Raw genomic sequence first — 140,547 nt, 5'->3', positions numbered from 1 at the left:
AGTCTAAACCAGTGATTCCCAGTTAGCTAATTACATATATTTTTCAAAATCCAAGCCACAGGCCCCCTACTTTTGAAAATTTTGCTATGGTAGTTGCCTCTGCAAAGCAATTTTTTGAACAAAATGTGGGGTAGCCTCGAATAAGCAAAGGATTTTTGGTATACTAAAAGACAGACCATAAAATTTGTGATATTACCATGCAAAATTGACAAAAAAAATAGTTGAATGGGGGAGGCAAGGGATGGGGCTGTAGACCCCCTGGGTGTGTTCTTCGGACCTCCAGGGCTCTCTGGACCCCTAAATGGGAACCACTGGTCTACACCCTTAATGAGCAGATTGCGTGCATGCAATGATTCTGGAAGTGTGCAGGAAAAAACGTAGAACATAGTGCTAGCTGTGGCAGTGACATTCTTGATAGTGTTCATGCATGTATGCAGACACATCGAAAAGCAATTTTTTTGTCTTTATGCCAAAAATAAATGCTTGAAAGTATACGGAGAGGTATAATACTCATTGCAGTCTTGGGATCAAGAGGTTGGGAATGCGGCTTCAGGGCCCTGCCTGATGACCACACGAAGCAACTGCAAACATATACATGTTAATGCGGAAGTAAGCCCAACTGTGTTTTTAGCTAAGCGTGTGTAGCATAGGAGCTGGATTCACTATCCCCACTGCAAGGTAAATGGAGGTGGCAGAAGTGGGTCACACTATAGGCTCATACTTCACCTGTGGTGATCCATATACCGTATTTTTTGCACCATAACACTCACTTTTTTCCTCCTAGAAAATAAGGGGAAATGTCTGTGCGTGTTATGGAGGGAATGCCTACGGGTGGCGGGGGGGGGGATCTGCTGCAGTCGTGAGCAGAGGATCCATGGTTCCCCTTCCCTCCGTGGCTCGCTTTGAAACAGCAAAGCGGGAGAAGAGCCGCTGAGTGGGGAGGAGAGAGGGACAGAGAGCCTGCTTCTTTAAAGGAGCAAAGCGGGAGAGGAGAGGAGCCTTCTCCACTTATACCCCTCTTCTTCATTATTATCAGCATCCTTCTCCACCCACCCCATGCGTGCTCCTTCTCCACTTATACCCCTCTTCTTCATTATTAGCAGCATCCTTCTCCACCCACCCCACGCGTGTTCCTTCTCCCCTTAAACCCCTGTTCTGCATTATTAGCAGCATCCTTCTCCACACACCCCACGCGTGCTCCTTGTCCCTTGAGTGCTTTTCCTTCCCTCCGCACTTAAAACGTGGTTACAAAGCACGGATCCACATGGATCCTCAGGATTTTTGCACTGGGTCACCCCAAATTCACCATCAGATCACATGTCTGTGGCCACAGCATGAACCACAAAAATCATACATCCACTGTTTCATTTAGAATATTTTTTTTTCTTGTTTTCCTCCTCTAAAAACTACGTGCGTGTTATGGTCGGGTGCGTGTTATAGAGCGAAAAATATGGGTAATAATGTGGTGCTATAGAATCTCAAGTTATAGAGTCAGGGTTCCAGATACTGCCCAGTTGCAAGAGTGTACCCTGTCAGTGCTGCAATTTGCCATTGCTTTTATTTTGATAGATTCCTGTTAGAAGCTATTGTGGCAGGATGTGTTCAAGGGAGAAATTATCTCTGTGGTAGCCAGACAACTGCATGATTAATACCTATTACCGCTAAACAAACAGCTCATTAAGTTCTCTCCAGGAACCATGCTACAACGCACCACTTGAGGTTAAAATGAAGATGTTCCGAGGCTTCTGAAATTAGATGGAGAGGGGAAGCATCGTTTTGGGTTCAAAATAACTTGCTTTTGATTAACAATAAACAGAGATCCAAGTGTTTGCAACGTAGTGGATTGTTACAGAGGGAAGGGGTGAGTAGACTTCAGTTTTCTGAGATCTACTTGCCTTTTGTTTAGAACTCTGGGAACCCTGTTGGGCCAGATCTCTATTTCCCCATCCTGGCTTGCCAACTTCAATAGGAGATACTGCCGAAGCAGGATTGAACTCTCCACATATCAGCTGTTGCGCAGGGAGTTCAGTCCTGATTTCTGCAGGGTTCAGGCACATCAGCTAGTTTCTCGTGGAAATCAGCTGGCGCACCCAAGCCAGTCAGGAATGAACTCCCTGCTTTCTACAGCCTCACCTCCATCTTCTCATCACATGTGATATCCTTGCCATTCAAAGATCACTGTCTCTCTAGAGAGGCCAATTCTATGTACTGCCCCACCACCCCAAACTCTGCTCCAACCTCCACTTGCCCTGGGACTGCAGAAAGAAAGGTCCTTGGATTAGTGGCAAAAAAGTCCTCTGGGAAGTTTTACCATTTTCATCCAAGCAAGAAAACAGCAAAAGCATATTGCCTGGCCCAAGCTGTTAACAATTCAGCATGGATTGTCAAATGTACTCCATCATGTGTGCCTTTTTCTTCCACTCTTCTTCCCTCTAGTGTCCTTGTCTTTTTAGGATACACATTCTTCAGAGGGGAAAAACTCCCACTTAAGATAAATATCTCAGTACTGTACATTATTTCAGAGCAGAAATAGCAGTCTCACCTTCCCTTATTGCAAAAGGACCATGCAAGTCCCTATGCAGTTTTTTCGGAGCTGAGCTAACCTTTCTCAGAATCTAATAATAAAAAAGCAATATTTTAGCAACTATGAAGGCATGAGGGAAACATCTCATATTACATTGATGGTTGTGGGCACTATGTCCAGGACAGTTAAAACAGCAACAACCAGGCATATTAGTAGAAATACACAATTTTTTTAATTAAAGTGTACAGTTCCACCAGCAACTGCAATTTGTGTAACCTCTTTTCCCTACAACAGAGGCAAAATGCTTGTATGAGTCATGCAAATGCTTGCAAGTGTGCCTTGATCACCACCAAAACTAGTTGTCTGTATAATCCTTTTGCATTTGCAGCTGTCTTCATTGCCCTCTGCTGTTTTCCAAGAAAAAACCATGAAATTTAAAAATACAGGGGCTAATAAAAGGTGGGTAGTGTAGAGCCAGAGGCAAAGCTAAGTGGAATCTTAAAATTGTTAAATCGATAAATCTAGCTGATCGATTAAAATATTTCAACTCAAACCATAACCTGTTCCAAGCATAGTGTTGGATTAGAAGTCTGAACAAAGAAAAACAGCTGCCTGATTATGTGCTTGAAAGACAAAGAATACATTTTAAAAATAGAAAACATGCCCTCAAGCACTTGATTTTAATGCAGTTTTGACGCCTTTTGCTATGAAAGCAGGAAGTATGCTCATCTGAGGTAAAAGCCATTAAAAATGAACAATGAGTTCATTTCTCTGTCTCCAAAGTGGTCTGTAAAGTGTTATCTAGCTTCACTGAACCCAGCTCTAGCAATACAAACCTATAAACGTCTACAGTGGTGCCTCGCAAGACGAAATTAATTCGTTCCGCGAGTCTTTTCGTCTTGCGATGTTTTTTGTCTTGCGAAGCACGGTCCGTCGCAACTGCGCCTCTTCAAGCGGCTTTAAGAAAAAAGCGAACAAACTCGCAAGATGTTTTCGTCTTGCGAAGCAAGCCCATAGGGAAAATCGTCTAGCGAAGCAACGCAAAAACCGAAAAACCCTTTCGTCTAGCGAGTTTTTCGTCTTGCGAGGCATTCGTCTTGTGGGGCACCACTGTACAGTGGTGCCTCGCAAGACGAAAAGAATCCGTTCTGTGATTCTCTTCGTCTAGCGGTTTTTTCGTCTTGCGAAGCAAGCCCATTGACGGATTAGCGGATTAGCGCTATTAGCGGCTTTTAGCATCTTTTAGCGGCTTATCAGCTTATCGGATCAGCTGATAAGCGGCTTAGCGGCTTAGAAAAGGGGGGGGGAGGAAAAAACCCCGCAGGAACTCGCAAGACATTTTCGTCTTGCGAAGCAAGCCCATAGGAGATTCGTTTTGCGAAGCACCTCCAAAACGGAAAACTCTTTCGTCTAGCGAGTTTTCCGTCTTGCGATGCATTCGTCTTGTGGGGCACCACTGTATTTAGAAGTAAGCCCCATTGAGTTCAATGAGATTTACTCAAGCGAAAGTATGTGCAGGAGTGCCGCCTAAAATGCTGTCTCTGGGTGCACACACATGCCTTGATGTCATATGCTGACCAGTTTATTCGGAAGGGTAATTGAATTAGGTAGGTTCAAATGGAAGCCAAGTAGATCTGACAATTCTGCATATATATTCAGTGCTAACAACTAAATTGCTAAGTAACATTTCTTTGGAGCAAGCTGGGATCAACTCCAAAGTAAACGACTGCATTCCTCAGTAGCTGCATAGTCTGAGGCCTGCTGCCTGACATCTCTTTCAAGAAGATAGGCAAAACATAAACCATAGCTTTGATACTGGGTGATATCAGATGTTAGTTTTCCACTATTGAACCCAAAGCAGTGTATATGAGCTTCCCTGTCCAGGCACTGACCAGATGCAGATCTGCTTATCTTCAGCAAGATGGGGGTTTTATATGCTTTTTGCCATAACCTGATAACTCTCCCCCATTAGGCATTTTGCCCACTTGGTCATTCCATCACACATCCCAAAATCCTGTGGCAGAGGTTGCTCACCTGCCAAACTGATGTGGAAGGGGTTTCCCTCAAGCTAGAGGCAGAAAATGACTGCTCTGAAAGAAAGCGCTCTACAACGCAATGTCTACATCAGTGTTTCCCAACCGGTGTTCCGCGGCACACTAGTGTGCCGCGAGACGTTGCCTGGTGTGCCGTGGGAGGGAGGCGGGCGAGTCGGGCGGCGAGAGGCGGGGCGGTGGCGGCGAGGAGAGGCCGCCCAGCGCGGGGCTCTCGCCATCTGGCTGCCTGCGTGGCGCTGACGTCACGGGGCTGTAACGTCGAAAGAAACCCGGGAATCCAGGCTGCGGACAGCCAAACTTCGCCTTTTCTCTATGGCCAGCTTTCATCCTATCATATGCTAATACGTCTACGGTTGAAGCTGCGGAAGGGCGGAAGTTCCTGCGGGGAAGAACCGTCCGGTGAGCCCCGCGATCTTGGGAAGCTGAGTTCCCCCCTCGAGAACCGCCCCTCTCCCGCCGCCCTTCTTCTTCTCCGCTGCCCGCGTATGGTCCCGCCGCGTAGCATCCTCTCGGCGCCCAGAGCCCGGGGGGCTTCCTGCTTGCCATGGCGAGCGGCAGCAGCCTGGCGGCGGTAGCTGGCCTCGCAAAAGGATATAAATGAGATAAGTAGGTATTTGGAAAGTAGTGGAGGGGAACAATTATTAGAAGAAGAAAAGGCACTCTTAAACGATCCAATAACGGTGGAAGAGGTCAGGAACACAATTAAGAAAATGAAACCGGGGAGAGCCCCAGGCCCGGATGGCCTGTCTCAAAAATATTACAAAACTCTAGAGGAACATCTGGCCCCGGTTTTGTGCAACGTAATGAACAACATTCTACAAGGGGGAGAAATACCTGATTCATGGAGAGAGGCATATATTACGGTAATCCCGAAAGCAGACTCGGATACGCTCGATATAAAGAACTACAGACCAATATCACTGCTCAACGATGATTATAAGATCTTTGCAGGAATAATGGCTAGCAGATTAAAGAAATATTTGAACAGAGCGATCCACAAAGACCAGGCCGGATTCCTGCCCGGCAGGCAGATTAAGGATAACGTAAGACATATAGTTAACATAATCGAATACTTGGATCTCAGAATTGATATCCCCGCTGCCTTAGTCTTTATAGACGCTGAGAAGGCTTTCGATAATGTGTCCTGGCACTTCCTCATAAAGTGCATGGAGAAGGTAGGAATAAGAGGGCCGTTTCTAGAAGGTATAAAATCGATTTACTCAGATCAAAGAGCGAAAGTAATTATTAATAGTAACCTGACTAACTCATTTAAGATCACTAAAGGTACAAGACAGGGGTGCCCTCTGTCACCCCTGTTATTTATCTTGGTTCTGGAAGTTATACTAAACAGGATAAGAGAAACATCGGAAATAAGAGGTATTAGAATAGGTACAAAAGAGTATAAAGTTAAGGCCTACGCCGATGACTTAGTAGTTTCAATAGAAGACCCCGCAAAAGGGATTAACACAATGATTGAGTTAATGGAAACGTTTGGTAAATTATCCGGCTTCAAATTGAACAAAACTAAAACGAAGATGTTGATAAAAAATGTAGACGAACAATTAAAAAATAAAATCGAGATGGAATCCGGGATAATGGTATCGAAAAAGGTTAAATACCTGGGTATCTGGATTACCTCAAAAAATATAAATCTGGTGGAAGATAACTATAATAGAACTTGGAGAGAGTGTAAAAGAGACCTGGATAGCTGGAGTAGATTACAACTTTCTTGGGAGGGTAGAATGGCTGCCATCAAAATGAGTATCCTTCCAAAAATGATATTCTTATTCCAAAATATCCCAGTAGTCAGGGGCACAACAATGTTCAAAGATTGGCAGAGGACCCTTTCCAGATTTATCTGGCAGGGTAAAAGGGCCAGAATTAAATATAAGCTGCTCACTGACAGAAGGGATAGAGGAGGGTTTGCAGTCCCAAACCTGCAACTATACTACGAGGCCTCGTGCCTCTGCTGGACCAAGGAATGGATAGTTCTGGACAATACTGACCTACTGGATTTGGAGGGTTTCGATGCCAGACATGGGTGGCATGCGTACCTGTGGCAGGATAAGGGGAAAGTACACAAAGGATTTTCCAACCACATTATAAGAGGAGCGCTGCTGGAGGTGTGGAACAGGTGCAAAAGATTAGTAGAAAAAGATACCCCTTGGTGGCTGTCACCCGTTGACATCCTAGTAACTAAAAAACTAAACATGGAAGGTAAAAGGTGGACATATGCTGACCTCCTAAGAAGATCAGATAAAGGATGGGAAATTAGACCCTACGAAGAACTAAAAGATAAATTAGCGGGATGGTTACAATACCACCAAATTAACGCTATTTGGAGGGAACATAAAAAAGCCGGAATGAGTAAGAACAAATCTAAATTCCAACTAGAAATAATAGAAGGAAAATCTAAACTCCTAACTAAAATGTATAACCAGTTATTAGATTGGGATACAATGGATGAGGAAATCAAAGATGTTATGATTAAGTGGGCCATAGACTTAGGACACCCCATTGAATATGAAAGATGGACAAAACTATGGACTAAAGATATGAAATTTTCAGCCTGCGTCAGACTCCGAGAAAATATGGGAAAGATGATGTACAGGTGGTACATCACACCAAAAAAATTAGCCAAAATGTATAAAACCGGGGACAAGACGTGCTGGAAGTGTAAGAAGAAAGAGGGAGATTTCTTCCATATGTGGTGGTCCTGCGAAGAAGTTAAAAGGTTTTGGGGGTTGGTATATGATGAGTTAAAAAAGATCTTAAGGAATACATTCCCTAAAAAGCCCGAGGCATTCCTTTTAGGAATGATAGGAGAAGAAATTAAAAAAGACGACCAAACCTTTTTTCAATATGCAACAGTATCCGCAAGGATACTGTTAGCACAGAGCTGGAAAGTATCCAATATCCCAACGATCAGCGATTGGCAGAACAAATTAATTGAACACATGGACACAGCAATGATGACTCAAAAGATCAGGCAACAGAGAAATAACAAATTTACTAACGATTGGAATAAATTTCTCTCATATATGGAGTTGACTTTGGGAAATGTAAAAATTACAGTTGGTACGATATAAAAACCGCGAGGTATGAACAACGACTAGATGAAGACACTGCTGAATATATTGCTGAGTTATGGCTCTCGACGTGGTGGTGGGAAGTCAAATAATGTAATGGATTTGTATAAGGTTTGTGTACTTAAGTAGTAAGGAACTCAAAATTGGTCTTGTATTTTAATTTTTTCTTTATACTTTTCCCTTTTGTTTTTGTTTTATGGATGATGTATGGATGTTTTTTAACTGTTGAATTACAATAAAGGTTTTTTTTAAAAAAAAAATTTAAAAAAAGCTCCCGCCGCTGGAGGCCCCTTTGCGCCCGCCGGCTGCCTGTCGGCCGCCTGCTCCTGGGAGTGCCGGGCGGACCTGGCGGGAGTCCTGCGCCTCGTCCCGGAGGGGGAAACCGACACCTGCGAGCCCCTGGGACCCCCGCTGAACGGGTGAGGAAGGCGCCCGAGACTGGGGGGGGGGGATACACACGCCCCAGGTCGCGGGCCTTCCTGTTCTCTGGAAGGAGCCCCGGGAGCCGTGGGAAGGAGGCGAGGGGCAGCCGAGACGGGGCCTCGAGGGGCTTGGCGGGGTGCTGCCCCTCTTCCAGACACCCCCAACCCCCCAGAATGACCGCCAAATGCTGAACAAGCATCAAACAACCACAGAGGCTTCTGCGTCGTGACTCAGCGGGCAGAGTGTAGGTGTGTTTTTGCACGAAAAGGATCCCAGGCACATCAGTTCCCGGCGTCGATCCCTGCCTTGGAAACCTTGGAGAGCTCCTGCCCTCCAAGTGCAGACCCGCCGTTGTCAACTTTTTCCACATTGAACCCAAACACATTGCACTTGGGGGACCAGCTTCTTAAATCTTTGGCCATATAGTTTGCACGGTTGCACTTGGCACTGCGACCCAATTTGGATCAATTGGAAGACCAGTGGGTGTAGCAGCAGCCTGGCAAGAATAGGCTCTTGTCCTCATTCCACTTTTTCAATCCACCCTTCCCCCTCTGGGGTAGCTTTCTTACTTGCTCTAGAACAGTGGTTCCCAACCTTTTTTTGGGCTATGCCCCACCTAAACATCTCTAAAATCCTGCCCCCCCCCATGACGAATAATTCTTATTATTCAAAAAGTGAATAAGTAAAAAGTGACCTTTCCCCATCTGGCATGGTGGTGTGCCTCGAGATTTTTTTCATGAAACAAGTGTGCCTTTGCCCAAAAAAGGTTGGGAAACACTGGTCTACATCTTCAGAACAATTGTGCACGCATCTAGATGATAGACTGAGGCTGAGCCAACTCTGGAATACTGAAAATTTCAGGTGACAGACATAGGTTGTAGAAAGGAAGATTAAGGGGAGCAGTCTTCAAATATCTGAAGGGCTGTCATGCAGAAGATGGAGTGGGTTTTGTTCTCTGCTACTGCAGAGGACCTGACAAAAACCAATGAGTAGAAATGGCAATGAAACTGATTTCAACTACATTGTTGTTGTTCTTGTTTAGTCATTTAGTCGTGTCCGACTCTTCGTGACCCCATGGACCAGAGCATGCCAGGCACTCCTGTCTTCCACTGCCTCCCGCAGTTTGGCCAAACTCATGCTGGTAGCTTCGAGAACACTGTCCAACCATCTCGTCCTCTGTCGTCCCCTTCTCCTTGTGCCCTCCATCTTTCCCAACATCAGGGTCTTTTCCAGGGAGTCTTCTCTTCTCATGAGGTGGCCAAAGTATTGGAGCCTCAGCTTCACGATCTGTTCTTCCAGTGAACACTCAGGGCTGATTTCCTTCAGAATGGATAGGTCTGATCTTGCAGTCCATGGGACTCTCAAGAGTCTCCTCCAGCACCATAATTCAAAAGCATCAATTCTTCGGCGATCAGCCTTCTTTATGGTCCGGCTCTCACTTCCATACATCACTACTGGGAAAACCATAGCTTTTACTATGCAGACCTTTGTTGGCAAGGTGATGTCTCTGCTTTTTAAGATGCTGTCTAGGTTTGTCATTGCTTTTCTCCCAAGAAGCAGGGGTCTTTTAATTTTGTGGCTGCTGTCACAAGAAAGTAAAATCTCTCACTGCCTCCATTTCTTCCCCTTCTATTTGGCAGGAGGTGATGGGCCCAGTGGCCATGATCTTCGTTTTTTTGATGTTGAGCTTCAGACCATATTTTGCGCTCTCCTCTTTCACCCTCATTAAAATGTTTTTTTAATTCCTCCTCACTTTCTGCCATCAAGGTTGTGTCATCTGTAAATGTATATTACCATAGGGAGAGACTTCCTAATGCTGAGAGCTATTCAACAGCAGACAAGATTGTGTGCTCTCTTTTGTTGGATGTATTTAAGCAGAGACTGGACAACCATCTGTCAGGAATGCTGCAGTTGCAAGATTCCTGTATTGACCAGTAGGTTTAACTAGATGCGCTCAAAGTTCTTAGCATTATATGGGTGGCATCCAGCTGAAATTTACTCAGAGGAAATTAATGAACATGACTAAGTTTGGACCATTAATTCCAATGGGCCTACTATGAGTAAAAATTTGTTAAATACAACCCTATATCTTTCATATCATCTCTTCTAAACCTCTTATGTCATTCTGCTGTTTCATGCTTGAAGAGGTAACTGAAACAGACAGCATGGCGAGCTGAGAAGTAAAACCAAACAGTTTATACACATTTTTCCTCCCATCTTAACAGGACTGGGCAGCCATGCAAGTTTGTACAGAAAACAAACTCTGCTGCTGTTAGAGGAAATCATTTGTAGGTCTTAAGTGAAAAATGGAGGTTATCCAGCCAGACGTTAATCACTTTAAAGTCTATTGATTTTCAAAAAGAGATTGCTTAAATCTCTTCTATTGAAATCGATGGGATTTAAAAGTGATTAACTTTTATTGGATCAGGCCCAATAGATCTCTTTTAAAAATGTTTTCGGTGCCTTTCTACCAGGCTTCTATATCTCCCCGGCTCACCTCTGGAATTTAATTTTGCATTGTAATGTCTGAACAATGTGCTTGAACAAGTTTATATTGTTCAGGGCGGCAAACTAGCCTTTGCTGCCTTATTTTAAACTCCCTCTACCACTTTCCCTAAGCAGCAATTTCTGACTTTTAAAGGGTTGTGTCACCTAGTCTGTACCTCTGTCTCAGTTGCTGATTGCTTCTTTTTCTCTTTTCTTCTATGACAAGTCCTAATTTTCCAGCAAAGGAATGTAAATTCTGCAGCTCGTAAAGCTGAAATTGGGGGCCTTCTTCAGCCTCATGGATTTATTCCCATTTGTTTGTTTAATTTATGGACCACCTACCTTTTTATTTGTTTATACCCTGACCCTTTCCTTGAAAACAATCATTTAAAAACAGTTAAACATTGATAGAATTAAAACTATATATGTATCTAAAATATATTACAACCATACACATAATCACAATAAAAACAGCAGGGCACCAGCCCTTTCCTTAAAAGTAGTCAGTTCCCCAAAGCCTGTTTGAACAATAAAGTCTTCAGCTGCCAGTGGAAGGACAACAAGGAGGGAGCCAGTCTTGCATCTTTAGGGAGGGAGTTTCAAAGTCTGGGAGCAGCCACCGACAAGGCCCATGTTTGTCAAGGTAATGTACGAAGATACACAAAATAGAAACAAAAAACCTCATGTGACATGGCACTACAGGACAACATCCTTTTGTGTTGCAGTCTCCCATTTCATACCTACAAATATATCTGTAATATCTCCTTTATGTTGCCATACTATCATGCTCCTCATCATCTGTGTTCCCTTGCACCAGGAAAGTTGTCAGTGGCTGCAAAATGTGGGGTGTGCAGGGCTAAATCATGCTCACCAACCCCACAAAAACATATTATTATTTTATTATTATTTTTTGAATTTATATACCGCCGTATACCCGCAGGTCTCAGGGCGGTTCACAGAATAAAATCAGGATATAAAACCACAAAGTACATGATCAAAATAAAAACAGCAACAACCCAATAACCCCCAGTTCACTCTGCTGTGAACTGGAAAAGGGAGCTTCCTTTCTCCAGGCACAGAAACACAGCAAGTTGCCTTTGGTGGAAAAGAGTGGTCTCTTCCAGTTGACAACTTTGCTACGTGCCGTGTTGATAGAACCAGTTAAGTTACAAACGTGTTGTGCCTGAACCCAGTAATCAAGGTTCAACAAACGGGACACTAGGGACCTGAGGAGATAGACCTTGGAGTTTATAGGCCTTACCTAATGCTAGTCTTGCTCAAAGTAGACCCATTGCGAGTACTGAGACCATATAACACCGGTCCTGAAAGACCTACATTGGCTCCCAGTATGTTTCCAAGCACAATTCAAAGTGTTGGTGTTGATCTTTAAAGCCCTAAACGGCCTCGGCTCAGTATACCTGAAGGAGCGTCTCCACCCCCATCGTTCTGCCCGGACACTGAGGTCCAGTGCCAAGGGCCTTCTGGTGGTTCCCTCACTGCGAGAAGCTAAGCTACAGGGAACCAGGCAGAGGGCCTTCTCAGTAGTGGCGCCCACCCTGTGGAACGCCCTCCCATCAGATGTCAAACAAATACCTGACATTTAAAAGACATCTGAAGGCAGCCCTGTTCAGGGAAGTTTTTAATGTGTGACATTTTAATGTATTTTTAATCTTTGTTGGAAGCCACCCAGAGTGGCTGGGGAAACCCCGCCAGATGGGCGGGGTACAAATAATAAATTACTATTACTGAATATGACTAACTTAGGTTCCATTTAATTTCAATGGGACGCAGCCTCGACAGTCACTGGCAGAGGAAGAGGAGTGGGGGGGAGCACACTGCCCCCAGCAGCGCGATTCCGGTGGGGTCCCTCACGTTTGTCCCCCCCCCACTGGGCACCACGCCCCCAGGATGTGCGCCAGCCCCGCCCCCGCCTGCTCTCCGCCCCCCGGTGCCGGAGCATGAAGCTCTGTCACTGTCAACAGTGTAGTCCAAGGAAGCTCTACAGAAACTCATCAACTGTTTTGTCCAAGCCTGAGTGGCGTTCGGCCATGGAATCCCTTGCAGTTGACCACAGTGCCTGGAGGCAGACAGGTCGTGTATCCACAGCAGTGACCAGTGGAGAAATGACCATTGGGAGGAGCGCAGAGAGAAGGAACACCATGGTACATCTGTAACAGCAAAACCAGACCCCTTCATCTGCCCCAGCTGCAATAAAACATGTCTCTCCTGTATCAGTCTCTATAGCCACAGTAGGCGCTATAACTCTCCAATGGTTTGACTTGACCCCTGAAGGCGCACTCTTCCACTCTCCCAAGAGAGATGGATGCCAACATTGTTGCTCTAGGTAGGACCAGCATTGGGTACATCCTTAAATTCACAATCCTTTTTTAAAAAAATATTTTACTTGTTTTTATTAATAATCTTACTGTTTTATTCTTTTTTGTAAGACACATTGAGGTTTTTTTTACATAAAATGTAGTATATAGATTTTATGAAATAAACAAACCTTAAGGTCTAGAAACGCGAGCTTAGTGTTTAAAAACAAAGACAGGTGGGATTATCAAAATGTTTAATTGTGCACCCCATAAGCATTCTGTATTTCTAAACATGCTGCACTGAAGGTCAAAGTGGTGGAAAGGCAGAGCATCAATCTTTTTAGCAAACAGTAGAGGGGCCTGTCACAAAAAAAATGTAAGGTGGTCAGATGTCCTCTCTCCTCAACTCCAATAATTTGAGCACTGTTTTTCTCTTACCTGGTGACAGTGATGGACATGTTAAGCAAGCGTTTTAAGCTCTGCATAAGTGGGAAGCTGCTCAAGTGTCCTTTCAATCACCCATCTCTCCTGCTCTGTTCTTGGAAGGTCACAGCTTATCCTCTTATTTACTAAAGTGTGACTTCTTTATCCAGTATCTCGGGATTTCTTGCAAGCACGCTTAGCTCCCCTTTGCTAGAATGGTTCTGTCCTTACACCCAAGTGCAGGTATATAAGCCCATTAAGGCTGCAATCCTACACACGCTTACTCGGGAGTAAAATCCCATTGAGATCAATTGATCAGTGTAAGTCACTTAGGATCCCTGATAGGTAAGCAATCGGGAGTTGTCATATACGATAACATGGTCAACCTAGGACCTGAACCAATGGATTCAAGTTATAAGAAAGGAGATTCCAAGTAAACACCAAGAAGTACTTTGTGACAGTAAGAGCTGTCCGACAGTAGAACGGACTTCCGCTGAAGAAGGTGGACTCTCCTTCCTTGGAAGTTTTTAAGCAAAGGTTGGATGGCCACCTGTCATGTAACAACAACAACAACAATATTTATACCCCGCCCTTCCCGGTTCAGAAAACCTGGCTCAGGGCGGCTAATAACAAATTTAAAACACTTAATTGATGCAACAAAAACCAGCATAAAATACAGTATAAAACGTGAATAACAAATTCAGAATTCAAAAATCAATTTTTTTGGGGGGGGAATCCATCCAATAAACATTAGATGATCACCAGGGCAGGCTAAGTTCAAACTGAAAGCCAGATAGAATAGCTCTGTCTTACAGGCCCTGCAGAAGGAAGTTAAATCCTGCAGGGCTCTGGTCTCAAGGGACAGAGCATCCCACCAGGTCGGAGCCAACACTAAGAAGGCCCTGGCCCTGGTGGCATGATCTGGTGTATAATCTTGTTGAGATTCCTGTATTGCAGGAGGTTAGACTAGATCAGCCTTGGGGTCCCTTCCAACTCCACAATTATATGGTTCTATTGTTATAAAGCATATGGTTTCCAGAAAGAATCCTGGGAACTGTGGCTTGTTAAGGGTGTTGGGAAGGTAAATAACAGTTCCCAGGATTCTTTGTGCTTTATAGGTTGAAGATTGAAGTCTAGTATCATTTAATAGGCTGTTCTAGTAGCAATAGCTAAAACTTTTTTTTTTTTGCCATATCATTTTTATTAATTTTACAATAATGCTTTCCATTACAATCTCTCCTCTTATACATTTTGGCTTTTTAGGGCCATGACTTCCTTCAAACCTTTCTTGTGATTTTCTATCTTTCATTTCAAATTTCTGCATTTTCACTGCTTAAACATTGCTTTCAAATCAAAAACATCAAAGCATCATATTTTCTTCTTCTTCTCTGCAGTGATTTTTCTACCTTTCCTTACAAAGCTTCTTGCAATCCTACCAACGTGTTTGATTGATTATTTGTCTTTCAAATAATTTACAGATTTAGTCCAGTTCTTGATGAACTTCTGGTCCTGTTGTTCTCGGATTCTTCCCGTTATTTTGGCCGGTTCTGCACACTCCATTAACTTCAGTTGCCATTCTTCCTTTGTTGGTAATTCCTCTTGTTTCCACTTCTGTGCTAATAAAATTCTTGCTGTAGTTGTTGCATATAGGAAAAGCTTAGTTTCTTGTCTGTTAATGTCTGTACCTACAACTCCCAGTAGAAAAGCTTCCGGTTTTTTAGTATATGTATATTTCAACATTTTCTTAATTTCATTATATATCATATTCCAGAAGCATTTCACTTTCTTACATTCTCAAGCAATAGCTAAAACAGTGCTGTAGCTGAAATAAACACGGCAGTAGTTTCTTGCCAGACACCCAGTCATCTATATAATAATAAATATAATATTTCTACTGTTTCAGGTAGCATGAGTGCCTTCTCATGTTGGCATTTTGCTTCACAGGGTTAGCTGAAAGCACTAGATGTTTTAAAACAAGCAGGTCCAGTAGCGCATATAGAGACAGTCTGTGTAAATGGGGTTTTCTAATAAGACTGATGTGAGCGAAGCTTTAACATGCAGACTTGATGAAATATACATCAGAAGCAAATCTGACCTGGACACATCATGTGTGAATTTTAGCTCTCTAGAGCAATAATTAGGAATTTGATTCAAATGAATTTAAAACAGGATACCAGGTTCCTCCATTAATTACTAATCCTTACAAATCTCAGAGGGATAGCGCTCTTACAACACACACATGTTTGTGATGTCTTGAAGGTTAAACAGATTTATTGTAGAATAGCTCTCCATCCACTAGAGTCCCTTATTCTGATAATACGAATGCCACACTAAGCTTGTTAGCCTTTAAGGTGGGACAAGATTTTTCTCGGTATTTGTTAATTTTCACACTCTGCCACGGTGGCATTTAAACTGCTATTGTTTCCTGTGACCCGCTCCTTAAATTAATTATTTGTCAGGACAAGATTCTGGAGCACAGCTTCGGCCAAAGGGATGTGAGGGTCAGATTCAGTTTGTGTGTCACCATCTACCTGTGGCCAAAGGAAAGAACACAAAAGCTCTGCTGGATCCGGCCAAAGGCCCATCTAGTCCACCATCCTGTTCTCACCAGATGCCCATGGGAAGCCCAAACTACAGGGAGACTGGCTAAGAAGCCTCTCTTAACAACAAATAAGAGGTGCCTGTTGCCCAAACATGACTGTGTTTTTAAATATCAATTTTGCTAATAAAGGACATAACAAAGCTTGGTACTTATGACCAAGTAAATGTTGCGTATAATTCATATTTCCTCAAAACTTCATTTCCCCTCCATCTCCAGGTACATGGGGAAAAGTCACATGGGGAAAATATTTCTTTATTAAAACAATATATTTGTATTACATCTTTCCATTAACCCCCACAAACACTCAAGATGCCTTACAAAACATTGGAATCAAGTGCCATAATACTGTCTTTACTCGAATGTAATGCGCCATTGAATCTAATGCGCACCTCAAATTTCAAAACCTTGAAACCAAAAAAGTATTTGCTGGCGAATGTAAATGCGCCATGAAATCTAATGCACACCCTAATTTTCACGATGTAATTTGGCCCCAAAAGGTGTGCATTACGTTTGAGTAAATACGTCAAATACAATAACAACTGTGGATGAAGAAAACTATAGATAGACATACATACATACATACATGCAGATAAGATACAGGGATATTAAAATTTAGTAGGTTAGCAAAGCAAATTCTTTTTGGAAGACAAAAAAGGCTTTCTGCTGTGTCAGAAGGCTAACCAAAAGTAAGTTCTGTTGAGGAGAGTTGCTACCTCTTTTATAACACACTTGTAAGGATAACCACATCCACACCATACATTTAAAGCGCTATGATACAACTTTAAAAACCATGGCTTCCCCCAAAGAATCCTGGGAAGTGTAGTTTGTTAAGGACACAGAGTTGTAAGGAAGCACCTATTGCCCTCACAGAGCTAGAATTCCCGAAATGGGTTAAGAACCAATCCTTCTCTGGGAACTATGATAATTGTAGCTCTGTGAGCTCTGTTAACAACTGTTAACACTTTTTCCAAACTACAGTTCCCAGGATTCTTTGGGGGGAGCCATTACTGGTAAAGTAGTACCATAGCGTTTTAACTGTTTGGCGTGGATGTGGCCCATATTTACTCGGAAGTAAGTCCCACTGATTTCAAGGGGGCTTACTGTCTAGTAAGGTTTAGTGTGAGGAAGCAAGTTTTGTGTTTCATGAAAGGGCAGCAAATGGTTAGTTATTTGCCGCTGTTGTTTATTAATTTATTGAACCACCTTTTGCATGCCTCTGAAGGTGATTTAAAGACTGTAATAAACAAAAATCTGCCCTTATTCCCTTATGGGGGACACAAGAGCTCTTATAGAGTCCTTTGTAGGTTCTCCATCGGTCGGAGAAAATAACCAACCAGAGAATACTGAGAAGCAAAGCAGCTCATAAGCCTGATCTTTATTGAACTGTTGCAACAGGATGCTCCCCTCACACGCAGGAAAGGAGGAGGACCCAGAAAAAAGGTGTGTTCGCCCTTATATAGACTTTTTAAATTGCCTGCCCTGGAATCCAAGGCCACCCCCAGAAACATCATACCCACATCACCGAAGAGGAGGTCTACAACAGAAATCTGAGTGCATTGTGTATCTCCTATCTGGCAAGTTACCTGTTAATGGTTACTTGATTGGATACCCTGGGGGGCCTGGCCAGTCTTTAGTAATGACAAATACTTAGTTCCTGAGCTAGGTCACAGGCTCACCCTATTCATACACAGACATATCCTTAAGACAGGATTTGTGAACAAAAAGACAATGGGGAGGCTCCCCCACACCCTCCGTCCTTACAGAGAAAACCTTTGGTCAGTTTGGGAGTCAAAATGGTTCAGGGTGGTCCTCCTGTGCTGCTTCAGACATGTGGTTCACACATCTATGTATGTGCTTGGTTGGTACATTTATGAACATTTATTATGGCATGGCCCTCCTTCCTTATATCAAGGGCACTACAGATAAAATTAGCAAATGGCATGGCCCTCCTTCCTTATATCAAGGGCACTACAGATAAAATTAGCAAAATCCTCCATAAACACAATATCAAAACAGCCTTTTGCACCAACCAAAAAATAGCCAATATCCTCAGAAACCCCAAAGATAAAATCCAGTTGGAAAACCAAGGGGTCTATGAAATACCCTGCAAAGTCTGCCCAGCCACGTACATTGGACAAACAAACAGACGAATAAATGCACGTATCGCAGAACACAAGAATGCCGTCAAAAAAGAAGAAAAAACTTCCTCTCTTTTCCAACACATGAAAGAAACAGGACACGAAATTAATTTTGCAGATTCCAAATTGCTCTTTAACATGGAACATCACCACAAGAGAATAATCATGGAAGCCATCGAGATAGAGAAACACCCTCACAACATGAACAAGCGTGACGACACGTCCCGCCTGCCAGACATCTGGAAATTAGCCCTCCCCACAAAAACCGACACCAGAACCAGAGGCACACAGAACGCCATCACCAATCAACCACACCAGACCCAAACCCAGACCCTCTCCACAGATAAATTACAGACACCATCCAGTAGCCAAACCATAGTGGCACCTCCGGATGCTGCACCCCCCTGCAATCCCTACACAGATCTGGCTGGCACAGGGCACAAAACCACAGCTCGCCCCTATACACGAAGCCAAGCCAGAGCACAACTAAGTGCAGTACAGCCATCTTCTCAGAAAAACTCTTCACAAGCTCAAGAGGTCAAGACACGAAAGCTTTAGCAACTAATCCACACTTAATGACCCACCTAAGTGGTACTCAGAATATCACTCAAGAAATCACTCAAGATATCCCTCAAGTAATTAAGGAACAAAAGAAGAAAAGGCACACTAACCTGGGAACTTCCTCTCTGCCCAGAACGTTGGAGGCTATACACCACACCCCCTCAACAGTATTTATAGGAACTCAAACACTGAGATCCTGCTCTGTTCCAGTAACAAGAAGCCGAAAGCACCAGCCTGAAGATGACGAGTGAGACCTCGTCGAAACGTCGCCTAGACACCCCAACTCTTACACGGGAAGACACCCGAAGACACCAAAACCTGCATATATATATATATATATATAACCTTAGATTTTTTATTTCAAGACATACCATAAAACCAGCTGAAAATAGTTTTTAAAATAGTACTTCCTCTCAAAAATGGGGAGGTGTTAAGAAGTACAAAAGGAATGCTGAAGGAAACCCTTTTCATCCAGCTGGAAAAGCTTGTCAAAACAAAAATGTCTTCAATTGTTTCCGGAAAGTAGAGATAGCAGGCGCCTGTTGTATCTCAACAGGGATGCTGTTCCAGAAAACATGCCCTGATTGTCTTTTTACTGCCAGGGAAGGAGAGAGGTGCCTGTGTGGAATTCTGCCTCAAATGCCAAAATGACATTACTGGCCTTGAGTATTACGCACCTTGAACAGGTGAGGGGACAGAAAGCCATTTTGCTGCTTGGGTCCTACTTGGCCAATGGTGGGAAACTTCTTTAAAGCCAAGATCTGCATTCCCTTGTGAGCCGCATGCCAGAGGTGAGGCAACAGATGTGAGTCTTTATCTTTACACAATAGGCTCCAGTCCAGCCACATAAAAGCCAGACGTTTCTACACAGATCTCTCTCTCTCCAGGCAAGCAAGAAGTGTTATTACAGCTCAAGGACACATTCTAGCCAAGCCAGGGGTCTGCAACCCGCGGCTCCGGAGCCACATGTGGCTCTTTTACACCTTTGCCGTGGCTCCGGGACGGATACTAGCGAGGGGAGGAGGCGCATTGTGCGCCCCGACACTCCCCACTGTGGCGGGCACTGTACTGGCTGTGACGTTGCATGGGGGCAGTGCGTGCGTTAGTCACGCACCGTCCCGACGTCACCTTCCCACCCGCTGTCAGATTGGAGGGCAGCGGCGCGCATGCTTTAAATGTCGCAGTGGTTTTGCGGCTCCCAGGTTTTTTTTTCTTCGGAAGCGGGTCCAAGTGGCTCTTTTTGTCTTAAAGGTTGCAGACCCCTGAGCCAAGCCAAAGAACCAGAGTTGCGTGTGGAGCAGGGCCAGTGAAGGTTATGGCCTGGGAAGGAGGCTTCTGAGGGCCAGATAAGAGTGGCTTGGAGGGCCATCTTTGGTCCTCAGGCCCTTGGATTCCTACCCCTGAACAAAGCACACTGCCAAACTTTTTTTTTGTTTTGTTTTTTTACTTCCAGGCTGTAACTTTCCTTTCTGCTTTTTAGGTCAGGTACCTGGAGGGACTGCCTCCATTTGGGTCGCAAAGCTGTGTCAGATTCTCCCATCTCCCGAGATCTATGGTTTACTTTTTACTCCCACATTTAGTGCAGATACATTTAAGGCCTGTGAATTTAGGTTAGACATTTTCTCCTCCCCAGAAGTATTCGTCATGCAGCCTTAACACCACAATTAAGTTTACTTGGCACAAAATAAAGGAGGGAAGGGCCCCTCCTGTAATTCAACAGTTATACAAGGCAGAACTGTAGTATGTGCTTATTGTCTTACTTACAAGACTAAGAGAGGCATGTGAAAGCCCAACTTCTACACAATTATTAAAAGGTATGGTTGCCAAATTTTATTCATCCACTGTAGCTGTTTCTTTAACAGCAGGTTTTTTCCCCTCTCTCTCTAGCAAGAAACAGGTGAGGATGTTTACTTCCATGCTTTGAAAGCACATGTTGCTATTAGATATATAGGAGCAGGCCAAGTTATTCTCCCTGCCTCCATCAGTTGGCAACCTTAATTAAAAGCAAAGGAGCCCTGTCGCCCTTGCCTTTGGGATTGGGGCAAGTTCTGTGGTGGGTAGCATGCAAGTCCCCCAAAGCCTCATGTCATATTGTGGCTTTTGATACATTCTACTTCAGAGGAAAAAAGTGATGTCGTAGATTCAGGCCATGAATATTTAGAAAATTGGGGGACAAGCAGAATGTAGCTGAGGGAACGTGTCCAGAGGAGGGCAACCAAAATGGTCAAGGGCCTGGAAACGATGCCTTATGAGGAACGGCTAAGGGAGCTGGGCATGTTTAGCCTGGAGAAGAGGAGGTTAAGGGGTGATATGATAGCCATGTTCAAATATATAAAAGGATGTCACATAGAGGAGGGAGAAAGGTTGTTTTCTGCTGCTCCGGAGAAGCGGACACGGAGCAATGGATCCAAACTACAAGAAAGAAGATTCCACCTAAACATTAGGAAGAACTTCCTGACAGTAAGAGCTGTTCGACAGTGGAATTTGCTGCCCAGGAGTGTGGTGGAGTCTCCTACTTTGGAGGTCTTTAAGCAGAGGCTTGACAACCATATGTCAGGAGTGCTCTGATGGTGTTTCCTGCTTGGCAGGGGGTTGGACTCGATGGCCCTTGTGGTCTCTTCCAACTCTATGATTCTATGATTCTATGATTCTATGATTCTATGATTCTATGATTCTATGATTCTATGAAAGGTTTCCAGAGTATCAATATTCAGCAACTGCTAGAGGACCCTGAAGAACAGCTGGATGAAAAGTTCTCAGCCTTAGATGTTTTTGTATTATTTTAAAGCTTATCTTTAGTTACTTTTTAACAACCATTAGCTGTTTTTATGCTGTTTGTAAATCGCCTTGACATGTAAAAGCTGATAGATGTGCCTAGGTGGATCTGGGCTGCTTGGGTGTGACATATTTGCCAAGATGCCTGCTCTGTAGCCTGTCCTTGAGACTACCAGTTTGCACAAACCCTGCCTGCTTAAACGCCTCATTCTCATCCAGAAATGTATTTTAGACATGGGGGTACCCACTTGCCCTCTGTCTGCTAATCTCCTATCCATTGTCCTTATCCTCAATCTGCTGCTGCCCTTCTCCTGTTCCCTCTGGGTTTGCTGCTCCTTCATTCTCCCTACTAATCCTTATAACAGGTCTAGGGAACTTTTGGTCCTCCAGATGTTGCTGAACCAAAATGCCCATCAGCCCCAGCAAGCAAGGTCAATGAGGGTTGTAGTTCAGCAACATCTGGAGGATCAGAGGTTGCCCACACCTGTCCTATACCTTATTGAAACTAACAAAAGTCTGTGTCATTGGAATAATCACATGTTCTTCCCCTGCCTACTCATGCTTCCATTTCACCCTTCTAATGTTGCTTTCCTGTGTCTATTCTATGTTGTAAGGCCCTTGGGGTAAGGACTTGGCATACCTGCTCTTTGTAACATGTTGTGGACCACCCAAGGGAAAATCAACCCTCGCTCCTTTATCAAAGGGCTCACAGCTGTTCCTGTAAGCCTACAGTATATGGTAGATCTCAAATAAATAGCCAGTGGATTTGAGTTTACCTTACTAGACCCACTACTTTAATCCACACTTCTGTCAGTTGTGCTTAATGCTCTGACCCCTAATTACACTAATGAACTCCCAAAGGCATTGTAGGGAGAAAACCGTACATCTTTTCACAGCAAATCCGGGCATTGATTAAACATTGGCAGACCAGTCTAGTAGTTAAAGCTAAATTCTTTCAAACAAAGACTTCTAGCTTTTGAGAAGACACTGTCTCAAACAACTTATTTGGTTCGTTGATTCATTAACTTATACTGAGCGCCTTGAGATTGTTCAGCAACCTAGAAGTACAAAGCAGTGTTAATGCAGCACCTGTTCAAGTTTTACTCTTAACCTTGAGTACAACTACAAGTTACTCATCCCCTTAGCCCAGCTTTCCCCAACCTGGTGCCCTCCAAATGTTTTGGATTACAAATCCCATCAGCCCCAAGTAGTACAGACATACTCGTAGGAATTGCAATCCAAGATATCTGAAGAGGACCAAGCTGAGGAAGGCTTCTGTGACCACTAGAACAAATCCAGCGTTGCAGAAATTTCATACTGATCTCCATTGGAAGGGCCTCTGGACTATAAGAAGTTCTGGCTTGATACGACGTTAATGGGAGCCATGTTCATCCCCTCTCCCACACGCTTACAACTCAGATTTCACTGCAAGTGTGCATAAGATTGCCGTCTGAGTCCAACTGGGCTTATTTCTTTGGTTTTCTTTCCTGGATTGTATGACAACAGTAATTGCTATGGCTGAAACCCACAAACCACTTAAACTGGAATGCTTGCATTTAAACCAGCACTGTTGCCAAGCCTCAAACCAAAACAGAGTAGTTGGAAAGGGTTTTCTTTTCTTTAATCAGAATTTAGCCCTTGTAAAAAAGAAAAGTGCATCGGGGAAGGCGAACTTTGTCCTACATATATGTCTTAAACAGAATTAAGCCTTAATGATTTTGATGTTAACTTTCAAGTATGATGCATATTTAGAAGAGCAGCCTTATTTTCAAAACAGGCCCCAGACATTTTGCCACCTGAGGCTAAATACAAGATGGACCAGCCTATTTCACATGCAAAAGCTGAGCAGACTGACACCTACATCTCAGAGGCGGCTTATGCACAGTTTGGGGGCCTGATCGCTCCCCCCAAATTTTGCCAACAGCAGCAGGAATAAATACACAAGGTGCTTGGATGGGGGAAGTCCAGCACTCTGACAGGAATGCAAACCCTTTTCATCAGATCAATACTTCAATAAAGGGAGACAGGGCTACAAACTCCCTCCTCAGCTGATCTACCTAGGATCAGCTAACAGGGGTGTGTGCCTGTAAGAGTGTAGGATAGCCACACCCACTCATGCAACAAGCCTCCTAAGAGTTTAGGATAGAGTGAATGTGGACCTCAGCCCAGAAAAAGGCTATCCCCCCCATTGTGCTCATTTATGAGAATTATATTAAGATTTTGCTTATTATGCATATTTTATATAGCTGCCCTGTGGCCATTTCTTTTGTTAAGCATACTAATTGCTTTGAGAATGTTGTGCTTATGCTTATATCCTGTTTCTTGAAAATATGTAAAAAGGGTAAAGAATACTGAAAGCACACAAATAAATACATACATAAAAATGGGTAATCATCCCTTGCAGACTTACCTGGGAGGGGGGCACGTGCTACTCACAACTTTGCCCTCCAAGATCTCTGCACTACAGTGTAAAAATGCTGTACTTTGGGACTGTGTATATGCTTGCATTGGGTACAGGAATATGTGTGTGTGTGTGTGTGTGTGTGTGTGTGTGTGTGTGTGTGTGTTCCAACTATCTGATTCGTCTCTGGGAACACAATTTCGAGGTTTGGTGGAGCATCCTTTTAACCCTGCAGCCTGGCTCTTTCCCGTTTGTGCCCGCGCCTTTCCCATCTCCCCTCCTTTACGCTCCCGCTCGCCGCTCATCACCTTCCTCCCTGCTCAGCATCCCTGGTCCACGACCTCCCTCCTCTCCACTTTGCATAGCCCCGCCTCGTAGGGCGGAGCTGGGCGGGGCCAGCGAAGACCGGACCCAAAGGCTGTACCATCGGATCCGGCGGCTTTCATTCTCTTCGCCCGCCCTCCTTTGGGTGAGTCCTCCTGCCTCCTGCTGCTTCTTGAGCCCGCAAAGGACACCGAGGCTGCTGGGGGGCGAGCAGTTCCCCGGAGCGCCGGCTGCAGGGTCCCGCTGCTTCGCTTGGGGCCGGCGGCTGCGGTGGGGATTTGGGCAGCCGCCTCGGGCGGATCTGGGCTGCTTGCCGCTGAGCCGCGTTAAGCGAGTGGCGGAGCAGCTGCGGCTGGTTCAGAGCGGCTCTTTGCAGCGGGTCGCTTCGCGGGCGCGTCTCGCACCTAGGCGCCACCATCGCTGTTTCGGAGCCGCTGCAGCCGCGGCAGAAGCACCCAGGAAGGAGGTGGGTTGGTTTTTCTTCTTGTTGTTAGGGTTTGATGCAGAGGAGACCCAGCGTATTACCTGACGAAAGGTCTAACACGTATGTCCGAGATCGTCTCCTAGGCTGTGCCTGAGTTATTCCCCCCCCCCCCCGGTGCGTTTTGCTGGACGCAAAAAGAGAACTTCCAGCGTTTTATTTCAGAAGTTGAGAAGGAAAGGCTAATGAAATGGCCTCGGGGCTCTCACCTGTGGAAAACCCTACAGGTGTGGGGGCATGTTTATGCAGACGTTCACACGGTCCGTCAACACGTGTAAGGAGGAAAGGATGGGGGTCCTCTCTCCCTCTTTCTGTAGGGGAGAGAAAGGGAGGAGTGGCACTCTGCACATCGTTAGAGGTGCTCTTGCCCTCATTGTGTTGGCTGATGCAGGGCAAACTGGAGTGTATTTGAGGTTTGAGCCTTGCCTCAAAAGAAGCCCAGCATGTAAGCAGACCTTATGGGATAGATTGGAGGCTCTGAGAACTGAAGTGGGTTGGACTAGATGACCCTCGGGGTAACTTCCAGCTGTGCAATTGTATGGTTAGCGGGATCCAAATCCATACAGAAACAGAAAAGCATTCCTAAAGCTTTGCATTCATATAACGGAGCTCCAATGCGTTTGAGGCTCCGCCTTTCTTCCTTGGCTTCCTTAGAGTGTGGCTGCATATATGCAATAATGTGTGCATATTCATGTTTCCTTGGTGGCTTAAGGGAGTCCTTCTGCTATGGATGTTTCAATCTCTTAAGCTGTGGGCAGGTGCAGTGTACATTTCTCTCTCCCATGTGTGTTCCTGTTCCTATTGCATGCATTATTCTGCCCTGGTCTTCTGCATACCTCTGGTGAATGCATAGCAGTTATTTCCTGACACCCTTTTGCTATTTCCATTCTGTGCCTTCTCCAAATATCCACAGGAGGGAAATCGGGTTGGGGAGTGTGATTGAGGGTGTCGTAATGCCACCGCTGTGTTAGCAAATGAGGGGGATGCTTGCATGGGAGCTTAGAGAGGGAGGACTTGTGTGGGTGAGGCAGGGCAGAGATGCAGAACAGTTGGGGAAGGAAAAGGAGACCGGGGGGGGGGGGGGCGAGATTTTGGAATTAGTCCTTTCTGAAACATCAAATTTGAAAGTTATAAAAGGATTTTACATTCATGAATGTATGATTGTATTTTTATCTGCTTTCATCTAAGTTGCTGTCTTCATTTGGAATAAGGTGACATTTGCAATAACATGCTCAGTTCTTTAAAAAAAAAATCATTCCCCTAAGCAAAGCAATGTTAGGAAGGGTGATGTATGAGTTAAAACTTAGGGATAGGTGGTGTGGAGACAGGGAGGAACCTCTTAGCTTCAGGTCAGCTATACAAGGGTTCTACTCCTTTGACACAGCTGCTTACTGATGTTCACTTTTAAGATAATGAGCCAAGTAAAGTGAATATACATGCAGAGACTGTGCTCCAACCTGTGCGTGTTTAAACTGACTTTATCAACATACCATGCATAGGCTCTGTTCATGTAATCCCTGAGCATGCCAGTGCATATATCGTTTGACTGTTTGCAGGATCCATTTCCAAGGTCAATTGCATGTGCATCATTTGGGGACAGGGACAGCAGGTGTGATTCTAACACCACCACCTGTCACAAACCCAATATGTGGTCTGGAAAAGGGCTCTGTATTCCGTTCCTCTGCAGCTTTTTGAATTGTATATGATTGTAAGCTGCTTTGTGGGAGGGTATTTTTGCCTTTAAAACTGCAAAAGTCTGTTTAAAAAAACAGACTTGAATGTTAGGAACTTCTTCAAATAGGTTAAAAAGCTAAGGTTCTCAGTAAGGGCATACCTTTTCTGCATTAAATGCCAAATTAGATGTGGTATTAGGAAATATGAGCTGCACTGATAGTGTATCCTAATGTACAGTGTGTTTGCCTGTTCTGAGCACCGAATGGGCCTGTTAATGTACTCAAATCTGTCTCCTACACACAGTGATGATTAACTTGCGTTATTTCACTTGCACATTCACAGCTGATGTTGAAACTGCTGTGATGTCATTCACACTGGGCCTGGGCAGGCCAAGGCATTAGAGCCACCATGGCTGTCATCAGTTGCTGTGATGACAAAATGAGCTTTGACACCCTTGGGCCAGGCAGAGTACTGCAGAGGGTGCACTTGGGAGATGTAGCAATTTTATTAGGGGGGACGGGACTTGATGGGCAACTTTTGCTAAACGAAGCTAGATCTGCAGTTTCTGCATGCCAGAAATTTTGAATAACCCCCTTGCTTATGTAAATCAGTGAAGCTGGGTTGATGAGGACAGGATAGCCAGCATCATAGGCGCCGACTCCATGGGGCCTGAGCCCCCTCAAAAATTCGTTTGGGGGGGCTCCGCCCCCCCCAATAATCTCGGGCGCCCCTCCAGCAGAGTGCCACCGCCGCCCCTCCCCCAGCCCAAAATGCACAGGGTCGGGCTGCATGCCTCCTGCCCTCCCTCCCGAGCAAAAGCTCCACCCAATTTCCTTCGGAGCTGATTAATAGGCGCAGCACGCTCTCCCCTATTCGTTCACGAGGAGGCGGCGCCACTTTATCTGCATATTCATGAGCTTATTTATTATTCATGAGCTTTCCCGGGCCCCCCCAATATTTTTTATAAGTCCGCGCCCCTGGCCAGCATGTTTCCATATGTAAGTGATTCCTACTGAGTGGGTGCAAGAATCAGAAGTAAGGATAAATTTGCGATGCAGGAAGCAGAGGGGGAGGTTGCAATTCAGAGAGTAGGCTATGTGCCCTCCCTTCCCTTGCACCCTTGACCTCCTGAAGGTATTTTGGTGTTAGATGAGGTTGCAAACAACCAAATGGATAATCTAGTTCAGTCCTCCTACATGAAGGAGGATAAGGCTGTATATGTTAATCCTGGTGTACTACTTTGGGACAGGTGGCAGTTTATTCCATTGCACGATTGGCTTTGGGTGTTATCACTTTGCAGAGTTTCCATTATTGCAGGATGGCAGCCAATTTAGAGGTGTTTTTTTTCCATTTTCCTTCTGCCATTCTTGTGCTTTCACTTTGCTTCACTTTGAATTTTCTTCCACCTTAACTGCGATCTAGGCACCATCTTGTAGTTAAGCAAAATGTGAGTGCTTTTTATTTTTTTAAAAAATGAAATGGTGTTTAAAAAGTAGGGAATACCGAAGCATCTGCGATTGATTGCTCTATTGCAGTTTTCCACTGATTCTCTCAAAGCGAAAATGCCAATGTAAAAATCTAATTTGGGAGAGGAAAGAGAGAGTTTTCATGTCTTGGATGATGTATGTTGTCTCAGTACAGCATCTAAGCCGCATTAGGAACAATACTATTAAAAAAAAAAAATCATTTAATGATGATCATCATTTATATAGCACTTACGGTAATATAATAAAGTATAGAATAGCATTTTCCTCAATAAAACACAATGAAATTTGCATCTTCTCTGGCCTTGTCACAGGTAGGATGCTAAAAACACAGGTGGACATTTATAAATAAAATAATAATTGCCTAACCTAGTGATGAGGAGAGCCATCCAAACTATTGGGAACTATTAATATTAACCACTCTCAGTACGTATAAAAAGGTCTTGGTTCTGAGTCACATAGGCAGGTTCCAACACCTTATTGTTGTAGTTACTATTTACTTATATGTCTTGCTTTTCCTCTAAGGAGGTCAAAGTAGCACATATGGTATCCTTTCGCCTCCCTCCCTTGTAACTTTACAACAATACTGCGAGGTTGGTTGGGCTGATGGTTGTGAGTGGCCCTCAGTCATGCACTGAGTCAACAGTGGAGTGGAGATTTGAACCTCTCCCCCTGTGTTTTAGTCCAACCTAAGCTACAGGGTTGTTGTGATGATACAATGGGATAGAAGGGAGAACCAAGGGTGCCCACCTACAGTAAGCTCCCTGGGAGTAGGGTAGTATAAAAATGTAATAATTTCTCATCGCTTCTGAACTGCAGCACTGAAATGGCTATCTGTTTCCATAAGGGTGCTGAAATATCTCTACAGCAGTACTCTCTCGATCAGCCTTGGCTATAGGAGCTGTCCTATTGGCAAAATGAGTTTGGGTTTCTCTGCTATGAAAGCCATGTCTGTGTGGCCTGCCGATCTGTCACAGCAGTCATGGAATGAGAGGTGCCTGTGAATTCACCCTTAAAACTACCTTTGGGAAATGGGAAGATGCCTCCAGGAAAATGTTGTTATGCCTCTGTCTGCCCTTGCTGTTTTCATTAGATGCACAAAGGGCTCATTTCTTGGTAGCTGCAATGGTGTGTGTGTGTGGGGGGGGGAATACTCTCTAAAACCATGGGTAGGCAAACTAAGGCCCAAACTAAGGCCCAATCTCCTAAATCTGACCCATGAACGGTCCAGGAATCATAGTGTTTTTACATGAGTAGAATGTGTCCTTTTATTTAAAATGCATCTCTAGGTTATTTGTGGGGCATAGGAATTCGTTCAACCCCCCCCCCCCCAATATAGTCTGGCCCCCCACATGGTCTGAGGGATGGTGGACCGGCCCCCGGCTGAAAAAGGTTGCTGACCCCTGCTCAAGCCACTCACAGCTTAACCGATCAAGAAGACAAGGATGACCCTGCAGCAAATGTTGCATGCAGATTGCTCATATTCCGGGCACTGCCTTCCATGCACCTTCTCTCCTCCCCACCCCCCGCTCTCACACTAATATTCCACCCCCTGCTTCTGAACAGACACTCATCAACAGTGGCGTAGCGTGGGTTGTCAGCACCCGGGGCAAGGCAAATAATTTGCGCCCCCTAACCCGTGGATTTGCGCCCCCTAACCCTAACCCCCAGATGTTGCGCCCGGTGCGGCAGGCCCCCCCTGCACCCCCACGCTACGCCACTGCTCAGCAACCTCTAGCCAATGAATCTTCTCAGATCAGTGGCGTAGCGTGGGGGGTGCAGGGGGGGCCGGCCGCACCGGGAGCAAAACCTGGGGATTAGGGTTAGGGGGCGCAAATCCATGGGTTAGGGGGCGCAAATTATTTGCCTTGCCCCGGGTGCTGACAACCCACGCTACGCCACTGTCTCAGATAGTCCTCATTGAACTGTTAGTGCTTTTTCCACCCTTGGGTTTCTCCCCCTAATTATTTCTTTTCTTTTTTCTCAATTCTGAAAACCTCAGGGTTACTCAAAGGCTTTTGGTTGTGTGAATGTTTTGCTTATGTAAGGAATCCCCACTTGGATAATGAGCTCACTGTTAGTATTTAGGATGGTGATTAGAACCACAAAATATGTTTTTGCAAATGTCATGTGTGGTGCAATTCCTTGCATGCATACTTGGAAGACAGTTCTGCTTACTTCAGTGAGCCTCAGGTAAATGTGCATATTTATTATTATTATTATTATTATTATTATTTAAAAACACATTAGTCATACCTCGTGTTGCGTTCCGCTCTTGTTACAGACTTTCAGCTTATGAACGCGGCAAACCCAGAAGTGTTTACTTCTAGGTTCGCCACCTGTGCATGCGCAGAAGCAATCTACGTGCTTCGTGCACGTGCAGAAGCTCTCGATCGTGCTGCACACATGTGCAGAAGAGGCGCTCTAGTTGCTGACTTTTCGGGGTACAAACGGCACCCCGAAACGGATTAAGTCTGCAACTAGAGGTACCACTTTATTTTTTCCTCCAGATAAAGAAGCTCAAAGTGGGGTTTCAGCAACAAAATATGCATGTAGTAAAACAAAATCCACAAGGTGCATTAAACAGCCAATAGGATTGCAACCTTTAAAAAGTCCACTCTGCCTACACATCATGCATTTAAAGTACATGGTTTCTCTCCTTCCCCAAGAATCCTGGGAACTGTAGTTTAAGGGAACTGTAGTTTAACGGAGTTCTGGGAGCTGTAGTTTAAAGGAACTGGGAATTGTAGCAATGCAAGGGGTAAAGTACAGTTCCCAGGGCTTTGGGGAAGTAATGCACAGAGTCTTCATCCAATTCCCCACACAAGGGAAATGTCAGGAGGAGCCACCTTGGTGATGTACTTCTGTTGACCTGCACTGTTTTGAAATGCAGGCCCCTCCAGTTAAATGTGGAATGTTTGGCACCCATCGCTGAGTCGCTCAGCTGAAGGCTTTTTCTCTGCCTTAGCACAAAGCAGGCAGTGATGCTCTGGTCTCTTGGTACAGAAACATTGCATGCATGGCTGAAGCTTCCACATCTTCCCAGCATGAATTCCCTTTTGGACATTACACATCATTTGTGCATTTGCTTGTTGGCCTGTTCAACAGCATCCGAAGCGGCCACTGATTATGGAAATGTATCCTTCATAGGGCTTTCTTTGAAAACAGTGTCCAGAAGCAGCAGGTAGCTTGGAACAGAACTGCTTGCCTATGGATGGGGATGGCCTCAAAGAGTACGTGGTGCTCCAGGGTTTGCACTGATTCTTTGATTCTCTTGTACGTACCTGAAGAGGTTTCAGGTGTTACTGGAAGAATAAACAACTGGCCTCATTAGGATCTCATCTTGCTGCTTTTGGGATACAGAACTCACTTTCCTTTTTAAACTTTTTACAATTATATTGAGTGCATCCTGTCTGCATCCTCAGCCAGACCTTGTTGCTGCAGAATGACGATTACTGCTCTTGGTGGCTGTACTTTTTAATACAAATTATATTTTCTGTTCATTTGGGAACCATACTGAGCCCACAAAAACTACCCTAGGGTGAGTGTGCTGAACCATTCTCCTGCCAAGTAGGTTTTTTTGTTGTTTTTTTGCCAAGTAGGTTTTTAAACAATCACAAGGCAGGTGCTAATGTGTGGTAGGACAGGCCTTCATGTGCTTGTTATCTCCCCATAATGCAAGTAGGGTCGTGTCACCCAGCTGTCAGTCATTTGACATCCTGATGGCATCAAGGGACTGAAAGGTGAGCGATCCTGCGAACACCTCAAAAGTTTATCTGCATGTGGGTGCTTGCTTTGCCAGCAGGATTGAACCCTCTGCTCACTAATCTTCACCTGCCAGGGAATCCAAATTGGCATGTAAGACAGCACGCTAACAAGCTAGACTTCTGCAGCCAGCAGGATTAAACCCTGCTCCCTGCCCATCAGCTGAGGTCATCCAGTGATGTCAGCTGATGGTCAGGTGGGTAAGGCTTGTGGGAGATGGCCTCGTGGGCCAACACAGATTCCTTGGCAGGCCAAAATTGGTCCATGGGCTGGAGATTCTCCGTTACATTAATATTCAGCCCATGGACCAAAAAACAATGTGGTATGTTCTTAGCTACATGGTGATGAGAGACAACATGTGTAATTTATCTCCTCTGCTGATTTATAGTGTGGCTCTCTTTGTCAGGACTCCTGTTCAGTGTGGTGGTGCAATTAGATGATTGTCAGGTTTTGCGTGAAACCGAAATGTTGCTGTTAGTGCTGGAGAAACCTTTTGTTTTCTTTAGGAATGGGAGTGTCAAAAGGAAAGGAAAGTTAGCCCCATGCAGTGTTCGGAACTCCCATTGTTCTAGGCGCATTTTGCGACAGGGAATTTCATTAGCACAAGCAGTTTCTGAGCTCTGGGCGCAGTACTGCGCCTAAGATTTCAGATTAAAACTGCCGAGTGGAAGGAAAGGAGGGCCTATTTCTGCCTCTCCACTTCCAGCTACTCTCTTCAGGCTGGAGAAGAGACCCTCTCAAGAATATTAGAGAGATGGGCAGGGGAAGGACTACACCAGGTGAAAAATGAACGTAATATTTTAGCTGCAATTCATTCATTTTCAGCTTTGTATTCTTGTTATTAAAAAAAAGCATGCCTAGGCATTCTGTTGTTGCGCCCACAACCTAGGTTTAAGGTGGCATTTAACTCCTAGCTTTCATATCTCAGTTTCTAACACTAGTCCCATGTGGAGGCTTGTTCTGAATCCTAGGCATAGAAATGAGCAGCATTGTCCCTTGCTCTTCTTAAAAATCTTTATCCAGCTGACTCATTTCTAACAAGGTTTCTTTATTAGGGAACTGACCTCGTGTGGATTCTGTTGTGCTCATGGTACCAGCTTTATCTTGGCATTTGTCCCCTCCTCCCCCTTTTTCTGCTGCATCATGTTTAGCCTGCTTTTTGCATTTGAAAGAAACAGTGTGTTTTAGTTAATGCCTAATACTGCACAGCCATCTATAGAGCCGTTTCATGCTCTCCTTTGACTGGATGCTGGTGTTTATGGAGTGCTTATATGCTAGTGTTCGGCTGTGTGTGGCTGGTCACGCTGTCTCTGTTATTTACATTTCAATAAGAATTGCATTTCTCAGTCATTGGTTCTCTCTGGTTGTACAGCAGCAAAACCTAAAAAAAAAAAACACACTGCTGAATTGTTCTCTGGGCCTCGCCTCCATCAAAATCTAACTGCCGCCTGTCTATAAATTCACTTTGTGCCACCATAACTTGATTGGGCCCCATTTCCACTGAGATCCAATTTGATCCACTCAATAGATGGTGGCACTCAAGCAATAGTTTTGTCTGGGCTTTTGATTTAATGATGGTGCTTCCTGCTTCTATCACCTGGTTTGTTTTGGGTGTATGGGATTTTACTGCAAATTGTTTTATGGATTTATTACATTATGATCCCACCTTTCTTCCAAAGGGCTCAGTTCCCCCTCCCCTTTTTATCTTTACAAAACACACACACAAAAACCCCTGTGAGGTAAGTTAGGCTGTACTAGGCAGTGGCATAGTGTGGCTTGCTGGCATCCGGGGGCACGTGTTGTGCCCCCTGGTGGACTGGGCAGCTGGGAGGGCGTGTGTGGATCCCACATGGAGGGTGAATGGAGCCTGCCTCCAACAGGCTCCTTGTCTGCTTCCTCCACCCACCTGCCCACTACTAGACCAACTTGCCTGCTGCTGTTCTTCAGCTGCCAGGGCTCCATGAGGGGTGCCTGATTGTGCCCCCTCAAAAATGTGTGCCCGGAGCCATGGCCCCCAGCCCCATGACACATTTGGCTGTAGGGGAACCACTGGTCTGGCAGATGTTTCAAAACTACAACTTCCATCAGTTCCAGCATGCATGGACCCAGATGCTGGGAGTTGTAGTTCAGTAACATCCAAAGGGCCCCAGGTTCCCCACACCTGCTGTCAGAGAATAGCTGGTCCAAGGTCCCCCAATGCATTTTCTGGCTGAGCAGGATTTTGAATGCTGTTATCTCAGGCTCTCAAGTTGATTTGTGCTATGGAACCAGCAAACTTTGTACAACTTCCTTCAATATGGTGGTATTATTTTAGTTTGCCTTTCTTCTGAGTACTAAACCTGCAACCCTAAGCACACCAGTATAATTATGGAGTGAATAAACCCCATGGAGCACAATGGGACTTTATTCTCAGTTAATAAACTTAGGATTGTGCTTCGCATCCATTATTGTACCTTTCTTTTTAAAGGAGCACAGTTTCCCTCTTTCTTGTTGGACTTCAGTTCTGTTTAGCTTTTGTGATTGCATCTTTCTTCTTAAGCAAAAAAGACAATATAGAGCAAGGTGGGCAAAAGCTTCTCTTTGTCTGGCTTTGTGGTGAGGCTCAGGCTATGCAACGAGAACACAGAGTTTTAATGTTGTTTCAGCAAGCAGCACACAAGCTAAGGCTGTGTTCCTACTCTGTTTACTGCACACTCACTGGCTCTCCAAGGCTGAGTTCTCAATCTGTGCTCACAGTTACCCAAAATGCATATGTATCCCTACTTGGTTATAAAGTGCAACTGTTTGATGTGTTGTTTCTCACAAACCAGCTTCACACTATCTGGAGCCCTTGAGCCATTCCTAAGTAATTTCTAGCCAACTAATGAATACCTTTGCATAGGGTGAAGATCCATGGACATCCCCGTGTACACAAGCAGATATGGATCTAATGCTAATTAAGCTGCTCTGATGTGAACAGTTGCAGGTGGGGGAGAGAGAGCTGTGATATGGTACCCTATTATAGCAGCGGCAGCCGCATCCTAGTTGTTAGCCCCACCTGCCCTGACTAGTTATGAGGGAGTGAGAGAGTCTCTGTTCTCACTGGGGCTCCTGCAATGGAGTCTGCTGAGTCCAAGGAGGACAGTTCCATATCTCTGGGCTGGAAAAGCACACTGGTGGAAGTGCTACTGGGGTTGTCTCTGTGCTCCCTTCCTGTTCCTGATTTGGAGTCCCTCAACCCTTGAAGAAGGGGAAGTAGACTGGTGACTGGGGCGGCCACTGAAACCACATAACACCGGTCTTGAAAGACCTACATTGGCTCCCAGTACGTTTCCGAGTACAATTCAAAGTGTTGGCGTTGACCTTTAAAGCCCTAAGCGGCCTCGGTCCAGTATACCTGAAGGAGCATTTCCACCCCCATCATTCTGCCTGGACACTGAGGTCCAGTGCTGAGGACCTTCTGGCGGTTCCCTTGCTGTGAGAAGCCAAGTTACAGGGAACCAGGCAGAGGGCCTTCTCGGTAGTGGCACCTTCTCTGTGGAATGCCCTCCCATCAGATGTCAAAGAGAAAAACAACTACTAGACTTTTAGAAGACATCTGAAGGCGGCCCTGTTTAGGGAAGCTTTTAATGTTTAATAGACTATTGTATTTTAATATTCTGTTGGAAGCCGCCCAGGGTGGCTGGGGAAACCCAGCCAGATGGGTGGGGTATAAATAAATTATTATTATTAGTAGTAGTAGTATTAGTATTATTATTATTGACTGTGTCCACCCTGGGCTTCTGGATGTTGGTGGTTTTTACCCTTCAGTTGTGATCCCGCCTCCCTCGGGGAAAGCAGTAATTGGAGACAAGCTATTGAACAAATGAATTTGTACTTTCCCAAACATGCAGCAGAGCAAATGCCATGGTGATTCCTTATGGATGAAAGGATACTAGTCCATGTCAGGTGTGACCTTGGCTGCGGGGAGGTGGTGACATTTCTTTGCAAAGGGACTGGGCTGAGCATAGACTGCCATAAAATGGCCCCCCAAAAAGCCAAACCAAATGACATCCTTTTCCCCATTCATGACAAAAAATACACAAAAAGCTTAAGTAATGGACAGTTTTTCTCTCTTTGATGCTGCCTCAAGAAGGGTTGCAACCTGGGCAGGGTCTTCTCTCAGTGCTTGATACAGCTTTGTGTGGAATTTGAATGACTTTTGCTAGCAAGAAATGTTTGCCAGCCATGTTTAGGTTGATCCGTAAGCTGCCCCTAAATGGTTTGAAAACTGGTGAGTTAGCCTGCCCAGATTCACCTCCTGTTAAAGGGGTGGATAATTTCAAGTGCAACACTGGACCCCAGTTTTAATAGTAAGATTATTTTATTATTGTTAAGCAAAGGGCTTGGTCCTCACTGCGTCTAGCTCTCTTGAGCCGGTGCTTCTCAAACTATCTGATGCAGCAGACCAGCAATTCTCCCCCTCAGTGTGCCAGGGACCAGTAACCTATTTGTACCATATTAACATGTTAGCTTCGGCCCAAAGCACATTTACTTCACCTTTCAGCTTTAAAAGCCCCCTTTGTGTCAGAAGATAGCTCGTCTATATTCATAAAAAGGACATGGACAATTTCTTAAAAGGTGACGGCTTTCCCCATCATTTTACATAAAGGTAAAGGACCCTGACAGTTAAGTGCAGTCATGAACGACTCTGGGGTTGCAGCGCTCATCTCGCCTTACTGGCCGAGTGAGCTGATGTTTGTCCACAGACAGTTTTTCAAGGGTCATGTGGCCAGCATGACTAAGCCACTTCTGGCGAAACCAGAGCAGCACACAGAAACGCCGTTTACTTTCCTGCCGGAGCGGTACCTATTTATCTACTTGCACTTTGACGTGCTTTTGAACTGCTAGGTTGGCAGAAACTGGGACCAAGCAACAGGAGCTCACCCTGTCGTGAGGATTCAAACCGCTGACCTACCGATCGGCAAGCCCTAGGCTCATTGGTTTACACTGCAGCACCACCCACGTCCCATCATTTTACATATCCTCCTCCTTGAATTAGGGAAGATACAAAGGGTCAACAGTCTCCCCATTTAATAGAGGAAGAGAGAGGAGAGATGAGGGTTGTTCTTGCTGTTTTTGATTATCCTGGATTTAATCGGGAGGCTGTTCTATTTGGATCTGGGTAGTGGGGTAGAAATGATGACCCCATTTTGACACTGTCCTGCATGCATGTTGAAACAAGAAGGAAGAGAGAGGAAGGTGGCAGCAGCAGCGGGATCTGCTGCAGGGTGTGGAGACCTGCACATGTTGGAAGGAGGGCATGGGAAGGAAGGCAACAGCAAGTGATAAAGATTTACAGGGTGTGTAGGCTGGAAACAGAGCAACAGCCAATGGCTCGTTGACTAGCACTAGCCTGCGAACCAACACTCTGAGTGGCACATACACTTTCCTAGGTCACTGCTTCCTCCTTCCTCCAGTAAGAACATTCAGCATTAACTTATTGAGGGGGTGGGGAGCTGAGGATTTCCCCCCCATCACGTACCCAAATTGTTTCATTGAAGAATTATAATCCCTGCACAAGAGTACTTGGTTAAATCTAACCCCCGACCTATTCATTTTGCCCCCTGCAAACAGAGTGGAGAATTTTGGTCTAACCCCAAAACCTGGCCACCCTATTTATTGCAGCTTTAGAGGAGCAGAGAGAGAGAGAGAGAGAGAAACTTGAATGAATAGTCTTGATTTGATTTCAGAATCAATAAGTAGATGACAGAAGGCAGTGGTCCAAGGTCCAATCAAGGCAAGATATTTTGGGGGGAGGGGGGCAGAAGTCCAGGCCCCCATTCATTAGAATGAGCAGAAAGGTTCCCAAACTCAGCAGTTCTCTCTTGCCACATTTTGAAGGACATGAATAAATATGTATTGCCATTTTCAGAGGGGGAGTCTTGTAAGACCATTAAGCTCAGGGTTGTAAAAGTACCTAACTGCACCATGGTCTGAGTGGAAAAGTATTACTTGATAGTATCCCAAATGTTCCGATTGGTTACTACTTATGTAAATCTGTGTAAACAGCTTGAGCTGTCTCTCACACTCTTTCTTAATAGGCATCTCTCTCAAATGTTGTTATATATACACACACACAAAGCTCTTGATCATCTCCTGTCTAGCCTTGGTGGAGTAAATAAATTTCCTCATTCATTAATCATATCCATTAATCTTTCTGCCATTCTGCGGCTTTTCTTGAGCTTCCTTTTGAAAACTGCGCTGCTTCCCTGGTTTAGAAATTATTGGCTTTAAAACAGGATGTAAGCCATGGAATTCTGCATTAATTGCTCTGAACACACACCCTAAATCTAAAACTTCACATTTTACTCTTTCGGCCAAGTATAGAAAACTGGTTGCTGCTGGGGAAAAATAATATAACTGCATATTGTGGTTCCAAGATATTGTTGGACTGTGGAGAGAGAGTGAATCAGTGTTTGATTGTTTTACAAAAGCCATGTGAGCAATATTGAGAAAGGGTCTATGTTGCATTGTCAATGGAGTGAAGATTTCTCAGTCAGTCCTCCACTGTATTCAAACCTAATGCGAACTACCCTTTCCTTAGACAACCACACTTTGATCGGTAAATAGTGGATTTTTTTGGAGTAGTGAATGGTGCAGGTGCCTATTCTACTCTGTTTCAGTGGTCAAGAGAGCATTGTACATTCAGGACCATAATAGACATTAATTTCATGAATGCAGTTATTATGTGTGTCTTTTGCTAGGTCATTAATTTCATGAATGCAGTTACTATGTGTGTCTTTTGCTAGGTCTGGAATAGCTTGAGCGACCTGGAGCCATTGGGTGTAGGGAATTCCCTGCAATGGCCATTGAGAAAAAAACATATTTCTCAATCTGTTATTTGGTTTTCAAGGGAAGCTCTCATTTACACCAGTTGAGGCTTCCCTTGCTGCTGGGGGCGGGGGGCGGGGAATTAATGCTACTCAGGATTCACTGTGGCTAAAGTTTCCATATAAAAAATATGCACAAACGCCATGCCCCATGTAGACCTTCTTGTCTGAGTTTTCACATCCCACATTCAGAATAAACCCAACTTTTCCATAAAGCTTTTGACACGTACCTGTAACCTCTATCTTCTACTGCAACAAAACTTTGGTACCCCACACTCATCTCGTTTACTATTCTTCATCCTCCTTTCTGTTTTGTAATGCATTGTGGATACAGTGTGTTTGCACGCATGTGCACACAGAGAACTCCCATTTCCTCTTTAGTTGTAGAATCATGAAAATTTTCCAAGGTGTATAGACCTAGTTACCTCCTTAGGCTTACAGGGGCATAAAGAAAGCTGAAGGAAAGAAGCAGCCCGCAGGATAGGAAAGGAACTGCCTCGTAGCCAACCACTTTTGTCAAGTTACACCTCCTGGGACTGATTTGCCAGCTGGATCACCCTTTAGGGAAACTTAAAGAGGCTTATTGCAATCTTACCCGAAATCTGTCTTCTCCAATTAGGCAGCTTGCCGTTCCAACTTCTTTCCATGTGCTTGCTTGTTCATCCATGCAGATGGATCTCTACCATTCAGTTCTGTGCACAATCTCTGCATTGCTCAATGACAGAAACATTCTTTCATTCCCCTTCTCATGCGCTGTAGCTTCTTGATGGCTTCTTAATGTATTTTTGGTCTGAGTATTTTATTTTGAAGGTGCTCTCTTGAGCAGGGTTCTGGTCACTTTCTGGGTGATTTGGGCAGGTCTCTTGGGACCTTGGTCAGCAATTATTATTTTTTTGCTGGAGGGTTGCTTTGACAGGGGAGGGAGAGGTGGCAGAGATCAAAGCCCCATGCATCCCAAATGGGCTGCTTTCAGGTTGGGTGAAGCAGGTGGTATCAGCCAGTGGGCAATACCAGGGTCCACTGGTTGCTAACTGAAGAACCACTTGCACAAATATAAGATGGGGGACACCTGGCTTGGCAGTAGTCCATGTGAAAAGGATCTTGGGGTTTTAGTAGACCATGAGTCAACAGCTGCATCTACAGAAGTATAATGTCCTGATCAAGGGAAGTCATAGTCCCACTCTGTTCTGCCTTGGTCAGACCACATCTGGAGTACTATGTCCAATTCTGGGCACCACAATTTAAGAAGGATATTGACAAGCAGGAACATATTGGAGAGAAGGGGTGGGAAGACAACCTTCCACTTAAAAAAAATAAGTACATGGGGCTACACATGTATCTATAAGTGCTTTATAAGTGCTTACCTTTCCATATTCTTAAAAATGCAAATGTACAGGAGGAAAACATGGTACTTAAACTTCACATTCACCTAGACTATGTTATACCTTCAGCCTTAGTACAGATTCACACCATACATTAAAAACACACTCAAAGCACCTGATTTTCCCCCATTGGGTCTTGAGAACCGTGGTTAGTTAAGGATGTTGGGAATTGTAGCTCTGTGAGGAGAAAGCTACAGTTCCCAGGATTATTCAGGGAAAGTCATGCATTTGAAATGTGTGTTGACTTGTGCTTTAAATGTGTGTAGATCTGCCTGCCTGCCTAATAAAATGTATGATATGTTGAACTAGAGCAAGTGACTATTTCATTCTTAATCTTCTCTGAAAAGGTGAGTTCAGAGTGGGGGAATAGGTTTGGTATGCAGAGATAAGGGTTTTGTGTTACAATGCAGCAAACATCCTGGGCAATTTATCCCAGCCCCCCCTTGCCCCTTCTCCTGGAATTACGGAAATGAGTTCAGTAGTTATTTTTCTGTTTACATCTAGAACAGTTTGGCAGAGCTCAGGATTAATGAGGCTAAATGGAGAATGTGAAGCCAGTCTGATAACTTTCCATTTATCGAGGGGAAAGAGCAAGTTTCCCACACTCTCCCCCAGGCAGAGTTTTTGCACCTGAAGCAAGTACTCTATTTGTTTCTGTTGATTCCCATAAGCCTAAGGCTTGAAACAGTGGGCATTAGTGGCAGCGCAGCATGTCAAGTGAAGTGGGATCTACTGGCAGCTTTGCAGTGTGAATGGACAGGTAACTCACGAGTGGGGACTGAATGCATAAGCAATGGCTTTGGGTGGGTAGCAATACTGTTGGGGTAGCAGTGATACACTTATTCCTCAGGCCTCTCTGGGGCTCTGTGTAGGATCCTGGGGAGCACCTCTCAGTTCATGCCAAAGCCTGCAGCAGCCTTTCTCAACCTGTGGGTCCCCAGATGTTGTTGAACTACAACTCCCATCACCCCTAGCTAGCAAGGCCAGAGCTCAGAGATGATGGGAGTTGTAGTCTAACAACATCTGGGGACCCACAGGTTGAGAACCAGGTGCCTTGATCTGCTCCCGGGATGAGCCCAAGCATGCACACACAATTCTGCTGGTGGTTGCCTGTCTTAACATTTATTTTCAGGGGAACCACTGTTGCTTCTTGACTACCTGTTTATTGAGCATTAAATGCAGCATCTGAACTTAGAATGGAATTAAATCGGGAGTAGACAGAGGCAAGAAGTCAGAAGGTCGCTTCTACAAAACCTGTTTATTCAGCACAAATCTTGGTTTGTTTGCACAAAGTTTGCAGGGAAGGTAGAGGGTGTTGGCTGCTCGTTGATCATTCATTCTGGTGTGTTTGCAGGGATGTTGTTTGGCATTGCATCAAGCTGCTGTTATCCCACATTTCCCAGTGCATTTTCCTGTCACTTTCCTTTCTGCGAAAAGTTTCTGGCACAAGAGCCACAAATCCACAACCTGAATTTGTTAATTGCACAACCTGAATTTGTTGGTATGTGATAGAGTCCCACCTGCAAAATGATCAACTGTCTGGAAGCACCCTGTCTTTACCCACCCATAGACTAAGAGCTAAACATGTATTTCTTCCCATCTTACTGAGATGCAAGCACAGATTGGGACCTATGGAAGGTGACACAGAATAACCTGATAAAGCAGGGGTTGCCTCTCTCTCTCTCTCTCTCTCTCTCTCTCTCTCTCTCTCCCTCTCTCTTTTGGATTATTGAACAAGTGTCATTGATGCCACCTCTGGTGACCTCTGCCCCAAGACAGACAGACAGAGAGAGAGAGAGAGAGAGAGAGCATGCTTAAGTTTTCCAAGGGAACTAGGCAAACGGTGAATCAAGTAGAATTAGATTGAGCCTTGAAGCACAGACTGTTCAGCTGAAAGCAAGAAGTGGGGAAGAGTGGAACTCTTCCAACTTCATCCTTCAGTTCTCTCTGCTTTTCAAGGGAGAAAAAGGTAATAACTTTCACAGCCTTGTTACCAAGGGGACAGTGAGTGTGGTGGTGTCAGAAGCTTTTGTGGGCACTGGAGGAAGACCATCAAGGACACCATTGCACCCACAGGCACTATACTGCTGACACTTGCAAATAAAAATAAGGGAGCCCCTTCCTATAAGGGTGCATTTCTTTTGGGCTTCAAAGTGCAGTTCAGGTGCTTGACCTTTTTAACTAGGTTACTGGCTAGAAACCATTCCCTTGAATCCTGGACATGTGTAGGGTGATTGTATTTGTTTATAGTGGTAAGGGAAAATACTATGCACATGCTCAATGACACCTTTATTATTTTAACATTCCACCTTTATTATGTAACATTTTACATTCCAAGCTTCTCTCTCTGGCACTCCAAAACCCCGATGCATTATCGAAAATCAACATGCATTGCATATCAGGCTTAAATGAATGGATATTCTTGGTTAGCTGAGCTGTTAATCGCTTAAAAGCCTAACCGTCAGTTGAATTGAAACGCTTGGTTGATGTTTCTCAATTACCTGCACCTGTGGATCAGCCATTTCAAAACAAAAAGAAAATGTGGAGTTTTCCAGATTTCCTAGAGCCTAGACTGTATATCTGTGTGCATGCAAGTATACATGTGACAGCCCTGATGCCTGACTCCTTTGGTCCCTGCTCAGCACTGGCAAGCATCTCCTGGAAGGCTGGCCAGGATGCTGCCTGCTCTTAGGTGGCAGCAGAGTGAAACTAAACCAGGACCTAGGCAAGGAGGGTTACTGCTCCCCAGATCTATTGCACCTTGTAAAGTAGAGCTGCAGCAGCTGCAGCTGCTGCAGGATTCCTTTTCCTGGGGTTTAAGTGTCATTCCGGTGCCCAGCTCAATTACTCAGGCCATGGATGGGAGCACAGATGAAAGAAGCCGCCTCATTTACAGAGCTCTTTCTGTCTTGCAACATCCTTACCCGTGTGCCAAGGAAAGAAGCGAATTCATAACTCTCCTGCAGGGATGAACATCCTTATTTGTTCCCCAGTGCTGATTATCTTTTATACTGAAGGTCTCTTTAAGTGCTTGCACTAGAGAATCCATATTCTGCGTGATCTTTTTATCCTAGCTTGCTGCTGCTGCGAAGCTTTGCTCAAGCATTGAGCTCATTAAAAAGAAAAGGGAGAAAAAGACTCACGACCCGCATAACATAATTTAGGGTCCTTGGCAGGCATACCTTTATGTTTTGGGAAATCAGACCTTGGACAGTGGCCAGTTGTTGTCAAGTCAGCTGTCAACCAGCACCGATAATTTAATTCACTGCTTAGAGTATGACTAATGGAATGATTTGGGGTTTTTTTTCCTCCCCTAAAAAAGAAAAGTAAAAGCTCAGATGAGAGGGGGCACCTGATTGAAGAAGGAAGCACAGTTAAAAATGTGGAGTTCTGAGAGGTCCAGCCCCATTTAATATAAATAAGACTTAAAATAATATAAATAAGTTCTGAAATGGTGGTTGTGATTCATATTCATCAGGAAAATGCTGTGTAAGATTTTGAAGAAGGCAAGGAAGCCATGTGACCAGTCTATCGCCAGAATGGCCAGATTCAGGGTTTCCCAGAGGCATCTGCATTGCCACTGTTGGAAGTAGGATGTTGGAATGGAGGACCTCTTGGTCAAATCCAGTAGGTATCTAACATTCTTATTGCTCCTGAAATGGTTGTCACTGCAGGATGATCCATATTTCCTCCTAGGCTGAACTTGGGTGAGGGTGGTCAACCTCAGGCCCAGGTGCCAAATGTGGCCCTTCAGTCCATTTTACTTGGCCCTTGGAACACTCCCTTGGCCATGCCCCAGCCCCAGCTAAACTCCTTGCCAGTCTTTCACATCCTCCTTTAGTGCTTTTGCCTAGCAGGATTGCATTCTTGAACTGTGGTGCTTCTTCATGTTTTCTGGATGGATGGGTGTATATGTGTATAAACTTCTGTGTGGCTGGAATGTGTGACCGCCATATACGAAGATGCTCTGTTTATTTCTGTCCTTGGTGTTACGCTCCACTGGCATGCAGCCTCTGGGAGATTCTCCACAAGGGAAAATGGTTTGCGGGCTGAAAAATGTCCCCCACTACTAGGCCTGGGTGATGTATCGATATATCACCCAGAACCAGTTTGAGGGCCAGAGCATGGTTGTACCTTTACACATCTCCCTCTGCTGCTGGCACTTGGAGAAATGAGCTGCATCTACCCCAGCCTGTGAGGAGCTGGGGTGAAACCGCCACCGCTTCTACCAAGGAAGGAGAGGCGGTTTCACTTAGGGGGCTGGGCCCAAGGCAGCTTGTTCCTCCCTCCACTTTTAACATTGCGATGTATTGCTATATCACGATGCTTGGCTGATGGTGATACATTGCGATGTTGAAAAGCTGGTATCACCCAGCCCAGCCTACTACACTTCCTAGGATTGTATCCAATGCTAGTCCTATGCTGAATAGACCTATTGAAATTAACAGACATGGCTATGTTGTATTAATTCCAATGAGTCTACTCTTGGTAGAATTAGCATTGGCTACAGCCTCGGGCTGTGTATATAAACCATATATTTAAAGCACATGACTTCCACAAAGAATCATGGGAAACAGTAGTTTACCCCTCACATGCCCTTAACAAACGACTGTTCCTAGGATTCCTTGGGGGAAAATAATATGCTTCAGATGCATGTTGTGCATGCATCCCAATTCTCCAAAGAGCACAGAAGAGGCAGAGTGGAGGCAGAAATCTAAAATCTTAATTCACTTCCACCCCTCTGTGAGAGCAAGTTGTCCGCTAGGGAGCTCTCCTTGGTGCTGCAACAACTGAGCTGCTTTGCCCTGTGGACTCCTCCTTGACCAGAACAGGACAACATGGGGCTTTGGGAGCTTCTCATTCGCTGCAGTCTTCAAGGTGCTTGTGAAAGTTGCAGGCCGTACAAGGACTGTGAAATCCAACCCGCTGAGGGCGAAGTTGGCACACACATTTTCAGTTGTTATGCCTTCTGGTTTTGGACCAGTTCCCCTGCCTCTGGATCTGTGCTGGTAGCAGCAAGCCAAAGGCACAAGATGTTTCTGTGTAATCATTTGTTACATTGCTGCTGCAGAGAACGAGCATCCAACAATCCTTTAGGAAAATGAAGATGGCAGATCCAACTGAAAAGGAACCAAGATTCAAGGAAGAAGTGTACTTTTTTCCTTTTTCTTTTTGGCTAGGTGAAAGTTTTGAGGGAAGTGAGTGCAGGGAAGAAATGTGGTTAGGGAAGAGACGTGAACATGCAAAAAGACTTTGCTGGAGAACTTGAAAAGGCTTGATGTGGGGGAAGAAAAGTAATCGTTAAATGTCTATTCGCAGCCTCCACTGAAATTTTGAAGCAGATTATCCTGCTTGACATTTCTTGTCTGGTACTGGGGGGAAAGTTAGGCAGAGAAGATTGGGAGGTATCCAGCTAAATAGATCCAGCAGTGCAAGAATTTTCACTGGTGCAACAGAACAACTTTTCCCTCTAATCTCCCTGTGCATCCATCTCCACACTCTCCATGAATCTGCTTTGAAGCATTGGGGAAAACCCCATAACAGATTTATCTGCACAGCCCAAAGTCCTTTTAGTTGGATACCAACCACTGTTTCTAATGGGTGTGTCTACTTCATGTCTTACTAGAACCTTGATATCTAACAGCAGCAGGCAGGTGCAGAAGACAAACTGAGCTTGCTGCCTCTGAGCTGAGGGATTTGTTTTGAGTACCAGAAGTGAACAGAGCTTGCTGTCATGGGTCAGGAGTTTGCTTCACCTGCTGAGCAGCAGCCTGAAGGAGCAGAAGGTGAAGTGACTCCACCGGCTGGTGATCAGCCTTCTTGCCCCTGCTGGGAACTAGCTGGCTTCAGCTTTCTTAAGCAGGGTTTCCAGCCTCAGTTTCTGGAAACGACGTTAATCGTCCCAGGCCAGACCTTGCTGCTGCTTGCTTCTCGTGACCTTGGACTCTCAACTTTCTTGATCTCCGGATCATCCGACTCCATGAACTGAGATACTCCTGACCTTAAGACTAGACTGAACCTTGCATATGGACTCTTGCCTCCAGGCAAGTACCCCCCTGAGACTCAGCTGGTTGGCTTGCTTCTCCCTCCACTGAGCGCTGCCATGGCTGGCAGCACAGGACTAGGACGCTTGCAGTCTACATAAAAATCTATTCCTGGTCCCTGAAAGTTTTCTTCATTTCATCTGTCTAATTGAGGGTAGGAAGTCATTTTGTTGTTGTTACACAAATCAGCGTCGGAAATCCTTCCTGATCTACTGCAAATCCTGATATACTTTTTGCCCACCCTTTTTTTTTTTAAGACTACGTGCTAGAACAGGAAAATTAAAGTGATAATTTTTCACAACATGCTAGTTTTATTATTTGGAAGGAGTTTTAAAGCAGCAGCATTCTGTGTCAAGACAACAGCTTGAATTTTAGAGTCACTGCTCTGAGACACATCACCCATCACTCTCACAAATTCATGTGCAGCTTTTTCTTATATCGAAAAGATTCCTGTGTCAGACGAAGCACGGTGGCCTCAGTAGGACAGTAACTGTGTGTGATCAGAATCTTAAGACCCCTGCTTTCAGACCAAAGGTTTCATCTAGTTCAGTGTCCTCCTTTCCACAGTGACTAGCTATCTGGGCATAAAGACAACAGCCTCCAGCATCTGTTGTCTGGGGGCTGTTGCTTCTGGAGGTTCCATTTAGTGTCATGGCTAATAACAGTGATGCTCCCAATGTCCTCCCAACCAGCAGACTAATGAGATCTACACCCACACAGCTTTAGCAATCCTGTGGCTGCAGCTGCTCCAACAACATGTGAACTAGTTGTGAACATTTGCAAACTCCCCCTCTCAAAACTGCATGCCTGGTAAAAGGGGAAGGGAACCTTCCCCTGACAGGGTTTGTTCTTTTAGGAAAACTGGAATGGTGCTTTCCTCCTTGATTTAGGAAAGTACACTTGAGAAGCCTTCCTTTAGTCTTCATCTCAAGGCACATCTCATAAATCAGTGCTTGGCTTTTGGTCAGCTTGCACCGCTCTCTTGATCTGCAATACGCTGCTTTCTTCTTAATTATAAATCATTGCTTCCAAAGAGCATTGGGAGCTATGGAATTGAAAGACACATTATTAATGTAAGAGATTTCCTATTAGTCATGGTTCTATAGGTTTTGTTTCCAGCTAACTGGCAGTGCCCTTCACCACTGAATAACACTTTTGGCTGAAAGCATTATTACCAGGTCCGCCAGTTTCCCGGTTCATGCGAGTGTGGGAACTTGCAAGTTACAGATTGTCAGGGAACTGACATCGGAGCGAGAGGCGAAGGGGAGGCTCCCAGATGATGCTGGCGAAGGACCCAGCAGCAGGGGGAGAAACAGCCCAGTAGAGGGGGAAGCCAATCAGCGCAACACCGGGGATAAAGGGAGGCAGACGGGGGGAAGTGGAGAGAGGGCTCAGAGACTCTTCATTGGACATCAGTGAGGAGAGCCCAGGTCCTCCGCTACCCACGCCTTCCCTGCGCAGAAGACTCCCGCGCAGTGAGAGGAGGAGGAGACTGGGTGTCAAACAACTTTTATGTTGGAAGAGGTTCAAGAAACGCCCACTGACGGATTCTGCCAGTGACTGAGGCAGCCACCATGAGAAGGGGCTGCGCAGTCAGAAAGTTTTAACAAGGCAAATTAACCGAGAAAGGCACCAGTTTACGCACGAGTAACTCATACCCACTACACAGTTGATTGTACTCCACAGGGGTGACTGTATCGCACCTGCACACACACACACACACAGTTACATAGGGGAAATAGCCAACTGAGACAACTAAGTCTCAATTTGGGCTTAAACAGAAGGGTGCTTAGTTACAGTGCCAAGTGGTGGTTAGAGAGTATAATGGATTTGTGGTTTGAAGTGACAAATGCAGTGTTGGTTGGTTAGAGCAGGTTCATACACAGGCTACCAAAACCCATATTGCCTGGGTCATCAGCTAACTACTACTCCTACTACAACTACTACTACAATAGTTTATTTATATGCCACCCATCTGACTGGGCTGCCCCAGCCACTCTGGCAGCTTCCAACAATTATAAAACCACACTAAAACATCAGACATTGAAAACTTCCCTATAAGGGAAGATGTCTTCTAAAAGTCAGATAGTTGTTTATTTCCTTGACATCTGATGGGAGGGTGTTCCACAAGGCGGGCGCCACTACCGAGAAGGCCCTCTGCCTGGTTGCCTGTAACCTCACTTCTCACAGTAGGGAACTGCCCAAAGGCCTTTGGAGTTGGACCTCAGTGTCTGGGCTGAATGATGGTGGTGGAGACACTCCTTCAGGAATACATGGCTGAAGATGTTTAGAGCAGGGGTCAGCAAACTTTTTCAGCAGGGGGCCGGTCCACTGTCTCTCAGACCTTGTGGGGGGCTGGACTATATTTTGAAGGGAAAAAAAGATGAACGAATTCCTATGCCCCACAGAGATGCATTTTAAATAAAAGGACACATTCTACTCATGTAAAAACACACTGATTCCAGGACCATCCGCGGGCCGGATTTAGAAGGCGATTGGGCCTGATTTGGCCCCCAGGCCTTAGTTTGCCTACCCATGGCATCAAAGGTCAACACCAACACTTTGAATTGTACTCAGAAATGGACCAGGAGCCAATGTTTTTTAGGACCAGTGTTTTAGGACTCAGAAATGGACCAGGAGCCACTGGTCTTTTAGGACCAGTGTTACTGTGACAGAGATATTGCTCACATACTTTCAAGCCTATGTTCTTCATGACTAATCTCTTGGAGGGTTTTGTTTTTGTAAACAAAAAATACAATTTTCAGGGTGTAGCATGTTTTACAGGACACAACATTACAGAGCATGCAGAGGACCTAAAGTGAATGACAAATTTGCAGATACTTGGAGCACTAGCATTGATCCCGTCTTTAGTGCATGGGACACTATGGCGAAATGTGTGTCTACCAATTTGTTGATGCTTCAGTGAGTTGAAGCAGAAGTGTGAACTCAAAGAAGATAGTGGGTAATGTGACAAGAACATCAGCCCTGCAGCATTTGTTAATGTGGTTATGGTTTATTGTTGCAACAGAAAATCAGGGGGGAAACCACTTTAAAAAGTTGTATTCAGTACCAAATTCCTATGTGCTCTTGGAGTGGTTGAATAATACACAGAACTGTTTCAGAAATGCAAGAGAAGGCAGTTGGTACAGTGTCCCTGTCAATGATAACATGTCAGAATTTAGGTAGGGGAACTACATCTCCTACTCATCCACAGTGTCCAAAACTGCCACTATGTGAAAATCTTAAGGAGAGCAATTTGAATCTTTTGTTGTCCTTAACATGCAGACAACATATGAAGAACCTGAGAAAGGGCATGCAGTTGAGTGAAGGTTCTTAAGGGAGTAGATATGGGGGAGTGGTTTAAAGCATGGAAGGGGTGTGTGTGTGTGTGTGTGTGTGTGTGTGTTGAGAGGTCAGACTTTTTGTATTACTTACAAACACGCTGGGAAATGAGATCGTTGGTCACTGAGATTTCTGCAGAGCATGTCTGTAATTCCATTGGTGTAGGAAGGGCAAGCTATGTCAAGTATGCATTCACACAAACCATGCTGAGGTGGGTGTAAAGTAGCTGTGCTACACAGCACACAGACTTCCTGATATATTTCTGCAGCAGCAGCTTTTGCTGCTCATTGATTTTCTTTGGAACCAAGATTGCAGGAGCTGTGCTGCCATGTTTGTTTGTTTGTTTATAGATAAGGAAGATTTAAGGCTAGTTTGGTGTATCCAGTTTAACAAATTTTCAACATGGGGAAGAGCGAGAGCAGGAGTGGAGAATCTGATGTGTCTAACGTAGATGTGGCAGCTATTTTTGTCATCCAAGGAAGCTCAGATTAGCTGCTGATAGTTACAAAGGAACATCCCACTCTGGAAGGTGATAAATTTGCCAGGGTCCTGATGCCAGCTAGAGGTCCACTGATGAAGCTGGAGAGAACCTTCCAAACAAAGACACCACAAGGTCATTCCTCTCCTCTTTCATCTTTAGTTGGATTGTTGTTGTTCTCAGTTGAGATGACCAGATGCTGCATTTCTGAATGAGCCATTTAGAAAAGTTTTGTGTTTCGCATGTGACTTGGCTTGATTGAATGAGTCATCTGGGTAAAGGGCTATCTGGGCATAGGAACCTGCTTTATACTGAGTCAGACCATTGGCCCACCTAGCTCAGTATTAGCTGAACTGACTGGTGTCAAACAGGAGTCTTTTCCAGGCTTCCTGGGAGATTGCGGTGGAGGAATAATGTTTTTAAATATTTTGATCTACAGTATTTTAATTTTAAATTGTATGCTTTTTCCTTCTGTAAGAAATCAGGTTCCTTTGATACAACAAAAAAATATAGTAGACAATGAATATAGTAATGTAAAGGACGCGGGTGGCACTGTGGTCTAAACCAATGAGCCTAGGGCTTGCCGATCAGAAGGTCAGTTGTTCGAATCCCCATGACGGGTGAGCTCCCATTGCTCAGTCCCTGCTCCTGCCAACCTAGCAGTTCGAAAGCACGTCAAAGTGCAAGTAGATAGATAGGTACCACTCTGGTGGGAAGGTAAACGGCATTTCCGTGTGCTGCTCTGGTTTCGCCAGAAGTCATGCTGGCCACATAACCCATAAAAACTGTCTATGGACAAACATTGGCTCCCTCGGCCAGTGAAGAAGAAGAAGAAGAAGAAGAAGAAGAAGAAGAAGAAGAAGAAGAGTTTGGACTTGATATCCCACTTTATCACTACCCTAAGGAGTCTCAAAGCGGCTAACAATCTCCTTTTCCCTTCCTCCCCCACAACAAACACTCTGTGAGATGAGTGAGGCTGAGAGACTTCAGAGAAGTGTGACTAGCCCAAGGTCACCCAGGAGGTGCATGTGGAGGAGCGGGGAATCAAACCTGGGTCACCAGATTATGAGTCCACCACTCTTAACCACTACACCACACTGGCTAGATGAGTGCCACAACCCAAGAGTCCTTCATGACTGGACTTTACTGTCAGGGGTCCTTTACCTTTACCTTTATAGTAATGTATAACAATGACCCAGAACCTTCAGCATCCAAAGCTGTGACCCTTGGCTTGAGCACCCCACACTTTCTGTCCTTCACAATTAAAAGGACCCAGTGATGGTCTCTTCTCCAGAGCTGCTTCAAATCTTGGACAGAGGGAGCCATTCTGGGTTGGCAGCAGTGATGCTTTGTTTTTCCGCAGAAAGTGTTCTATTTTGTAAGTACTTCAGCCCCAGTGAATGGATGCCAGTTGCGAATGCAGTAGTAGGGAGCTTGGCGGCTTCAAGGATTTTAGCTTCAGTGACTTCAAGTGCAGGACTGCTTTGGACATATGATCAGACCCTCTTATGTGATTCTTTTGTTTGGATGTTCCAAGATGCAGCCACAGGGAAGTGGCAGTCATGCTATTCAGGTAGCTTATCAATGGCTTCTATAAATCAAGACTTAAAGCTGACTAGCAGCTTGTAGCTTTCCTTTAGAATGCGGGGAGATTGTTCCTCCCACCCCCACTTCAACTTATTTACACTTTCTGCATGCATCAGAATGATCCTTTGAATAGCCCTTCAGTGTGATGTCAGAGAGGACATCGCACTTTTAATTTTTTCCCCTAAGTTGACAGCCACAAGGAAGCTCAAAACAGGTGTTAATAGCATTTGGACACTCGCCCTTGGTATTTGGCATGGGCTGTTAAGAGCAAGCCAATTACTTAGCCCAGGGATTACAGGGACTCTGATTTCCATTGCCCAGGGCAGGACAGACTGGTTCCAAAACACCTGCTTATAGGTATTGCATGGCGTTTTCCAAAAGGTTCTGGCACTGATAGGAGGAGGCTGTGTGCCAGCCAGCCTTACGCTGGTGCTCAGCAATGCAACCGACAACCTTGAAAGACATTCAGAGGCTTCTTAACTGAAGAAGCTGGGAGGGTCAATCAAATACCATCATCTGGAAATTCAAGACTAAATGGTCATCTTTTGGGAATGTTCTGGCTCTGGTTGCAAGCAGGGGATTGAATCAGGTGGCCTACAAGGCCCCGTCCAACTTTAATTTTACACTTAAAGGGTAAGACCAGATTAACATCATTCTGTATCCTGAGGGATGGTTCTGTAGCAGAATTCTAAACACTTGCCAGATTCTAATTCCCAGGAGTCCTTGGGGTAAGTTATGGCAATTAAAGTGGCAAAAACTTAATTGAGCTTTATAGTGTGGACAGGGCTATGCAGTAGCTGTTACTTCCACCTTACCTTTTGGAGCTATCTGTTATTTCTCCCCCACCTCCACCAATCTTTACTTCCAAATCCCCTTCCTTCCCTCCTTCCCTCCCATCTTTTACTGTCTTACCTTGGCGCTGCTTTAAAGGTCGAAATCATGAATGGATTTCACCTGGCCCAGGCGTGTGCACGGTCAAATTATTGGTTAATGGCATGTTTAAAATGTGTACTTTAACCAGGCTTTTCAAATCAGAGCTTCTTCTAAAAAGGGTATTATGTGCTGATGGCATTTCTGTTGACCGTCTTTGGGCATTTTGGCAGTGTACGGTTTTTGAAAATACCATTTTCTGAACAATAAATGATTAGGTGTTCAGTGGCCATGTTTACTTGCTTAGACACAAATGTCATTTTTATTGAAGCTGTAGTCTTCTGATCAACATTTTCAGGGAAGAAATGTTAACAGGCTGGGAGAAAGCTGTCTGCTTGATTGACTTCCTTCTCCTTGTCCATTTCTGTCCCATCACCTTCCATCATCCAGATTATTTTTACTGGTAGCTAATTCAGTCCTCCACTTGACTGCGTGTAACCCAGAGGAAATGTTTGCTGTTTGTCTTTATCATCTAATCATACCCAGTGTTAGGGTCACAATTTGCTTGGGGCGGGGGGAGTACTAATGATGCTTGTGAGGGGTGATAAGGACAGTCGCTCCAAGTGCAACCTAATTTATAGCCACAAACAGTTATTTGTTGTTTAAAGTAATTGAACATAGCTTAAACATATTTTCTGTTCAGAAAACACGCAGCATGATCTATGCTCATGCAGAGCTCATCCTTTGCATGCAAAAGTTCCCCAGTTTGATTCCCCAGCTTCTTTAGATAGGTCTGGGAGAGGCTGCTGTCTCAAGCTGTGGAAAATTGCTGTCAGGCAGTATAGATCAGGAGTAGGCAACCTAAGGCCCGGCGGCTGGATGCGGTCCAATGGCCTTCTCAGTCGGGCCTGCGGACGGTCCAGGAATCATCGTGTTTTTACATGAGTAGAATGTGTCCTTTTATTTAAAATGCACCTGTGGATTATTTGTGGGGCATAGGATTTTATTTTTTTTTAATCAAAATATAGTCCAGCCCACCACATGGTCTGAGGGACAGTGGACCGGCCAACGGCTGAAAAAGGTTGTTGACCCCTGGGATAGATATTACTTAGCTGCATGGCCTGACTTATCCTGTGTTTGTTTCTAGAACCAAATCCCCCAAATTTAAACGAGCTAGCAGACTTGCAGAGCAAACCTATACATATCACCTCAGAAATAAGTCCTATTTATTTCTTGGGACTTACTACCAGTTAAACCAATACTGGATTGTTGCCTTAGATATGTTTTTCTTTAAGGTGGTAGATGAAAAGTCATAGACTGGCTTGCTTTGAGGCTTCCCTGGGTAGTAGGTTGGGCAGAATTGTACCTTTGCACTCTGCCACTGGCTTTTATGCCTGAGGCTTAACACAACATATATAAGGAATTGAATACTCCAGCTGGGCAGAGAGGGAATTTGTGACACCTGACTCTGACCAGTTGCAGTGGATCAGGATGAGCAAAAAAGCTCTGCCACTGCCAACCTGACTTGCTGTAGAGCACTAGGTGGTAGAAAGTGTCTATATGAGCAGCAAGACCTTGGGATTTCACCACCATTCTCAGTAGTACACAAACAAATGTTAATTGCTCGTTTAACTGTTTTAATTGCTATGCTTTTTAACAAGCTTGTTTTATTGTGAAGTTTAATTAGGTCTGCTTTTAATATTTTGATGAAATTGTTTCATTTGATTTTTAATTACATATGGATATTATAACTGGCAAACTAGTTAGAAATCATTTTGCCCCTAAGTATATAAATTAATATATAAATATAATACATATAGCATACAGTATATAAATTAATAACAATAGCAATTATAATTCCATTCCTCTTTCCTACCAGCTTATAGCAATTACTGCCTGCAGGGATCAATTTCCTTATAAAGAATATTGTTTTTAAACTTTTATATCTATACTTTCAGAAGGTAGAATCTCTGTGTGTGAAGAATTGAGGGCTGGTCCTGAATCTTGTCTGTAGAGTTTACACCATTTCTTTTTCTTTTTCTTCTTCTTTCTCAGGCAATTTCACAACACAATTAAAAGAAACATATATAAAACTATTGCATATTTTAAAATTAGTTGTTATAAAGGTTTTTTTTGGGGGGGTAATACAGTTGCATATTTAAAACAATTGCATATGTTAAAAACAATTTCAAATCCACTAAATATACTAACTGGGATCAAAATATCTACCATATTTTTCGCTCTATAAGATGCACCAGACCACAAGACGCACCTAGTTTTTGGATGAGGAAAACAAGAAAAAATATATTCTGAATCTCAGAAGCCAGAACAGCAAGAGGGATTGCTGCGCAGTGAAAGCAGCAATCCCTCTTGCTGTTCTGGCTTCTGTGATAGCTGCGCAGCCTGCATTCGCTCCATAAGACGCACACACATTTCCCCTTACTTTTTAGGAGGGAAAAAGTGAGTCTTATAGAGCAAAAAATACGGTACTTCCACAGGTTCCAAAAAGACAGAGATGGTGCCTCTCTGGTGTGTAACAGTGGGGAGATCCAAATTGAAGGTACCCACACACTAAGGCCCAATTTTGACAGCACATGGACCTCAAGATAAGCTGTTATCTGCAGGTTGCCCCATGAGGCAGCGGGATGAGGCATCCTCTTCAGGCAGCTGAACCCCAAGAAGAAGAAGGAGGAGGAGTTTGGATTTGATATGCCGCTTTATTACTACCCGAAGGAGTCTCAAAGTGGCTAACATTCTCCTTTCCCTTCCTCCCCCACAACAAACACTCTGTGAGGTGAGTGAGGCTGAGAGACTTCAAAGATTTGTGACTAACCCAAGGTCACCCAGCAGTTGCATGTGGAGGAGCGGAGACGTGAACCCGGTTCACCAGATTACGAGACTACCGCTCTTAACCACCACACTCCAAGAAGCGGTACCCCTACGGCCATCCTGCCCTCCACTGGCAGGAGGGATATCTCACTTGAAATCACAGGAGAATCTGGTGAGATCTCTCTGGGAACTGGCACTATTGCTGCCACGGAAGCCAGGTAAGAGAGACTGAAGCGAGGCAGCCTTTTCCCATTTCACCCCAGGTGGCAAAACAGGACGTGTGATCTGTGCTGCAGAGCACAGTAATCAGATGGGAGTATAAAGGGTTAGAGTATCTTTTAGGCCACCTGGTAGCTAATTGGCGGCCAGTGCAGATCATTCAGTGGTGGTGTAATATCACGGCAATATTCTGCCCTGCTGAGTACTTGAGCCACCCAATTTTTGCATTAGTCACAGCTTTCTGATCAGTTTCAAGTGAAGCTAGAACTTCTGGTAACCCTAGGAGGAACAAAATAATAAAAAATCCTTCCAGTAGCACCATAGAGACCAACTAAGTTTGTTATTGGTACGAGCTTTTGTGTGCATGCACACTTCTTCAGATACACAGGAGGAAGTTAAGCTTTGTAAAGATGTATCAAATTTCTTTATAGACCCGTTGGCCTTATAGACCTGTTGGTTAGCATCCATCTGTCTTGAGAAACAATGGAGTACACCTCATGGGGGGGGGGTGAAGCCAAACCGCTGTGTCAGCACTGAAGTGACCTCCCTGGAGCACAAGCCTTGGTAGTGTGTATAGAGATCCTGGGCTGTCCAGATAAGACCCTGCCCCCTTGGCCTCGCTGATATGGGTCTGAAGTTAGGGAAAGAGCCAGTGTGGTGTAGTGGTGTAGTGGTTAAGAGCGGTAGTCTCATAATCTGGGGAACCGGGTTCGCGTCTCCGCTCCTCCACATGCAGCTGCTGGGTGACCTTGGGCCAGTCACACTTCTCTGAAGTCTCTCAGCCCCACTCACCTCACAGAGTGTTTGTTGTGGGGGGGAAGGGAAAGGAGAATGTTAGCCGCTTTGAGACTCCTTAAAGGGAGTGAAAGGCGGGATATCAAATCCAAACTCTTCTTCTTCTTCTTCTTTATGGAACGAAGGGGGCTGTGGCTTTAAAAGTTTGGGAACCTCTGCATTAGCACAATCTGTATCTCCACACATTGCAAGGAGGGATAAAAGAAGAAAAATAAAAACAAGTGTCACATTTGAGGGTGCAGGTACTAGTGCTGAGGATACCAGGGCTATTCCCCCCTCCCACTTGCATGTTACCCAGAGCTGTGCATTGAAATCTTGTGAGCTGAGGTTAGATGTTAGCAGACAACTGCCCTGTCCTTTCGCTGCTGTTTCCCTGCCACCTTCCTTTTCAGCTTCTGGTTTTTGGATGAGGTTTTTGTTGTTGTTGCTGCAAGCCCTGCAAGCCTGCCTTACCGTAAAATGGCCTCACGTCCACCCACCCACCGCCCCCCTCCTCTCTCTCATTCACTTTGCCCTTTGAGGTCGATATTATTCTTCCTTCCACACTTCTTCTGGTTGCGCTTCATGGCTTGCAGGATGTTCTCGGCACATCACAAGAAGCGGAAGTGCTGAGCTCATGGAAACAGATCTGAGCTTGTAGAGAGGAGAAACACACTCTCCTTTGGGGGGGGGAGCAAACGAGCGCAGATGCAATGCTTTGTGAACTACAGTGGCCTCTGCTGCTTCACAGGTAAGTGAACATTGTGCCTGTGCTATAATTAGACTGACCAGTTTGTGCAAAAACCGAAACCGGCAACTGTATTTCTCTCTCTCTCCCTCGATTTTGGAAAGGAAACTAGGTCATTTCTGAAAATGGGCAGCCTGAGCGGTGGAACAGAGGTATGCACTGGGTTTCTGAACCGTGTCATGTGCTAATTAATGACTTGGGCCAAAGTCAGAATGCAACTAGCCGGTTGCCTTTCCCTGGAGTTTTGCATGCAGGCGATTCTTTCAGATCCTTATTGCTGCACTTAGTAGCAACTGCTGTATTTAGTCCATAGAAGGAATCAAACATGATGTGGGAGAACTGTGCTGGGATCCACACAGTGCTGTGTTTGAAAGCAGAAGGAAAACTTTACGATGGGATTGGGGGTGCCTACCTTTAGGCAGCGGGAGGTGAGCACATCTGGCAGTTGATTTGGTGTGTCATGAAAGGAGTGCACATTGTTTGTATCCTGTTTTTAGCAAGGGAGGGTGATCTCTTTGGGCAAACGGGGCCCAGCTTCGTCAACCTCAGTCAGCCCCTAGCCAGTCTCCACTTACCTGCCTTCTTACTAACAACTACAGTGGTACCTTGGGTTAAAAACTTAATTCGTTCCAGAGGTCTGTTCTTAACCTGAAACTGTTCTTAACCTGAAGCACCACTTTAGCTAATGGGGCCTCCCGCTGCCGCCGCGCCACCAGAGCACTCTTCTCATCCTGAAGGAAAGTTCTTATCCTGAGGTACTATTTCTGGGTTAGCAGAGTCTGTAACCTGAAGCGTATGTAACCTGAAGCGTGTGTAACCTGAGGTACCACTGTACTTTTCAACTTCCTCCTCCCTAGTGTCATCTGCACAAAGGAAGATGGGGACAAAACTATAATGAGTTGCCTCTGCCAGTCATTGGCTCTGGCAGAGTTCGCTCCACCTACTGTTGTCCATCCTGCCTAATGGGCTCCAGCCACCACTGCTGCCAACTCACAAAAGCTGGGGGTCAGAAAGTGCCATGCCACCATTTTGTGACTTGCTCCCTTACCACCTGCCACCATTTTGTGACTGGTGGACCTCCTTAATTTTCAGGGTAGTCCCTGGATGTAGAAACTTTGAACAACCTGGGAACCTGCTGCAGGGTCTCCAAACTTCCTCTCCTTTGGTGCACGGCTTCCCTCTCTCTGTTTCCTGTGGATTGCTAACTGCAGTTTGTCACTTTGGACAGCAAACTACCGTTAACATTGAACAGGTAATAGAGAGGAAAGCTCTGTGCAAAGGGGAGTCCATGGTGCATTTGCAGGAGGTTCTTCAGAACTGAGCTGAAAAGGCAGAACTTTGAGGATGAGGGGAAAAAAACAGTGGAAATACAGAGCAATGGTTGCAGGCTACTTATTTAAATTAGCAGGCGCAATTATGTACTGTGAAATGCAATTAGTGTGAAAAGCGGGGAATATACACAAGCTATAAGTAGTCATGTTGGTCTATTGGAGAGCGAAAAAGCCATTCCCCAAACGGTAGCAGTAATGCCTTTTATTAGGATTGACTAAAATGTAACAAGTCGTGAACAAGCTTGAGGTCCTCAGGAACTTATCTCTCTCTCCCCCTCCCCCTTGTTGTTATGTGTAATATCCAGCATTGAAGCCTCCCAAGACTGCACAATGTTAATTAATTTGTATTCACTTTCCTTAGTGCAAGGGGGGAGGGGGAGTTGGTGGGGGGGAATAATTACAAATATATTGCCTTCAACAGGAAAGGACACATTTTCCAGGTGACCGGTTTGCCAAGCATTCACCCAGATTTGTCTGCGGGGAGCTTTAATGTTTATTGAGCATTAATTCTGATCTATTTGAGGAATGTTAGACAATATTGCACCGAACACATGTTATCCCATACTTTCCTGTGCATTTTCCTGTCGTTTTTCTTAAAACATGGTGTGTGTGTGTGTGTGTGTGTGTGTGTGTGCAAGCAGGTTTCTTGCACAAGAGCTCCAAATCACCTTTTAGTCGTACAACCTCAATTTGGTGGTATATGATTAAATCCCACCTGAAAAACATAGCAGCCTGGATACACCTCTGGTAGTATTTCAATTATATGTGTGTGATAGTGATTAGGATCAGTTTAGGACCTAGGGTACCAGGATTAAAATTCCCACTCAAATCATGAAGTCCACTGGGTGACCTTGAGCCAGTTACTCTCTCTTAGCCTGACCCACCTTACAGGGTTGCTGTTGGGGGGGGGGTGGAATGGAGAAGAGGAGAAGCAGATACCAAACGTTTAGGTTCTTGGAGGCAAGGTAGGATATAAATGTAATACAGAAGGTCTGCCACTTCTGCGGGTCTGTGCACAAAGGTAAAAGCGTGCAAAGTCAGGACCCCTGGAACACGCCCCCCCCACTGCAAGGCAGACAGCTGCTTTACCAGGCTCTGGTAATATCATAGGTGGGCTCTATGAGCATCCCAGGGGCCTTGTGCAACCTTCCCAAAGCCCACTAAGTGAGGTGGAAGGACGTAAGAAGGTATTTCTGGTTGTGCGGGTAGGAGGGGGAAAATGGAGGTGCTGGTGGTGAAACAGCAAATTCCCTCCATCATTCATTCCTTCATTCATTCTTCCCTACCCCATGAAAGGTTGTAATTGCATAAGTAAAGTGAGCATAAACTGGGTTGAAACTATGCTTTATTTCCGTGTCAAAGACTTAGTTTGGCACACACACCCCATGTGCATTTTCATACACACACAGTCCAGGAGCCTCAATGGCGCCCCTCTGGAGGCTTCACCCATGGGCAGGCTGATGTGAGAAATGTACCCTGGTGCTTTTGTGGAAAGCAGAAAATGTGCTCTGGCATACGGAATGGCTTGCACCTGGGGTTCTGATCAGCCTTCCTTGTAGTTTTTCCACCCCTCCCCCTGTGTTGCTACGAGTAGGAGTTAGGTTGCCTTGAGAGCTCTTCAAGTTTCCACCTCTGCTTTTGCTTCCAAACATATCTATCCCTCCAGAGGCTCTCTCACCCATGTCTCTGTTTCTCACTGTCTCCTATTAGCGGGGATGTTTGTTTCACTCTGTGTGGTATAGCGCTGGGTGAGTCAGAAATGCTCTGCTTTTAAAAGTGGGGGAAAAAACACCGCTCAACTTGCCCTCCAAAGAATGAAGCATTTTGAAAAGAGTTACAGTATTTCAAGAGCTTTGTGGTTACTTACCTCTTCTCCCCTTTCTGCTAAGGAGGGTGGTGGAGTGATAGAGGCCGGGCCATTTTTTGTTGTTGCTGTTTAATCTAAAGCTAGTTCATAGTTTGTATCTGGCTCTTCCAAAAGACAGGGGTTAGATAAACCATGCTGTGTTGTATTCTTAGTCCCGATACTAGCCTTTTTCAAGAGCCAGGGAGTACTCAGTGCACAGGGAAAGGAGATACAGTGGTGCCTCGCAAGACGAAAAGAAACCGTTCTGTGATTCTCTTCGTCTAGCGGTTTTCTCGTCTTGCAAAGCAAGCCCATTGACGGATTAAAGGATTAGCGCTATTAGCGGCTTTTAGCGGCTTATCTGCTGATCGTATCAGCTGATAAGCGGCTTAGCGGCTTAGAAAAAGGGGGGGAAAGGGGGAAAAAACCAGCAGGAACTTGCAAGACATTGTCGTCTTGCGAAGCAAGCCCATAGGAAATTCGTTTTGCGAAGCACCTCCAAAACGGAAAACTCTTTCGTCTAGTGAGTTTTCCGTCTTGCGAGGCATTCGTCTTGCGGGGCACCACTGTAATACGTCTTCCCCTTTCCCCCTTCTTTTTGCAAAATGGAGGGCAGGGCCCATTAGAAACCCTCCTGCCACATGATTTCACACGTGTCGCTGCCCGCGCCAAGTTGGGCAGAACCTGGTGTGTGTGCTGGGCAGACAATGGAGGAGTGTGCATTTGGGGACGAAGTTTAGCTATTGGAAGGTTGCATCGCCTGCTGTGGCTGTAGAGACCGATGCGGAGGGAGATGTTTTGTTGCAGCTGGGGCTGCAGTGTGAGCAGATGCACCATGACATTTCTTCTCTCTGTGCTCCTCTCGGCAGGCAGCTGTATGATTAAACCTAATGGATATGACCTTTGATGAAAAAAAATATGGTAATAAGTGTTGGTGTTTAACCAACATTGCTGAAGGCAGAAGGAGCCTTGGTAGCCTTCCTGTCCCATTTTGTGATTCCTTGGCCTGTCCTCCTTTGTTGACCTCCTTTTGTCACTGGTCCCCCAGGCTAAGCACCTTGAATGGTGCGAAACCTGAGAAGGAGTTGACTTAATTAAGGTCTTGCAGCCCACTCCCAGCTCCCAACAGAAAAAGAATGTCAACTTTCTTAAAACACAGACACAGAATTCAAAATAAGTGAACGAATGAGCAAATTTTCCAGGGGGGATTGTCTAAAACAGAGTTAGACCGTTGGCTCACCGACTGGCAGGGCCTCTCCAGAAGACATGTGCCTCTCTCAGCCATACCTTGGGGATGCTGAGAATGGATCCTGGTTCTTCTGCATGCAAAGCATGTGCTATGAGCCTTTTCGCAATAGAGCAGGGAGTACATTGAACAGAGGCCACAGAGGCCAATTTAAAAATATGATTTTCAGATATATATGCAGTGTGCGTTTGATTTATTTGGGGGGAAAGTGGGCATGTGTTAGTGCTTGTCCATACAATCGACTCAGTGGGGATGGTTTAGTGAGATATGAGATCAGATCTCCTGACTCCAGTTCTGTGTGCATGTACCCAGAAAGAGAGGTTCCAGAACTCACCATGAATGCCTCCCTTGTTCTCTTATAATGGCAATGGCACCCACCTGAGAGGTGCCACAATTGAGCTCCGTCTGAAAAAAAGCCCTGCACATACCTAAGATACACCCAGTGGATCTTGCCGCTATGTAAAGACGCAGTAGAATGTGCCGTCTGTTCACAGGAACAAAGAATCCCAAAGTGTTTCTGTACCTTAGGACCTTTTACTGAGTATTTTGGGGGTTAGGCAATGATTGTATTTTAAAGCTAAAAATCAGTGGCTAGTAGCCACGACGACTATATTTTACCTCCAGTGTCAGAGGCACACTGAATGCCAATTACTAGGACTCACAAGTGTGTTGCATTCTGGTCCTGTTTATGGGCTTTCCAAATGCCTGTGGTTGGCCACTGTGAGAACAGAATGCTGCACTAGATGGGTCTTTGACTTGGCCCAGCAAAGCTCTTCTCATGTTCTGGTGAACTCCACCCACTGTAACATTCCCCCCCCCCCAATCTTTAATCTTGCTATACATTCATGCCTTGGAAGTCGAACAGCTTACCGTAGTTCCCGAACATTTTGGCATTTTGGAGCTGAAGGTCCATTGCTTCGGATTGGCCGCAGGAGCTTCTTGCAGCTAATCAGAAGCCGTGCTTTGGTTTTTGAATGTTTTGGAAGTCAAACGGATTTCCAGAATGGATTCTGTTCGACTTCCAAGGTATGACTGTAATAACAAAGTGATTCTGCTGCCCTCGACACTGCCAGGTGGAATCACTTTTAAGACCTCTGGTTGTGGTTTTAACATTTAAAACAAGGAAAACATGAAAAGTGATCATTAATCTTATCCATTTCCTTTGTTGCAATTTTAACAAATGAACATCTGGATGGGTGCATTAGTTGGACAGGGAGACTGAAACGAGTTCAAGGGTTATTGTTGTAGGATAACCATGGCTTTAAAAAGACTACTTTGAGAGTTCAGTGTTCTTTAATGGGCATATGCTTTTTAAAAACATAAATATTTTCATTAATTCTCCAAAGTTATTTCAAAGCATTTTTCATCATATACAGGTTTTTTTATAAAAAAAAATACATAGTTTCTTCTTGACTTCCCACCCTCCTTTCCTGGTGTGTTTTGTTTCTTTTAAACCTTTTTATTGTTTTATAACACACATTTTTATTGTCCAAACCCCAATATCATTAGTTCTTTCAACAACCCACTGTTTATACTTCAAATTCTGCCTTTGACTTTCATGTATGGGTGATGGTTGGATAGGTAAGCTATGAATGGTCTCCATTCCTCCTTAAACATTTCCTTATTATGTCCTCTTAATTTAGTAGCCAATTTCTGTATAGGCCAATCAGTTTTATAAGCCATTCCTCCTTGGGTTGGTAATCCTCCTTTCCTGGTGTGCATTTACTTTTAAAATATTCAGATAAGTTGAAGGCCTGTCAGCTGAACAAATACCTAATTGCAACTGAATATACACCTCATTTTTGCAGAGAGAAGTTTTTGAAAAAAGAGCAACATTCATCATTAAGAACATTCAATGGCTGTTTAGAATGTAGCAATCGGCACAAGCGTTCTTTTATGCCTGTTTTGTTTTCGCCAGACGCAACACACGCTTACTTGTTTTCTGCCTCTCTCTCTCTCTCTCACTGTGCAGGATACCACAATGTGCTCTCTGGTATCTACGCAGTGCCGCTCGCAGTCCAGCCGCAGCATGTTCCCGTAGTGTCAGGCATCTTGTCGCAAGGTTGGGCTTCTGGTCCAGCAGGAGTGTGGCTGACCCATTGGCAGGTGGGCCATGGACACCCACATGGACTTGTTGACAGAGCTGCAGCTACTGGATAAGGTGCCTACCCTTGAGCGGCTCCGGACAGCCCAGAAACGCCGTGCTCAGCAGCTGAAGAAGTGGGCGCAATACGAGAAGGAGATGCAACACAAGAGGAGGAAGCATGAGAAGAAGAGGAACGTTGCCAGCCGCAAGAAGGTGTCTTTTGAGGCCAGCGTTGCGCTGCTGGAGGCTTCACTAAGGAACGATGTTGAGGAAGGTAGGAGATGCTGCAAGTTCTTGTGCCCTGTGTGCCCTTGCTAGGTTTGACTGTAAGCCCAGTGGTGCATCTGAGTGCTCATTTAGGGCCCTGGATGCTTGTCCTTTAGACTGCCATATGTAATATGTCCAGTGTGAGGCTTACGATGAACATTTCTCTTCTTTCCCCCCATCCCTTGACTGCTGTTCCATGTTTTGCACCCTCTAGCACAGCGGTTCTCAACCTGTGGGTCCCCAGATGTTGTTGGACTACTACTCCCATCATCCCTGAGCTCCGGCCTTGCTAGCTAGGGGTGATGGGAGTTGTAGTTCAACAACATCTGGGGACCCACAGCTTGAGAAAGGCTGCTCTAGCAGATTCCGGATGTGTTAGGGCGGAAGTAAAAAAAAAAAGTCTGGTATTTAAGAAAGGAAAAAATATCCCAAAGTGCATGCAGCATGGCTACAGGTATAAAATGGGGTTTGTTTCTGGGTTACCCTGATGTATTTACTTGGGTGGGGATGGGAGAGTACCAATTTGTTGTAGAAAAGAATAATATAGACTTAAAGTAAAAATGAGCATTTGTAACCATGCCTGTGTTAAAGAATTGGACTTAGGTGAAATGTTTGGAATATTGATCTTTGTTTGGTATATGTTGTGTAAGTGGCAAAAGACACACTTAAAGCATAATAGCTGCTCTGGGTTTTGGTATAAGGATTTATGGTGATTCTTTTCAGGAGACATCTCACAAGAAGGATGAAATGGGAAGTAGGGAGAAAGAAGGAAAGTTAACGATTTGCCTCTTGACAACTTTACGGAGATTTATTTATTTTTTGCATAGAAAAAGTTATTGATTGTGTTACGGAAAAATCTGGGTGCAGTGTTACTCTGCCACCCAGCTCATCGGACTAAGTCCGTGGGTCCCTGCGGAAGAAAATGAGCTCAGCCGGACGCAGGAGCAAACTGCAGAAGATCCAAGTTTATTGCGCAACAGGTTCAAGGCGAGATTGAACCCAGAGAAAGGGGTGACATGAACTTTTGAAATTTTCCTCCATATCCCAGAATACAGTGCATGAAACGTCACGAATACATTATGGGAAGGTTGGGTTTCACAAGTTACATCATGAATACATTATGAAAAGGTGGGATTACATTAATTAGCATTTTCGGATGAGGGAGGGGGGATATGCGGAGCGGGAAATATACATAGATACACATTTATTGAGTACCGGTGGTGGCAAGACAATGGGTCAGAGATATGCATCGTCTGCCACCTAATATTGCCTAGAGGGAAGGTTTGGCGAATTAAGAAGTTCCTGCGTACGTGACCTGCCGCTTCAGGGATTATGGAAGTAGGGATAGCATCATGGAGTCCACGGGGAACTGAGTTGAATGACACTGAGAGCGAAGAAATCGGAGTTACGGTTGATTTTATATCAATTTCTAAAGATTTCAATGATTTCAAACCCATTCTGTACTATAGGGCAAAAGCAGAAACAGAATGGATACATTGTAACAGGAGGTCCCTGGTTTCGGATCCATGCTTCTGCAGGACGAATGCATGGCTGTGATTGGCTAAAGCGGGGCCATAGGAATAAGCGGGGCCTCGGATGTTCCTAGAAGGAAGGGGGAAAGGAGCCCCCCCCTTCCGTTCCGTATCAATTGTGAAGATGGATATTCTATCTGAAGTTTAAAAAAATAGTTGTTGTTTTTAGGACTCTCTTTTCTTACATTTCCCCAATAATTTGTTTCATATTTAGCGGAGTCTAATAATAAACATTCCTTTGGGTGGCAAATTAGAAGAAATAGCTACAAATGGCCTGCAAAATCAATGGAGTTTGCATCAAATGTTCACAGCCTGTTATGCTGTTCAGTTTATTTATCTTTTGTCAGTATGTGATTTGGATGTGGTTTGGGCTGGAACAGACATTACGGCTAGATCCATTAGATGCAATAATACGGCTTGAAAGGAAACACCATCTGAGATCTGAATTACACAACAAATTGTTTAGAAGCTGAGAGGATGATAAAAGTAGGATTAGCCCAGATATTTCCCTACTGCCCTTGGTCATTAGGCATAAATTGTTCAGCTGGGACAAGACAATAGGAGACTATGGTGTAATCTGATCTCAAGATTTAAAGATTGGATTGTTGGAGGGAAGATATCAAATGATTTAGTGAATGAGGAAATGGAGGGGGACCCTTTTATTTTTTTTCCAGCATTGACATTTTGTATATATCAAATGTCTGGCAGCAGTTCTAAAGGAAGTAAATTCATTCCAAGTAGCAATCAGGACGTGTTGTCTAAAGCCTTTTAAATGTGTATATGATATTTTGGTTTTGGATAACAAGGAAAATAATTAGAGAAGAATGAGGAAATGTTTGCAGAATTGGTATAAACAGCAGCATATACACATACACCAGGTATATATTAAACATTTACCGAAGGTTTGTTTTATGCAATTATCTGTTGATGGTTCTTTAATCAGTATGGACTAAAAATGAAGTACAAGTTATGTTTCTAGGAAAGAATGTATCCAAGGCTGGCACGTGTCATTTAACAGTATGAAACAAAAGACAAGATGGTTCTCGCACCCCTCTGTTCCATCTACAGAAACCAAATGTACTGGTCATTGATTCTTACTTCAACCCTGTTGGCAAGAACACGTTCACCACCACACCTGACAGCTAGCTTAGGGGATGCTATGCTCTGTCTCCTAACACCTTGCTGCCTCTTGCTCATGACTCTACCTATTGGCTTTCTACTGCCCACTTAAACAAACACTGCAGCTACTGAGTTCAGCAGGACTTGCCCTTTCCAAGGAAATGTGCAAAGAATTGCAACCTGAATTGCTGTTTGATTTGATGCTCAAGTTGAAGTTGCTGCAAGAACGTAGAAGAACTCTTCGCTTTCTGAAAGGGTGGAAACAAATGGGAAATGAAGTTTAGATAGTGGAAATACTGGAACTAAAACTAATAATTCAGTGGTATCTCAGTGGCATCCTAGCTGTTCTAGACCACAGGTGGGTAACTTGCAGCCTTCTTTATGTTTTGGACTACGTAACTTGTGTCATCCCTGACTATCCTGGTTAGGACAAATGGGAGTTCTTTTTCAGCAAAATCCAGAAGGCCACAGATTAGCAACTCTGCAGTAGAAAAGCATCTTCCACTGAGATCAATATGGCTGTCCAGGAAAGGGATATCTCTGTGGCAGTCTCTAAATCATGGGTAGGCAAACTAAGGCCCGGGGCCAGACCTGGCCCAATCGCCTTCTAAATCCGGCTTGCAGATGGTCCAGGAATCATTGCGTTTTTACATGAGTAGAATGTGTCCTTTTATTTAAAATGCATCTCTGGGTTATTTGTGGGGCATAGGAATTCGTTCATTTCCCCCCCTTCAAAATATAGTCCGGCCCCCCACAAGATCTGAGGGATGGTAGACCGGCCCCCTGCTGAAAAAGTTTGCTGACCTCTGCTCTAAATGGTGAAGCTGTCTCCGCACAGAAGTGTGTCTAGCTAGCATTTGCATTGTACAACTTCCGCCATAATCCTCAAGATGTACCTCTTTTCCTGGCCCTTGACAGTTACAGTAATTTGTTTTGTGGGACCCATCTCTATTGTTGAAGTGATAATGTTCTGTTTTGGATGCAATGGTTTGAGTTGTTTCTAAAATATAATTGCTTCACTTGCTGCAATCCACACAAAGACCTTGTGGTGAATGGCAGCCAATAAATGAAAAAGTAACACCTGGAGGGCTCCATTGACTATCCTAGCCTTTCATGACAGTCATTTACATTGGAAGCTGCTTCCCCAGCTCTGCCCCCCCCCCCCCGCTCTCCACATGCTATCTGACATCCTTCCAAAAGCAGTGTTTATCCATAAGAGAGGAACTACCCACTGAACTCCAAACTATTGCTCATTGAATGTGTAAGTGGTGTTGCTGTATCTGTGGATTGGCTAAAATGATCATTCGTGTTGTTGTATGCAACAAGTGTAGACTGCCATTTAGAGCATCTTTATTTAACTGTCAAGGCACCCAAAAACCTGGATTTTAAAACTGCTGGACTTAAAAACGAGAATTATTACAAGAGTGTGTGGGAATTGTTTACTGCCTTGAGCAAGAATTGGTTTTCCTCTTCAAAAGAGAAATAAAAGATTTATGCTGTTTGGTATTTATGATGTCATTTAGATTTTAGACTCATTTGTCAAGGAAAGGCTAAAAAGAAAAAGGGAAAGGAAAATCTATGGGAGCCTTAGCATATCCTGTTGCAAATGCCTCTGCTTATTTGCGTGGTATCAGCTACAGGCTTAGTTTCCATTGTAGCTGGCTCCGCAGAGGAAACAAACAAATATAATCCCTGCTTTAAAATCTGCCAATCTAACCCTAAGATTGATAGGTAGGCAGGACAAAGGAGGCAAGCTAAAGGCAACAGTGACAAGTTTGGGATTATTCTGATAGGCAGCCTGCCCACAGTATAATCTTTATGGAGGGCACTGTAGGAGGCAAGGCACAAATAGATCCTGAGAAGAGATTTGCACAAACATGTCTTTGCAGCAGTAATGGGGCTTGAGGTAAATTGCTAGTTCCATCCAGTTAATTACCTCTCTAGCCACTGCTTAGAGGTCCAGGACTCTAGGTCAATTAACTGGACAAGGGCAAACATCTCTACAGGAATGGCCCCTCCGTATTAGTGGGTTCTCCCCCGCTTTTTTACATGTGTATTCTGCAACAGTGAGAGATTTTACTTTATTGGGCTCCATGATCACTGCAGAGGGTGACAGCAGTCATGAAATTAAAAGACGCCTGCTTCTTGGGAGAAAAGCAATGACAAACCTAGACAGCATCTTAAAAAGTAGAGACATCACCTTGCCAACAAAGGTCTGTATACTTAAAGCCATGGTTTTCCCAGTAGTGATGTATGGAAGTGAGAGCTTGGACCATAAAGAAGGCTGATCGCCGAAGAATTGATGCTTTTGAATTATGGTGCTGGAAGAGACTCTTGAGAGCCCCATGGACTGCAAGAAGATCAAACCTATCCACTCTTAAGGAAATCAGCCCTGAGTGCTCCCTGGAAGGACAGATCCTGCAGCTTGAGGCTCCAATACTTTGGCCACCTCATGAGAAGAGAAGACTCCCTGGAAAAGATCCTGATGTTGGGAAAGATTGAGGGCACTAGGAGAAGGGGATGACAGAGGACGAGATGGTTGGACAGTGTTCTCGAAGCTACCAGCATGAGTTTGAACAAACTGCGGGAGGCAGTGGAAGACAGGAGTGCCTGGCGTGCTCTGGTCCACGGGGTCACAAAGAGTCAGACACGACTAAACAACCAAACAATAACAATTCTGCAACATGTCATTGATACAATAATCCTGCATTGGTGGTGGATACATATTGGACCGTCCACCCGTCATTCCACTTTATTAGTTTTTCTGCGATGGTATACTTGTGGTGTGAAGAGTCAGCAGGAAGTTATGGAGAATGCACTGATTGAGGAATGCACCAGTACCATCACGAACACGAATCAATTTCAGAGTTCTTGTATGAATTTTAAAGGCCCTTAGCAACTCAGGCCCAGGATCCCTCTACAGAGTGCCTGATCTCGTCTACCCCTACCCAATCATTGAGATCTCCAGGGTCACTGTTAGTCCCCACCCCTGTGGCTCGTATCCACCAGGAGCCATTCATTCACCATTGTGGGACCAGTTTCGTGAAACTCATTTGGGTTCAGACAAGCACCTTCCCTGTTGAACTTCAGGTGCCACTGAAGACTTCTTTTATTTCAGCAGGCTTTTAATTGAAGTCTGATTATATAGTTTCAACTCATTTTTAGTCTCACTGTATTGAATCTCCTGTACACCTGTATCTGAAGAAGTGTGCATGCACACAAAAGCTCATACCAAGAACTAACTTAGTTGGTCTTTAAGGTGCTACTGGAAGGAATTTTTTTATTTTGACCTGTTAGAAATGACTGTAAGTAAGCGGTATATATTGTCTAAGTAAATAAATGCACATTAAATAAAATATATGCACAATGAATAGATCTGTTGGTCAGAGCGTGGTGCTGATAATGCCAAGGTTGAAGGTTCGATCCCTGTAAGGGACAGCTGCATATTCCTGCATTGCAGAGGGTTGGATTAGATCAGGGTTTCCCAAATTTGGGTCTTCAGCTGTTTTTGTACTACAGTTTTCCCATCATCTTTGACCACTGGTCCTGCTAGCTTGGGATAATGGGAGTTGTAGTCTAAAAACAGCTGGAGGACCCAAGTTTAAGAAACCCTGGACTAGATTATCCTCATGGTCTCTTCCAACTCTATGAGTCTATGATAAAAAGGATGCCTGGAAGGGCCTTAAGTCTTCAGTTGCTTCAAGGGAAATGCTATAGGTAAGATGTGTTAATAAGTGCTATGGGTAAATTGTAGGTGCTCAAGATACTTTTTGGCTTAGTTTATAGGGGTATTTAGTTCTAGCTAAAAGCAGTGTGTGTGTGTGTTAAAGTACCTCATTTTCTGTTTCTTTGAAACCCTAGGATTCTGAGGACAAAGAGACATGTCACACTAAAGACTAATGGGTAGCCCACACACAAATGGGATAATATCACCCTTCTCTGGTGGCATTTCACTGTCTTTTTAGACCTGCAGGTTGCTTAATTTTGGCCAGCTGCCATCAGGCTGTCACTTTATCTTTCCTTTCAACTTGTTTTCTTGATCTTTCAGTGCTTATTTGCTGCCTCCCTTGAGTGATCTTGGGATAGAAAGTTGGGATACAAGTACTGTGAAATGAATGAATGGGCTAGAAATATTTTCCTGGGCTGTACATTGACAGACTATGAGGGTGGGGAATCATGTGATTAATCATTTCTTTAAACTTGAAAGGAGAGAGAAAAGGATTCATTTTATATAGGAAACTAGAGGTTGAAATGAAAAAGAGTAGCCCCTCCAAGCAGGCTGGCTTTCTGCTTGTAGGTGTTTCAGAGCCGTATCTACCGGGGGACTAGCCAGACTTCTAGCCAGGTGAAGCCTCTAGTGGCTCCCAACCTGTGTGTGTGACCCGGGTGAAATAAAGCCTAGTTTCGCCCCTGGGTGTTTTTAATTTTTGTGAGTGAACATTCACGTGCTGTGTGTGTACACGCACACTGACTGGCCTGGGTTGTGGGCAGTTTGACAGGCAGAAACCCGAAATTGGGTGGGAGGAGGGGAACAGTAGTTGGGACTAAAGAACTACACAAATGCATTTCACTCAAGTGGTGCAATCCAGAAACACTTGAACTTGTCCTGTATCTTGGGACATAAGCAGATTTTAGCTTATGTTATCGGACACGTGAGATAAATGAAGGAGGATACTCTGGTGGGCAGATGCTTGAACAGAATTTACAAGATGAGACAGAGGAACACCTCCTGATAACGGATAATATGGTTCTTTAAATACCTTTAAGAGCCTTTTTAAAGTTGAAGATGTATGATGGATCTCATAATCCTACTTTGTTAAAGGAAAGTATCTTAACCTAGGAAGAACTGAAATAGCTCATCAATTCAGTATTCATCATGTACTATAGAATTTTCCTTTATGATGATCCTTTAATTAAGTCATAGTAGTGATAATGAGCACAGTGGTGTTTCGTATGTGCTGTGTGTATGTATGTAAAATCATCCATTCACCTTCTAGTGGCTGTTCACTTACTGTTTTTGCACCACTTTCAACATAAAACCAACTTCTACAATTAGAAAAGCATTTTTTTTAAAGAGAGCCTTTAATTAGCTTCTATAAATTGCTTTCTCTTAATGTACTCCTTTTTAATTTCCAGTTATTCCCTAGATGTTTAGACTTTTTACAAAGGTGCCTTGAATTTTCCATATAGCCCTTTTCTTCTGAAACTGTTATTTACTTCTAAGGAGGGATTTTGACCCAAGTACAGAATCTCCCTGGTGGAGGCAATCTGTCTGACATCTAGGTTCAGCTTCTTGTTTCAGTACATTGTCCCCAGAAATCACCCTCAATTTTTCTGCATAATATTTATAGCATTTGAAAGGAGTAGCAGAAGTACAGTCATACCTCGGGTTGAACGTGCTTCATGTTGAGCGTGTTCGAGTTGCGCTCCGCAGCAACCCGGAAGTAATGGAGCGCGTTACTTCTGGGTTTCGACGCTCGCGCATGTGCAGACGCTCAAAATTATGTCACACGCATGCGCAGAAGCGGCAGAAAGCAGCATGCGCATACGTGCCGTCGCTAGTTGCATTTGCTTCTGGATGCGAACGGGGCTCTGGAACGGATCCCATTCATATCTAGAGGTACCACCTCAGGTTAAGTACTTAATTCGTTCCGGAGGTCCGTACTTAACCTGAAACTGTTCTTAACCTGAAGCACCACTTTAGCTAATGGGGCCTCCTGCTGCTGCCGCGCCGCCGGAGCACGATTTCTGTTGTCATCCTGAAGCAAAGTTCTTAACCTGAAGCACTATTTCTGTCTTAGTGGAGTGTGTAACCTGAAGTGTATGTAACCTGAAGCGTATGTAACCCGAGGTACCACTCTATAGGATTAAACCATTGTATTGGGCTTCTTCTTGTAGATGTTGGAACTGTTAGATTTGATCAGCTCTGGCCCTTGAGCTGATACGGCTCATCTTGCCTTGAGCCCAGCAGAGTTTACGAACGAAACGAAACGAAACGAAATGAAAGGATGAAGCAGGTATAGTGCTACATTGCTAAGCTTTATTTCTAACTATACCGAGAACACACAAACGTACATCTTGCCTCTGTGAGAGCAGAGAGCATCTCTCTGCTGGGCTCAAGGTAGAACTCGAGGTGCACGTTGACCATCTAGCCCAAAATTGTGTGTGCTGGCTGCTGGTGGTAGGGTTTGAGATACAAATATTTCCCAGCCCTGATACCTGAGATTGTTTTAACAGGAGATATTGGGGGTGAACCTGGGACCTTTTGTGTACAAAGCACTTTCTCTACCACTTAGCCTGCTTCCGAGTCATAAGGAAACACTGTGGCGAAGGACCTGTCCTAGCACTTTCCAAGCTGGGTTAGATATTGGTAGAGAATGATGTCAATAATTGCTAGCTGATAATGCCAAACTCTTGACTATGTGCATAGTTCCTTTCCCTTATCCCTGAAAATGGTGTTCATTTTGATGCTAGCAGATTAAATTTTGCATTTTTGTTTGTTTTGTTTTTTGTAGCAGCACTAACAAATGTGTTCCTTCCATAGCAGCACATAAGGAGCTCATTTGAATTGCTCTCATTGGTGTGTCTGCATGAGGTACAACCAGTTCGGATGCTTAAGGTTGCCATCTGCTTCGCAAGCTCTGTGTTGCCAGATCTCAGCAGGCAAACCAGAGGACACAGTATCCCTCTTAGCTGTGAATGTCATTGATTTTGGCAGCTGAAGGCCTGGCTGTCAAGCGGCTAAGAATGTTTAGTTAATTAATCATCTGATCTTTAAGTGATTTGATTAATCTGTTGAATTCTTACATGCTATCCAAACTTAGTAATGTTGCCCTTTTGCGGTTGTATCAGGCACATTTTCTGAAGTGTATGATGGCCTAACAATGCAAATTATTTTATTTATTGTCTATTCAAGAATTTCTATGCTGCTTTTTAAAACAAAGTTTTCCTATCATAGGTTACACAAATATTTATTTTTTATTAATAAGCAAAAACACACTAGTATCTAAAATATTATTTTAAAAAACAACAACGGCACTATAATAAATAAAAGAACAGCATAAAGCACTTCAGACCAGCAAACCAATCTAAAGTTCACAATATCACAATCTAAAACAGAGAGCAGTAAAAACTGCACCACCCTCTTTAATCCTGGTGGCCTGAAATGAAAAATCCATTAAGTCCCACCTAAAAGGAAATGGGAAAAGGAGCTAATCATATCACTTATGGAACATAACTCTACAGGTATGGATCCACCACTGAAAAGGCCTTTTATTTTCTGCCTGACCTTGAGGTCCAGTCAGGGTCATCTGGGTGTCATAAAGGGCAATATGAGTACTTTCAATTAGCAAAAGCTGGCATGTATAAAAGAAAAGTCCATCTTCGGTAGTGTCTTGTTCCTCAGCTTTGGAAATTCAAATATATAATGCTTCATATTACATTGGAGATAAAATAGCTTTAAAAATGAACAAGGCTTAATCCTATCAGTACTGCCTAGAAGATCCATATTTAAGAACCTGTGTTGAAATTGATTTCAGCTGAGTGCTGTTGGCTACAGCTGCCTGCCATTAGTGCTGGTATTTCAACTTGAAAGGCAAAGCATCTGCTAGTTTGGGATGTAAATGGGAAGGAAAATCCTTCTTTAAATTGCATTTTCCATAATATGGCAGGGAGAGGAAGCTATTGGTGCATATGTTCAGCCTGCTCAGCTGTGTGCTGTTCAGTCTCTGCTCTGCCAATTCATTGAGATGGGATGGGTTTTAATTTGTGAATTAAGATGTTCATTGATGAATTAAGGCTTGCTTAATCCCAGTGTGAAGTAGGGTTGCATGCAAAGAGATTGCATCAACTGAACAGTAAAAAACGAAACGTTGCTACTCGCCTTGTGCATATTGAAAATGCCATCTGTGTCCAACAGCAAGTGAGTAACCATCGTTCAGCGGTAGATGATTACCATTTCCTCCTTCCTTTTGGCAGGACCAGACAACGCCAGAGAAAGGACAGGGAACTACTTTCATTCTGACTTAGCTTCAATATGCTGCCATGTTAACCAGTCATGTTTTACTGTGTAACGACATCTGAAAGTCAGTTCCACAGCACTGGCATTGTTTTATGTATAAGAATGTTATGGGGAGAGAATGGGCAATGATGTAGGGTGCCCTTGTCACCATTGCCAGGGCCACATAACTGGGTTGTGTGTGGCGATTGAAATTTGCATTGTGAAAACTGTGTTTCCTCTTCTGCAAAAAGAGATATCCGGAGGATGCAATGGGAGGATGCAGCAAGGTGGAAATCTCTGCAGGGCTGGCCCTACCATTAGGCAGAGAGATGTGGCTGCCTTGTGTCTAATTATTGAACTTACTATGGTGGTGGTGGTTTTTACTAAGAAAAAGGGGGGAATGTTGCTTATGGGTTTTTCTGCCTCAGGTGCCCAAAACAACTTGGTTTATGTGGGGTTCTATGCACTTTGACTTAGAAATGGAAAGAGGGCATCCTGCAGCAAAATGTGTTGGACCAGAATTGCATAAAGCGTGTTCTCCTTCATGGAGAGCATGTGTTGTGGTGGGGGCTAGCAAGACACCCACTGTTGCTGGGTGGGGAAAAGAGTTTGACCACCATTATCATTGAGCTTACTGTTGCTTTGGAGATTTAAATGTTGCCATTTCGTGATTGATAGCCATAGCTTTTAAATACCCTGCGCACAGCATTGAGCTTCGTCTTTTCGCTGTGCGCATCGGATCACCCTCCCTCCCTCCCTCTCTATTTTCAGGTGTTTGCTTGACCTTGCTATGCCTAACATGGGGTTGCCTGCTTTGGGGCAGGGGCCCGGTAGGAATTTTGTCCATTTGGCTGATTGGCTGGTGCCATTTGGTTTTTGCCTACTTCGTAGCAAATCGTCACAACTAGTAAGGTTGCGGTTAGGCATTGGTTTTATGAATTGGTTGGTGGAGGGGTATGGATTGGCTGTGCCTGCCCCTCCAAATGCTGCTGCTGTAAGGGTATTCCATTAAAGGAATCCAGGGGCTCACTATTGCTTTTGTCCGAACCCTTTCAAGGAGCTAGGGCCACGCAAGAGCCCACGGGAGCATTTGGGGAGAGGTGAGGCACGGTACGCAGCTCCATCTCTCTGCCCAAAATGTTTTCCCTTTCTGACTTTGTGGGTGTGCAAATGTCAGTCTGGCCCCGTGCGGGATCAGATAGTCGCAACCAATGCCTAAGCAACCACTCATATCGCTTGTAATTTTAATAAAGTTGTGGCCAAAATTATGCCAAAAACCTTAAAACTAAAATCATGTGTCAACTGTGTTTTATTGGGGGGTGTCTTGGGACCTCGACATGCAAAGGGATAGCTCACCCTGGTCCTTTACAAGGAGCATTTAAAAAAACAACAACCAACAAGCAAACTGTCCTCTCCCCTGTGTAAAGTGCCATTTTCTTCCTAGATTAAAGCAATTTTCTCTCCATCTGTGCACCACTGATTGCTACGTAGGCCTTCATGTTAGGTGGCTGGCTGCTGTCAAGGCAAATGTTGTAGTAGTCACATTTATTATGTTGGCCAACATAATTGGATGGTTCCTGTGTCTGTGTTGCTAAAAGCTACTTCTGGGGACTGTTTCTGTGTACACTTGTCTCCCACTCTCACAGTTTCTTTCCCTTCAGGCCTTTTCATTTTACAGCACATCCCAAGCTCATAACTCCCTTTTAGTTGCCAATTGCTTTAAATCCTTATTTAACTCTAGTTGCTATAGCATTTGTCTAGGTAGCTCCTGATAATGGATGCTAAGATTTCCATGCATGCAAACTCTCCTGCCAGCTTGTTTTCTTTGGAGTGTGGTCAGTTCCTCTCCCCTTTGCAATAAGTAACAAAATGCTTTCACAAATATTATTACATTTTGGTAATATCTGAATGAGCTCATGGATGGTCAGACTCTGGTAATATTGTTAAACCTCTCCCAAGTCTCTCTCTCTCTCTCTCTCTCTCTCTCTCTCTCTCTCTCTCTCTCTCTCTCTCTCTCTTCTTTCCTACAACTGCATTTCTACATCATGATAAGCCAGATTATTTTTTTAGTTTATTTTTTTAGTTTTCAAATTATTACAAAACCACAAAAACAGATGAGCAATAACAAAAAAATATAATATAGCTAACTTAAAGGCAGGGCAAGCAAACTCTAAACATATTAAATAGTAACACCCAAACAAAGATCATGATATAGGGAGAGATGCATGTAAATCTGAAACTGAACTATATGAAATAAAATCCCACCGTACTGAGTAGAAAATGACTAGAATCTTCCTGTCCCTCAGAGACCCATAATTTATGTGCTATTTTTTATACCATAAGGATATAGATATTGTTAACCATTTCCACTGTAGTGCTGACACAGATGCTGGCAGGATCTCTATAGAAGTCCTTGTCCAATTTCATGTTAGTAACTGCAGCAATAATCAGTCCATGTTTCAGAACTTTTTCTTAAGGTGTGTGGTCAGACTTTTGGTGAGCTATTCCTGCATTGTTTTGTATTTATTCATTTCTCCTTTCTTCCCAGTTCCTCTCTCCTTGTTTTACTCCCCTCTCATTTCTTTCTGGCTTCCACCTCTTCCTTTTAATTCATCTGGAATAATTTCCCAACTTTTTTTTTAGGCACCAGCCTTTCCCTTTGCCTGCTTCTTTAAAGGCCCCCACCACTCTGTTCTTCCAAACACTTGTCCTATTGTACCTCTTCCCTCTGACCCAGCCCACCTCTTGGAATCTGCCAAAAATCGTTCATTGAGCTTCACTCTTTTATGACATCAGTCTACTTTAGCCAATACTTTCATAGTCTTCATTGCTTTCACCACCATGTCTTGTAGTTCATTATAGTACAGATGTGACCCAAATCCACTTCCTTAACATTTGTTGTTTGCAGAAATAAAACTGCTAACTTGATAAGAGAGTGTTGTGTGTGCCATTTTTTGCATTTTCTTTTCTTCACATACTTTTGTTTATCTGTGTTTCCTGTTCAGACTTGCAGTAGACAATGCTCATTCACATTTCCACTTTGTGTTTTGAATCCATTCAGTTTGAAACATAACTTTAACTTTTTTCATCATGCTTTAACGTCTTGCTCATACTCAGGTTTCTAAAGAAAGAGAGCCAAAGCCCAAATCTGCATTTCCAAATGACCTTGAGGGAAAAGCCTATAATTCTAGTTTAGATGAAGGTTACATTGTGGTGAAGGGAGTACTTTCTGTGTATGCTCTAAGGTAATTTTTTCTGACATTAAGCTATGGCCTTAAGGATCCTGTAGCTGAATCCTGCTGTACTCTGGCTCAAATTAAGACCAGTAAAAAAATGTTCTTAACAAGAAAAGGCAGCTCATCAGTATCTAGTGATCCTGTGAATACCCTTGCAGATTTTCATAGGAGCATGCAATAAATCCCTGCTCCAAAAATTCCTAGCTGTCATTTTATAAAATTAACTAAAAATTCCTAGCCATTTGGCATTTATTTATATTCCTCTTGCAGTTTCATCATAGTTGTTGCATTTATTACCTCCAAGTGTCTTGCCAACATTATGTATGCATAAAAGTGACACAGCTACTTAAGGTGGCTTCCTGCTTCCACTATGTAGGAGTAACATGATGGCCACATGCGGTGCTATGTCATGTGGTGCATCCAACCATCAGCTTATGCAGCAGTTGTTTCAGTTTCCTGTATTGGTGTACCTTGTATCTTAACTGTTTTCTTTCCTCCTGTAAGTTGCACTGACAAAGCGGCCCTTCAAGACTGTATCACTAGTAGAGTAACAGTTTGTTCATGTATCAATATCAGAAGCAGAGGCAAAGCATATGATTGTAGGTCCATCACTATGTCTGCAAGTCCTTTGACTCTGCCAAGGGCACATGGAAAGCTGTTCTGTAGAATAATAATAATAATAATAATAATAATAATAATAATAATAATAATAATAATAATTATTATTATTATTATTATTAATTTATTTATATCCCCGCCCTCCCCAGTCGAAGCCAGGCTCAGGGCAGCTAACAACAATAAAATAGTACAACATACCAAAATCATTCATTATAAAATTAACTCAAATCAAACTGATGGCAACCACTGGGCCAGAGCTCTGCGAAGATTGCCAAAGGAGGGAGTCAGGCTGTGCCCTGACCAAAGGCCTGGTGGAACAGCTCTGTCTTGCAGGCAATGTGGAAAGATGTCAAGTCCCAAAAAGAGTTCTGTGCCCACAATTAGCAAGTCAAGCAACTCCCTCACCGCAGGCTCCCCTCCACATGCATGCAAATGGCAAGACCCATACTGGACTTGGACCCTAAGATCCTTCAAAGCAGTCCCTGACTTCCGGTTCCGGTCGCGACCTGGGAGGGAGCGCGGAGGACCAGCTCCTGGTTTTCTGAGCGTTGTGGAGGCTCGGGGAGCCGCTTGGGCGCAGCGAACCCGAAAAATCCGAAGGGGGGAACCCTCCGGAGTCTGGCCCCCTGCAGCGTGGAAGCGGTCAGGTCACCTCTCCGCCCCGAGAGGAGCGAAGACGGAGACCGCTAGCGCGACTGGGGATAGTCCTGCCCCCGCAACGCTACGCCTCAAGCTCCGGCCAGGAGAGGCGACGGACCTCCTAGAAGAATAGGAAGGCACACGCGGTGTTTAACTCAGAATATATTTGCTTTCGGAAGCGCAAAGTCAAGGGTGGAACTGCGTGCTGCCTGGATTTGGTATTATTTCTGTTAGAAATCTATAGAGGAGTTCACTCGGCGATGGAATTAAGATGGCGCAGGAGGAAGTCGGAGGTTTGAGGGGGTTTTACGCAAAGTCTGACTGAGTGAGCGAACTTTAAGTGGTGGGATTAGAAGCACAGTATACCTGCCTAAAAGCCCTAATTGTCTATAAAGACTGTATAAGTGACTGACTGAATAAGTGGGGGGGAGACGGTACTAGCCAACCTCTCTCCGCTGTGCACGCAGCCCTTAACCGCTACACGTTACTGGATTTTAAGCTGTTTTAATCTGTTTAATTTGTTTTCGATATTATTATATTTTGTAATGGACATGAAGATATGAAGAAGCTCTGAGGCGTGCCTGGTCCCTGAAGGGTCCCCAGACTGGTCCCGAGGACTTAGAACGTAGAGGAAGACGGAATATCTTAGAAGAGGAGGTCTCACTCTCTCTCTTCCTTCGCGCAACTGCCGCCTCCCTTCCGGGTTCTTCTTCTCTTTTTTGTTTCTCCCCCGCTTGCCTCTTTGTTTGGAGGTTAAACACAGACAATTGGACTTGACTTTGGATTAAAACGCGAAGTATATACCTTTAAGGCTGGATTGCGCATATACCTTTAAGGCTGGAGGGTGGGCAGAAAGCCTTGCCGATTGTGTTGCAGAACCAGTGGGGGGAAGCGGAGTGTTGAGAAGAATTTGAAAGACAACGTTGGGATTTACCCCGCTTTACATCGCTTGCACCCCCTCCTGATACCCTTGGTTATGTTTGGATTTTTGGTATAGACGTTGGTATTGACATTGATATTGAGCCCTGTCCTGGAGCTGCCTGGAGATAACCCTGGAAAGACTGACCTTCTTTAGTTGGTGAAAACAGCCTCATTTCTGTTGCATTTTTCGGTTTTGTTTCCTCCCTGTTTTTCGCCTGTAACTGTTGATATCTGTCGAAATTTAAAGGAGGGATATAGGGGAAGGGGATAGTAGCAGGGGGAGGTTTAAGTTTTTGGGAGGGGGAATGGCGGGGAAGGATGGGAAGGATGCAAAGAAGGGGGGTGGGACACCAGGGGAGAGGAAATGGTCCCGACAGGAAGAAATTAAAGACCTAGACAACTTGTGGGCGAGAATAAAGGAGGAATTTAAACAGAATACATTATGTATGGAACAGAAGTTAGGAGAGGTACAGGAGAGAATTGACAAAAGGATAGAGGGAGCTGTTGGGGAACTCTCAGCTAAAATCCAAGATCTCTCTGCTAAGTCCAGATTGATTGAAGAATCTAATAAGAAATTACAGAAAGAGATAAGGGAGCAGAAGAGAGAAACAGCGAAGGTGAAAGAAGAGTTAAAAGAGTTGAGTAGTTCACAAGACAGGTTATGGGATAATCTAGCCATGGCAGACATGAGACAAAAGCAGCTACACTTGAAGTTTAGAGGAGTAGCGGAGGAAAGAAATGAGGATATTAGAGGGAAAATGATTAGAGAACTGTCTAAATGGTTAGATATAAGGGAGGAAGAACTGGCTCTCTCTATCGAGAATGTCTTTAGGATGTCAAAACCTAAACATTTCAGAACTAACAAATTCCTGGGTGACTGCTTAGTGATTTTCAATTCAGTGGAAGTGAAAAACCTAATCTTAAGGAAGAGCTACCACAATAGACTAAGAATTGATGGAAGACCCATTATTATCTATAAAGAAATACCGGTCAGGTTATTACGTAAAAGAGAGGGATATAAACAGGTGGTAGCCTTCTTGAAGAGAAACGGGATACAATTTAAATGGGAGTTCCCAGAAGGGATTACCTTCCACTATAAGGATAAGAGATTTAGATTGATGGACACACAGGAAGCCGAAAAGTTTCTGAGAAGGTATGAGAAAAACCTGGGAAGGCCAGAGAACAAGCCCGGGAGCAGGGAGAAGGTGGGGGAGGAGACGGGAGGAGAGAGGGAACGAGAGGAGGAGGAGGGGTCGGAAGGAACAGATGAGGATGACGAGGAAGCCGTGGTGGGAGCGGTGACGGCAGAAGAAGGGGAGCCTTCGGGGAACAGAGGCAGCAGGGTTTAGTTCGGGACCCAGGTCAGAGAAATCGTAACAGATAAAGAGAAACAATAACACACACATTAAACTTTCTATCCTGGAATGTAAATGGGTTAAACGAGAAAGTTAAAAGGAATAAAATCGAGAGAGTGCTGAAAAATAAAAACTATGATGTAATTTGCTTCCAAGAAACCCATATCGCGAAGAAACATAAACATATTTTGATGAATAAAAAGCTAGGAGTAGAATTTGTTAACTCGGAGACAAAAAAAAAAAAAAGGGGTGGTGATTTATGTAAAAGAGAAATGGAACCCCGTACAAATTTGTAAAGATGAGGAGGGCAGGATTCTAGGGATCCAACTAAATTTTAGAGGGGAGAAAATTAATGTAGTGACGGTCTACGCCCCGAATAAAAATAGAGCAGAATTTTTTGAGAAACTTGAAGGAATCCTATTAGAATTAGAAACGCATAAATTAATTCTGCTCGGGGATATGAATGGGGTCCCTGCGCCGGAGCTGGACAGGAGTGTAAAGAGAGGGAATTCTAACAAAGGAAAATTGCCGAAATCTTTCAAAGATTTAGAGGATAATTTAGATTTAGTGGATGTTTGGAGACACAAAAACCCCACCTCCAAACAATTTACTCATTACTCAGAATCACACCAAAGCTGGGGTCGAATTGACCAAATTTGGATGACAAGAACCCTCATTTTAAGGGCGAAGAGATGTGATATCTTACCTAGGACACTTTCTGACCACTGTGCGTTGGTTATGGAAATTAAAGGTGGGCCTAAGGGACAATACAGATGGAGGATGGAGGAAAATTTATTGGATAATGATGAAGTGAAGGAAAAGGTTAAAAGTACCTTAAAAGATTATTTGGATTCGAACCTGAAGGGAGGACCCACTATAGATATTATATGGGACGCCAGTAAGGCGGTTATGAGGGGGGTTTTAATTCAACAAAATTACCTTAGGAGGAAAATAAGAGAACAAAAGAAAGAAGAAATATTAACCCAACTGAGAAACTGTGAAAGAAAGCTGACTATAAACCCAGCAGATGTCGAGACCACCCGCGCCCTAAAGGTGCTACAGGCCCAGTATTCAGCTATATTAAATATGGAAATAGATTGGAGAATTAAATATATGAAGCAGAGGTTTTTCGAATCCGCAAATAAAATGGGGAAGCTACTCGCCTGGCAGCTGAGAAAGAGGAAAAAGCAAAATGTGATAAGTAAGATAATAGTGGAGGATAATATTATAGAAGCCCCAGACGAAATAGAAAAAAGGTTTGTTCAGTTTTTTGAAAAGTTATATGAAAGAGGAACTGAGGACAGAATAGAAATCGAAAGATATTTGGAGCAGGAAAGAGGAAAATATATATCAGAAGAGGACAGAACACAATTAAATAAGGAAGTTTCTGAAAATGAAGTGAAGGAAGCTATTAATAAGATGAAAAATGGAAAGGCCCCCGGGCCGGATGGCCTGCCCTCAAAATATTATAAAATATTAGAGGAGCTCCTTGCTCCAATACTTAGAGACGTTATTAATAATACCCTCCAGGGAGGGAAAATTCCCAGCTCCTGGAAGGAGGCATTCATAACTTTAGTTCCAAAATCAGAAACGGAGAAAACTGACATTAAAAACTACAGGCCAATCTCTTTACTTAACGTTGATTATAAGATCTTTGCCGACATATTGGCCAGTAGACTTAAGAAGCTATTAAGGAAACATATTCATAAAGACCAAGCGGGATTCCTCCCCAATCGACATCAGAAGGAAAATGTGCGTCACATATTAAATATCATTGAATACTTAGATACCAGAATTGACATCCCAGCCGCATTAATCTTTATAGACGCCGAGAAGGCTTTTGATAATGTCTCCTGGGAGTTTTTGTTATCATGTTTGGAAAAGGCGGGCATAGAGGGCCCATATCTGAGAGGAATCAAAGCAATTTACTCGGAACAACAGGCTATGTTGATTGTAAATAACAGCTTAACTAAACCATTTAAGATTGGGAAAGGTACTAGGCAGGGCTGCCCCTTATCTCCCCTGCTCTTTATAATGGTTCTGGAAGTCTTAGCAAATAGAATAAGAGACGCAGTTGGTGTGAAGGGGATAAGAATTGGAAAGAAAGAATTTAAGCTAAAAGCATATGCCGACGACTTAGTCTTATCTCTGGAAGAACCAGTGAACAGTGTTAACAAGGTGATAGAACTATTAGAGGAATTTGGCAGACTGTCAGGGTTCAGATTAAATAGGAAGAAGACAAAAATCATAACAAAAAATTTGACTACGGAGGATAAAAATCAATTGGAACAAAAAACTGGTATAAAAATTGTGAATAAGGTAAAATATTTGGGAATCTGGCTGTCTCCAAAAAATATTAATTTGGTAGAAGATAATTATGATAAAATCTGGCTGGAAATAAAAAAAGATTTGGACATCTGGCAGAGGCTGAAGCTCTCATGGACAGGGAGGATCGCGGCAGTTAAAATGTGCATTCTCCCAAGATTATTATTCCTGTTCCAAAACATCCCGATAATCAAAGGCATCACCCGTCTTAGGAATTGGCAAAGAATTTTGACTAAGTTTATCTGGCAGGGAAAGAGAGCCAGGATAAGGTTCAAATACTTAACAGATGCAAGAGAGAGGGGTGGATTCGCAGTACCGAATATTAGGTTATATTATGAGGCAGCCTGTTTAAGTTGGGTAAAGGAATGGGCCACCCTTAGAAACACTGACCTATTGGACCTGGAGGGTTTTGGTATGAGGTTCGGGTGGCACGCTTATCTGTGGCAGGGAAAAGGTGAGATCCATAGAGGGTTTTCTAATCACATAATTAGGGGTTCTTTGTTGGAGGTGTGGAATAGATATAAAAAACTGATCGAAGAAAGGACCCCTAGGTGGCTCTCTCCAGTGGATATTGTTAAAATAAAAAAACCAAATATGACGGGAGAAAGATGGACTTATGAGGACCTCTTAATTAAGACAGAAGAAGGTTGGAAGGTGAAACCTTATGACGAGTTGAAAGAAAAGATAAAAGAATGGTTCCACTACCACCAGATTAATGCACTGTGGAGTGAGCACAAGAAACAGGGGATGAGTGATAAAAAATCAAGATTCCAGATAGAAATTCTAGAGAGTAACGATAAACACCTCTCTAAGTTATATAAACAACTTCTAGAGTGGGATACTTGCGAAGATAAGGTGAAGGGTGTGATGGTGAAATGGGACAGGGATCTTGGATACAATATTGATTATAGCAAATGGCAGACACTCTGGAGGAAGGGGATAAAATTTACAGCGTGCGCAACCCTCCGAGAAAATCTAGAGAAAATGATATACCGCTGGTATCTGACCCCAGTAAAGTTAGGTAAGATGTATAAAACTGTAGACAACAGTTGTTGGAGATGCAAAGAGAAGGTGGGGACTTTTTTCCATATTTGGTGGACCTGTGAGGTTGTGAAGGAATTCTGGGGAAAGATTTATGACGAACTGAAAAAATTTTTAAAATATAACTTCCCCAAGATACCTGAGTTGTTTCTGTTGGGTATGATTGGCGAGGAAATAAAAAAATCAGATAAAATCTTTTTCCAATATGCGACTACTGCGGCGAGAATCCTAATTGCACAAAACTGGAAATCCCCTGATATGCCTACGGTCGGAGAGTGGCTAGTGAAATTATACCAATATATAGAGTTAGCGAGATTAACGCAGAAATTAAGGCAAAATAACTCTACGAAACTTAAAGATGAATGGAAAAATTTTTTATTTTATGTTGAAAACAATGTGGGTATTAGTTACATTACAGCAGAAGTTGACTGACACCTTCGATGTTTAGTGTTATTGTAGACTATACTGCAAATATTCTTTTATGATGGTATAATCCTGGATCAAGTTGAACGGAAGTCTGTTTTTTTGTTTGGTTATCTCGAGTTTGCCCTTACTTTTGTTTTTTCCTTTCTTTTTTCATAGTTTTCCTTTCTTTCTCTTTTCTTAGCGGAACCGCAATCTTGTCTTTTTTTTTTCTCTTAGCGGAACCGCAATCTTGTAGCTTGCTTACTCTCGTTTTCTTTTTTGTATACTTTTTAATGACATGCATATATGTAATGTGAATCTTTTGTCTAATAAAGCAAAAAATTACAAAAAAAAAAAAACAAAGCAGTCCCTGTGCAGTGGTGTTGGTGACCATTTTTTATTAATGCATGAGAAGCAATCTCAGGCACATGGATGCAGTCACTGCGGTCTGCTGTGTGTAATGCAACTGGATTTGCATGAGGTCTCACCCGTGACTTGATTTGCATGAGGTCTTAAAGATAGCAGAGCAGATTCAAAACGAGGAGCTTCATGCGTGACAAAAGGGTGCAGACAGAGGAAAAGCATTTCTCCTTGAGCCTCATTTCACCAAATGCTGAGATGTTCCAGAGGCAACCCTGTTGGGTTTCATTCCCCATGGATGAGAAAGCATTGAAGGCTACTGGTGCATTTTGTTTTTGGTGTAATAAACAAAATCTGCCCTTATTTCTTTATGGGGGACACAAGAGTCCTTACAGAGTCCTTTGTAGGTTCTCCATCGGTAGGAGAAAATAACAGAGGCCAAACAGAGAATATTGAGAAGCAAAGCAGGTAGTAAGTCTGATCTTTATTGAACTGTTGCAACAGGGTGCTCCCCTCACACGCAGGAGAAAGGAGGAGGACCCAGAACAAAGGTGTGCCTGCCCTTATATAGACATTTTAAATTGCCTTCCCTGGAGCTCAAGACCACCCCTCCATACATCATACCTAAATCACAGAAAAGGTGGTCTACAACAGATATTTGAATGTTGTTGTTTTTTCTGTCTGTCAGGTTATCTGATAATGCCTTATCTGATTGCCTTTCCTGGTAGTCTGGCCATTCCTTTGAGATGGTGATTTCCCAATTCCTGAGACAATGGGAAGGTTCCCTCACCCCCTCCCTCCTTGCAGAGAAAACATTTGGTCAGTTTGGGAGTCAAAATGGTTTCAGGACGGTCTTCCTGTTCTGCTCCAGGCATGTGGTCCACATATCTATGTATGTGCTTGGTTGGTACATTTATGAACATTATATATATATATATATATATATATATATATATATATATATATATATATATATATATATATATGACCTTAAATTTTTTATTTCATTGGGTTGTTGTTGTTTAATTAAAATACAGAAGCATAAGTGAAAATACAGAGAATAAGTGAAAGCAGAGAGGCACTTCTATACAGTAGCAGAGTTGTAACCCTGCATCAGTTTTCCATTCAGAGTCGCTTCATGTTCAGACAATACACATCACTCTCTTTTAAGGCTCCTCCAGACAACCTGTTCATTGAGCATCTTGATTTGATTGTGTAGAGCAGAGGTTTTCCACCTTTTTGAGTCCGTGGATCCCTTAACCAACTGCATTCTTTCTGCGGCACCCCTGTGGGGCTCAGGAGCCCAGTTATGTAGAGCTGGCAGTCTCTCAGCCTTTTTCAAACACCTTCCCTTGTGAAGTGTTCCCTCAGCCTCCTCTCCCTTCCCTTCTACTTGGGAGTCATCTGGGCAGCTTCTTCTATTCCTGGTCTCTGAGCTGCCCCTCCTGCCCCAAAGAGAGGTACCCCAGAGGCATCACTTGCCTGCAGAGCTTATAGCCAGGGCTGCTGCAATAAACAGCTGTGCAAGCCTTTGGGAGGCAGAGATGTGAGAGGGCATCAGAGGAGGGAGGAAAGGAAAAAGGGACAGAGGTCAGTGTTGCCCACAGCACCCCAGGGTGCTATGGCACACTGGTTGAAAACCACTGGGGTAGACGTTATATCTCTCCCTGTTGAGCATTATCCCATACTTGTTAGCGCATTTCTCCATCACTATCCTAAAGTCTGTGTGGGGCTTTTTTTCAAGCGAAATTGTTGTAACAGAGCACTCTAATTCACTTTGATTTTGCAAACCTTAATTTACAGTATGCTGGCAGTCTGGAGGTGACTTTTATTTCTTCATTCAAAACTGTTTCTCATATCTCTCTGTCCCTTCTCTTTCACTGTAAAGATGGCGTATTCCCTGCACCCTGGTGAGTATCTTATTCAAAAGCATAGAAGATTCACGCACAGCAAGAGATTCTTTCCCCCATGGCTAAAGCATCAGTAATCATCCTGTAGTCCTGTACTATTAGTCTGCACAGCAAAGCAATGGTCAGACAGGGACTAGAACAATAGTTGTCTCAACATACTGCCACCTCTGAGTTTCTGTACGTGTTTATGTAAATGCATGGAAAACCTACTAGCATACAGCTGTACTCGTTTTCTAACCTCTGGTTCTGCACACAGAGATTGGGGACTGAGCCAGTGGTGTATGGCAATACCAGCAGCATGGTCCCACTCCCCCACCCCCCCTACAAAATGAACATGAGTGGATGGAAGTCTGAAGGAGGCAACTGTGTCAATTTATTTAGGAACTTTTAGAACTTCCCCCATCCTGACTCACATTTTTCTAATTTCTTCTTGTAATTAGTATGTTATGTCATACTTCAGTTGACAGTTAAATTGTACTCTTCCATAAATACCCCTTGGCGAGGATGCCAGAAATAACACTTTGCTAGAGATGGTTCTTCAAAATTCGTCATCCCACAAGTTTGTTGGAGTGTGAGGTCGGTCTTTGCATATACCGTAATGCTCATAAAGCTATAATACTAAGCATTTCTGCAAGCCTTAAGTGGACATCGCTGGTGCTACTAAGCATTGAGTCAAATGCCCCAAACAGGTGGTGTCCATTTGCAGGAGGGTTGGCTCTAGAGCAGCAGTTCTCAACCTGTGGGTCCCCAGATGTTGTTGGACTACAAGTCCCATCATCCCTGAGCTCTGGCCTTGCTAGCTAGGGGTGGTGGGAGTTGTAGTTCAACAACATCTGGGGTTGAGAAAGGCTGCTCTAGAGGGTGATGAAATTGGGCATTTCCAGACCTCCAAGGCTAACAAGGATCGTCATCCCAGTAAAATTGGCATTATGACACTTTGCATAGTACACCTATAGTCGGTGACAGCATGAAACAATAATCAGTTTATATGTCTTTGTTAAGGGTTCCTTGTCCAAGCTCTCCATCACCTCAGATCCTTGAACCGACACCAATTTTCTTGCACCAATTCAAAAATGACTCAGTCTGGATCAATGTTTTAGTGGTCAGGATTGTGAGTTTATTCCATGTTATGTTTAAATTAATATTATTACTTGGTGAAATAGCGTGATTTTCTTTCTTTCTTTTTTTAAAAAAACCCAAAACAATAGAAATCCTGCAGCAACAAAACTACTTGGCTTTGGCAATCCTCCATCAGCTGGGTGTGAATGGTTTTTCCACTTGGCTGTGGTCACCCAGTTTAGGAATGTGATTTCTATCACACCCTTTCCCCTACTCTTGTTACACAGGAAGTGTCTCTGTGCTTTCCACTCATGGCACAGGAAGAGGTGGGTGAACTTTCCACAAAAACACATGGCATAATGGTAGGTGTTCTTTTGCTCTGACACCCTGTTCAGTGATTCTAGCTAAGATACCGTATTTTTCGCACCATAGGGCGCACCGGACCATAGGACGCACCCAGTTTTTTGGGGGGGAAATAAAGGGAAAAAAATTATTTCCCCCCCAGGTGCGGGGCTGGGGCGGGGGAAGCTCGAGCTTCCCCCGACCCCAGCCCCCAAACAGGCAGCTCTCTGCAAGCCGCGGGAGCGCTCCCGCTGCCTGCGGACAGGTCCGCGAAGCCTGGGCGCGCTGCTCTCAGTGCGCGCAGGCTTCGGCATGCTGGCAGCTCTCCGCAAGCAGCGGGAGCGGTCCCGCTGCTTGCGGACAGGTCCGCAAAGCCTGGAGAGCGTGAGGGGTCGGTGCGCACCGACCCCTCTCACTCTCCAGGGTTCAGTGAAAGCCTGCATTCGTCCCATAGGACGCACACACATTTCCCCTTCATTTTTGGAGGGGAAAAAGTGCGTCCTATGGTGCGAAAAATACGGTAGGTCAGACGTTCTGATTTTCTTGGAAATAGCTCTAAAGTCATCCATGATACATCCCAGCTTGGTAACTCCCAGGTGCTGTGCAGAAGCTGCATCAGCTTCAGCCAACATGATCAGTGAGTCAGGGGTCTTGGCAATTGTAGTCCAATAACATCTGGAGGGCATCATATTGTAGAAGGTTGCTCCAGGCCTTAGTAGCACAGTTATATCCGCAGAACTGGTTCCTGCATTAGAGATGCTTAGCAGATCTCTCTCCATACATGTAGATAACATGTAGACAGATAGCACAGCAAGGAGGCACGTGGACATTGATGATTGGACTGGGAAGTACGGACTTGCTGCCCCCTTTGTGTATTTGATAGAGAACAGGGAGGAGTTCCTCTCAAAATGCCTTATTATAATGCTAAAATACGGCTGTTTGCTCAACTGCTTCCCATACAAACATTGATCCTGTGCTTTATTCTGATCTTCCTGTCCCTTGAAAAAGAAAGTGCAGGCCTTTTGTATCTGGTTTTGTTATACCCTCATTTGGACAAAGAGCAAAACCTTCAAAATAAGTACAATAAGGCAAAAACGAGCGGGGCAGAAGACAAATGTGAAGCAACATGTGGTATTCCTTTGCCAACTGGTTAGATGGTTTTTACCAGACGTTGCCAAAAGGGCTACTTGCTGCTCTGTGGATTCTGGAAGGTTCTATCAAGGTGTGTCAGTGGTGTATACTGTACAGTGGTACCTCAGGTTAAGTACTTAATTCGTTCTGGAGGTCTGTTCTTAACCTGAAACTGTTCTTAACCTGAAGCACCACTTTAGCTAATGGGGCCTCCTGCTGCCACTGTGCCGCTGCTGCACGATTTCTGTTCTCATCCTGAAACAAAGTTCTTAACCCAAGGTAAATATTTCTGGGTTAGTGGAGTCTGTAACCTGAAGCGTGTGTAACCTGAAGCGTATGTAACCCGAGATACCATTGTATATGTTTGTGAGGGGAATTACTCACCAATCACCTTCTTAAATAGTGATTATTTGACTATATAGTGGATACTAAATTTCCAGAGTAAATTATTAACCAGCTTTGTCAAAGTACAAGCACACAAGAACTCCTGGAAAGAACAAGTGCTTCCAGACCTTTTAGCCTCAAAATCCTTCCTTGTTGCTTTTTCTATTGCTCCTGATGTCCATCGTGTTAACAGTATTTAGAACTGTGATGGGAGGAGAAGAGGGTTTTTAATGTGGTAGTTAGAGATTGACACATGTTTTTGGAGCCCTAAGGGATGACACTGGTAGTGTTGATGTTGGGGAGGTTCCACTCTGTTTAGAAGCTAATACACAGTTTGGTTCTGTGTGTGAGGGTTTCTGTATCAAACCTCCAGGTTCAGAGGCAGTATATCATTGAATACCAGTTCTTAGGAAAACAACAGGATTGTCTTCCGCCTTGCTTCTGATTTCCCAGAGGCAGCTGCTTAGCTTCTGTAGAAAGCTAGATGGACCTTTGGTAGGGTTGCCATATGCCTTCTTTTTCCAGGACATGTCCTCTTTTTCATGGGTCATCATAGCAATCCATAGTTTAAAGTAGAAGTCAACAAATGTGGCCTTTTTTTTGCTCTTCAAAATATGGCAACCCTACTTGGGCTGACCCTATCTGCCCACTTGGAAACAGCTCCCTCTCTCTTCAGTGATTATCCTTTGTTCCATGTGTTTATGATTGTAGCTTTTACAAGTCAATGGATCCAGGTGTGTTCCCCCCACCCTGGGTTTTACTTCACTTATTTATTTCTATATTTATAAATAAATAGATTATGACATGCAGGTAGGAATCTGCCCCTCACCCAGAGTTTTATAAATAAAAATCTTAGACAATACCATCTATCTATCTATCTATCTATCTATCATCACCTATCTATCATGTATCTATCTTCTAAACATCCCTTCACCCAAAACAATGAACCACGGTTAACATTAAAAGCAGCAACTGAAATGTGTGACTGTATTGTAGCATCTACTTCAGCTCTCATTAAGTGGGGTTGGCTGCTTGGTGCAACAGTGAGCTAATCTCTCTCTGATAGGATTTATAAGAAAATCCAGTTGTTGTCCCTTGACCCTGGTTATCTTTCCTCTGCTTGTATACACTGGGGGAAGAGACTGTCTGTTGACGTCTGTTTTGTCAATGATTAGGGCTCTCAGGGGTTCAAGTTCAGCCGAGAGTGTTGCTCATGAAATTGGGATGAGTTGGGGAAACTGAAAGCTGCCTTATACCGAGATAGAGCATTGCTCTACCTAGCTCAGTATCATCTACTGATTCGCCTCTCCAGGGTATAGTACATTCCCTGTTCTACAGCATTTCACAGTGGAATTAATAATTCCAAGTAAAGGCATTGTCTTCTTTCATAATACTTCGCATCTGTGTAGTCCTTGAGGGTGTTCAAACTGCTTTACATGCACTGTCTGTGATCCTTGCGACCCAGACTGCCAACATGAGGCCCACAAGCTCTATCTGTTGAAACTATTGAAGATGTTTCTGTTTTGACAAGCTTTTCAAGATGGATCAAAGGGTCTCTGCCTTAGGTTTTCATACTGTGCTGTTTTTAAACCTATCTTTAGGGGGAGTTTTTGGAACCAGTTTCAAAGCTATTTTTAGCTGTCTTTATGGCATGCCTGTAAATGGCCTGTAAATGACGAACATAAAAGGTGATCCATAAATTAATCAATAGTGATGATGATCTGGCCCCTTGATCCCAATAAAAGCATACAACTCAGCCACTTCCTCCTAGGCAAACGAAATAATCTCTTTTAATCTCATTTGTCCCAATAGGGAAAGCACCAAGCATTTCTCTAATTATGTATCTCAGCAGCTTGTTGCCATATACAAGGCAATACATAAACAAACGGAACTGAGCAGCTCTGCCCAAGTGATGTGATCAAAATGACAAGTGAAGTAAATGAGCCAAGCAGCAGCGTAAAGGTTCTGTTGCAGTTACACACACACAGCTTTGTGGCAGGTTTTTATGACAAACTTTCTCCATACAATGAAGAAAGTCAACTTTTTCAGGGACAATTTGCTTAGAAATCTTTGTCTGTATCTCTCCAAGCTGGCCTCCATATTATGGTAGGGCCCCATCCCAGTCAGAAGAGGCCTGTCTGTTTACTGGCCAGAGGTGTTCCTCTTGGGTACACTGGTAGTGTTTTCCAATACAGTGGTACCTGGGTTCTCAAACGTAATCTGTTCTGCAAGACCTTTCGATTTATGAGGCATGTTCGAAAATGGAAGCATTTACTTCCAGGTTTTCGGCATTTGGAAATCCATCGTTCGACTTCCAAAATGCTCGAAAAACGAGGTTCCACAGTATATAACAGCTACGTCCCTGATAACAGTGCCAAATGTAGCACAGGCAGCAGACGCTTTCGTGGCACTCCTGGACTGGTGGAGAAGGGGCTTATCTTGTCATGGCAAAAGTCAGGCCTAACCTTCTGCTCCCAAGAGTTTTTTTGCTACTTCTACTTCTCGCATGTCTCCCAGTTTGTACTTTATGAGATGCATGCAAACATAGTTCTGCACTGGTCCATGAAAGTGATTAATAGGCATGGCTCGCATAACTGTATCATAAACTTCTGCAAGCAAGTTTGACCACTGCCAAATATATATGCATATACATAGTCCTTGGGCTGAAAGATTCCCCACCCCGATCTGGGTCCTGTGGAGTACCCAGAATAGTTGATTTCATGCTTTGACAGCACTGGGCATACTAGAATGTCATTACTAACCTTTCTGCCACAAGCAGTACCACTGTGCAAGTACTATTTCAAACGCTCTTGCAGCAAAGCCATTTCTAGTTGCTTGCATTTTTTCCTAAAAATGAAAAAGCCTTTCCTTTCCTCAAGGCTTTGATTGTTTTGTTTCTCTTGTGCTGCATTTCCTGAAAGCTTCAGAAGAATACCAGCGTCTGGCTTCCTGTTCAATAGCTACGGCTGATCTGTTATCGTTTCCGTTGAAAGAGAGAGCGAGAGAGAAGCAGCTGAGAGGCCAATTTTGAGTGGAAAAGAGCCACTCTTTAAGGGTTAAGCAGCCCACATGTATGCATGCCCTTCTTTAAACCTAGGGATAGGGAACCTCAGGACTGGGGAGGAAGAGGATTCAGCTTTTTCCCTGTCCCTTGGCACACTCTCCTCTCAGCAGTCTTGCTTTGAGTGGTTTCTTGCCTGGCTGGAATGTGTCGTGGAACTCTGATGATGCCTCACCTGGTTGGAGAACAGAGATGGTGTGTGTAGTAACTACCGTATTTTTCGCTCTATAGGATGCACCGGACCATAGGAGGGGGAGAACAGGAAAAAAAAATTCCTGGGGGGAAGCACTGTTCTGGCTGCGGGGACAGCCTTTGTAGCCTCCGCAGGGCAGCGGGGTGAAGGCACCCCCGCTGCCCTGCGGAGGCTTTGCGCAGCTAACCCCAAGCTACAGCAGTGGGACGGAGCGCTGCGCAGTGCTCCGTCTCCCTGTTCTGGCTTTGGGCTTAGCCACGCAGCCTGCATTCGCTCTATAGGATGCACACACACTTCCCTTTAATTTTTGGAGGGGAAAAAGTGCATCCTATAGAGCGAAAAATACGGTAGCTGTTTGTTATTGCTTGCCACCAAATGCACAAGAAAAGCTCCCATGTTTATTCCTTGGTTTTCCCCACTAGTTTCCAGTTGACATTCACACTCCTTGTACTTGCAGTTGGATGCACTGGTCAATTTCAGTTTTTCTCTGTTTCTCATTTCTGAGTTAGATTCTTCACATTTCTGCACCACTTTCTAATTTTTCTTAATCGGTTCCTCATGAAAATTCATCAGTATTCTCGTGTGAAATTCCCCTAGCATTCAGTTCTGTATGCAATTGTATGCAATAAAACACATATTTTTGCAAGCAGATTTCCCTGCCACAGTGCAGTTTTGTATGTTATTTTCACTAATATATGTATTTCTGCGTAGATGACATGGCCAGGCAGCTGCATTGCAAAATTCAGACAAGTGTAGATTTTGAAAGATAGCTGTGCTTTGGTTTGTGTATTGTTTCTGGGAGTGCAGGTTCCATAGGTTTATATTAAAATTGTGATCTGAACCAAATTTTCAACCCATCCCAACCTGTAGAACACACACGAACCTCTGAGCCTGACTTCTGTCTCACGGCGTATATAGATTGGTGTCAGAATCAGATTCTGCTCTTTCTCTCAGATACTATCAACCCTCAGTTTGTGGACATCTGACGTCAATACCTCTGCGCAGGTTTCATGGGTTTGATTCTGATATATATCTCATCAGAGGAGATTATAAAGAGAAATTGGTGTGGTAAAGAGTCATGTTCTTTCAAACCGCTACATCTCAGGGAAACAGACATTGGGCTAGTTTTCTTCCACAGTGGTACTGCTCTAGTTCTTGCATTGTCACTGCCTGCCTTCTGCATTGCTCTGAACTGCTGGTGCAAGTGAATGAGAATGTGCAGCAAGTTTCTTCTCCTGTGGCCAAGGGAAATCGAAACTGTTGATTCCTCCATGACATGGTGCTCTTAACAGAACAGGAAACTCCTGCTGCTTATAAGCAGGAAACTCCAGGGTGTGTGCTAAGCGTAACTGGTATTTTTGTTATTGTTGCTAGAATCTAAAAGCCTAGTGGTTTGTTCACATACTATTTCTACTAGAGACAGTCATAATGCACACTGCAAAAATTGTCATTCTTTCCCTCCCCCATGATGCTTCTTTGTTTATAAGGATTTAAAGCTTAATGTCAGGTGGCAAAGAAACTGACTTGTGAAAAAGAAAGTCCTAGGTTTAAATTTTGTCTCTCCAACAAACTCACTAGGTGAGCTTTCAAAATTAGCTGCTTACATGCAACATCAAACTGAATCATCAGTGTGGGGTTCTTCTTTGCATTTTGTACATTCTGTAGCACTAAAGAGTAGTTATCTATTGGGGGGGGAAGAATATTCACAGATATGAGGATGCTTTAGGAAATCACCTCTGATTAAAAGTCATTGGTATGAAGATTAGCAGCTTCACCCCTGGAAAGGGCATCAGATCAGAGGCTCTGCAAGCATATTCACAGGATCACTAGATACTGGATGAGCTGCCTTTTCATGTTAACATTATTTTTTACTGGTCTTAATTTCAGCCAGAGTACAGCAGGATTTAGTTACAGAATCCTTACAGCCACAGCTTAATGTCAGAAAAAATTACCTTAGAGCATACACAGAAAGTACTTCCTTCACCACAATGTAATCTTCATCTAAACTAGGATTATAGGCTATTCCCTCAAGGCCCCTTCTCCACCAAACTTCTATTGCCACAGACACAATTCCCCTACCCACATCTGCATGGCTGGTTTTTTAAAAGGGGAGGAAATTTGATCGCAGTTCTTAGACCTCTTGGCTACCTTGGTCCTTATTTAACTGTAGATTGATGTCTAATGGGTGAACAAACCTTAAAATAACTCTTTCAGCAGAACAGTGCAATGCTAGGAATGTATTTGGGGCCCACACACCTTGTCTAAGTAGATAGTCAAGAGGCAACTAAATGATGATCAAAGCCAGAAGCCGCGGCTGGAAAGATTGGTGAGCAATAGTCCCTTCTCGACTCCAAATTGCTTTCATTTTTCTCTTTCAGCTGCTGTTAAAGCAAAAGCCCAGGTCAGCAAGTTTTCGTCGGATCCTATTTTTCTTACGAAAGGAAAATGTCATCTGTGAGCTTGGGCAGATTATTCTACACGAGAAGTTAAAATCAATTTGGCACTGATCTCATTTAACATGGCAGGTCAGTGTCAGCCTGCCTTATTAGCTCTCTTGATGAAACCTGAGGAATGTCCTTCCAGGTATTAAAAAAAGTGAAATCCTGGTAATGGCATATTGAGTGTAGGCAGTAGATTAAACTGCAGAGGGATCTAGAGCCAAAGGTGGCCTTGCACGCTTTTGCTGATTTTTAAAATTCACTCAAAATCCTGCTGTTGTTACCAAGCGTTGAAGTTGCTGAAAATCTTGCCATTGAGCTTATTCACATGGGCTCCCCCCCAAAAAAAAATTCCCATCTTACTCCTTAATATTGATGAAAAGTGGGGTTTCCCTCCAGTTTTGCTAGAAATGTGGACAATTCTCACATTTAAAAAATAAAATAAAACCAGCAGTTCAGGAATAGCTTGGACATACCGTATTAGCCCAAATATAAGCTGCACCTGAATATAAGCCGCACCTTTAAAATTGGAGGGGGGGGGAACCTGAATATAAGCCACTCCCTTCCTTGCTGCTCCTGGCTCCATGGGGGGGGGGATGTGCTGCGTTGCTGGTGGCCTTTCCCCTTCCTCACTCTCCCATCCCGGCCTTCGGGGAGAGGACAGGAGACCGTGCATGGGGTGGGCATCGCTTTGCCTCACTCCTGGTGCTATTTGCCCTGCGCTCCTGGCTGCATACCGTAAGGTCACGAATTGACAGTTGGAATTTGGGGGGAAAGTGAGGCTTATATTCAGGCCAATACGGTATGTGAGTGCAAGACACAAGAGAACAGAACAAAGGTCAGTGGGCTGGAACCATAAAATTCCATGTTTAAAACGGATCTCCCCTCCACCTCTGGTTGTTCAGGGTTGTATCCTGAGTGAATAGTTCCCATTTCCAATGGCGAAAGAGTTCTTGCTCCATAGTATGCTTCTGAATACCAGTAGTAGATTTCCAGATAGTATGCCTCTTCCTTGTGGGGAGTGATCTTTTTTTCCCCTGGGCCAACATTTGGGGTGGAGCAGGTGAATCCTGGATTTGGGAAGTAGCATTCTTTAAAACTAGCTTCCTTTACATCTGCTTCCCGATTGAATATTGGGGAACTAGAGGGTTGCAGGGAGTATTTATTCAAGACCATTTGCAGATGTGTTACAAACACACACACAAAGAGAGAGAGATTCTTTTGCCAGTTGCTTTTCTATGAACCATTATAACCCTATGCTACATTTCTGATCAGAGGTGTGGGACAGCAAAAAGGCTAGCTACCTTCTTTTGGACAATATGATGATTATACCTTGAGAGTCACCCCTAGTCTTCCTATGGAGCTGACAACTCGTGTCAGTATCAAGAGCTGAAGGAGATTGCAGGGGGTGCCAAATGGAGATTTCATCTGTGAACCTTCAGTTAGTTCTGGGCAAAGGAAGGAAAGATCTTCACAGAGAGAGGCCAATGAAACCTCAAATTACCAGTTGGGCAGGTAATTGACCCCATAAAAGCTTTTAGGAGTCTGGATCAAGCTTGCTTGCTGGTTTGAGCAACTAGGAGATCTTTTCCCATTGTCTATAGATTACTTTTGCCTTCCCCCTACCCTGCTGTTGCCTTGTCTCCCTCATTCCTCCTCCCAATGTGCAAAGGAGTCCAAGAGTTACAGCTTGCCATGATAACATCTCTCCTATTGTCACATGCTCATTCATTAAAGATTATATATATATAGAGAGAGAAAATTACCTGATACACTGCTTGTGGTGTACCAATGTGTGAGAGTGATGTTTCTTTCCCCCCATTTTTTATTTAGTGTTTTTCTTTCTATACACGCTCCATGAATCTAGGGGTAATTGTAGCTCCATGCAGCATGCAACGTACAGTGTATGTGTGTGTTGGTGTGTGTGTGCAGCTATAAAGGGGCATGTGAAGATCTTGTACTTTGCAAGATGTGCTGTAGTTACATGACATATGCAGGTGTCCTTCTGCTCAGATTTTCTCTGGTGTGAAGTGTCCCTTAGGATGACTGAGTTGAGAGACTGTGACCTTTTCAGACGTTTCTCTCTTTCATCTAACTTTACCTTTCAGTGTGTTTACATGTCCAAGGGAGACTGAAGAGAGTTCAGGGATTGTTTCTGCAGGATTACTAAACCTGTAAATTGACTCCAAGCTGGTATGAGAAAGGGAGAGTTTGGTTTTAATTGTTAATGTCTGTAAACCACTTTTCATCCATATGGATGGGAGAAGTTCCCGTTGACCTCAATCTGATGTGGATTTTGCCCTTAGAATGCAAACATTTCTTTGCCTTGGTTTCATTTCCAGTTAATGTCGTGAAAGTAGCAACTGCTGTGACTTACTGCTCTAATTCTAGAGTGATAATGGAGTTCAGCAGCCATTACCTTGGCATCCTGCTATATTTATCTCTCTTCCTTCATGGCTATTGCGGTGTGTGTGTGTGTGTGTGTGTGTGTGTGTGTGTGTGAATTTTCTCTCTTTCAGGTTCTACTCAGGGTCCCAAAAGTAATTCAAACCAGCAGAGGTGGAAGAGGTACTATTGCTTCCAAAGTGTCTGGTTTTGCATTACAAGCGTTGAGTGCTGGAATATCATGACCCTAGAGACCAGCAGCAATTAAGACTCAAATCTGGAGGCTGCAGTCTCCAGATGGGGAGCCAGGCAAAGGTCTTAACCTGCTACTGGAGACTGGAAAACCATTGCACCTGAGATTGATGGACCCAGAACAACCTCCCATCCTGCCCAGGGCCTGTAGGGCCAGAGGCTGGACTTTAAGGGAGTGCCTTCCCCCAAAGAACCTAATGCCTCTCACAGTACCTCACTGGTCAGGAGGCCATGGAAAGGGTGCCCATCTTCAGGCCAGAGTGCTAGCCCTTTAAGCATCTGAGATGATCCAGAATGGGGTGGAGTTTGGGAGATGTAATCTAAGGGCAGAGACTTGAAAAGGCTCAGTCTATTGGCAACTTTAGTTGGAGAAAGTTGCTCACTTGGAGCTATCCCTGGTCCTGCAACTCTTGATCAGCCTTGCTCTGTGGAATCAGTCATCAGTTTAGAGCATACCAGAGAGGCTTCTGTGTTTGATTCAGATGTTGATCTAAGTCAGGCATGGCCAAACATGGCCCTCCAGCTGTTTTGGGACAACAACTCCCATCATCCCTAGCTAACAGGACTAGTGGTCAGGGATGATGGGAATTGTAGTCCCAAAACAGCTGGAGGGCCAAATTTGGCCATGCCTGATCTAAGTCAAGATCATCCAGATGTTGTTGGATTCTAGTTCCCATCAGTTCAAGTCATCATGGTTAGTGGTCAGTGACGATGGGAGGTGTAGTCCCAGGGCTTTTTTTCCCAGCCAAAACTTGCCAGAGCTCAGTTCTGGCACCCCTCAGGTGGGCACCATTGCCCTCCTAAGAGAACAAGGGAGGGGTTCATGATGAGTTCCTGCACCTCTTTATCTAGAAAAATAGCACTGTTCAGTCCAACAATACTTGCAGTGCCACCAGTTTCCCATCCTTGTTTGGACAGGGGTATCCTGCAGATCACTCCATCTTGGAGCACTTTTAAGACCTTGAAGGTCAAAACCACCACTTTGAATCTGGCCTCATAGGGTGCAGCAAAGTATCCTGGTCAAAGAAGCAATGGCTTCTCTCCCACAGCTTGTAAGCTTTGATTCCTTTATTGAACCCAGGAACAGAACGTTATGAAACTCTCAGTCATCCTCTTCCACTAATGATTCATAGATGCTAGGGTGACCATGTGCCCTACTTTATAATAATACTTTATTCTTTTTTCCATATAGAAAGTTACATTTGTTACTCAACTACTGTATTATGAAGACTTAGCACTCTATTTAAAGGGCTGTCCAGGTTAAAGAAGAAGAAACACAGGGGCCTTGAAGTTGCCCATCAACATTTCACACCTGGACAGCAGACTGTGTGCCCACCTGTTCACAGTCTTCCCCAGTATGGTGGGATTTGTTGCATTTTTATTGGAATTATAGTAATTATTTTGCAGATTGCATATATGCATAGCAATTTTTGTATGCAGATATGTGCCCCCTTTTGTCCTGTATTTTGGTGATACATTTTTTCTTCTTTTTCCAGGTGTAGGAAGTCGTCCTACTCTTTTCACTGTGCTTAGCAGTTAGTGCTTAAAATAGCATTGAATAGATTTTGGCATTTTATCCAGTATTTCACAGTAAAGGAGTGATGTGTTGCCACTTTCCGTTGCTAAAACCTCTTGACATCCCTTGGACATGATTGTGTGGAGTCGAGGAGCTGTTCATATGCCATTGTTAAAAATAAACTGTCTCCTCAGTTTGGCTAGATCCAAGCTTCTGTTACGCAGTTGGTCTCGCCGGCAAAGTTGTGGTTCAAAAGTCTGCAGAACCAGAAATGTAGGCTGTCTCTAAATTGCAATAATTTGGTCTTTTAAAAAAATAAAATAAAAAAGCTCGCAACTTTGCCACATAAATTTAAGCCCTTGCCTCCTAATTAGAAGTGACTCATGGCTCCCCCGGAAAGTTGGTGTGATCTACGTCTGTAGCATATAATTATCTCTCTCTTCCGTGGAGCAGTATAGGCAGCCACTTAAGCATTAATTAACTTTAATGAACTTACTGAGATCAACTTTGGCTTCTGGAGCAGTTTGGTTTATGCTGTAAATTTTGAAGACAAAACACTGCGCTGTGGGATTAAGTAATACCCTACAGCCAGCCTTGGGGTGTCCCATCTTTGTCCCTTCTCTGGGGCCACTTTTGAAATGCCAGCTTATTCCCTCCTGTCACGAAGAACTGGGGTGGACTTATTAGCAACAGCAAAATGCATGGGATTAAATCCACCATGTGTTATTAATCTTGGCAAGCTAATGAGAGGTTAATGAACATAGTTCAGTTGCTAAATTAAATGCAATGGGTCCCTTGCTTTCTAATAACTGAGCGTTTGGAGCAAAACAAATTGTTTTGAGTAGCAGAAGTGTGTTCTGGTTGCAATTGCCTTCATCCTTACTTGGGAGCAAGCCGCACTGAACACAGTTGGAGTTAACACCTGAGCATGGAACTAGGTTGCTCTTGCTGCAAGACATGGTGCTCTGTGGTAGACAGAGTGGGCATTTCCCCTTTGCCTTGCCTTTTTTGGATTTGTGCATCTCTTAAGTCCCTGGAACCTTTTCCTAATGCTTCTTACCTGCCCTCTTCCAATAGTTTGGCCCAGGTAACATATATGACCTGGGAGCATTTGATTTGCAGTCATTGTTAAAGTGAAGCATGGCGTAGGCCTCAATCATGAACCTTACTAGGAGGGCAGTGGGAGCCTCATCTAAACTGGTCTTGAGCACTTTGAAGGAAGGATGAGATAGACCAAGAATCATAGAATTGTAGAGTTGGAAGGGACCACAAGAATCTTCTAGTCCCACAACCCCGAGATTAAGAGTCTCTTGCTCTAAAGTATGTTCAAATGCAGTAAAATGAACAGAATAGTGTATATACCAGTTATTAATTGTGTTTATACCCCACCTTTCCTACAAGGTGGCCAATTTGGTGCTCATGATTCTCCTTCTTTATTTTATCCTCACAGTAACCTTGTGATGTAGGCTAGGCTGAGAGTAACTGTGAGCCAATGAGACCCAGTGATTCATGGCTGAGTAGGGATTTTAATATGTGTCTCTCTGGACCTAGTCTGACACCCTAAGCATATTTCCTAGGGACCAGTATATGCACAGCTAAATTATACCCCGTGCTAAATAATTACTTATATTACTCCAGCTGCAAAAGCTCCTCCAGAATTGTGAGTTCACAGTTCAGAGGTGATTTAGTAAGTGGTTCTTTTTTGACATTTCTCGTATTGTGAATTCCACTCGAGGCCTAAATTGCACATAATGTACATGAGATTCCTTTCTGTTTCTGTCCTGCATTAGCAACATTCACAGCTTCAAGGCATTTTAGTGTCAAAGTGTGGGAACTTGCTCATACTTTGGCAAGTCTCCAGGAGGAAATGGGAGCTCTGTGTTGTCAGCAGAGTAGGTGCCAGTACTTTAATAATGATGGCAGCACTTAGCGCTTTGGGGAGTTCAAAGCCCTTCACTACATCATTTGGTTGTAGTCCTTCCAGCAGCCCCACTGTTATTATGCTCACGTTGCAGGGGGCTGTAAGCTGAAGCTGACAGAGAATCGCCTAAGGCCACCTAGCTAGGTCGTGACTGGGAAGAGACTTCCTGGTTCACAGCTCGGCCTCTTATCCATTACGCTATGCTTGCTTTTGCGGTGTTGTTGCCTTAGCTTTCACTGTGCAGCTCAGCTGAAATATTGGGTCCAGCAACAAAAGCTCCTGCTGGATCAAGCCCCAAACCCGTAGAGTCCAGCACCCTAATCTCACAATGGTCAAACAGATCCCTGTGGGATGACCACAAAGAGGACGTGAGCACGATAGTCCTTGCCCTGCTTGTGATGCCCAGCAACACAAGAGGTAGAACATGGCCGCAGATAATACAACAGTTTGGCCAGGTAGCTGGATTTAAGTTGAATAAGCAAAAAACCAAAGTTTTAGGGAAAAACTTAACAGATATGGAAAAGGAGAAATTTCAAGAGGAAACAGGTTTGACTGTGGTAAAGAAGGTGAAATATCTAGGGGTTTACTTAACATCTAAGAATGTGAATTTGTATAAGGACAACTATGAAAAATGTTGGTCAGAAATTAAAAAAGATCTAGAAATATGGTCAAATTTGAAATTGTCAATGTTAGGCCGAATTGCAGTAATCAAAATGAATGTATTGCCTAGAATGTTATTTTTGTTTCAGACCTTGCAGATTCTTGACAAGATGGAATGTTTTAAGAGGTGGCACAAAGACATTTCGAAATTTGTCTGGCAGGGCAAAAAGCCCCGAATTAAATTTAAGATATTGACAGATGCTAAAGAAAGAGGGGGTTTTGCCCTGCCGGACCTAAAATTGTACTATGAGGCAGCAGCTTTTTGCTGGCTGAAAGAATGGATGCTCCTCGAGAACACGGACATCTTGGATCTGGAAGGTTTTAATAATGCTTTTGGTTGGCATGCATATCTTTGGTATGATAAAGTTAACAGCGCCTTTAAAAATCACATTGTCAGAAAAGCATTGTTTAATGTTTGGATAAGATATAAAGATCTATTGGAAAACAAAACCCCTAGATGGGTCTCACCAGTGGAGGCTAAAGCAGTGAAGAAACTCAATATGGAGGTCGGATGGCCGAAGTATTGGGAAATTTTAGAACAGGATGGAGATAAGTTCAAACTACAAAGTCAGGAGAAATTGAAGCATAAAGTAGAAAATTGGTTCCAATATCGTCAAATAATGGAATTTTTTAAACAGGACAGGAAAATCGGTTTCCAGGTGGAAAAATCAAAATTAGAAACCGAACTGTTAGAACCCAATACTAAGAATTTATCTAGAATGTACAACTTGCTGTTGAAATGGAACACACAGGATGAAACAGTTAAATCGGCTATGATTAAGTGGGCTCAGGATGTTGGACATAACATTATGTCAGCTGACTGGGAATGGTTATGGAACACCGGTATCAAATTTACGGCATGTAATGTCTTAAAGGAAAACATTATGAAAATGGTATACAGGTGGTACATGACCCCGGTCAAGCTGGCAAAAATCTATCATTTGCCCGATAATAAATGTTGGAAGTGTAAAGAGACTGAAGGTACCTTTTATCACCTTTGGTGGACATGCCCGAAGATTAAGGCCTTCTGGGAAATGATCTACAATGAAATGAAAAAGGTACTTAAATGTACCTTTCCTAAAAAACCAGAGGCCTTTCTCTTGGGCATTGTCGGCCAATTGGTGACAAAGAAAGATAGAACTTTTTTTATGTATGCCACAACAGCAGCAAGAATACTCATCGCAAAGTATTGGAAGACACAAGATTTACCCACTGTGGAAGAATGGCAGATGAAAGTGATGGACTATATGACATTGGCCGAGATGACAGGCAGAATCCGTGACCAACGAAAAGAGACGGTGGAAGAGGAGTGGAAAAAATTTAAAAGCTACCTTAAGGACTACTATAAACTTAATGAATGCTAAAATGTTGTGGTTTCCAGAAGCAAAAGGGTACAGGGATATAAGGTTAGACTATAAAAGAGGACTAAGATGATAGAGATTGGAAAGTAACAATTGGGAGTTGCTAGTTGAATTATGGACATTGGGATGCAAAGAGGGGGGGTATGGGGAAGTCCAAGAAAAGAGGTTTATGAAAATATGTTTGAAATTATACGTGTATGTTTGTCTTTTTTAGTGTTTGTTTGTTTTTCTTAAAAATGTTGTAAAACCAATAAAAATTTTATAAAAAAAAAAAAAAGAACATGGCCGCAGAGGGCTACTAGCCACAATGGCTCTTTCCCTCCACGAATTTGTCTAATCCTCTTTGGAAGCCATCCAAGTTGGTGCCATTTAACTGGGATCTGTCTAGTCAAGTGACAAAGGTGTGGTGACAGGCCTAGAGACCTGTGAGGTAAAGTTAAATTAGTTAGGTACGGTTAGCCCTGAGGGAGAAGATACGATTATGAGGCAAAATGGCAGTCCTCTCCAGGCATGGAGGACATGGGTGGCGCTGTGGGTTAAACCACAGAGCCTAGGACTCGCCGATCCGAAGGTCAGCGGTTCGAATCCCCATGACGGGGTGAGCTCCCGTTGCTCAGTCCCTGCTCCTGCCAACCTAGCAGTTCAAAAGCACATCAAAGTGCAAGTAGATAAATAGGTACTGCTCCAGCGGGAAGGTAGACGGCGTTTCCGTGCGCTGCTGTGGTTTGCCAGAAGCAGCTTGGTCATGCTGGCCACATGACCTGGAAGCTGTCTGCGGACAAACGCCGGCTCCCTCGGCCAATAAAGCGAGATGAGCACCGCAACCCCAGAGTCGGTCACGACTGGACCTAATGGTCAGGAGTCCCTTTACCCTTACCTTTACTCCAGGCATGGGGAGGGATGTCATGCACATCATGGCACAAACTTGTTTTCTGTTGATCTGGAGGGCAGGGCCTGAACCAATGGGTTTAAATTGGAAGAAAGGGGTTTCAACTAATCATTAGGAGAAGCCCATGTCATCTGATTGCCCTCCAGTTTCTGTTTCTCATTGGGACTCAGCAATGTTCATCACAATATGTTTTGAATGTGTTATAAACATGCAACACCAGATGGTGCCAGAGAGCAATAAAGGAATTTATATGGATTTTTACATAGGTTTCCCCTCCCCCCTTTGTTGTAACAATTTAATTTCTGACTTATTTACAGCATTTTCATTCTATATCTGGATCCACCCCTGGACAGATGAAAAACATCAGTTGACTTTCCCCCTTTCATATTGTAAGATCAGAAGGTCGGCAGCTCAAATCCGCACAACAGGGTGAGCTTCCCATTGCTCTGTCCCAGCTCCTGCCAACCTAGTAGTTCGAAAGCATGTGAGTGCAAGTAGATAAATAGGTACTGCTGTGGTGGGAAGGTGAACATCATTTCTGCGCACTCTGGTTTATGTCACGGTGTTCCATTGCGCCAGAAGCGACTTAGTCATGCTGGCCACATGACCCGGAAAGCTATCTGTGGACAAACGCCGGCTCCCTCGGCCTGAAAGCGAGATGAGTGCCGCACCCCACAGTTTCCTTTGACTGGACTTAATCGTCCAGGGGTCGTTTACCTGTTACCTTACCTCCCTTCCGTAAAGTCCATCTGCAGTTATTGTTTAAGACAGTCTGAGGTAACTCTCGCACAAGATACAGCACGAGAGTGCCTCTGGTGGTCCTTTTCATGTGTGCATGCACCACATAGGAACATTGATGTGGGGTAGAAAGGGAGCCATTTTAAAGTGGAAGGCTTTCCAACCCCGATTTAAGCCCGAGGTGTGAAAAAGCACTGGCTGAGGGTTCCTGTCTTTTCTGTTGATTCCAAAGGGTGTTTCTCCCTGCTCTCAGGGGAGCTGTGCAGCAGCTGCCTTAACCACAGCCTGACTGTTAACATGGTGTCAGGCTGCACAGGAGATCATGTTGCAGACAGCTAGACGGGGAATTCTTCGGTTGCTTTGCTAATTATGATCACTAGAGCTCCCCGCTCCCTTTTGAATTTCAGGCCTAGTAAACTGCATCTGGTGTGGTTCTTTAATTAAGATTTTGTATTTACTCAGCTGAAATGCTTATACATTTGGATTGTGGGGGTGATGCAGGTTCAAGGCCTTTGCTTACCTGAGAGCAGAATATTTTCCTTCCATGATTGCAGGGGTGGAAACAGCCCTGTTGTGGAAAAGGTGAGCAGGTGCAGGTTTTTGCCTGACAGTTATAATCTTCACATACGGCTAGAGATTTGACTAGCAGAAAACACTGTTTCTTTTATTTTGACATGAGAGTTAAGCATGCAGACCCCTTTATCCTGTTTGAGGTTCCACATATATCAAAGTAGACCAAACTTCATGCATTAGCATATATTTGAATTGGTTTTAACACAGGGATAAGGGAACAAAATTTTCTAACCATTCCCCCTACATGGCTGATGTGAGTTGGAGAACTGCAGGTTCCTCAACCCTGGTTAAACCCTTGGCTATGCTGACTGGGGCTGATGGAGTTCAACAAACATCTGGAGGGCCAGAGGTTCGCTCACCTCTGCTCTAACTGATATTGAAGGATAAATTTCCTATGCATCAGAACTTTGATATGCACGTACTTCATGTAGCCTTTGTTTGAAGAGGGAGAGAGAGAGAAGTGCTTAGATTTTCTTACTATTAAAAAATAAAATTCTAGAGAACATGAGTAGTGGTTAGGAAATTATAGTTGTAAAGGTCAGCATTGAGAATCTATATTTTTGCTTTTTTCCTATCAATGCAAGTAGCTGTTGCTATGCAGGTAACTACCAACAAATACTTGATTTTGACTGGAACATGCTAAGTTGGCTGGCAAAGCAAGTACCGTAATTCCCTCAGGCCTGCCATAGCGATGTCATTAAATAAAGGAAGAAAGGAAATAATCCATTCTGTTCTTCATGTTTTCAGACTGAACCTTTGATGCATGAGCTAAATGTAGACAAACCCCAACTTGTGGGATTATGGAGCTAGGTATTGTATTGAACTGCCTATACTTCCATCATTTTTCTCACTATGAAACATTTTATAATTAGGAATGTCAAAAGAACCCACTTGTTCAGCATCTCTTTTCCTGCAGTGGTCAAGGAGAATTATAGAATGGATGGGACCACAAGGGCCATATGGTTGCAGTGCAGGAATATTTTGTCCAATTTGGGGCTTGAACCCGTGACCTTGAGATTAGGAGTCACATGCTCTACCTCAGTCATCCTATTTACAGCGTATTTCACTTTATGAAGAATGTAATGTCATTATTAGTATCATTATTATTATTTAGACAATTAATATAATGCTTAATTGCAATAGTCTCTAAGTGGCGTACAAGGAAGATAGTACAGTGAAAATAAAAAACAATTAAAACTATAAAATCAGATTTCAGTTAAAATGTCTGCTGATTTTTTTTATTTATTTTTTTAAGTATTCGGTAGGCACCAGACGTTCAGTAAGGAGGGGGCCTGTTTGACCTCAATCAGTGATCAGGCAGGGAATATAAGGGTTTCCATCTTGGTAGCAGCACAGTTCAAGGTGGACTTTTGTAGCAGTTGCATTAATACACATTTGCATGCCTTCTAACCATTGCAACTTATCAGTTCAAAGCACTTTCCCTGAGCTTAGCTAAGAGTTGTCCTCTTTGGTTATCATCGATACTCACCTTTCATCTCATAACCTCAGTCTGCAGGACCAGACATATTTGCATCTCTGAAATCCCCGCTCCCAACGCCCTTCCTAGTATAGATGACACATACAGTGCGCTGCTTGAGAGCTACATGTATTGGAGGAATATTCCCCAGGGATTATGACTTACTTTGAAATCTGGCTTCATTGATTTTGCAGAGTTCACTGGTTCGGTTCGGTTGTTACACAGAAGGACTACAGATCCCTCAAAGTAGGCACTATGATTTTGTCAAGGAAATATGCTGAGGCTCCTGCCAGAAATCCGCTGGTAGCATCTTGAAATATGTTGGCACGCCAACCTTTTTGCCTTTGCCAGCAAAGAACGAGGTCACATTTTAACCACATGACAACCACACCTGTGCTTGCAGTCTGGACAGTGAACTTCTGGGGTCTACAGTGTACTGTGTCAAATAAATACAGCATTACATGCATGCCTGCTCCCTTGTATGAACCTGGCTTACTGTGACTTGCCCTCTCTGCCAGATAAACATAATACTTGGGAGGAGGCGGCAAGTGGGCCGTTATGGGTCAGTATGGAGATGACAGAAGGGATCACTGTAGACTCCTTGAATCATAAAACTTTTAACCCTGTTGACATATTAACATGCACCATTTGAGGTTTGGGCGGGACCCTCACCTTCCAGCACCCTCATGCCAGTCATGCTTGCCTGAGTAACATCATGGGAAGAATGTTTCCAGCTACCCCCCTCCCCCGCCTCGGGAAGCCTTATAAGAAGCTGCTGAAGGAAAGGGACTGTGAGTACGGTAACATCACAGGGTGAGCTGCTGCCTGAAGGTGATTCCCAAAGGAGCTGTGTTCCTTTGGAGAAACTGATTCTAGGTTAATTTGCGGCAAACATACCAGCAGTGGCCAGGACATCGAGGACCAAGGTGAAATTGTTCAGACTCCCTTGTTTTTGCTACTGCCCGGAGGTTTAATATTACTGTGTATTACATTGAATTTTTTTATTTTTCATTTGCTGTTAAATTTGCTGGATGTTGCTATTTTATTGCTGCTGTTATGAAATTATTCTTGAAATGGTTGATATTTTTGGGTGTATTTTTCTAAGCTGCTTTGAGCATAATTTTTTTGTGGCAAGGCGGCATGCACATAAAGTGGTGGTTGTGATGATGATTGTAGAAGCAGAAAACCTTTAAGACAGAAGTACACATTTTTCAATCTCTTGCTCTTCTGCGGGGGGGGGGGGGAGCATTGCTTATTAGGGATCCGTATGACGGGTGGGCAGTTTACTATTTGCAATATCATTTGGAGGAACCCAAATATCATATTTTGGGGGCTGGGGGCGATGCAATCACTGCAAAAGATTTACCCTGGAATGGAAAATTTAAGTGAGAAGTGCAGGAATGTCCAGTGAGTAGGAAAGCTTCACGGATCTTTCTTGCCTATATTTCTTTTCTGGCATGATGTTTTCCAGGTGTGTTTCTCCATAGAAGTAATCCTAAAAGCACTTCTTGGAGAAAAGCCAAGTTTTTGTATGAAGTTATTGTCTTGTTTAATGACTTGCATCTTAGAGTTGATGAAGTGCTCAGTGAAGACGAAAGCTAGGCCAAAAGTTCAAATGAGCTTGGAAGGATGGAACAGGGGTAAAATGCCCTTTTGCCTGCTGCTGCTACCTCTTCTTGCATCCTTGCAGCAACAAAAGCAGGGCTCCTCCTAGCTGTTTTCTGCTCCTCCCGGCAGCTGCTAGTCGGCATTTTGTTCCTTCCATAGTGTCATTGTGACCAGCGGCGGAGCGGAGCAGTCAATCGGGTGCCTGTGCCCTGCGCCCAGGGGTGGGGCCAGCCGGGGCAGGATGCTCTGAGGGGCCTCTGAGGAGTCTGCCTGCCTCCTCCCACTCAGCCGCCCTACAGTTTGGGGGGGGGAGGTGGCAGGTGGACCGGTTGCGGCAGCACAGGAGCCTGTGGGTGTCTAAGCCACTGTGCCACTCCCAGGAGAGACGTGTGACTTGGGTTCACTGCAGGGCCCCTGGTGAGTGCTGCCTGGCCTTTTGTCACCCCCCTCAGTGGTGACACCTGGGGTGGACCACCCCTACCGCACCCCTTCCTCCGCCACTGATTGTGACCAGTGTTCTCTTCTCATGTAGCATGGTTCAGTGGGGAATCCTGAGGTGGGGTGGAAATGGCTGCCATGTAGAAGGAACATAGGCTGGATAACCTAGACACGTTCTGAAAATCACTGCCCATGTCCCCACCCAAAAATAGTTGAAATGCCCCTTCATCATTTTGCTGCCCATGAATATGAGGGCGGGCTGTACATTTTGTCTCTGCCATAGTCAAATTTTCCTTTGACAACAACTAAGGCAATGGGTGGCATTGTGGTCTAAACCACAGAGCCTAGGGCTTGCCAATCGGAAGGTCGGTGGTTTGAATCCCTGCGACGGGGTGAGCTCCCGTTGCTCGGTCCCACCTCCTGTCAACCTAGCAGATTGAAAGCACGTCAAAGTGCAAATAGATAAATAGGTACAGCTCCAGCAGGAAGGTAAACGGCGTTTCCGTGTGCTGCTCTGGTTCTCCAGAAGCAGCTTAGTCATCCTGGCCACGTGACCCGGAAGCTGTCTGCGGACAAACGCCGGCTCCCTCGACCTATAGAGTGAGATGAGCGCTGCAACCCCAGAGTCGTCCGCAACTGGACCTAATGGTCAGGAGTACATTTACCTTTACCTTTAAGGCCATATTCACATATTATGGATATGTGTCAAGGCACAGTGAATTTGCATGGATTACCTCTGCCACTGACATCCACAGCTACATTTGAAAATGGGAATAGGGTCTCTGCATGTACAGGTGTATGCATATAAAGCTCTCTCCTTGTGATCAGGAACCCTGAAAAATCAAAGTCTCCAATCATGTACCGAGAGCCCTACTTACCTACAGGTATATGGGGGTGGGGCGGTCTGTTTTGATCTTAAAATGAATGTGTGGAGGTCAAGGGTGGTAGTCATAGAGTCATAAACTTGTAGAGTTGGAAGGGACCCCGAGAGTCATCTAGTCCAGCCCCTTTTCAATCACAACTTGCTGTTGCATACTCGAAGCTTGTGTTTCCATTTCCATCCTCCGTGTATTCATTAACCATGGAATTGTTATGGTTTTATGTTCAGCTGTACCTACCAGTTCAACATTATAAACCATGACATCACATCCAGTGAAGCAGTAGGTGCCAATCCGTGGCTGGTTGCTGCTGCATATGTGTAGGATCTGGGTGCAAGGTAGATTCTTGGCCCACCCCATAAGCTTTGTTTTCATCTTATGTTACCGGATATGGTCAGCCGGTCACCACAAATCACCATGCCATAAAATGTTGAGTGAATGGATATAAAATTAAACCTTAGGAATAGCTTTCCTTAGCAAAATCTTCTGCAAATGTGCAGATGGTATCTAAGTTTCAAATATGAATACATTATCAACTTAATAATGATTTTAAAAAATTCCATTAACTTTCCCAGTTTTGGTAGGTTCAATTTTTGGTGTATTTGTCTTTCAGTTTTCTGAGATTCGCTCACCAGGCTCTTGTTGCCTCAGAGTTAATTTAAATGTTTACATTCTCTTCCCAAACAGGTTTCTGTCTGATGCAGGAGCCCTTTTTTAGAAGAAGCATTTGTTTAAATGGGCTTCACTGTACTGCTGAGATAAAAAGCTTTCCAGGCTCATCAGAATATATGTTTTCACGCAGTTTTGCATCTCAAGTCTCCAGAATAAAACAACTGCTGGGAATCATATTGGAAATAATTCTTCACTTTGCAATTCCACAAATACACAGTTTATTATAGTTTCAAAGAGAACTTGCCCTCAAGCAGAGACATTGTTTTGGGTGCCAGAGCAAAGATTAAAGCTAAGGGTGTTTTTATTATATATGTAAAAAGAGAGATCTATGAAAGAAAAGTGAATAGAAAAAGCTTTAGCTATATTAACTCTGATCCATTAAAACATGTTCTTTCAGCATGGTATCCCCTAGAGACTTTGCACTACAATTCCCATCATCCCTGGCCATTGGCCAGGCTGCTTGATGTTGATGTGGATTATAGTCCAAAACACATGGAGGCTACAAGACCGGGGGAGATTGTGATATAATGACTCTTGTCTTTGTACCTGCTAAGACAAGTAAGACCAGGGGCAGCCCGTGCATGCAAGGTGAAGCCATTTGTCTCAGGAAGCCAAACCAATCCCCTCCCATTGCCCTCACTGCTGCAACTGTGCCCATGCTGCTGCATTGTGGTGGCAGCATGGGTGCAGCCTCAGGTTGAGGAGACAGTTGTGGTGACAGGGCTGGCAGCAGTGGGGGCACCACAGTGGAAGCAGGGAGGGGACAACGTAGGACCCCAGATCTGTAGGGGGCATGGGCATCAGGGCAGGAGCAGCATCTTGGCCAGCCCTGAGTAAGGCCAAGGTTCTGGCTACACATTAGGCTGGCAGATCTGGGACTGATCTCTTATATCTAACATTATTTTTACTAAATATAACTATGGGATATTGCTGCTCTGAATGGGGAAGTGGCTTGGATTCTTTCCTCCGCCACTTTCCACTGATCTAAAACTCCCTTATGGAAGCTATTTGTTTTGTGGGGTGAGGGGTGGGAACATACAGGCACCTGTATCATGCCTGCCCTAATTTTTCCCTCCAGAACAAATAGTACCTGGGGGAGGATTAATTTGTGAAAACAGCATATAAAAGAAGGGTTAAAAAAGTCCCAATGTCACTTCCTCAGTGAAATTGCAACCCTTGTGTTTGCATCTATCACCAATCTCCCTGGATAAAGTGAAGCTTGGTGATCGGTTGCGTATTTTATCGCATATTCTGATATGGAACTTGATAACCTTGGTGTCTGTGACAGGTGGAAGGAATATGATAACCAAACTTATGGCACCTGCAGCAACTTTCCTTCCTTAAAATTCAGTATTAAGTTAACACAGATTCAACAGCAGGAAAAGTTGGATTCTGTGACTTGTACACATTCTGCAGAATGAGCACACTTTCACCCACGGTTCTCTATTTTGCATAATGTATTCTGCTTCTGATAGTTACACAAGAAGAACCCTGTTGGATCAGAGCGCAGGCTCATCGAATCCAGCATCCTGTTCCCCACAGTGCCAATAAGATACTCATTGAAAGCCCTGCAAGCAAGACATGAAGGCAATAGCCCTCCCTTGCTGTTGTCCTCTAGTGACTAGTATGGGACTCCAACTTCCATGAGCCAAAGCCACAATGGCAGATGGTGAGAAAGGATGGACACTGTAGTCCAACAACATCCAGAGGGCACAAATACTTGAAAGTGAGTGTGGCCTCCTCAGACCTAAGGACTGTATGAGCTGCTCAGGGAAGTGGAACGGGGTATTGCTGTTACTAATCTCCCTTCAGCCCTAGGGAATATATAGCATTGGTGATGTTTGAACTGGAGGGCTTCCTGGTCCAAAGATTATTCAGTCAGCCCCCAGACTACACTGTCTCTAAATGTGACAGTCTCTGACATGTACTTGCCAAATGTATGTGAATTACAAGTGACTTTTGGTTCGCTGTGCTCACAAATTAATTGGTGCCATGAGCAGTGTGGAGTTATGCAGTGCAAGGTGTGAAGAAGTCCAGAGCCTGTTTCTTTTGTAGACTTGATATTACTTGTTTTGCAATCAGTCTCATTGTTCCTTCTGCACTGAACCAGTGAGTCAGTTTCCGTTGTTTGTGTGATTTGATATTTTTTTTTGAACAGTTATACAAGAGGCCTTCTTATAACAGACAGAAAACACAAAGCTTACTGCAGGAGGTGTGGGCATATATTTTACTTAATAACAGTGGAGTCGGTTGCAATTTGACTGTGACTTTGAGCATGGGAGGTGGGAAAGAGATGGTCTAGAAAATAGTTTCTTGTGTGGGCAGCCTTAACAACAGGGTACCAAAGATCTTTCAAAGGAGACCGAGGACAGAAAGAATGCTGTAAAGCAAAAAGGTTGTTGAAAGTTCAGCAAGGCAAATTAGCTGCTGGCTCCCAAAACATTAGGTTATTATCAGACCTTATAGGTGCACTAAAAAACAAGGTGTGTGTGTGCACGCTTGCCTCTTTTACAAGTTACATGGTCTATGACTATTTTGAAATGGAGTTGCCATCCAATTAAATATATCTTAAGCTGATTAATCATAAGAGTAGGGCCATTGCTAGGCACCTAAAGGACTTGGGGTGGATGCTGATGACACATATTTGCATAATATTTCCATATGCTAATATAGATGCATCTGGCCAGTTTAAGATGGCAGTGTATTTTGCAGTGTGTCCTGCCAATGGGTATGCAAAGTTTTTGAAAGAGGGAAATGGATAAGAAAACCAGGGCTGTTGCAAAAGACCCCAGGCTACTCCCTAGTAACTCACCAGCTGAAGATCAATGATGATGCACCAAGTTTAATGCGTTTTTGTACATTTTTACAGCCATGTACTATATTGCAAAATTTGGAAAAGTGCAAAATCTGAAGGATAGCTTGAATACAGTGCTGCCTTGGTTCTCAAACTTAATCCATTCTGGAAGTCCACTCCAAAACCAAAGTGTTCCAAAACCAAGGCATGCTTTCCCATAGAAAGTAATGCAAAATGGAGTAACCTGTGAATTTTACTATGTAACGAGACTATTTATCCATAAAATGAAAACAATAATCAATGTACTGTACTATAAAATAAATAAGACAGTTTTGTAGATGATAAAAATTATCATCCATACCATCACAAAAACAGATTAACCGAAAAAGCCTCAAAAACAAAAAAGCAAAATAAATAGCAAAAACAAAAGCGCCAAACTTAATCCACTCCAAAAGTCTGTTTGACTTCTGAAATGTTTGAAAACCAAGGCGCAGCTTCTGATTGGTGCAGGCGCCCCGAAAACAATAGCCGACAGCCGCCTCAGACGTTTGGCTTCCAAAAAACGTTCACAAACTGGAACACTTATTTCTGGGTTTCAGCGTTTGGGAGCCAAGGTACCACTATAATCCGAAGGATATTTCTGTTCCAATCTGCACATTAGTTCAGGAGGCATGGATCAGGCCAGTTTGCACAGAAATTGCATTCCTCCATCCCCTACACTTTTTTGTGTGGCTGTTGAACACCAGTGTCTTAGCAGTCTGACCCAGTGGCAAAGTGAAAGCTTGCACACAGATGGAGGTCTGAAATGTAACTGAAAGGTCAACAGAGTGTTTTCTAGGAGTGATAACTCCTCAGGACTAAGCAGTAATCTGAAAGCAAAGAAGCTTTGTCAAGAGATATTCATGAAAAAGAAATGTGGGGGGGGGGGGAGGGAGGAGAGAGAGAGATTCTGGAATGAGGCAACAGTCTAGCAGTTTATCTTAGCTGTGTGAAATTTCCTCTTGCACATGGCCTCAGTAAGGAACAGATGGTACCTTGGAGGCCCAAATCCTTGCACAGCGATACCATGTTGTGTAGCTGGCACGATGAAGGCTGTGCATTATAGGCATGAGGTAGTCTCTTTGGGCTTTGAACTCTCTGAGCCTTGAGGAATCTTTTGGAAGTGTGTCTGGATTCCTGGCTCAGCAGGTAAGACTGGCCGTATATCATAGATTGTGATAAAGAAGCTGTGTTCAGAAGCAGAGCCAGCCCTGAAGAATGATTGGATGCTCTCAGATAAGAGAAGTAGGCCTGATGTACTAGAACAAGCTGCAGCTATATATCATGGTGCATGACCCTTTGAGCAGTTAAAAGTGCAAAAATAAACAGTCAAATTTAACAGTAAAAGAATGTGGCTAGTGAAGCAGAAGTTGCTGCATTCTATTTGCTAAAGTAGAGTGGGGCTGCAACTTATGCTCACTCCCAGCACTTGTGATCGCAACCTTACATGGGTGGGTGAGAGAATAAATAAATGGAAGTGGAATCTATACACATATAAAAACCATTCTGAAAATAATTTTTTTTTAAAAAAAGTGTTTTAAAAAATACATTGAATTTTCCATACGGTTCACCATCGCTATCTAGTATCACCTTGTATTAAAACGTTTTATTTGCAGCCGTATAGCTGAGTCCGGAGAGTTTGGAAAACACACCATTCCCAGCTTTCCATTTATTTATGTCAGTAATGGGGCTGGCAGGTGAAGTTCCGCCTGTCTCTCCAGTGTGCGAATGGAGAACTAAGCTTCAATGCTCTGACTTTTCAAATATCCTGAAAATTGTAATGGCAAGGATTTTCTGTGACCTCACAGAACTCCTGCTCCCAGGGTATCCTAGGGGAAGAGTGTAACTGTAGAAGCAGTATAAGATTGGAGTACATTTTGCAGTTCTTTGCATTCTTGAAGTTCTTTTGCTGTAGTCACAGAGGATCTGTTGCCAGAACATTGTTGCAGAATCTTGGGGGATTGTAATGAGGTGTGGCAGGAAAACCAACCTGCTGCCACTGCCAAGTTTGCAGGAATACAATTCCACCTACGCCTGGCCCATTCATGGCATCTTCTCCATCAGCTGGAAACTGGCCATTAGCCTGAAAACACTCTGAAATTTGCAGGGCCTCCTGAGCACCACTGTATTTGTAACTGAGAGTTAATGTTCTGAACGATGATAAAATATCAGATGGCTCACACAGAGCCATATGGTTAACAACCTGTATTTCAGAAATATATAAGTCAGCTTCTTGCTTGGTTTGTAGAGGGATGGTCATGCATGTTTTTATCTACAGTGTGAATAGAGCAAATTATTTTCCCTTTTTTGTGGGTGGGGAGGTGTAATAGGAACAAATTCCCCATTAAACCTTAATCTTTACTTACAGCTGACTAAGCTATTCCAGAAAGCAACCATAGCATCGATGGGTTGGTGAAATAAGGGAAACTGTCATGTGATTATTCACTGCATCTCACAAACAACATCCTAGCAATGTTGGGAGCCTATCCCATTTGTGCTACCAAACAGCTGATGTGAGCAACTGCATCCCAGGAGGTAATCAGAATGATTTGTATGCACAGGGAACTGGCTCTTGAAAGTAGCAACATGCCCATGCTCAAGTTATGCGTAACTCATGACTTCTCCCCAGACTCGCCAGGTCATTCTGGAGTGATGTCTCCTCCTCCTCACTGTCTTGCAGTTATGACCATTTGGACCTTGCCATCCAGTGGAACTGATGATTGAGAACAGACAAAAGGAAGAATTCTTTCACACAGTACATGCCCATAGGATGTGGGGCTCACCACTAGTTTAGATGACGTTTGTGGAGAATAGACCTAACAATGAATCATGGAATTGTAGTGTTGGAAGGGACCTCAACCCCCTGCAATGTAGGAATCTCAGCTAAAACATCCATGACAGACAGCCATCCAACCAACCTCTGCTTAAAAACCTCCAATAAAGGAGAGTTCATAACTTCCCGAAGGAGACCTTTCTACTGTCTAACAGCTCTTACTGTCAGAAAGTTATTCCTGATGTTAAGTCAGAAGATCTTTCTTGCAACTTGAGGCCATTGGTTTGACACCTTCCCATGAGCCTTTGGAACCCAATTCCTCCCAGCAGAACAAGGAGGGCACAGGGTGGAAGCTATGGAATGGAGGACGAGTGCCCACCTCTAGACCAAAGGGTTGGTCTTTTAAGACTAGTTATCCACAAAGGGGTGGAGCCTGGGAGAAGTAGTCTGGATGCAGATGCTTTTAAGGGCTCAGGGCAGAGCCATACCTACATTTCAAGCAAGTTCAATGCACATTTAAAGCGCATGACTTTCCCCCAGGATTCTTTGGGGGAAGTCATGTGCAGGGTCTCGATCTGCCCTCAGCTTGCCCTCAACCCTCAAGGGAGTACTCAGAGCTGTCAGTGGTCCTGCAGCCACTGACCTGCCTTGCTCCCTTCCCTGTGGGATCCTGCATTGGGCAGGAAACCTCTGAAAACATATGTTGGACATAAAACTGGAAAGGTCTGCTGCCTTCATTCATAGGTTTTACAGATAAAACAGGAATGCCATTGTTAGCAATGGAAAATATATAGTTCCATGGGCTCTTTTTATGACTTACACGTACATGGTACTTCTCCTAAAATATCATCGTCGACGGAGAAAAGAATAGAACTGGCAAGTTTTGTTTATTTTGACATTTGTTCTCAAATGTAAGTGGGGAGGGGAGAACTGACAAGATTAATCTCCGCACAGTAACAGGATCATATCACTGAAAGCAGGGTCAACATGATTATACAGATCCCCGTGTCATTAGTACACAATGGCTTTTAAATGAGCCAGATTGAATTAAGCGTCCTAATGGAAATCACATCCAAAGTAAACAAATGCAAACCAGAGCCTCTGTTGAGTGACACATCTATCCGTCAGTTGGTATTAGAAGGGCAGGGCGGTGTGGTTAGCCAGCCAGCAACAGAAGCATAAACGTAAATTTGGATTTGCTAGATGAGTTGCACAAGTTATCTAAATTGGATATACTGTGAGGTACAGTTCGACTGAATATGCCATACATGCTGGTTAAGCTCATTTTGATTTTCAATTTTTTTTTTTTGGGAGGAGAAGGATGGGAAAGGGGTAGATGGAAAAACCCGTAAAAGTATAAGGCTATCTTGTTATATATTTAGTATTCCTCTGTATTCAAGGGGGGACAACTTCAGAGTACACTGCCTTTTTAAGGGATACACCTAAGATGTTTTAAGTAGAGCTGCACCAAGTTTTTGTGCATTGTTCTTTTTTAAAAAAAATGTTTTGAAATGTGCACACTGAGTGTGTGTGTGAGAGAGAGAGAGAGAGAGAGAAAGAGCAGCTAAGCAAGTTATAGGAACTTGGAAGGCATTTTTCCTCCATCTATGTCCTGAACCCTATTCATAATTACAAATTTGTAAACACACATTCACAGTTCTGTTATATTAGGGTTGTCTGAGGGAGAACTAGGCTGCCTGTGTCTTCAAGAAGAGTGCTGTGTGAGCCAGCCATGTCTTCTGCAAATTACACTAATGTGCTGATGTGGAGGTAGAAGTAGAGGAAGACCCAGTCTCCTGGGTCCTCATCTGTTGCCCCTTGTCTGTTCTGTTCAGTGAGGTCCAGGATTCTTGATCATGCCATCCTCTCTGTGTAGCTGGGAGAATATTTAGAGGGCATTCCCATCTCACATTACTGCATTGTGTAGACTAGACCACCATTCTGAGGGTTCCTAAGGTAAACAGTCATAATGATTAAGCCATGTTATGGATCAGTTCATTTGTCCATTTGAAAGTGATAAAGGTAGATAATGTACTTTTGGTATCGCAAATGCCTAACACGTTGTGGTAATCCAACCCATGCATTGACAGGGTTTTTCTTTTTACATAAAATAACAAAGTATGATCACCTTTGAGCATTCGCTGTTCCTAGCAATAACAAACATCAGTTATCTAATGGCTTTACATTGTCAACCACCACCCTCATCTAATTGTTTACGTCAGTGGACCTTAGAGACAGAATGCATATATAGGGTGGCATCCAGTGCTATTCCTACTCAGAGTAGATCCACTGATGTTAATTGAGATGACTAAAATAGGTTCATTAATTTCAATAGGTCTACTCTGTGTAGAGTCAGCACTGGAGACAACCCATTGCCCATGACATCTGTGATTTCACTTTATTTAGACACACCTTTTAGGTCTTTGCTTGTAATTTGAATAGCTGACAGAGAAGTAGCTTTTTAACACTCACATTTCCTCCTGTAATGTACTTGATACGGCTTATGTTGTACACCATATAGGCTGTGTGCACAGCCTTTTAATGGAGTGCCCATTTAGTTCCTTTTAAAGCTCTTCATTTTGTAGCCTTCTTTCCCCTTAAGGTTTATATATCCTTGATCAGCATAATGCTGGTTCTTTAGTCGCACTGGCTCCCCCAAGCCGTTGGAGGGGAGAGGAAATGGGAATGATTATCTTCTTGGCTTGTGTTTTCATTCGTTCAGGAACATTACAGAGGGGTGAGCAAAATGCTAAAAGCAGTGCTTTCATTGACAAAATGTTGTTGGTGATTCAAAAACCAGACCCATGGAGGACCAGTTCATGGCTTTTGCAGCCTAATCTTGTGCAAAAGTCCCAATATATTCAGTGGACTCATTCACCAGATGTCAATCCTTATGTGGTCAAAATAACACCATCCACACAGGAAATTTCAAGAGGCATGGGAGAATCCCATTCTGTAGAACAGCCTCATAATAATTGATATTTGTCAGCCTCAAGGCTGTTGTTGTTACCCTGCAAGAGTCGTTTATTGGCTTGAGCATTTTAGCTATTGAAATCCTCTCTTTATTCTTTGTTGCCAGTTGTTTGTTCCATCTGAAGGTGAAATTAGCGATAATATTTACTGAGGACAAACTTCTCTGTTTTGTCTCTTGCAGTCTGTTATTTATTGAACAACAACTTCAGCCCAGACCTGTGCAATGAAGATGGATTAACTGCACTGCATCAGGTAAGTGTTTAGGGAAGGTGAAGTGTGACATCAGGCAGGGTCAGATGAAAGAAAATGCTTACGTAGGCTGTTGCCATGCTGTCAGTGTAGCACGGGAGGAATGAACTAGAACTGCAGGAAGTCCCCAGTTACTTAGTAAGCCAAAGGAGATAAAAGGTTAATGTAGTTTGTGTTGATCTGTAGAAAAGAATAAACAGGGAACACACCTAGGATTCTGGGACAGAGAAAAAAAATAGTGCTCCTCATTTTTGAAAAGACAAAGCCTGGCTGCTTTGGGTTTGCCCCTGATGTAGGTCATACCTTGGAAGTCGAACAGAATCCGTTCCAGAAGTCCGTTCGACTTCCAAAATGTTCTGAAACCAAAGCGTGGCTTCTGATTGGGTGCTGGAAGCCCCGTCGGATGTTCGGCTTCCAAAAATAGTTTGCAAACCGGAACAGTCACTTCCGGGTTTGCAGCGCTTGGGAGCCAAAACGTTTGAGAACTAAGCTGTTTGAAAACCAAGGTACAACTGTCTTTTGTAACATTTTGTTGGGTCCTAATAAAGGTATTACCTGACTGGGATTTCAATAAACTAACTTACGTTTTCCTTGTTACCATTTGGAAGCTGGCTGTACACCATTGGTTGATCACCATTGGCACACATACACACCTACGAAGAATTTCACCTGTTGTGTTATATAGATGGTATCTAATACTGAGTAAATTGGCAAAAATGTATAAATCAAAATCAAATAAGTGTTGGAAATGCAAAGAGAAAGAAGGTACTTTTATCATATGTGGTGGTCCTGTAGTAAGATTAAAGCTTATTGGGAAATGATATATAATTAATTGGAAAAGATGTTTAAAATAACATTTGCCAAAAGAACCAGAAGCTTTCATTCTTGGAATTATAGGGGTAGAACTACCTAAACAGTACAGAAATTTATTCATGTATGTGACTACAGCGGCAAGAATGTTATTTTCCCCAAAATGGAAAGAAGTTCTGACGAAAGAAGAATGGATACAAAAACTTATGGACTATGCAGAAATGGTGAAACTTACCAGGGGAAAAAAAGAAATCAAGATAAAAAACTTTTTATATATATAAAAGAATGGAAATGGTTTATTGAATATTTACAAACAAATTGTAAACAGATAAGGACATTGGCAGGGTTATTGTAATAACCTGCAGTTTCATCAGAGTATATAATTAAAGTAGATGAATAAAAGAATAAGTTAAGTTTATTTAGAATATGCAGGAAATGATAAAAAAAAATCAATTTCAGGAACCATAGAAAGAGGAGGAAGTCAAGTTTTGAAATGTTAAGATGACTGTAAAACTATTGAAATGTGGAGAGAAAGAGAGAGAGAGAGAGAGAGAGAGAGAGAGAATTGTACCTGTTGTTCACACAAACTCCACTCTGGCTAATAATTTTATGTTGGGTAAAATAGCACGGGGAAATGTTTAAACCTCACTTCCCGAGATCCAGATCCCCACATGCATCCTCACATCTGTTTTAATAAACTAATACAAGGATGTGGATCACAGCTGGTTCAGAAAGCCCCTGCCAATATTGGACTTATAGGCTAACCCAGTAGAAGACAGCTTTATGTGTTTTGAACCAACTGTGTAGGTTAAATTGATGACAGCATAAGCAGAAGTGTCCTCAAACTGGATGTGCTACATACATGTTTCTGATCTTCAAAACAACCCAAAAGATGATGGACCATGCAGGATAATTGGCAGATCCTTCTAGGATAGATCATTATAAGGCAGATCATTCAGGTTGATAATGTGTTTGAATGGGCTTTTGATGTGGGGGAAATGAGATTGGACTCACTGTCGTATCCTTATTTCCTCAACTTTCTGAAATCAGATGGCTGCTGGGTTTTCCGGAGACCATCTGGATGCCTATTTTCTAGGCACTGAGGAGGTGGGTAGTAACAACAGAGGGAGGGTTGTTAAGCTGATTCTGGAGGCGGATAACTTCATCCAAATTTCGTTCTTTCTTAGTAGGTTTTGTAAATGCAGCTATTGATGCCCCATGGCTGAAGCCCAGATTCTTCTGCAAATGAGCATTATTTTTCTGGCACTGGGTAGTTGTTTACTTTGACATGCAAACTAGCTCCTGAAACAAGCTAAATATAAAGATATATATTTAAATATATATTTCAGCAAAGCTTCTAAAATCTTAATGGCAGTTGGTATCTGTTCTGGTTTGTTTGTTTAACTGATTTTATGTAAGTGCCGTTGTTGTTTTAAACTGTTGTTCTATTTCAAAAAATTGTTTTTATATATGTAATTGCAAACTGTTTTTTAATATATGTAACTGTTTTGTTGTATTGTAAATCACGTGGAGGTGTCTCATAGGAAGTGATTCATAAATTAAGTTAAATAAATAAATAAATATGATGATGTTTCCTTTTTGTTGACCCTATGACAAAGGAAAACATTTTTGGTCTGTAAAAGTGACTTTCTAGTCAGGTGGGAAAGCTTTTGCAGAAAGCAAGCTCACTAAAATTATTGACTCCAGTATCATATATTGACCAGGTTCATTGTTCAGTCATCACATAGCTTAAAAACTGTTTGTTCCTCTAGTCATGAGCAGAAATGAGGACATACAAGGGTCAAATACCATTTTGTGTGATAAATACCATTTTGTGTGTTTATACCATTTTGGTGATAAATGCAAACATTAATAGATAATGTGAACATGTAACAATGTCATATCCCTACTGCAGATGGAAGGCAAATTTCTAGACAACTGAACTCCAGATATCCTTTTGTTGCTGGTATTTGACATTTAGAATTTCCTAGGGTGGTGTTTGTTACATAATGGCACCACACTAAAGGCCCGATTCCAACATTATGTGCAACGAACCTCCTGGTGGGATTGTATTTGCAGGTTGCTCCTCCTGTCGACACAGTGATCAGTTGGGTAGGGAATGAGGCAGTCTATTAGATATCCTGGTCCTGGTTTGTGAAAATTCATCAGCATTTTAGTGCAAATTCCTCCTAACGTATGGATCTTTGTATGCTGTTTTGCCTAAACTACACATTTTTGCAAATTGATTTCCCCTAACATAATGCATTTTTAAATATTATTTTCACGAATTTATGCATTTATATGCATATGCATTTTTGTGCACATCTCTTGACTAGAGAAATGCACCATTTAGAGAAGTGTGATGGATAGCTGCGCACATAGTGCAAACTAAGTTTGCCTTTAAACGTGAATTGAATCAAATTTCTCCCCCCACTCCCATCCCGAAGTATCAGGAACAAGCCAGGCCGAATTCAAGGTGTCACAATTAAGATATAAAGCCCTCAATAGCTTGGAACCAGTTTATTTAAAGGATCGTCTCACCCCCATATGTAACCCAGTTAAGTGCATCAGTCTGCTGGAACTGGCACTTCTGCAAGCTCTCCATAACATCTGCAGCTCCAAGATCTGTTTGCAGAACAGGACATGGATGGCGCTGCTTTTTCCCTGCCTTAAAACTGCACCATGGGGAAGCGAAATACTTATCAGAGCTAAATCCACCTTCATCGCCCTAAATTTTCATTTACAGCTATGAAGTCTAGTTTTCTGGAAGGTGAATTCGAGAAAATCCCCAGAGATCAGTGGTTTTGTGTATGTGGTGGCCCCTGGGTGGAAAACACCAGCCTCTATATTCTGCACTGTAAGCTGTATGAAACACCTAGGCATAAGTATTTAGAGAAATCTTTAGCAGTAGTTGCTACTGGATGAAGCTAAATATCTGTTGTCCGGTTCAGACAGGTCTGTAATGTTTAGCACAGCTCAACTTAGACAAAGCCATGTGGTCTTCCTTAAGTGCCAAGATTCTGTTTTTATGTATGTTTTATTTATTGTACAGGTCAAGTTTCTTTCTGTATGGTTCTTATGTATAATTTATGTCCATATGTTTCTGTTTGGCTGAGACCTGGATTTGGTTGCCTTATTAATAAATATGAATTTGAATTAGCCTACAATGTTTGTTCTGCATTTGCAAGAAATCATTCCTTCGGTGTGGCAGCCCCTGTTCTTAGCATTCCCTGCCAGTTAATATTAGACAGGTGCCTCATTGTACAGTTTTCAAGGCCTGCTAAAACCATTTTTGTTTAGGCAGTATTACCCAGACATGTAATTTTACTATCTCTATTTGGTTTTTATATTTTGATAATTTTACTATGTTAGCTGTTTTAAAATCTGTGGGTGGTTCCCCCCCCCTTTTTTAATGATTTTTTTTTTAAAAACCATTTAATGTAAACTTGTCTGAGATTATTATGTTGTTTAAGTGGGTTATTGATTTTGTTAAATGAAACAAAACCTCTGCTGTCTTTTAATTCTCAACAGTGCTGCATAGACAACTATGAAGAGGTCGTTAAGCTTCTTCTGAACCATGGTGCCAATGTCAACGCAAAGGACAATGAGCTCTGGACTCCTCTGCATGCGGCAGCAACATGTGGACACATCAACCTGGTGAAGATACTGATTCAGCAGTAGGTGACCTGTGTTACTTTTCTGTCTTATGCTGGGACGGACCCATTTTGAATACCTTTGTTCAAAGTTGGGGTCCTTGTTGCTTAGTCATGTGTTTCCAGTCCATCCCCTCTGCTATTGGTCTTAGCTGTGTTGAATGGTTTAATGTTGAATGGTTTCTTTAAATGTAAAGGTTCATCATTGTTCCACTCCATGTGTATGTCTTTAAGGGGCCAGAGCAAGGGCCAGAGCAAGATAACGAGACCCAGCTTTACAGCTGTGAAACATAGCAGGTGCTGCTGAGTTGTACTTGATCAAGGTGTGTCAGCATCTGGGTGTAGTATATAAGGAGCAGCACCTAGCTCTCCCATAACCCTGGGGGATGGGTTGGTGGTTGGGTCATGTTTGTTTGTTAATATATTTAGTGTAAATGGAGTTTTTGTTTTTCTTATTAAAACCTTCTTTAAGTACTTTTTGAGTCCCTTTTTAATGCATGGTCTCCCCAGCAAGCTCTCTGCAGCGCTACCATACTGCAAAAAGTCAACAAGCTGATCAGCAACACTTATTTGATTTCAAACAATGTGTCACCTGACATCCTGATGTCAGGTGATTGACAGGCAGACAGACCTCAAACTGTCAAAGGTGGTCCATGGGGGTGAAGGACATCAGAATCAGACTTGTCTGATCCAGTTCACTAGCCTACTCTTGGCCAGCCGGAAACTACAGCAAGTAGCAGGAACAAGACATGATAGATGAATATTTTGGGCAGCCAGCCACACAGCATCCATTGTTCTTGCGTTCTAGAATAACAGTCCTGGTATTCCCCCATGGGTAAGCAGTCCTAGAGTTCTTCAGGACTTATTCAGATTAGACTTGGCAGAAGTGAAGGTTTGGATTTATGCCACACTTCATTTCATGTTACCACTTGATATAAGCTAGAGTGGAATACTTTAAGAGTTGCCAGAATGTGGTTCACAGAACAGTTTATTCAGTCAGGGTGCTACTGATGAGAAGGCCCTGTTCTGCATCTCAACCCTTTGTGCCTCATAGGGCAGAGGGACACAGGACAAAGTCTCTCTCAGTGCCCCAGTACATGGGCAAATTCTTGTGAGAAGAGATGGTCCTTAAGACATCCTGATCTCAAAGAGTTTAGGCTCTTTTTACCTTGAATTAGATCTGGAAACAAATTGGATTTGCACTTCTGCTTTGTAAATGTATAATGTGTTGATGCTCCATGGAGATTCATTTTTTTTTATAAAAAAAAGGAAGAAGGAAAAGTAAACCACATGAGTCTGATGTCCGCCATCTTGCATGTTTAATGTGCTACTTCATAACTGCCAGTTTCTGAGCCTACCTTATATGGCTATTATGAATAAAAAATTGGGGGTACCCTGAGCTCCCTGGACCATAAAGAAGGCTGATCGCCGAAGAATTGATGCTTTTGAATTATGGTGCTGGAGGAGACTCTTGAGAGTCCCATGGACTGCAAGAAGATCAAACCTATCCATTCTGAAGGAAATCAGCCCTGAGCGCTCACTGGAAGGACAGATCGTGAAACTGAGGCTCCAATACTTTGGCCACCTCATGAGAAGAGAAGACTCCCTGGAAAAGACCCTGATGTTGAGAAAGATGGAGGGCACAAGGAGAAGGGGACGACAGAGAATGAGATGGTTGGATGGTGTTCTTGAAGCTACTAGCATGAGTTTGATCAAACTGCGGGAGGCAGTGGAGGACAGAAGTGCCTGGCGTGCTCTGGTCCATGGGGTCACGAAGAGTCGGACACGACTAAACGACTAAACAAAAAGAGCTCCCTGGAGGAAGAAAGGGATACAAATATGGTAGGATAAATAAATTCCGCTTTGCCTGCGCCTCAGTAATAAGAATGCTGTTGTTTTTGCACTGTGCCAGTTGATTCTCTGTACCAGAAGAAGCAACGGACTGGGATTTTTTCTTCCAGAACACAACACAGCATGTGGTTGTTGCAATCAAAGTAGTATTCAGTAAGAAGTCTATCAGATCAAAGGGTCTGTTTAAATACAGAATCAAAAGGCTTCAGTGCCACAACATGGAACCCAGAGAGACCTGTAGAAGTAGCAGCCGTACAAAGGATGTCAGATCCTGTGCTTTGTTTGCTGATTTAGACGGACTCTATAAAAAGAACCTGCAAGTGTGTTTTACATTGTAATTTCCTCTGTTCTCATGGGGAGGAAAAATGAGCATGAATATCAATGGAAGCGACTGCCTGGTCTCCACTTCAAAGGGATATAAATGTCAAGGCAGATCAAGCTTAATCTGTATTAGGATATTATTTTCACGTTGAGGCCACATGTGGTTCAGAATATATTGGGACACCCCTAGGATTTTGTTACAGGCACGGGAATTGACTTGTTGAAGCAGAATGGTGGGCCTGTCGGTTTTGGTGCCCTGCGCAAAACGGAATGCATGAACTGAGAGAAATGTGGGAATGGGACAGTGAAAATGCATGTGAGAGAGACAAGCTCTTACATTTTGGGGTGAGAGGGAGACAAGTTCTCACCGTTTGGGGTGAGGGTGGTGGGGGCTGGTTCTCTTGCAAGAAAGCAAAGATCCATAAGGTTAGAGGCAGCTGATGTAGCAACTGCATTATAGATTTAGGTAGGGTGGTGATAAAATTCCAGAGAAAGCACAGTCTGTGTGACTCCTTACTGACATATGCTATTTGGACTGAGAAGCTAATGTGGAAGTAAGGGCTTTATACGGTCTGGTGTATCCCTACTGGCCTGGATTTATGCTGTGTGATCAACTGATTGTATTCAGGCTAGAACTATGGACTAGAGGGTGTTCTTGATCTACAGCAGTGGTACGGAGTGGCCCTCACAATGGTGTTGCGACTCCCAACTCCTATCAGCCTCAGCTAACATGGCCAATGGTCAGGGTGTTGTAATCCAACAACAACTGGAAGGTCACAGGCTCCCCGCCCTTTATCTACAGAGTCTAATCCACTTGGTTTTCTGAGAGACAAGAGATTAGAGTACTGTGACCAAACAGTGACAGGTGGAGGCACCGTCTCTCAGGGTGTCTTGCTGTATTAAGTGGGAAGGAATTGTTTTCTTTGGGAGTTTATAATTTAAGGTATTTTCATTCATGCCTTTCCTTATCCTGCTGGCAGATGGAAAAAGTAGTCATGGGGATACAGATCCCCATGACAAAAGTAAGGTCTCAACTGACTCCCACCTGCTTTGCTTCATTTGGCTCTTGGGGGGAAAACACCTCTGAAACCCACCACAGCTCTATATGTCTCCAGTAATGCACTGTTAAGTTTTGGGCACCATGTTTGAGTTGTTGTTGTCTATTTATTTATACCCCACCTTTCCTCCTGACAGGGAGTCAAGACAGCTTACAAATAAAAAGAACAGCTAAAATCTTAGAGAAAAACCAATAATTAAAAAACAATTAAAATTGATAGAGTTAAGCCTATAAAGCAAACAGATAATTGCAATAAAACCATCCCTTTCATTAAAAGCAGTCAGTTCTCAAAAGCTTGATGGGACAAGATTTTCTGTCACATGTGCTCTGCATTACCCTTGAGATCCTTGGATCCAAGTGTGCTGATATCTCTCATGCCTGGCTTTCTTCTTGCAGTGGAGCAGACCTGCTAGCAGTGAATGCAGACGGGAACATGCCGTATGACCTGTGCGAAGACGAACCAACTCTAGACGTCATTGAGACCTGCATGGCATACCAGGGTAAGGCCCTGTTATGAGAAACTGGAGCTTCAGGTGTGGGCTTGTGTTGCTATTTGACATCTTCCTGTGGAGGTTGAATGTCCAGTGCAGGTGAATCCAGCATCCCATCCTAGCATGGCTCATAGCAAGAATGATGAGAGCTGTAGTCCAGCTACATCTGCAGAGCCACAGGTTCCCTCATCCCTGTAAAGGAACAGCCATGCTGCTATTGGAAAATGTATTAGGGGCAGATGTGCATTGCAGCACTTGAGCAGCAGAAGCATGCAGCCTTCTAAGGCCAATATAAAAGCCAAACCTTCATGGCATGGTGTGACACTGTGGGGGTGGAGGAGGGGTATGTATTATTTGTGAGCATCCAGGCCATGTTCTCATGAGTCAAACTATTGATAGCCACCAATTTAGAGAATTTAAAAGAGGATTAGACAACAACAACAACAAGAAGAGTTTGGATTTGATATCCCGCCTTTCACTCTCTTTAAGGAGTCTCAAAGTTGCTAACATTCTCCTTTCCCTTCCTCCCCCACAACAAACACTCTGTGAGGTGAGTGAGGCTGAGAGACTTCAAAGAAAGGTGACTAGCCCAAGGTCACCCAGCAGCTGCATGTAGAGGAGCGGAGACGCGAACCCGGGTCCCCTGATTACGAGACTACGGCTCTTAACCACTACACCACACTGGCTCTCTAGTGTGGCTAGGAATGATGGAAGCTGTAGTCTACCTGTTACCCTATCCCTGATCTAGCACATTAAATTATCTTTTTGCATCCATGAAAATATTTAAGTTTAAGGTAGCTCTGTTCAGCTGCACAACTGCTGCACCAAACTTTAATTTCTTCCGGCAGTTTAGTGCCCAGTCCTGGGCAAAAGAAAACCACTTCCTGGAAGTAAACAAGGCAGTAGTCTATCCCCATGCAGAGCTATGTGTGTGGTCTGGTGTTCCCCACATGTACACCAGAGCTGCTGAAGTCAGTGACTGCAGTCCAGCAGATTTATTTACGTATATCCATCCCCGTAATCATTTTGATTACTATTTGCTGATTTTTTCTATGTGTGTAGTCTAAGGGGCTAGCTACATGTTATGTGCAAATAAAGGCATTATTAATTCTGATGCTGCTGGTTTTTTAAAAAAATAAAAACTGCTCTGTTTGAAACAGAAAAGCATCAGGGAGGTATGCTTAAACCCAGCTAGATGGGTGGGGTATAAATAATAAATTATTATTATTTTATTTTTATTATTTTATTATAAACCTTTTGTCATCCAGCTGTTTCTTTGCTCCAAATGCTTCCCTCTCTCATCTGGCTTTCCCCCTGAAATTAAAAAGAAAGGTGTTCATAAGTCTGGAACAGATTTATTTTAAAAGCCACTCTCCTATACCCATTTGCCTGTAACATGTATGTTAGCCTGTAAGCTAACCAAACTATTTTTCCGTTAAGTCAAAGAGAACCTCATGCTGTTCCTACTCCTCTCCTTTTGCTCACTGTAGGAATCACACAGGAGAAAATCAATGAGACGCGAGCTGCGCCAGAACAGGCAATGGTTGATGATATTACAGAGATGATAGCAACAGGGCAAGATCTGAACAGGACCGATGCACAAGGTGCTACGCTGGTGAGCCATATTCTCACTGAATTATTATAAGAAGCTGGCTGCCTGCCTGCCTTTGGATGTAATTGGACTTGTAAATCTTTGACATTTCCTTTATTGCTTTTTTCCTGTGGATCTTCTTGAAATGACGGATGTTCAGGGTAGACAATTACTTTTTAAGAGGGCTGAAAGGAATTTCAGTTCCAGTGGTATATTATTTTTATATTAGCCCAATCAAAGCTTTATTATTACGGTTGATGGCCAGCATTATGAAACCAGGATAAGAGAGTTATGTTGCTCTTATTTTAGTTATATTTGTGTTTTGCCTTTTTTCCAAGGAACTCAAGGTTTTCAATAGTTCTCTCCCCCCCTTTCCCCCCCTCACAACAACCATGTGAGGTAAGTAAGCCTGGGTGTGTGTTAAAATACAAGACATGAGAGCTCCATGTTCTGATGTCCCGAAGCTTCTATTTTTAGTTTTTAAAATTACTGCAAGGGTTTCCGTTTTGATTGGCCCTGCGGCAATAGAGGAAGGGTTGTATTTTCCACAGCAGGGCAAATAGCAGCTTTGCAGGAGGGGATTTAGATCAGGGGAATTTTGCAAGGAGGGAACAGTTAACTCTCCCTCCCTCCCAAATCTGTAATTCTTCTCAGCTGTTTTTTTATTTTTTAAAAAACCTTCTGTACATTGGCCCTAGTATGAGCAGGTCCTGACCACACACCCTCCCCCCCCCCCCCCAATACTCCCCACACTCTGGGCTGACCCACAGTCAGACATCTGGGCTCCTGCTGAAATATTTATCCCCCACCCCCGCCCGCCACCTTTTTACAGCCTTCCTCCTAAGCAGCTCAGCTTGATGTGCAATGAGGAGTTTATCTCACGACAGCGTCACTAAACCTCTCTGAGGGTTCACCTGAGAAGTGGTGACTAAATATACAGCACTTGTATGTGCATTCCGCCTTAGAAATTGCTCCAAGGGCATCCTTCTGGCTGAAAAAAGCATCATTTCATCACTGGCACAAAATGGGAGATTCTGATCGCTAACTACACCTGGTTTTGTTACTGTAGTTAGGGGGTCAGGGATTAACACAACATCACATGAACTTTTCCAGATAGGAACAGTTTGAGAGTGCGTTGGGTGTGTGTGTGGATCTCATCCCTTATTGCGGTGGTCTTGGGTAACAAAACAGGTGGCTGCATAGTGTTCAGTGTGAGTTAATTCTGCAAGTGAGCTTTAAATTGATTCTCACACTCATCAGTGCTTAGGAGAACAAAACCACATTCATTTTTAATCTGGAATAAATACCGTGATGTTCAAGAGTAGGTTTGTATGTCAAGAGCAGCCACCACCGACTGCTGAAATGTGGCAGGTCAGGTGTCCTAAATGAAATTGGTGTTTGCAATTGCTGGTTCCCATCAAATGCACAGGTTGCTGCACTTTATTAATTTTAGCATTCCATGGGACAATTGCTAGTATTACTATCCCTCCTTCCCTACAGAGGTGTGCCTGACACCTTCACTGCACATTTCCATCATATGCTGAAGATGCATCTCTTTACCCTGGCCTTTGACACTTGAGATGCATATGCATATTTTTGGACCCACCCTGATCATAATTTGTTTTAAATCATTTTTTTATATTGTATTTAAAATTGCAGCAACATTCACCAGAATCTTAAGAGTAAAGATCTGTTTGTTTGTTTGTTTTGTTTGTTTGATTGATTAATAATATTAATATCTACTACAGCGAGGCATTTTAATTCAGGAAAACAGTATGGCGACATAGCTTAGTTTGTAGTGCAGGAGACTCTTAATCTCAGGGCTGTGGGTTTGAGTCCCACGTTGGACAGAAGATTCCTGCATTGCAGGGGGTTGGACTAGATGACCCTCGTGGTGCCTTCCAACTCTGCAGTTCTGCAACTCTACAATTTTAAATCTTCCTCCTCAGTACTTGGCCCTGATCCAAATGGTGGTGGTTTGTGGGAGGTGGGGTGTTACTGCTACACAGCTGTTCCAACAGAGGGGAAATGTGTTGGGAGGTCCAGTTACATCTACTTTGGCCCTAAGACAAGTTGTTTCAGTAGCAAAATTGATAACGAAATTCTGTTTTGCACATCAAGCTCTGGCAAGGAAGGCAAGGAGTTTCTCTAGCATAGCAATGCTCCGTTCACTTGGAGCCCCCTATTGGTTTAGTGGAGTTCTGTCTGGCTGTTAATGGTGGGCTATGGATGAAATAGAAAGGTCATGGGTATTAAATTTATATCAAGCCATGCTTATTTGGCTGGGCCAGTATTAGGAGCAAGAGCCATAAGGGTTGTGTCATTGTGGTGGAGCACACATTTTGCGCACAGCTTCAGTTCCCAGCATCTCCAAGTAAGGCTGGAAGAGACCTGGCAGACCGATGATCTGACTTGATATATGGCAATTTTCTATGTGCTCATTGCCATACTTTGCTTGGGGCAGTCTTGATTTTGTATTAGGGTCAGATTGTCTGAGCTTGGCAAAACATCTACAGATAATAAAGAGTCTTATTACTAGCTGTGCAGATTCAGTACTAAGAAATTAAGAGGCAGTTGCTAAGCATTTGCTTTGAGTTGGAAAGGAATGGGAGCTGCAGCAATCTTAAGAACTCTTAATTCCTGAAATGGATGCAAAGCTGAATGAGGTATTGGTACAAGGAGCAGGAGCCCAGTTGAGAATACAGCTTAGGTCTTTGGGATGCACTTAATCCTTAAGGTCAGGCTCTAGGTTGTTTCAGACTCAATATAAAAAGCATTGCCTTCTCCTTCTCCTTCTCCTTCTCCTTCTCCTTCTCCTTCTCCTTCTCCTTCTCCTTCTCCTTCTCCTTCTCCTTCTCCTAGTTGCATATAGCTGCAGCCAATGGCTACCTGCATGCAGCAGAGATTCTTCTGGACCATGGAGCAAGGCTGGACCTCAAGGACTGGGATGGCTGGGAGCCCCTACATGCCGCTGCCTTCTGGGGACACGTATGTGTTTTGTTGCAAACCTTTCGGAAGAGGGCAAGACCAACTCATGAGAAGTAGTTCCTCAAAGACCTTTACCTACGATAGCTAAATAGAACCTCAATATCATTGGCTGGGGAGCAACCATGAAGAGAGCCTTATATCCTACCTGTGAGCTTCCCTGCTGTGGGGAGACAAGATGCTGCAGGACTTGACTGGAGAGCCAGTGTGGTGTAGTGGTTAAGAGCAGTAGACTCGTAATCTGGTGAACCGGGTTCGCATCTCCGCTCCTCCACATGCAGCTGCTGGGTGACCTTGGGCCAGTCACACTTCCCTGAAGTCTCTCAGCCCCACTCACCTCACAGAGTGTTTGTTGAAGGGGAGGAAGGGAAAGGAGAATTTTAGCCGCTTTGAGACTCCTTTGGGTCTCAAAGCGGGATATCAAATCCAAACTCTCTTCTTGACAAGGCCTTCTCCTATCTGCTCTGGCCAGGTTGAAGATGAAGTTCAAAACATATGGAGGGCACCAGGTTGGGGAAAGTTGGACTAGAGTTTTGGTCTGATTCAGCAGGGCTCTTCTTGCAATGCCAAGTTCATCTGTGTAAAAGACATGGCCCTAGTGTTCGGAGGACTAGTAAGAATTTTGCTTTCTTTCCTTTATTCCAGATGCATATGGCAGAGCTGTTGGTGTCTCACGGCGCAAGCTTGAGCGCCCGAACCACCATGGATGAGATGCCAATAGGTGAGCTGTAATTCTGCCTCCGTTTGCACTTTCCATTCTTGGGCAAATGCATATCCTGGCTCCCCATCTGAATATCAGTCTTCTGGGGGCATGTTCTTTACATCTCCACCCCCCACAAATTGCTGGGGGGGGGAATCTGAACCCAAGACTGGTTTATGCACATGAATAAAATAAGCTCATGTTTTCTGTTCTCAGTCTTAGGTGCTGCTGGGCTTGGAGTACTCCTAATAAAATGCAGTGTGTGGGCTGGGGTCTGTAGTTACCATGCAGTCTTTAGCTACATCATTGCAAGGCAGCTCAGCTCAAGGGTTTGGTTTCTATTCCCTTTAGACCTCTGTGAAGAAGAAGAGTTTAAGGTTCTGCTCTTGGAGCTGAAGCATAAGCACGATGTCATCATGAAGTCTCAGATGAGGCACAAGTCCTCCTTGAGCAGAAGAACCTCCAGCACTGGAAGCAGAGGGTGAGTGAGCAGAGAGAAGCCATGTTGGCTAGATGTATATTTCCATGCCTTAGTGCTTGGCGAGTCTGAGCTTTGTAGCCGCTTAGTGGGATTTCCAACTGGCCACAGTTGACTTCTGTAAGCTTACTTTCAATAAATAAAAGCAGATTCAGCAAGAAAGGCAACATGGCAAATGCATGCCATAACTGCAAGATTTAACTGAGAATGTGGGCTTGTGGTGGAGACAAAACTGATTTCCTACAAGAGATATCTTAGGAAGAAATCCTACAGTGTGATTTATCGGGGGCTAAAATTAACCTTTTCCTTATTATTATTTTATATTGCACTGTTACCACAATGTGTTGTTTTACAGAAGAACATAAGCAAAGAAATATATCAGGTGGTTCTTGCTACCAAGATCTTACAAAAACAATTTTATCTGTGTTAGTTTTGAAATATAGATTAAAAAAAAATGGGAGGGAGAGGCATGGGTTACAAGAAGTGAATCTGATCAAATGCAGTTGCATGCAGTTCTATACATGCTCTAAGCCCCTTGAACGCAGTGAGATTTTCTTAGGCCTGCATAGGATTGTGTTGTGTTGAATGTGAGAACTAAGGGGGTTAAGGATTCTCAACCTTTTTATATACCTACAGTATATTGAGGGAAGACGCACAGTTTGCTAGCATGGAATGAGAGCCACCTACTGACCATTTAGTATCATGGTAGCTAATGCTTTAGTTATGAATTATGGAGCAATTACATGTCCTGGGCAAAAATATTATAGCAGATTTGCATATTTGCCTACTCACAATAATTCATGCAAGCATTTCAGTGAATTCAGTTGCTGCTGAACCAAGGCAAAAGTTGACAGATTTCAGGCTTGTACATGGGATCTTTTGAATTCTTTTTACTACTGTCCTGAGATTCACAAGCTGCAGTCTTATGTAAAAGATATACTCTCTGGCCAATTAAAGAATTCTGAATTTGAGTAACAGAACTTAAAGGAGCTCACAGCCTTTCCATGCAGAACTCCACTCCTGGGCTCCTAATTTCAACAGGATAACTTAGGGTGTAAGGGGAGTCATTTTGCTGCTGCTATTATTAAATATAACTGGGAGTCAGAATCCCTTGCTTATAACCTCCAGGTTGGATTACTGCAATATGCTATATATGGGGCTGTCCTTGGCCTAGAAGCTGCAGCTAGTGCAAAATGCAGTGGCTTGGCTTCTCACCTGGACAGGCTATCGCCACCATGTTATGGTACTGCTGAAAGGATTGCACTCACTGCCAATAAGCTGCCGGGCACAATTCAAGGTGTTTGTTCTTGTGTACAAAGCTCTATATAGCTTGGGATGAGGGCATCAAAAATATTGCCTCACCCCACCTTGGAAAAAACTATGACTTTGAGTCACGGCTGGGAAAGGTGGGTGCGCTTAGGCCTGGCGGGTCAATCTCTGAAGTCCCATAGGCCTAATCACTACTACTACTACTACTACTACTACTACTACTACTAATAATAATAATAATAAGTTCAAAGGGTGAAGGGTACTTTTCTTATTAGCAAGGCCTGAAGATGCTTATATGCAACTTGGTGAAATATTCTGAAGGGCTGTTCACACTGCAAATGTAGCTGCAGAACGATGAATGTAGCTGCTCCATTTCAGTGATTATCCTCTTCACAATCCCTCTCCTCTGTCCTTTTTTCTTCAGGAAAGTGGTACGGAGGGCAAGCCTTTCTGACCGAACCAACCTTTACAGAAAGGAGTATGAGAAGGAGGCCATCATCTGGCAGCAAATAGAATCTTCAGAAGAGCAGAGGACCTCTGGCTACAACGGTGACATCAGGGAGTCTTGCTCCAACCAAGAGAACACAGATCCAGTAAGGGGCAAAGTAATAACTAACTAATCCTTCTGTTGGGGTGAAGGTATTTCCAGTGCTCCAAAGTAGAGTGGAAGTTTTGTTATCCCAATAGCCTATGCTCCAACGTGTGCTCATCTATTGCCTCATGCCGATCTCATGGGGTTGTGTCCCTCTCCCCCCCACCCCACCAATCCCAGAAGGTTTTGGATAACCTGACAAAAAGAATGGAAGCAGACTGCCCTGTGTCTGCTTATCGGCTTATGAATGTTTTCACAAGCCACAGGCTAGCCTAACATAGCAGGCATGCATAGCTCCCTGGTGCATGGAAATCAGTAAGCGTCAGTCAAATGATAAATGGTTAGTCTGTGAAGAATACAGAGAACATAAAGATTTGATTAATTATGAAAGAATCTAAGGAAGGGAAATGACTGAAGAACAGATGTAAATGCAAGTAAGACAACTAAGAGACGTGTGGTGAATGCGGTGGAAGTCTTTTATAATATTTTAACTAAGATTTATATATTGCAGTATTTGAAGCAAGAATTCGGAAATGTTCCAGGTTATGAAAAGTATTTTTTCTTTTCTTTTGTCTTTTTTGTTAATATATTTTTTATTTTTCCTTTTCTTTATTTTTATTTTTATTAGTTTTCATTTGGGAAAATATGTATATAAGTGTGTTTACAGTGTTATGTATTGTTCTTTGTTTAATTTTTATTTTTTGAAAAAATTAATAAAAATATATTTTTTTTAAAAAAAAAAGATAAATGGTTAGTCATGGCTGAGCCTTTTTCATTTTCTTTTCTGTTTCAGAACTCTCCAGCAGATTCACCCACAGTCCTTCCGGAGCTGGTAACCAAAAGCACGCAGTGTGACTCGGAAACCCTCCTCCAGAACGGGCTCAACTTATCCTCTGCCACTTACCAATACTCTATCCCTAATGGAGATGTTTGGAAAATGCATTCTGCCCTGGACAATGAGGCAGGCCAAGCACTGCCCTATGATACCCCCGGAGTCCCTGACTCTCATCAGATCTGGGGGGGCTACAAAGAAAGGAGCCACCAAACCCTCGCGGAGCTGAAACGGCAGCGGGCAGCGGCGAAGCTTCTCAACCACCCCTTCATCAGCACACACTTTGGGAGCAACGGGGGCAGCACAGCTGAGAACGGGGGAGAAGCGAAAGAGCACCTGATTAGCTCCAGGACTCCTTCCTATACATCCAATGGGACTTCAGTTTATTACACAGTGTCGAGCGGGGATCCACCTCTCTTAAAGTTCAAAGCTCCCATGGAAGAAATGGAGGAGAAGGTGCACGGGTGCTGCAGAATTTCCTGATCCAATTTCATTGCTAACCAGCTGAGATGCTAAGCTGGGTAGGCATGTTGCTTCCTCTGCTGAGTCTTGGTTGTTATCACTGCGGAACGGGAGAATCTGGATCAGTCATCTCAGGCCAGGCTGTACCAGGCTTACTCATTTTTAGTACCTTACTTTGCTTTTGCAATTCCATTACAAAATCAAGCAAGTGTAGGTGGCAGAGAGAAATCCAGGACAGCTCCTTACTGCATACTCTTGTCCACGAGAGAGAGAGAGAGAGAGAGAGAGAGAGAGAGAGAGAGAGATCATTACATCCATGTGATTGCTAACCCCATCTCTATTTCTGAGCTTCTTGGGCCACCATGCTCCTGAAAAATGGCACTTTGGGAACAAACCCTCTCAACACATCCTTGGTGCACCATTACCAAAGGTATGCGATCCAAACCCGAGCACTTTTACGAGCAGCGTAGGTGGACTGTTGAAGGACTCACTTTGCCTACACAAATGTGAGGTTTTTGCACACAGAAGACATATGCACTTTACTACAACAACCAGTAGACTGTTCTGTGACAACACAGTTGGGACACTTAGCCATCCTGTTGCCAATTTTTTTGAGCCACTATTTCCTGTTGTGCTCTCTCTCAACACAGAGAGTTGGATAGGTCTTCTCTGCAAGCGGCAACCCTATTATAAATGGGTGGGATATTCTGAGCTCCTTAGAGGAGTGATACAGATAAAAGGGATTAATGGTTCACACATAACCTCCATTGCAGTCCTTTCACTTGGGCATAATTTGACACATGGCTGGAATTCAACTTTAAGTTCATCATATTTCATCAGAGAGCAGCTGTGTTTGGATCCCCCCCCCAAACCACTGTTGGGGAAAGATTAGGCTAGATGGGATCTTCTTCCATTTGTCTAAACATTATTTTTTGTCACTTGGACCGTTGTAATTGTATTTTTGGTTAGCCCATGCTTACTATGCCTAAGAGAGTATTTGAAATGGCTCTTGAACATTAAAGTTTGTGGCCTGTTTTGTTTTGGCAAAATCTTCCTGTTCTGCTGTGATTCTCATATCATCCTCTGATATTTACAATTTCTGGCTTTTTCTCAGCTATTCCTCAGCTATTTTAGTAACCAGGGTTACTAAAATAAGGTTTGGAAACACTCAGCTGTTTAAAAATATAGGCAGTACTGTACATTGAGAAAGATGCAGGGCCTTCAATGAAAATTGCTGGGTTGAGTTCTCCTCTACCATAACATGCAGCAGTAACATTTATCCCATGTTTGTGGTGTCATGACATTGTGCATTACCTCACCTTACTCATTGGCTGATGTGACTGCAGATGGGGAAACACTTCATGTCATGACATTGTGCAAGAAATAGCAGATCTTATGGAAAGACAGCCTCATATCATCTGTCTCGTGTAATTCTGCTCGCATGGGAAGCTCTTGACAGTGAACAAAAGCCATCACACAGCAATAAGAATATTAACCAAGGGCTGGAAGCAAATCCTGCGGCCAAATAACAATGCTGCTCATTGAAGGTCTTCAGCATGAGTAGCCTCTCCTTCGGCCACACCATTGTGCAAGAAGTGGCATTCATCTTAAATCCCCCCAAACATCAGTTTTATTTACTTCTGAAAGGCTGCGTAGTTTTGCATGTGCTGTGCAGTCTCATCTCCTAAAGATTAGACTCAGAATTCTTTCTCTGACAGCTCAAAGACCACGTCACTGCGGCATCCGTTTTGAGAGCGAGGCCTAGCTTTTCCTTCATGGCAAAAACAATATACAATGCACAGCATAGCTATCTAAGATGGCTGACTTGCCGTCTCAACCTCTGCAGAATACAATGCTGAATATTCTGAATACAAAGCAGAATACTGAACGCAGCAGTAGGCCATGTGCAGTCCCCAATCTCCAAGTGGGGTAATCTCTCAGTGGGCTCAGTATATACTTGAGTTGGATTTCCTTGGGAAGTCGGTCACTGGAGGTTTGTGGTGGTGTCTTTGTAATGTATGGCTTTATAACACACATACAGGTTAAGCGTAAGATAAAAGGGCTCACATCATTAACACTCCAACAGAACTTGATTTCCTAATAGTTTATTTTGGGGGTGCCTTTTTTGTAGTTATGGGTCATCACAGTCATTGCTTTGGTTGCTCATTGAAATCAGGCCTTTGTATGTTCTTTGTCTTTGGTGACAAAGTTAGATTGGCTCCCTTCTTTCCTACTTGCTCCCAGCCAGAGGAAGTGACACGTAGGTGTTGAGCCCTGATTCCCAAATGGCTCTTCCCTTCCAGAATCACTGATCCATTGAGACATCTCCTTAACCGAGTCAGATCCTTGACCATTCTGCCAGGGCCATCAAGATAATCTTGGAACAATTTGTCACATCTACTTTCTTCTTATCCAACTCTACAAAGAAACATGAGGCTGTGAGGAATCCCAGCATCTTGGCACCCCTTGCCACCCCAGAACATAGCAATATATGCGCCAGGTATAAGCAGTGGAGGGAAAGCAACTATAGCCACTTACTGCTATAGTATGGGCAGGATTCAACCAATGAGTCACAGCAGTGGAAGCCCATGGAAAGACTCCCACTAGTGCAACAGGGCTTCCTCCACTTCCCTCCCCTGTGCCACCTGAAATTGGCTTGGAGGGTTGTGAGAACTGCAGAACACATGGGGGAGATCACTCCAGCTAGCAAGCTGAAATGTTTGCCCTGATGGAATTATCTATCATAGCACAACATTAAATTCCTCCATATATGTCCTGGGTCTGGGCCACATACCTGCCTAAATGTGACATGTAAATAAGCCTCGGTGTAAGAGAGTATAGAAGCAATAACAGTTATGGCTCATATATCTCATTTAAGTGATTTTGTTGAGAAAGCAGCTCTGGAGCTAGAGCTGAGAAAACTAGTAAAATAATCGAAGATTGCACACACAATGCAGTAAACTTGCAAAAACTCTTTCAGCTCAGTTAATCAGGTTGTGCTTAGTCCATTCTTTGCTTCTCCTTGCAGTATAATTTACACCACAGATTCTTGAAAAAGAAGCCCCAATTGGTGCCCTCCAGATTTCATTGGGACTATAACTTCTATCAACCCCACTTAAACCACAAGCTGTAAACCCCTCTTTTTCCCCTTGATTCACCACTCTTGGTTTGTGCAAGGGAGACAAACTATAAGCCTGGATGTTCTGGGTAGTGTGGCAGCGGTGGCAGCAGAAGCTGACCAAAGTGATCACAACCTTCAGGCTGGGAATCTTATGTTTGCTCATTCATTCTAAGCCGCAGTTCAGCTTAGCTGTATGTGCAAAACCGGGTTGTTGTCTTTCCTGTTATCAGATGGAAAAGCAAAAGTAGATATGCACAAGGAATATGGGGGTAGTTTTTGAAGATACGAATAGTTCCTTAACATCTTGAATGTGACAGATCACTTTAATGTTCAGTGTGTCTGTTCTGAACAGAAGTCTACTGTGCCCTCAACTGGAGAGTAATTGTTACTGCACATCATCTATTTTGCTCTCAGCTAGTGAATTACACAGTGCCATTTTCCTATAGATCCTTCATAATCCGTGTAACCTAAATAAATCTGGCAATTTCTGAAGGCACAGTTCTTTCCATAGTACGTTTCTGAGCACAGTTCAAAGTGCTGGTGCTGACCTTTAAAGCCCTAAACATCCTCGATCCAGTATACCTGAAGGAACTTCTCCACCCCCACCATTCTGCCCGGACACTGAGGTCCAGCGCTGAGGGCCTTCTGGC

General features: G+C 43.6%; 1 protein-coding gene across 6 annotated transcripts; it reads left to right on the top strand.

Annotated features, from left to right (window-relative positions):
• Positions 1 to 24,173: 24,173 nt before the first annotated feature.
• PPP1R16B (protein phosphatase 1 regulatory subunit 16B) lies at positions 24,174 to 137,825 on the top strand. 6 transcript variants are annotated; one of them, XM_083508090.1, is made up of 12 exons: positions 24,180 to 24,582; positions 63,040 to 63,427; positions 119,617 to 119,687; positions 121,545 to 121,601; positions 124,026 to 124,171; positions 127,773 to 127,876; positions 129,358 to 129,482; positions 132,321 to 132,446; positions 133,089 to 133,164; positions 133,495 to 133,624; positions 135,315 to 135,483; positions 136,276 to 137,825. In XM_083508090.1, exons 2-12 carry the CDS (start codon positions 63,181 to 63,183, stop codon positions 136,795 to 136,797), a joined length of 1,773 nt encoding a protein of 590 aa, XP_083364216.1. In that variant the 5' UTR covers positions 24,180 to 24,582; positions 63,040 to 63,180; the 3' UTR covers positions 136,798 to 137,825. The 6 variants fall into 6 exon arrangements, with proteins under 6 accessions (XP_083364218.1, XP_083364216.1, XP_083364217.1 ...); XM_083508091.1 differs by lacking the exon at positions 24,180 to 24,582 and adding an exon at positions 56,628 to 56,647; XM_083508093.1 differs by lacking the exons at positions 24,180 to 24,582; positions 63,040 to 63,427 and adding exons at positions 109,180 to 109,424; positions 110,135 to 110,190.
• The last annotated feature ends 2,722 nt before the right edge of the window (positions 137,826 to 140,547 follow it).

The sequence above is a fragment of the Podarcis liolepis genome (assembly GCF_965112155.1).
Source record: "Podarcis liolepis genome assembly, chromosome: 6".
NCBI lineage: Eukaryota > Metazoa > Chordata > Lepidosauria > Squamata > Lacertidae > Podarcis > Podarcis liolepis.
Note: the sequence above shows the minus strand (reverse complement) of the source record. Positions and strands in the feature narration are given on the sequence as shown.

What these genes read in the sequence shown, in the direction of transcription:
- PPP1R16B (XM_083508090.1), top strand. Translation starts at nt 63,181, where the DNA reads ATGGACACCCACATGGACTTGTTGACAGAGCTGCAGCTACTGGATAAG. An exon ending in GTGAAGATACTGATTCAGCA is followed by an intron (nt 124,172 to 127,772) that starts GTAGGTGACCTG and finishes TTCTTCTTGCAG; the next exon opens with TGGAGCAGACCTGCTAGCAG. An exon ending in GACCTGCATGGCATACCAGG is followed by an intron (nt 127,877 to 129,357) that starts GTAAGGCCCTGT and finishes TGCTCACTGTAG; the next exon opens with GAATCACACAGGAGAAAATC.